Here is a 115616-nt window from a genome sequence, read left to right as displayed (position 1 = left end):
ATCCCCAGCATCTCCCAAGTAAGCTTGGGAGAGGCCCCTGCCTGAAACCCTGCCAGTCAGTGCTGACATTACTGAGCTTGATGCACCAATTTAGTGTAAGGCAGCTTCCGATGTCCCTATGAGCCACCCATTTCAAAGGGGCCAGCTGTCATCCTTCAGGCCCTGGGACCATTGCAGAGCCCGATTTTTCATGGGTGACTACCAGCCTAAGAGCTGATGGGAAGATTTCCTGATCTTTAAAAGTGTTGAGGTTCTCTTGAACGCTGCAGGTGCAGACTATAAGGCAGCTTCAAAGGTCAGCGCTTTGTGTTCCCAAAGCCCCCTGAGATTCCGTGAGCTGTTTATCTCCTTGCCGCACCTTCCTTCAACAGCTGACCAGAGAGGGGGGTCTCTTCAGCTGCAAATGGAGATTGTTCTGCATTTTCAGCTAAAGCGGGGGAGGTTGTACTAAGGTAACTCGAGCATTTTGGCTTGGAACACCCACCCACACAGACACCTAAGCTCCTGTTCGCTTGGCTAACGAAAACTCGGCAAATTCACCCTGTCTCCCTGTACATGCATCCCCACCCCCTCCCTGTCAAGGATATCTCGACGCCTTGTTCACTTTGTTCTGCACCGGTAAGTAGACGTTCGGGTTTTCAGTTTCAGAACACACCGTCCTGCTGTTTCGAAACACCTGGCTCACAGTAACCAGGCTGCGCATCTCCGGTGTCGCGTCTGCACATCGATGTTCCTGATTATGCAAAGAGGAAGCGTCTAGTTAGCTTGTGTTTTCCTTCCTTTTGGAATCATACCGAACAGCCTGGTAGCCTTTCCTAAGAAGGTCTTGCCACCTCCCTCAGAAAATTAAGCTCTACTTACTGTATTTTTTGCTCTATAAGACACACCAGACCACGAGACGCACCTAGTTTTTGGAGGAGGAAAACAAGAAAAAAAATATTCTGAATCTCAGAAGCCAGAACAGCAAGAGGGAGTGCTGCGCAGTGAAAGCAGCAATCCCTATTGCTGTTCTGGCTTCTGTGATAGCCGCGCAGCCCACATTCGCTCCATAAGACGCACACACATTTCCCCTTACTTTTTAGGAGGGAAAAAGTGAGTCTTATAGAGCAAAAAATATGGTAATTTATCGGTCCCTCTACAAACTGGGAGGGGTAGCTAATATGTCACTGAACGAAATCAGGATTCAAGAGGACCTTAACAGGTTGGAGAACTGGGTTCAAAAATGAATTTCAGTAGGGGCAAATGACAGGTTTTGCACTTAGGCAGGAAGAACCAGCTGCACAAATATGAGGTGGGGGACACCTGGCTTGACAGCAGTCTATGTAAAAAAAAGATCTAGGTGTCAGAGCAGACCACAAGCTAAACACGAATCAATTCTAGGCTGCATCAACAAAAGTAGTGTCCAAATCAAGGGAAGTAATAATACCACTCTATTCTGCCATGGTCAGATCACACCTGGAGTACTGTGTCCTGTTCTGTGCAGAGGAGGGCAACAAATATGATAAAGGGTCTGGCAACCAAGCCTCATGAAGAACAGTTGAGGGAGTTGGGTATGTTCAGCCTGGAGAAGAGGAGGACTGAGAGTTGACATGAGAGCTATTTTCGAATGTCTGAAGTGTTGCCACATGGAAGATGGAGCACACTTGCTTTCTCCTGCTCCAGAGGGTGGGACTCGAACCAATTAATTCAAATGACAGTAAGGTAAAAGGTAAAGGACCCCTGGACGGTTAAGTCCAGTCAAAGGCAACTATGGGGTTGCGGTGCTCATCTCACTTTCAGGCCGAGGGAACTGGCATTTGTCCACAAACAGCTTTTCGGGTCATGTGGCCAGCACGACTAAACCGCTTCTGGTGCAGTGGGACACCGTGACAGAAGCCAGAGCACACAGAAATGCCGTTCACCTTCCTGCCACAGTGGTACCTATTTATCTACTTGCACTGGCGTGCTTTTGAACTGCTAGGTTGGCAGGAGCTGGGACAGAACAATGGGAGCTCCCCCCATCGTGGGGATTCAAAATGCCGACCTTATCGGCAAGCCCAAGAGGCTCAGTGGTTTAGACCACAGTGCCAAACATTAGGAATATCTTCCTGATGGTAGGTATTGTTGGACAGTGAAGCAGACTACCTTTGAAGGTGGCCAATTCTCCTTCATAGGAAGTTTTTTAAGACGTTGGAGGGCCATCTGTCAGGGATTCTTTAGTTGTGATTCCTGCATTGCAGGGGGCTGGACTAGATGATCCTTGGGATCCCTTCCAGCCGTGCAGCTCAGTGAATACCCACCTACCCCAGAAAATGCATCCCAGCCAATGTCCTTATTTAACTTTTATTTCCTAGTAACAGGGTTATATCCACTGTAGTGCTAAGTTTTAGTCACTTAGTGGCATAGTTGCTCTGCTAGTAAAATATTTGTTGCCTATTGGGATCAAGCACTCTTTTCAGCACCTGCTAAAGACATTCTTGCTTAGACAAGCCTACAGAGACGCCTGTAAAGTTGAGGTAATTTTAATCTCCTTTAGTATTTTAACTATTGTATGAGTTAAAGTATGGTTGTGATTTTTCTTCTTCTTGATTTTGTGGTTTTATCTTTTTGTTAACCGCTTTGAGGTGGTTTTTGTTTTTTTAACCATCAAGCGGTATATAAATTTAATGAAATAATAAATAATAATAAGGTGCCCAAGCATGTAACTGGTGATTTTATTTTTTTGCATGGGAGATTGTGCAACCTGTCAGACAAAAGTTTTCTTGGATTCCTCTGTGGCACAGTATTAAAACTTACTCATCAGCTCACACAAGATGGACAGAGAGCATTGGATACAGAGAAGAGAAGAGAAGAGAAGAGAAGAGAAGAAAAATGCACCAAAGGAAGAAACCATTCTTATTTTACTTGCTGAGCTAAGGCAATGCACAGTGAGGGGAGAACCTCTTTATATGCGAAGTCTGTGGAATTCAAACTCAACGTCAAAGCTTACAGGGTGGGGGGGCAGAGGATTTCATATCTCAGTTCTGCTCCTTTAACTGAGTCAGGAACTGCAAGTAAGGAAGATGGGAGTGTTGTTGGCCTGCTACAATCAGAAATGGAAACTTTACATTTTTTGTCCCTTGTGGCTGTGAGGAATCATTAGATCAAATTATGCGAGGCTCTTCTACAACCAGCAGGCAGTGCTGTAACACAAGGCAACCTGCAAATTACATGTGGTTATGGAGGGAGCTGTGGGAGATCATCATCCACAGCTTCAGGCTGAGTGTGTTTAAAGATGCTGCAGCCCAAAAGACCGACTTGTTTTATTGTCCAAGATGTCACAAGGCATCTTGGTGCCTCACCTGTATGTGATATATGGATGCAAGAAGAGCCCTGCTGGAAGAAGAAGAAGAGTTTGGATTTGATATACCTCTTTATTAATACCCATAGGAGTCTCAAAGCGGCTAACATTCTCCTTTCCCTTCCTCCCGCACAACAAACACTCTGTGAGGTGAGTGGGGCTGAGAGACTTCAAAGAAGTGTGACTGGCCCAAGGTCACCCAGCAACTACATGTGGAGGTGCGGAGACGCGAACCTGGTCCCCCAGATTACGAGTCCACCGCTCTTAACCACTACACCACACTGGCTCCCCAGTGGAGCAAAGATCCAGGAAGTTCAGCATCCTGTTCTCACTGTAGCAAACCAAATACAAACCCAATATCTACGGGAAGCCCCCAACAAAGTCCAGAGCCCAACAGCACTCCTCACGCTGGTGAAAACATAACCATAGTAGCCATTGATAGCCTTAATTCCCCATGAACTTGTCTAAAATTCTTTTTAAGCCACCCCTGTTGGTGGCTGTGAAAACCTTTTGTGGGAGCAAATTCTATAGTTTAGGCATTTTGTGAATGGGTAATTTATTTCATCTGTTTGGAGTCTTCCGATATTCAGTTTCATTTAATGTCTGTGATTTGTAGCATTATTACAAGAGAGGGAGAAACACATTTTCACATTCACATTTTCTCCCCACCGTGAATGATTTTTAGACAGTTGTATCATGTCTCCCTTTCCTCTAAACTACGAAGACCCACAATGTCGCAACGTTTCCTCACTGGGGAGTTCCTCCATCCCTCTTGATATAATTTTGGCTGCCCTTTTCTGAACTTCTTCCAACTCGGCAATATCCTTCATGAGGTGAGGCCACCAGAACAGTTTGTCGTTTTCCAATTAACTGAGAACGGGCTGTCCTTTCCTGGGGCACAGCAGGGGCAACTCACCTGACATGGCTCATCTCCACCCTGCCTCAGAGTCTGTTTACTGCAGTGTGACCTTTTGTAAACAAGGCCTAATTAAAAAACCGAAAAAATAAATAAGTGGGTGGCTGTTCCCGAAAGGGAAGTGCGAGGTAGCTCCCTGGTTGCGGCACCCCACAATTATTTGAAACAGAAAGCTCTATTTGGGCAAGAATGGTAGAGCGTATAAATCAAGTGAACAAGACAGGCAGAAGATGAGCTTACAGCGAGTCTGTTTTCCTTGGCACCTGATTAATAGCTATTGCCGTTTCGACAGCGACACTGATGGAAAAATCCTGCCTTTATGTTAAAATGGATTATGAAATCAGCCTGGCTGAGAACACGAAGTGAGCTGTTTTCCAGGAAACATTTCATTTCTCATCAGTAAAGATGCATTTGCACCAGCCTTAGCCAAGCCGATGCCCTCCAGATGTTTGAGAGGGCAACTCCCACCAGGCTGAGTCCAACACATCTTGGAGGGCACTGAGTGGGCAAGGAGGGGAGTTCTTTTGAAGTTAACCCTGGGACTATCAGCCTTCGAAATGGCTGCTTCAAGGAGGATGACACTCCTGCAAGTTCTCTTCATAGGGAGGGCTTTAGCTCAGCGGCAAAGCACCTGACTTGCAGGTCCCAGGTCCAATCCTGGAAATCTCCAGGTGCTCTTGGGAAAGAACCCCTGCCTGAAATACTGTAGAACCACTGCCAGCCAGTGCAGACAATTCTGAGCTCGGTGGACCCACACTCTGATTCAGTGAAGGCAGCTGCTCAGCTCTTGGCTTCGTAGCACCTTTGCGAAGGGGAAAAAGAAGACATGATTTGGAATGGAGATGATGATAATAATTATTTGTACCCCACCCATCTGACTGGGGAACCCCAGCCACTCTGAATGGCTTCCACCAAATATAAAGGCATAATAAAACACCAGACATTAAAAACTTTCCTGTACAGGGCTACCTTCAGATGTCTTCCAAAAGATGCTGTGTATCTCCTTGACATCTGACAGGAGGGTGTTCCACAGGTCAAGCGTCACTACTGAGAATGCCCTCTGCCTGGTTCCCTGTAACTTCACTTCTTACAGTGAGGGAGCCATCAGAAGACCCTCGGAGGTGGACCTCAGTGTCTGGGCTGAACTGCCCTGAGACCTGCGGGTATAGGGTGGTATACAAATCCAACAAACAAACAAACAAATGATAGGGGAGATGATGCCCCTTCAGGTATACAGGTACAGGTCAGGTGTACTGTATAAAGAATAATACATTGCCTAAAAGAGTTGAGTAGACCAACTTGACAAAGCACCTCGTGTCTTTCAAAAGGCTGACCTTGCTCCATTCATAAAGCTCAAGTTGTGTCAGTGGGGATTTGTCAGCCTGCCGTTCTTAAACATCCAGGAGGTATGGGAGGGGATACTGGTCATGGGAGAGCATCTGCTTTGCATGCAGAAGGCCCCAGGTTTAAACCTTGGCATCTTCAGGAAGGGCTGGGAATGTTCCCTAGCCAAAACCCTGGAGAGCATGTACAATACTGAGTTAGAGGTAAAGGTAAAGGGACCCCTGACCATTAGGTCCAGTCATGACCAACTCTGGGGTTGCGCAGCTCATCTCGCTTTATTGGCTGAGGGAGCTGGCGTACAGCTTCCGGGTCATGTGGCCAGCATGACAAAGCCGCTTCTGGCGAACCAGAGCAGTGCACGGAAACACTGTTTATCTTCCCGCCGGAGTGGTACCTATTTATCTACTTGCACTTTGACGTGCTTTCGAACTGCTAGGTTGGCAGGAGTTGGGACCGAGCAACGGGAGCTCACCCCGTCGTGGGGATTTGAACCACTGACCTTCTGATCTGCAAGCCCTAGGCTCTGAGGTTTAACCCACAGCGCCCCCCACGTCCCTGAGTTAGAGGTACCAACTGCCTAATTTGGTTTAAAGCAGCTTCCTATTTAAATCTGCTCCCCCCCGCCAGAACCATGAGGACTAGAATCTTACTTTAGTTTTAGAGGACAGGACCATGGCTCTGTGGCAAAGCATCTGCCTTGCATTCAGGTTCAATCCCTGGCATCTGCAAGTAGGGCTGGGAACCTCCCCATCCGGAAAGCCTGGAAAGCTGCTACCGGTCAGTGTAGGAAATACTCAGCGAGATGGGCTAACGGTCTGACCGTGTATAAGGCAGCTCCCTACCTTCCTCTGTCGTCTCATTCTTTAATCCAGCTCAGTGCCTAAGGGGCAGTAGCCAAAATGAAGAACTTTCACAGCATGACAAAAATAAAAAGAGAGAGAAGCACTCATAACTGCCCAGGAGCTTGTGGGATCAGTTTCCCTTCCTTACTTTGCAAATGGCTTGATAAATGGTTACTTAGCAGACCTCAACTTGTTTTCAAAATCATCCAGAGTTCTCGGGAAGCTGTATAAATGCTCATTTGTCAGAGGGGCTTGGAAATGAGACAAGCCACTCCATCATTTCTGAAGCCCAAGTGAAGGAAGTGGGGAAATGGAGGGTGGGGGGAGATTTCAGCTCAGAACTCTCTAGCAATCGACTCTGCAGACAAAGCAATCATTACTCAGGAGGAGAGAGAAATGACCCCTGTTCCTTCAGAGGGAAAGTTCTCCCTCTCCTTCTCCCTCTCTTGTACAGACTGTTGTTCAACTGGAAAATTATATATTTCACTTTGGAGATATGAGGATTGTACTAAGGGCTAGGAATGCAAGAAGGCATCCTTTTCCATTCTGCAATGCATGCAGCTGTTTCCTTTCCATTGCAGTTCATCTTTCACCAAAATCTACATCCTTCGTCTTGCTGCCTGTAATGATGTGAATTGTGTTGCTCCACCCTGTTCATTTCAATGGAAAGGAAATGCAAAGTGGGGTTGTGATCAATTACACATCTGTAGACTGAAGGCTGAAATAACTAAGAACTTTAACTAAGTGCGTAAGAAAAGTCCAACCCCATGCCCCAATGCGAAGCCTGCAAGCTGTTCAAAGACTGGCGAGATATATTGTTACTGGTTGGTCTCTAAAAAGTGTCCCTGCGGCTACATTTTGAACCAAAGGAAATTTCCAAACAGTTTATGCAGTAACCCAGGTGGAAACTACACACATATTAAAAAATCGTGAAAATGTTTTTTTAAAGAAACCGTTTAGAAAAATGTATTGAATTAGCCATAGCTTACCATCGCCATCTCGTGTCACATTTGTATAATGCACTTTACAACATGCTCAAAACAGTTTATTTGCAGCTGTATAGCTGAGTCCCCAATCTGGAGGCGACCAGAGCAATTAGTACTCATCACTACAGCTTCAGAAATGGGCCCGCAACCCAGCCTACCCATGGGTATAGCCTTGGGGATGAGGAGATGCTTCGTAAAACATTATATTACATGCAGAAGGCGTGTGTGTCTGGAAGTCTTAACTATGTGGTGCGTCCATACAGTTGCCCTATTGGTTGATGGGGCCCTCTTTCTAAACAGAGGGTCAAGAACCCAGTTCTAAGAATAGGATTCCTGGACCGCCAGGGCTTGCATTTCCCGGTCATGGCCTCAGGATGACGTGTTAGAGGGGGTCAACAACAGGTAGCCCAATATCCCCAGTGAGATGGAGTGTGTAGCTGCAGGAAATATGGTCTTGCCACAAAGACAGCGAGAGCTGTCCCATCACGGGACATTTGATGCGAGCTCTGCTGCTTACCTTGTCACTAATAAACAGTGTTGATGCACATTCAGTTCACAGCTTCAACTGCCACATGTCTGGGTGGATGGTGTGAAAAGCCAAATCTAAGTTTCTTTACAAAGAGCAAAGGATCCATTATACGGAGCTATTTCAGCAAAGAAGTTTATTATGTTTTTATATGTGCTGGAAGCCACCCAGAGCGACTGGGGAAACCTAGCCAGATGGGCGGGGTATTATTATTATTATTATTATTATTATTATTATTATTATTATTATATCTTTATTATTATAATTGTATTATAATTGTATCTTTTATAATTGTATCTATTATTATTATTATCAAAGATTCAGAGGGTGAACACTCATCTTTTGCAAAAGTTGGTTGCTACACAAGGAACGGCTCTCATAAAAGAAAAGTTATAGAGCAGAAGCCCTCTTGTTTCCAGACACTTTTCTTTGCCTGCTGGCTGCTTATATTCAACAATAAATGCCTTATTCTAAAAGAAACATAGCTTATTTAATATACTGAGAGTAAGCTCAGGCTAGTGCAACTATGGAAGACAGGAGTGCCTGGCGTGCTCTGCTCCATGGGGTCACAAAGAGTCAGACACGACTAAATGACAAAACAACAACAACAAGTGCAACTGTTGCATCAGATTCCTCTTTTGCACAATACCAAAACTCACCTGTCCGCTAAAGCAAAAGCCCTTGTGCTGGTGACACAAAACTTTGGATGGAGCCCTTAATTTTTGTTTAAAAAAGCCATGGCATGGCTCAGCTTTCCGAAGCGTGTTTTCGCAAAGTACCCAGTGAGAAAAATGCATATTGTACCTCCTTAATGTGCATCCATGTTGCTGCATCTCTGTTCTCAGGTTGCTGAGTCACGATCTTGGGCAGCCAGGCAGGACAAAGGACAACAGTTTCCATTATGCTGACTTATGCGCTCTGGGAGGAGAGAAACCTAAGCCATCTCTGCCTACACAGCTTGGAAAGGTGAGGGGCTCACTTAATCTCTGCGAGGCTTTGTTGTCAAAGCCCCAGCTGACTCTCCCAGCCCAAAGGACGCTTATCACCTTGTTTTGCTTATCGGTTTGCATTGGTGTCCCAGCAGGGTGCAGGGGGGGCCTCTCAGAGACATAGTCCTGTTGGTTTGCAGGAGCAAAACCAGCAGAGAGTCCTGTGGCACCTACAAATTTATTGTGGCATAAGTTTTTTGTGGACTACAGTGCACTTCATCAGATGCATGAAAGGTTATCCTGAGTTGCAGGCACACGTATGCAAGGTGGGAGTTGTAAATGGTCAGGTCAAAGGCAAATGAAATTCAGATGCTACAGAGATGGTGATAATGACGGTATTGACAGCAGTAATTCACAAAAAGGTTGGCGATAGCACAGGCACATTGGCATTGGTGCAAGCCACTTCACCCATGTGATGTTATAAATATCCGTTGTCTCTGTTTAGTCCGCAAGCAATAGCACCAAACCTCTTGCTAGCCCTGTTGGCATCTTTATTTTGGTATTCCTTGCGTTGCCATCACACTTCCAGATGAGCCTCTAATGGTTTTTAGGCTAGAAGGTGAGCACTTTTGTGTGAAAAACCCTTACCTGCCTCAGGACCTCAATACCTTAAGGACTGCTTTTCACATTTTTCCTTTCATCAGTATTATTATTGTCACTATTGTTATACAGTTGCATTATTTTATGTTATTGTCTTTTGTCTGCATCTGCTTTAAGTTTATGTGAGTTATAACCACTTTTAATTATTAGCTTTTATCCCTCTCCCTTCTAAGACTTATGTGCTTTATTTCATTCACATGTTTGTATCTCATACTGGTCTGAGACTGTAATAAAGTTTGTTGTTGTTGTTATGTTATCGTTCTTAGCTGTCTCAAACGCTTCTGAGGAAAGGCGGGAAGGAAATATTTTAAATAAACCCCCAGGAAGGATTTAGGCCCAAACCCCACTGAAGATTAGCTACCAGCGTCTCTCTGCATCCTCTGCCACTGCTTCTCCTGCCCAAAGTGGCAGCCCATTTGTGTGAGAATGGTAGGCATTTATCTTACTGTTGGTGTATCGATTTCCTGTGCTTTTGCTGTGGGGCTGACGGATGCTTTTGGGTAAGGGCAGCTGATTTGCTTGCTCCTGCAGTATTTCGTTGAGCGCATCTCTGCAGAAAGAAACACCTTTAGAAAGGGAGAAACAATCTGAGCCAGAGGTAGCCAGCCTGGGTCCCAGGTTTGCTCTCCAATGACACCTCCAGGTAGGGCTGGGAAGGTCCTCTGCCTGAAACCCTGGAGCCACTGCCAGTTAGTGCAGACAATACTGAGTTAGATGGATCAATTGCCTGATGATATAAGGAGCCTGAGGGGACGCGGGTGGCGCTGTGGGTTAAACCACAGAGCCTAGGACTTGCCGATCAGAAGGTTGGCGGTTCGAATCCCTGTGACGGGGTGAGCTCCCATTGCTCTGTCCCAGCTCCTGCCAACTTAGCAGTTTGAAAACATGTCAAAGTGCAAGTAGATAAATAGGTACCGCTCTGGCGGGAAGGTAAACGGCGTTTCCGTGCACTGCTCTGGTTCGCCAGAAGCAGCTTAGTCATGCTGGCCACATGACCCGGAAGCTGTATGCCGGATCCCTCAGCCAATAAAGAGAGATGAGCGCCACAACCCCAGAGTCGGTCACGACTGGACCTAATGGTCAGGAGTCCCTTTACCTTTATAAGGAGCCTACAACTCCCATCATCCCTGACCGTTGGCCATACTAGCTAGGGCTGATGGGAGTTAGAGTCCAACAGCATCTGCAGGGCTGCATGATGACTAACCATGATCTGAGCAAGTCAGAAAGGTAGAGAGCCTGTGGCAGCAGGTTTTATAGAATCATCGAATTGTAGAGTTGGAAGGGACCCTGGCGGTCATCTAGTCCAACCCTTGCAATGCAGGAATCTCAACTAAAGCATCCATGACAGATGACCATTGTTGTTATTGTTTTTCTGAAAAGGGGGGATGAATAAAGCAAGATGTATTGATTGATGGTTAAGCCACTCTCAGAACCTTATTGCAGGGTATAGAACAAATGTTAAGGAATATGAATGTGCAACTGCAAGGCATGTGAATATGCATTGCAAGTTCTCAGCTCCTTGATGAAGGAGAATCACACTTGGGAGTCATATTTGCAGCACTTTGGGTTCTATGATAGAGTCATAGAACTGTTGGAAGGCTTCACAGGAGTGATCTAGTCCAAACCGGCAATGCAGGAATCATAACTAAAGAAGCCCTGACAAGTGGCCATTCAAACTATGTTTTAAAAATGCCAGTAAAGGACAGTCTGTTATAGTATTTTTATATTAAAAAACAAATTAAAAAATAAATACAAATCAAAATATTAATGCCAATGGAAGAGTACTGAAACAAGAAAATTTTGTGTGTAATAGATCAGATGGAGAGAAAGCATAATTCCAGCTCGGGATCAGTTTCTCGGCATAAAGGAGTTTGATGGTCTGTCTAAGCTGGGACCACTATTTAAGGAAGCCAGTCTATTTCAGACAGCTGTGGCAGGCCCAGAAATAAATGAGGTAATGTGAATTTATCATTGGCGGAACAAAATATCGCAATCTAAATTGGGAGCTGCTGGTCTGTATCTCGTGTCTCAGAACTCTGGCTGACCACAAACACAGCTGAGGTTTTTGTTTTTTTGGTCCTGAGCGCACCAGAGAGAGGGAGGCCCCTGGGAAAGAGAGAAGTAAGGTCACCATCCCATTCCCCCAAATTCTCTACATCCTTTTATATGAAGAGGGCTCAAACTGGAGGACTCTGATGGATCGGTAAGAGAAAGATGGAGCAGTTCAAATTATTCCACTCCAAAAAAGCAGAACACATCCCAGTGTCCACCTCCTCTAGGGATGAGTAAATCTGTCAATTTCAGTTCCTCTCAGTTTCTAATTTTTTTATGTTAGATTTGCCATATTTCCACACCAGATTGCAAATTTCTTTTTAAAAAAGAAAATTTATTGTGAAAATTCATCGTTTTCATGCAAATTTCTCCTAACATGCACATTTTATATGCATAATTACCTAAGATACGTATTATTTCCCCCTAATATTCTCTATTCTCCCTAACACAATGCATTTTTAAAAGGTTAATTTCACCAGTGTGTGAGCTTTTATGCATATATTACCTTGGTATATGCATTTTTGTGAGTCTTATTCGGCAGGAGGCCTGTGTTGCAAAATTCAGAGAAGAGCGAATTTAGATGGGCAGCTGTGCTTCAGTTCACATATTGATTCAGAAAGTGTTAATTAGGTGGGTACAAACTGAACCTAATTTCTTCCCCCATCCCTCCTGTCAGCAATAGGGCCCAAAGAGCCTGTGTGCTGAATCAGGCCAAAGGCCCAGCCCTCTGTTCCCTCAGTGGCCAACCAGATGCCTTGAGGGGAAGGTGGAAAGCAGGTCTGAGAGCAACTGCGACTCTCCCCACTGGTGATTCTCAGCAGCTTTCAAAGAAGGAGTGTGGGGTGAGGAGGAGGAGGCTGAGTTTTCCTCTCAGGAGGCTGCCAAGATGGGTAGCGACAGCAGCAGCAGCAGGCAGGCTGCAGTTCGGCCTTCCCTTTGCCAGGAGAAGCCAGCTTGCTTTTAGAGAGGCCATTCTTTCTCCCTTCACTTTGTATTCTGTGTGTGATTCACTTGCTCAGAAAGGCTTCTTGGCTCCTGTCGCCGGGTTGTTTGTGATCATTAGCTCCCTGGTTCTTTTAGATTTCCTTAGCTTTTTATTTCATGTCAAGCAGACCAGTAAACAGCACCCAAAGAAGGCCTTTTTAGGAATAGAGGGTGCTCTTTTCCTATTAGCTCCCTCCTTTTTTTATTTTTTGCTTTCTTTCTGTTGTGTTCCCATTTCTTCAGTCTGCTTTCCTCCCCGCCACCCTCCTTCCACTTGTTAATAAAAAAAAATCTGTTCCTTTCTCCCCCTCCTCCTCAGTCTTCCCCCTCCTCTCCATCCCAGCAGCTGTTGTTATCCATGAACAACCCCCCCCCCCATTTCCCCATGTGGCTCCTGTTCTCAAATCTGTTTCCATTCATCAATTTGTTGAGTGAAAACTATGACCCTCGGCTCACCAGCAACATGCAAAAGTTTGAAAACTTTTGAAAGAGGGGTGAGGTGAGGAAGCAGGCTTTAAAAAAAACCCAAAAAGCACCCCACACCCCAACAAACACACTTTTCAGCAGCTGTGAGGGGAGCTGGTCAGGGCAATAAGAACAGCCTACACACACACACATGAGTGAGTGTGAGAGAGAGAGAACCTTCCTTTTCACAAAACTGTAACCCTCCTTTTCCCATCAGGTTTTCCTCTAGCCCTTTTGGAGGCAAGATTTGTTTTGCAAGACAACTGCTTGGGGAAAGGCACAGGCCAGCCCAAAGTCCTGCCCCTGTTCCACACCAGGTGTGTCGAAGCTAATGACAGACGGATAGACAGACGTTTTCCTTCCTCTCTCACAATTCTAGGCCACATACAGTGGTACCTCGGGATGCGAACGGGATTTGTTCCAGAGCCCCGTTCGCATCCTGAATGGAATGTAAGATGTGACGGCATGTCTGCGCGGGTCGCGTTTTGCCGCTTCCGCGCATGCATGTGACATCATTTTGAGCATCTGTGCACGCAAGAGCGGTGAAACCCAGAAGTTGCCATGGAGCACAACCCAAAAGCGCTCAACCTGAAGCACATTCAACTCGAGGTATGACTGTACATTTAATAGCACTATGATACCACTTTAAATAATCATGGCTTCCCTCAAAGAATTCTGGGAGCTGTGGTTTGTGAAAGTGTTGTTTGTGAAAGAGCTGTTGGGACATCCCTGTTCTCCTTCCAGATAAGTTTAACAACCCATCCCTCTTCACAGGGAATTCTGGGAATTGTAGCTTGGGGAGGGAGTCTCCTAACAGCTCTCCAGATAACTACAACTCCCAGAATGCTTTGCAGGTAGACACGACTGTTCCAAGTGGTATCATAATGCTTTAAATGCGTGGTGTAAATATGCCTCAGGAACCCAGGGTCATCCAATGAAGCTGAATGGTTGGGAGATGCAGGGGAAGGGGCCATGGCTCAGTGGTGGAACACCTGCTTTGCATGCAGAAGGTTTCAGGTTCAATCCCCGGCATCTCCAGGTAGGGCTGAGAGAGACTCCTGCCTGAAATAGTAGAGAGCAGCTGTCAGTCAATGTAGATGACGGGTTCCCAAACTTTCTCCCACCCTACCCCCACCCACCTGGACCACTTGAAAATCGGGTCTTGGCAGACCACTTAATGATTTTTCTACCCACTGTAGCAGTTGTACTGCATGCTGCTAGATGCTTTATGGTTTGTAATTGTGCCTTTATTGCGTCTTTAATTACACATTGCATTTTCTTGTATTCCATAGAATTCAGATTAGCAATGCAATCAAATACAACGTGCGATGTAAGAGTAGCAACGAAAACGCAATTGAATTTTGTTATGGATAGTTAATGCCTTCCCCCATGGAATGAAGTTTGCAGACCGCTGGTGTTCCACAGACCACAGTTTGAGAACCCCTAGTAAAAGTCCCTGTGCGTCACAAACACACCATCTGAATGGCAATGCCCCTCACCTTGGGGGTGAGGGGTTCGTTCCTATGATCCCAAGGATTCCTTGGAGAAAGTCATGCATTTGAAATGTACAGTGTGCGCACGGTGTGTGTGTGTGTGTGTGCAGGTGTGAGCTGGAAAACCCCATCCTTCTCGTGTCATGAATTGACAAGAACTTCCCCAGGCAGACGGGACAGAGTTTACTGGAAGGGAGGCCATATCGTTCTGGTGACCCTCCCCCCTTTTTATCACAGTGCATTAGGTGGCCTTTCTCCTTGGACAATGCGCCCGCCCCTGCCTCTCTTTCTTCCTCTTGTTTGCTTTCCCACATTCTCTTCGCACCTTCATGAATATTCAGCGGCGCCTGGCTGCTTTGGAGGCTATTGAGAGCTCTTGTTAACACTTCGGCTAATGGCGGGCACCTTCAGTTGGAAACAAAAGCAGAGATAAGAGCTTGTTAGCAGGGGATCCTTGTTTCCCACCTAACAAGGTTCCCATTCACTTGGACACTTGCGGCGGCGCGCAGCTTCCTCTGAGAGGCGTCTCTTTGGACGGGGGGCTAGCTGTTCCTGAGAGGGGTCTCCTCTCTTCATAATGCTCCAACAAACACACACATACACTGCAGTCTGAAACTCATTAGCGCAGGGGACCCCAAATGGCTCTTACTGGGAACAATGAGCTAACCACAATGGGCGCACAAACCTTGGGGCAAGTGGACAGTAACAGAAGTTGCAAAGCTTTGTCTCAAATCAAAATAATAATAATAATAATTCTTTTATTATTTATTCCCCCTCCCATCTGGCTGGGTTTCCCCAGCCACTCCAGGCATCTCCCAACAGAATATTAAAAGCACGATAAAACATCAAACATTAAAAACTTCCCTAAACAGGGCTGCCTTCAGATGTCTTCTAAAAGTCAGATAGTTGTTTATTTCCTTGACATCTGATGGGAGTGCGTTCCACAGGGAGGGCGCCACTACCGAGAAGGCCCTCTGCCTAGTTCCCTGTCACCTCACTTCTCGCAGTGAGGGAACCGCCAGAAGACCCTCAGAACTGGACCTCAGTGTCCGGGCTGAACAATGTTGGTGGAGATGCTCCTTCATGAGGTTGGCCCATCAACTCTCTGGCCTCGCTGCCCCCTGAGGTTCCTGAGCTCCCATAGCATCTGAAGCCAGGTGTTCCATTTTCTAAAGGTATATAGCAAATGCAGAAGAGTTTTCCGAATTGTGCAGGGGGTGGGTGTGAAGCGCAGAGATGGAGGCAATGGCTCAGGTAAACTTGCCGTAATAAACTTTAATGTGAGAATAGGGGAGCTGTATGTAGGGATGGATGGATCTGCTAATCTCAATTCTCCCTATTTCTCCTTTTCCTGGTTTTAAACTCAGTTTCCTGCACTTTGGCAGCAATTTGCATTAAAAAAGAAGTCGTGAAAATTCACCAGTATTTAATGCATATATTGCCTAATAAGCACATGTTTGTCTGCCTTTTTGAGAACATAAGGGATAGCCTTGCAGGATCAGACCAGTGGCCCATCTTGTTCACTATCCTGATACCCAGCAACTGGGGTTCAGAGGGATACTAGCCTTCATGGCTAGTAGCCATTGCTAGCCTTATGCACTGTTAAGAGTGGCTTGGCTGCCATTTCAGCCTTAAGAAATATTCTAGCAATCCCTTCAGGATTCACAATGACGAATTTTGGCCCATCTTTTCCCCAAATCTCACAAGAAGCTTCTTGCTCATTCTTTGCAGAGACCCTGTGAATCCCAGCTTCTCAAGGATCTGACTGCATTTTTTGTCACCATCTCATCAAGGTGCCTTGGTTTCTATGGCTACAGCTTAATTATATTCCAGCTTTCCTAAGTGGCCATGCTGCCAATTAAGATGGCTGAGTGTTGAAGGAGGAACTTCAGTTTGAGGGCAAGGGCAGTCCAACACACACACACACACACACACACACACCAAACAACCTGTTCAGCCTATTGCTTGCTCTTTTATCAAAATAAACATTCACAGGCTATACCAACCTTCTCCAGCCCAGGTTCCTGAAGATATTTTTGGACCACAACCCAAGTTCTGGCCAGGAGAGCTGTATCATGCTGGGGCAGAAAGGGCACAACCACACTGGCTGGAGCCAATGGGTGTTGTTGTTTGGATTTATATTCCACTTTTCTTCCCCGGGGTGGCAAAGAGGTATACAATTTTAAAACAAAGCAAAAAATAAAATAAAATCCCAAATAGATCAAAACATTCTGAAGACAATTACAGTATAAAACCTCTCAATGCAGTTACCATCAACACCATTATTCCATCCTATGATCTCCACGCTGCCAGGAGAAGTATTCTTCAGCCACCAAATGCCCGGGTAAACAGGAATGTTTTCAAACAACTGTCCCTGAAAGTTAATAAAGATGGAGACAGGTGAACCTGCCTAGGGTGGGATTTCCACAAATGGGAAGCCAATACTGCATAAGGCCCCGTCACGAGTCAACACCAACTGGATAGTGAAACCAAGAAGTACAAAACATCTGGAGGGCACCAGTATGGCAAAGACTGAGCTGATATATCCAGAATGAAATGCAGTCCTGACTGGAGAAAGAGACAGACAGACAGACAGACAGACAGACAGAGACAGTGAGAGAGAAAGAAAGCACACACACACACCAAAGAGTAACAGGGGACTCAGCTATACAGCAGCAAATAAAATGTTTTGTGTGTTGTAAAGTGTATTATACAAATGTGACACTAGATGGTGGTGATGGGCTCTGGCAAATTCAATATATTTTTCAAAACGGTTTTTTTAAAAAAGCATTTTCACAATGTTTTTTTATATGTGTGTAGATTCCACCCAGGTCAGTGGGATATCTATCCCACAAAGGCAGGTTTTTCAAACCCACGTTAGATGCTTCTTGTTCATTTGTTTCCCACCCAGAGGCAATATTTAAAGGTCAGCCTTTCTAGCAAGGAAAAATAAAACATCCAACAGAAATTAATCAAACAATTGACAAGAGCAACAGGAAAACAAGACCCTGTAAAAATAGAGACGGGCGTAGCAGATTAAAACAAACAAAGCCAGGGGCCAAATCAGCAAAGGATTTTCTACTTGACAGGCCAAATCCCTACTGGCTAAGGAGCAAAAAGCAAAACAAGTGAGGAGGTTAAAGGGAGCTCCAGACTTTCAACATCTAGGTGCAGCCATAGAGAAGACTCTCTCTCTCCCCCTCTCAAACTTGCTGGCTGACCTTGGGCCGTCACTATCTCTCAGCCTTGCTTACCTCACAGGGCTGTTGTGAGGATAAAACAGGAAGTGAGTTCTTTAGAGGACAGAAAGGGTTTAAAATGGCATACAATGAACAAATGTGCCTCTACTCCCTGCTATGTGCCATTGAGATGTCTAAAATTGCTGGGTGTGCCTTTTAAACACACCCAGATGAGGACTCAAGTGGAGAAAGACAGAATCTCCCTCCAAGGACACCCTGCAAAAATCAATAATAAGAATAAGAGTTTGGATTTGATATCCTGCTTTATCAGTACCCTAAGGAGTCTCAAAGCGGCTAACATTCTCCTTTCCCTTCCTCCCCCACAACAAACACTCTGTGAGGTGAGTGGGGCTGAGAGACTTCAGAGAAGTGTGACTAGCCCAAGGTCACCCAGCAGCTGCATGTGGAGGAGCGGAGACGCGAACCCGGTTCACCAGATTATGAGTCCACCGCTCTTAACCACTACACCACACTGGCTTTGTATGGATTTGTGCATGGGCGTGAGTCTTTGAAATGCCCCAACCAGAACAGATTGGGCAGAAATTCAATTCAGTTCCCATTTAAAGGTGAAGCTACGTACCTAATTCACACTTTCTGGAACAATACGCAAACCAAAATACAGCTGCCCTTTGAAATTTGCACTTCTCTGAATTTTGCAATGCAGTTCTTCAGTCAGGTAATGTGTACCAAAAAGTATATATTACGGGGAAATGAATATCTCAATGAATATATGCATAAATTGCATATACAGTGGTACCTTGGGTTACATACGCTTCAGGTTACAGACTCTGCTAACCCAGAAATAGTACCTCGGGTTAAGAACTTTGCTTCAGGATGAGAACAGAAAACACATGGCGGTGGCACGGCAGCAGCAAAAGGCCCCATTAGCTAAAGTGGTACCTCAGGTTAAGAACAGTTTCAGGTTAAGAACGGACCTCTGGAACGAATTAAGTACGTAACCAGAGGTACCACTGTATTCTTGAAGATAACATGCAAAACGCATCATAGTAAGGGAAATTGCATGGCAAAACTGCATACAAAAATGGATTTCTTAGGAGAAATTTGCACTAAAATGGTGGTGAATTTTCATGAGGATTTCTTTAAAATTGCAAACTGATGTGGGAATATCAAGAACGGATCTTAAGATTGGAAAAACGAGAAACTGAGACTGCACACGCACTTACATTTAAAGCACATTACTTCCCCCAAAGAATCCTGGGATTTGTAGTTGGAGTTGGGTGCTCAGAATTGTACCCCAGTGAGCAGTAAACTACAGTTCCCAGGGTTCTTTCCAGGCTGCCATGTGCTTCTGATGCACTTTAAAGGCACGGTGCATCTGCAGCATGAGAGAAACCGAAATCCACAGATTCCTCTCTGGCTCCCAACCAGCGAATTGCTCAACGCACCATGTCCAAAGCCTTTGGGAAACTGATTGATTTACTAGCTGGGAACACCTAGTGGGACTTAAGCTGCCTCTCCCGCTCTTTCTTTGGGAGCTTAAGGACAGCTGGGTTTGTGGAACGGACTTCCCATACTCCACCTCGCAGCAGCAACTTGCAAGGGGTGGGTGGGAGAGGGAGAGCAGGGCTGGAAGGAGCAAGCATAATCTCCATGATTTACAGGCTGTCTCTCGAGTTTAAGAAACATTCAGCTCAAGCTATTAAATTACGAGGTGGTGCCACCTCCTCTTCGGCAAGAACCAGTTGGTTGCTCCTGCTAATGGCCACATTTATCTTTAGCTTTATCTGCCCCAGCTGGCAACCTGCTTTGCCAGCACTGTAGCTCAGAGGCAGAGTGCCTCCCTTGCATGCAGAAGGTCCCAGGTTCAGAAGGTCCTTCACATGCAGGAGGTCCTCTGTTTCCTCCCTGAAGCCCTGGAGAACTGCTGCAGGCCAGTGTTGGCAGCACTGGGCTGAACACACCCAATGGTCTGGCTTGGTAAAAGGGCAGCTTTCTATGTTCCTGGTGTGTGTGTGGGGGGGGGGCAGGGGGAAGCCCATAGCTCAGTGGTAGAGCATCTTCTTTCCATGCAGAAGGTTCCAGGTTCAAATCATAGCATCTCCAGGTGGGGCCTGGTAGAGCATGTTTCCTGCCTGAAACCCTGGAGAGAAATGCTGCTAGCTGGACCAGAGGTTCAGATTAAGGCAGCTTGCTCCGCTCCAAAGTCATTTTTGTCAGCCAGCCAAAAGCTCAAACCACAACAGCAGCTGCAGACCCAAGACACACGAATCTTTCCCTGTTTCCTCAGGGAATGGTGCGTTCTCCTGTTAGTTAAAGCAAAAAGTTCACTAGTGTTTGGCAACTGTCAATGGTTGCTGGAGAATTTTATTTCATAGAATCATAGAGTTGGAAGGGACCCTGAGGATCATTCAGTCGAACCCCCTGCAATGCAGGAATATGCAGGGATCATACCCTCAACCTTGGCGCTCTAACCAGCTGAGCTACCCAGACTGCTGTCTCTCTATTCCACCTTTCCACAAAGGAGCTCAAGGTGGTGTATGTGGTTCTCTTCCTCCTCGTTCTATCATCACAGCAACCCAGTGAGGTAGGCTAGGCTGAGAGACTGTGCCTGGTCCAAGGTGACTTTCATGTCCAAGCACAGAGTTGAACTCTGCTCTCCTTGGTCTCCAGCTTTCAACCTCCCCTTGCTCTCTTGAAATGCCAAGTGTGCTTAAGATGCAACCAGAGCCAGGGCTTTTTCAGCTGTGGCCCCGATCTGGTGGAATGCTCTGTCACAAGAGACTAGGGCCCTGCGGGACTTGACATCTTTCCGCAGGGCTTGCAAGACAGAGCTGTTTCACCAGGCCTTTGGCCCAAGGCACAGTCTGACCCCCGCCTTTGGCAATCCTCACAGAACTCTAGCCCAATGGTTGCCATTAATTTGATTTTGTACTGATTTTAGAATGAATTGATTTTAGAATGCTGTGTTACTTTTCTTGTTGTTAGCCGCTCTGAGCCCGGCTTTGGCTGGGGAGGGTGGGATATAAATTTTTTAAAATTATTATTATAATAATACGTATTTTATTTCAAAAGTCTGCAAAATCGGATGTGGCAACATGATGAACTGAACTTGGTTTTGGAAACAAAGCCGGAAACAGAGAAAAGCCAAAACTGACAGAGGCGTCCATCCCTTCTAACAGTGCAGTATCCGAACACCAAGACCCTTTTATCTTCTATTTCCCATGGATGGGACAAACCTGTTTTGCTGCCTTCAGGTATCTTGTTCTTCCTGATCAACCACTTTCCTTGAATTCTCTCAATAATCTTCCCGGCTCAAGTCAGTGAGAGTGAGAGGAAACGGAATGAGATCGGGGGTCCTGCAACACACAGAGAGTACGGAGAGTGAACACAAACCCCTCAGGGAGTGACGCCAGCTGCCCTGCCCCCCACGTGGATAGGTACCACCCACATCTAGGAATAGGAGAGTAATTTGAATCAGTCCACATTTAAAGGCGAATCAACTAATCCACACTTCCCAAAACACTTTGCAAACTGAAACTTTGAAAATTGCCTTTCTCAGAATGTTGCAGTGTGTGGTTCTTCCACTGTGGAGGGTAAACAAAGGTGCATATACTGGGGTAAAATGTTCCTATAATGGGGGAAATAACATACAAAATGCAATGTATTGGGGAAAATATGAATATAAGGGAAAATACGCTTTGCAAAAAGGTGTATCATAGGCAAAATGGCACACAAATTGTGATATGAGGATAAATGCGCACCAAAATGCTTTTTAGTTTTCAAGATAATTTTTTATTAAAAGGAATTCACAAGAGGATGTGGAAAAGTGGAGAAATGAACTTAAGATTCCAAAAATGAGAAACTGAGGCAAACCAAAATGCACAGATTAGTGTGTCCATAGCCACACTTAGCAATGAACAGGGTTGCTTTATTTTGAAGAGCAAAAAAGAGCACACATTGGCTGACTTCTACTTTTAACTATGGATCACTATGACGACTCTCATTTCACATATCCATAAAAAGTGGACGTGCCCTGGAAAAAGAGGACATATGGCAACCCCGGTGATGATGCTCCTCACCAGCCATGTGTTTTATGGCAATGTGAGAAGAATCCACATGCACAAGAATGTACATGCATAAAACCCCTTTGCATTGCCACCAAACATGTGGCTGATTTGTGGGGAAGGAATGGCTAGTTAGCAATGCCATGCAACTGTCTCCTGTGAACTTTCTGTGTCTGGTGGGGTTTGCATGAACTCCCCCCTCTTCCCTGAGATGATAAAACTCTGAACGAAGGCACTCCAGCTGCAGAAAGCAAAGTTTTATAGGGATATTTTGGAGACAGACACAGAAGTTAGTTTCTTGGCAGGGTCCTGGGAGTTTAGTGGAGAAGTCTGTGTGCCTATTCTGCAACTGAATTTTTCACATAGGGGAGCCCAGTGCTTGGAAAGTTCATTTTAAAAGAGAATTGCTCTGCTGAAGTTGCTCTCCTTAAGTATGAAATATATACACAAGAAGGCTAGAAAGAAATCAATACACACGCATGTTGTGATGTGAACAATTGTTTTATTTATTTTCCCCAACAATTATGATATTTAAGCTTAGATAGCATCAACATTTTCAGATAGGTAAAAATGGTAAATGCAATGGCCACAGTCAAGCACAGAGCTAAGTGCAATTATAAAAATTATATTAAAAATATAGAATTAAAATGAGAATGGAATTGAATTGAATTTGCGTTCATTTCACCCAGAAATTGTGGGAACTGTTAGCAGACTTTGCATCTTGGGTGAACTACATTGGGACGATCACTTACAGTTTCTGGAGTTCAAAGGCCTTATTCATGCAGGAACTATTTACAGGGTGAGTGGAGAGGAGTAAAAGTAGCAGACATAGCGTCTGGAGAGAGCGACAGACAAAATGGCCCCGCTTTTAAGGGTGGTGTTAACTCAGATTGCTATACAAAGAGTATCCTTGTGTGGTTCCTGAGCTGGTGCCTCCTACCACTCCAGCCAGTCCCTGACAGCATGTGTGGAAGACAGGGCTGGTCTTGCCATGCACCAGATTGAAGTGATCTGCTTCAATTGGCACCAGGTGTGCATGAAGATAGATGCAGACGGGAATGGATGTCTATTCCATGAAGCAAGCCTTTGAAAGCATTGACTTTCATGGGAGAGGGGTACCATTTGGGCAGCCAAATGTGCCATCACTCTTCAAAAGCCACAAGGCTTTTTTTTGGGAGAGAACCTATTTCTCCATCAGTTGATTGAAGCCCTTGTATACTAGAAGAAACACATTTCACAAATATGAAAACCTTTGCCGAATATATCTACAGGCATTAGAAACATCAAGCGTGTAAGTTGATATAAGATAAAACTATGTTGTTGAGTTTTGGGGGTCTCCCCCCCGCTTTGATTTCAAGAGACGTTGGCATTTAATTAGTCTGAGACAGACCTTCAATCGTTTGGTTTGAATAAGCCCTCTGATCAATGCAATTTTAAATGAACGCAGCCACAGATTAATTAATTAGAAGGAACAGTGAGCTGAGTAGTGCATGGCTGATGCCACAGTGGAGAGTTAGCATCACAAGAGAAAAGGATTGTTCAGAGGCTTTCAGATCTGCTTTGATGGCAGCAATCGGATTGGGGAATCAGGTGCGAAGGTGGGGAAGTGAGCAGACACGTTGTGTTGGCATCAGGTTCAAGAATGGCCATGGAGGTCAGGTGCTTATTGGGACTGGTAGGGCACAAGGTAGGGAGCCCAACAGTAGGTGGCGCCAGAGCCAATGACAGCCAGAGCCCACTCAATGTAGTTTTGTCCCCATCCCTTGCCAGGGAGGAGGAGGAAGTTGACAGGAAGTTCTATCCTCTGGACTGGTTCAAAGTAAGTGGGGACTGGCTGGGGCAGACGGAAGGAAGTGGGGCAGTATCCCATTTGTCCTAAGGGATCAGCCTCAACTGCCAGAGTTGAAGCAGAAACTCTGTTCTATTTACTTATGAAGGGGAGGGAAAGGTCATCACCCTCACAAAGGGGACTGTGAGTTGCTCAGAGATTTTGCAGGCACAGGAACACTATTGCATCAGCAAGCACCATGAACAAGTAGTCTGCCTTGGGGGGTTTAGATCTGCAAGACTCTCTGTGTCCAGCGCCTGGCATGGAGGTTGGAGCTGGATTCAAAGTTGTAGCTGGGGCTGAGCCAAGGATTTCTGTAGCAAGTGATTCAAGTGGTTAGAAAGGGTCTGTCAACCCAGCAAAGGTCCAGAGGAGACTGAGAGACTGAATACACCTGCAGTTAAGAGGTGTGCGAATATGTCAATTTTAGGTTCTCTCGGTTTCTCATTTTCTGAATCTAAAATTCAGTCCTCCACATTTGCATTAAAAAAAAATAAAAGTCTTCATGGAAATCTATCAGCATCTTAGCGCAAATTTCTTCTAATATACACATTTTGTACACAATTTTGCCTAATATACACTATTTTTGCAAGGCATTTCCCCCCTAATACAATGCATTTTTGTATGTTATTTTCAGAGATATAGGCATTGTTATGCACGTTTTGCTATGTGCATTTTTATAGCAGAGCATCTGCTTTGCATGCAGAAGGTTCAACCTCCGGCATCTCCAGGTAGGACTGGGAGAAATCCCCTGCATCTAAAATCCTGGTGAGCCCCTGCCAGTCATTGTAGACTGTACTGAGTTAGATAGAACAGGTGGTCTGCCAGTATCATGTTCTGATAAACAGATGCGGCAGGTTTTAATATTCAAAAGCCTACCAAATCTGTTGTATCAGCAGTAACAGTGAGGTGAAAGAGGGAGACCATTATACTGTTTGTTGTTTAGTCGTTTAGTCGTGTCCGAATCTTCGTGACCCCATGGACCAGAGCATGCCAGGCTCTCCTATCTTCCACTGCCTCCCGCAGTTTGGTCAGACTCATGTTTGTAGTTTCGAGAACACTGTCCAACCATCTCGTCCTCTGTCATTCCCCTTCTCCTTGTGCCCTCCATCTTTCCCAACATCAGGGTCTTTTCCAGGGAGTCTTCTCTTCTCATGAGGTGGCCAGAGTATTGGAGCCTCAGCTTCAGGATCTGTCCTTCCAGTGAGCACTCAGGGCTGATTTCCTTAAGAATGGAGAGGTTTGATCTTCTTGCAGTCCATGGGACTCTCAAGAGTCTCCTCCAACACCATAATTCAAAAGCATCAATTCTTCGGCGATCAGCCTTCTTTAAATCTTCATAAAGCTATCAGTCATCTCCTACCTTGCTTTTCTGGATTCTTATTCCAGTCTATAGAAGAAAACAAATGGGCTCGCAGGACTTTGGTCATGTTTTGTCTCCATGCCCCATCTTCACTGTTTCCTACAGTGATCTTCCACACCATACATTTAAAGCGCATGACTTCCCCCAAAGAATCCTGGAAACAGTCTATCCCTCACAAAACTACAATTCCCGGCACTTTTAGGAAACTATAACTCCCAGGATTTCTGGGGGGGGCGGGACATGTGTTTTAAATGTGTTTTAGCTGTAAGGTGTGGACGGTGAAATAAATTTCACGAACCCACTTACCATCACTCCCTGATTCCTTTAATCCTTTTCTTCTCTCTCTCTCCCCCCTCCTATTTTACTCTTTTTTAAAAATGTGAAGTTGTCTTCAGTTGGGAAAAGTTAAGGGGGAGTGCACAACAGACCAATTAGCAGCGATGATCTCGTTAGCAATTCTCCTCCATCACTTCCCAGGGCAAGGCAGCTGTAAGACAATAGCTTTGTTTATGACAAATTTAATTGGACAGTTCAAAGGGAAGCTGATGAGCTTCTCGTAATTGCTCGGATGCCATGGGAACTTGGAGGGTGAGAAGGGTTTTTTGTGTGTCTGTGTGTTGAAAGCCACATGAAATGTTGTTTGAAAAGCTCTGAAATTATTTAATGGTGCTGTTCTGTTGCAGTCTTAACCTCTGGCGGTATTTACTGGTTGGAACCAAATGACTGAGTGCAGCAAGGGACACTCTTTGTGGTAAGGGAATAGAAGGGCAGTACGGTATTTCACTATATCAGTGCATGAGCAGAATGACTTCCACATCTGCAGTGGGACTTCTGCCCCATCTCCTTCCAATGCATCTCCCCCTAATTTGCTCCAGAGAGTTGGGGGGGAAACCCAGAATAGATTTAGGGGCAGGGGGAAAAGGGGTGGAAATAGCCCTGTCGCACAAGCCCCATTGCACAAGTCCTTCGGCTTGGTACCTAGTGCTACTTATCATTATCTTTAATACCGACCCATCTCTTTCTGCCCTGCCAACAATGTGAGAACACCTGCTAAGTCTGAGCTCCAGCTCAGACACCATTTTAAGCGAGACTTAAGTTAAGTCTTTGTAACCGAATTACCATATTAAGCCTGCCTGAACAAAGCTGCTGTATCTGTTGCTCTTCAACATGTATTCTGAGTATACAGTGGTACCTTGGTTTTTGAACGTTTCTGTTTTTGAACATTTCAGTTTTCGGATGCTGTAAATCTGGAACTAAATGCTTTGGTTTTCGAACTTGCCTTAGAAGTTGAAATGCCATGCGGCTTCCATACTGAGTTTTCCATATTGAGTTTTCTGTATTGAGCAGGGGTCGGCAAACTAAGGTCTGTGGGCAGGATCAGACCCAATTGCCTTCAGGATCCGGCCCGCGGACTGTCCGTGGATTGGTGTGGGGATTCTGTTCATTCGGGCTGCTACATTCCCCCTGCTGCGCCATTCCGCTACTGCCTCCCTCCTCCTGGCTTCTCCTTGCCCTGCCTAGAGGAGGAAGGGGACTGGGCTGAGCTGGCTGAGCGCCATTTTAAGCAGCACCTCTCAGGAGCCAGCCCTTTCGTGCTGCTCATCTTTCCTCTGCCGCTGCCACCATGGTGTTCCTGTGGGCCAGAGAGCAGAGCGGACAAGCTTCCTCAGCCTATCCACGAGAAGCAGCAGCAACAATGGCGGTGGTGGCGGCGGTGGGGCCCGCCTCAGGGAAGGTAAGCGCAGCGGCTGGGGTGGGGGCTGGAGAGGGGGGAGGAGGACTCTTCTTCCAGCTCCCACCCCCCACCCCGGTGGCGCTTTTTCGGCTCACCACAAGGTCTGAGGGACAGTGGATCAGCCCATGGCTAAAAGATTTTGCCGACCCCTGGTATTGAGGCTTCCCTACAGAGTTTTCAGTTTTCAAATGTTTCAGAACTCGAACAGATTACGTTTGAAAGCCAAGGTACCACTGTATGTTATTTTTACCTTTTACAAGACTGTTTAGTTTTAAGGGGGAGAAAAGGGAGAGATACCAGGAGAATCCAGTCTGCCTTAAAGCACCCTGGATTGCTTCAACGAAAAGGCTAACACTAGCCTATCTAAGCTTCCCTTTAAGCTGCAAAGGGATGACACCCCGCTGGACTCACAAATGTGAGGAAGGAAGGATAATATCTTAATAAATATATCCTCTCCTAGCATCTATTCAGGGATGTGGGTGGCATTGTAGGTTAAACCACAGAGCCTAGGACTTGCCGATCAGAAGGTCAGCGGTTCGAATCCCCACGACGGGGTGAGCTCCCGTTGCTTGGTCCCTGCTCCTGCCAACCTAGCAGTTCGAAAGCACCTCAAAGTGCAAGTAGATAAATAGGGACCGCTCCGGCAGGAAGGTAAACGGCGTTTCCGTGCGCTGCTCTGGTTCGCCAGAAGCTGCTTAGTCATGCTGGCCACATAACCCGGAAGCTGTATGCCGGCTCCCTCAGCCAATAAAGCGAGATGAGTGCCATAACCCCAGAGTCAGCCACGACTGGACCTAATAGTCAGGGGTCCCTTTACCTTTACTAGCATCTATTCACATCTCACATCTGGACCTTGTGCCTGACATTCCCAACTGCTGGTTCTATCACTTTGCCAAACTGACTATGATGAAAAGCCCCACCTATCTATTTCTCAGCTTCCCATGCAGGAAAGGACAACTGTGTCTTTTTAAAGCTTGGGGCGGGTTGGGGGGGGGGCGGAGAGCGGGGAAGAAACCCAGAAGCGAGATAAGAACACTGCTTTTGACTGAAGAGCAGCGATTCACATGGAATCCCTCCAGCAGCGATGTTTCAAAACAAAATGCTCCTGTGTGTGTGTGTGAGGGAGCTGGTGGCAATGGGAACCAGGCATGCAAAATAAGGGAAAGTCCTGTTTTCGAAGCGCCAGGGGTTTGGGATGTGTTTATTTCCTCTCGTCACTGTAGGACTCTTTGCCGCTGTAAAAAGAAAGAGCTCCTCGTGTCTGGACTTCTCAACGTGCTGCTGTTTTCAAAAGCAGAACCCCAAGCACTTAACGCTGCCTGTCCTTGCCATGCCTTAATTTGAACTCTCATTTTTCTCTAATGCCAAGGTCTCAGCCTTGACATATTAAAAATCATGAGGCAGTCTCTGAGCTGGCACAGATATTCTGGTAACCTGTTATTCAGCAGTATTGTGAGCTGGTCCTACCGCAAGGCAGAGTGAGATGCTTGCTTCCAGGGGCTGATTTTGTGTATATTGTGATAGGGCATGGGTAGGCAAACTAAGGCCCGGGGGCAGGATGCGGCCCAATCACCTTCTAAATCCAGCCCGCAGATGGTCCAGGAATCAGTGTGTTTTTACATGAGTAGCATGCGTCCTTTTATTTAAAATGCATCTCTGGGTAATAATAATAATAATAATAATAATAATAATAATAATAATACCTTTATTTTCAATGTACAACCTGTGTACAATGGAATTAACAATTAATTACAATGAAATTATTTGTGGGGCATAGGAATTCATTCATTCCCCCCCCAATATAGTCCGGCCCTCCACAAGGTCTGAGGGACAGTGGACCGGCCCCCCGCTGAAAAAGTTTGCTGACCCTGTGATAGGGCACCCAACAGTTAGCTATTTAACCTGAGTATTATTGTTGTCTTTTATTTTTTTACTCCCCAAGAAAGAGGTGCTTATGGGGCTTTCTGACTCAGGTGCCAAAATAACGCGAATAGCCGTGGGTGCTGTGGGTGCTGTGCAGAAAGGGCAAGCCAAATTGTTGGGGAGGGAGAGGGGTAAAAGCACTTTCCCTTGGAGAAAAGGTTTCAACATTTCAGGGAAGGACCATACACGACAGAGCACCTGCTTGGCTCTTGGTATGGCTCCTTGTCTGAAACCCTATACAGCTGCTGCCAGTCAGATTAGACAGTACAGAGTTAGATGGATAGGAGAAAAAACTATGTCGTAGCCCTAGAACCCAGAATCACGAGGCAGAATGGTGGGAGAGTCAGGACAGGCAAAAGGAAAGACATTTAAAATCGTATACTCCATGGGAGCAGAGAGCTCTGTGTGTCCCTCTACAAGGCACCAGGCACTCCAGGCCATTCAAGAGTGGCTCAGCTCAATGGCAGAGTTTTTGCTGTGCATGGAGAAGGTCCCAGGTTAAATCTCCAGAGACTTCTGGAGAGACCTCTGCCTGAAACCCTGGAGGGCTGCTGCCAGTCAGTGCAGACAATACTGAGTTAAATGGGGCAATGGTCAGACTCAACATAAGGCAGCTTCCTATGTAGTGTATTCTTTGTTTGCTTTGGGGAAGCTGAGGGCAGTGGCACAGGGAAGCAGGGACGAATCGCCACCCCTTGTTTAATCTACTTCACCGCTATTTGCCAATCCTTTGCATGCCAAATAAGTGAGCTTTTCGCAAAGAGAAACCTACCCAATAAGCAAAGCAGAAGAAGGGGAGGTTGCATTATTTACATGCACGGCTAAAGGTTAAAACTGCCCCTTTTGTTTTTCAGAACTACCAGAAAATCAAAACGCCACAAAGTAGTGAGCAAGCTTTTGAGTCTGGCAGAACTCTTCATCATCAGGCTGGATGTTAAGCAAAGTGTGTGTGTGTGTGTGTGTGTGAGAGAGAGAGAGAGAGAGAGAGAGAGAGAGAGAGAGAGAAAAGAAGAAGAAGAAGAAGAAGAAGAAGAAGAAGAAGAAGAAGAAGAAGAAGAAGAAGACGACAGAGGATGGGCTTGGTATTGAAACCATAATGTCTTCACTGTTCATTTTGTACTACAGCTGTAGAAGGGGCATGGTTATAGGGTTGTCATAAAAAATCAGAATTCACCACCACCACTGGCCCACAGTGCAAGCCACCCTGCTTATCATAGCTGCTTTCTATCAAGTCAGACCATTGGTCCACCTACCCCAGTATTGTTGACACTGACTGGCAGCAGCTCTGCAGGGGCTCCCCTACAGGAGGCCTTTTCGCAGCCCTACTTGGAGATTCTGGGGATTGAACTTGGAACTTTCTGCACACAAAGCAGTTGCTCTACCACTGAACCTTCCCTTTAAGAGTCAGGTGCATAGGAATCATAGAAGCATTGAATCGTAGAGTTGGAAGACCTGCTGCAATGCAGGAATCTTTTGCCCAGTGTGGGGCTTGAACCCATGGCCCTGAGATTAAGCATCTCATGCTCCACTGACAGAGCTATCCATCAGGAGTCCTACACAGGAAGCTGTGTCAGACCATGAGTCAGACCATGAGTTCATCTAGATCAGTATTGCCTACACTGACTGGCAGTAGCTCTGCAGGGTTTCAGGCAGAGGAAGGTCCCAGCCCTACCTGGAGATGCTTCTGGGGTTTGAACCTGTGATCTCCTGGATTCAAAGCAGATGCTCTGCCCCTGTCCTATGGCTGTTGCCAAATAAGAATATACAATTGCTACCTTAAAGGTAAAGGTAAAGGGACCCCTGACCATTAGGTCCAGTTGTGACTGACTCTGGGGTTGCGGCACTCATCTTGCTTTATTGGCCAAGGGAGCAGGCGTACAGCTTCCGGGTCATGTGGCCAGCATGACTAAGCCGCTTCTGGTGAACCAGAGTAGCGCATGGAAATGACGTTTACTTTCCCGCCGGAGTGGTACCTATTTATCTACTTGCACTTTGACGTGCTTCCGAACTGCTAGGTTGGCAGGAGCAGGGACCGAGCAACTGGAGCTCACCCCGTTGTGGGGATTCGAACCACCGACCTTCTGATCAGCAAGTCCTAGGCTCTGTGGTTTAACCCACAACGCCACCCACGTCCCTAGATTGCTACCTTAGCTTTGGCAATTCCTTTAAACATAACACTCCATTCCTCATGGTTCTGAATAAAGGACTGGTTTAAATAGGAGTCTAGGAAGCTGCCATATCCTGGGTCAGACTGTTGGCCCATCTAGCTCAGTATTGTTGATACTGACTGGGAGCCTGCTCTCTGGGGTTTCAGATGGGAGTCCCCCCCACCCCACCTAGAGAATCTGGGGATTGGACCTGGGGCCTTCAGATGCTCTGCCGCTGAGTTAGGACCCCTTTATGGAACGGAATCTGTCTCTTGTCTTCTCCAGTTTTTGCTGCCACTCTTACCCTCTCGCTCCCATAAAGCCTCTTGTCCAAACAGACTTCTCTGCACAGCTTGCAGGGAGGCCAGACTGAGAGGGGGCTGGGCGGTGGCGGCAGAGGGAGGAGGAAACCTTCATGCCTAAGAATAATGCATCCACCACCCATCCTCAGAAGAGCAATGAGAGGTGGTTGTGCATGCAATAAATATTTATGAGAGCCAGCATAATGAAATGAACTTATTATACATAAGCTCCCGGAGGGCATGAGCATCTAAAGGGCTGCTTCCCCTCCCTTTTCGCTGTACAGAATTGCCCTGATATCTCTTGAGTTGTTGAGCAAATTGCGTATTTTGTTGTTCACTTACATTATGCCTATTAAATGCAGCCAGCTGCTGCTCTTTGGCACGGCTGATCCAGACAAGACTTGTGGCTGCTGCTTGGTGTGTGTGTGTGTTTGCCAGAAGACAGAGTCTTTGGTGGTTTGCTTCACACACACACACCCACACACCCCTGCCCATTGGACCCAGTTGGGTTGGTAGGGCAGCAAGCTGTCAGATCACACAGACATCTTCATTCAAGAGAACTTTCCTGCTATTTCAGAAAGGGCTAGTTGCACCTTCTTCACATGTGTATGTGTGCCCAATGGACCCAGTTGGGTTGGCAGAGTAACAAGCTTTCAGATCACACAGGCATCTTCCTCACTCAATAACACTTCCCTACTATTTCAGACAGGGCTGGTTCTACCTTCGTGCGTGTGTGTTTGCTTGCAGTCTGGGTCAGTGATGGCTCACTGTATCCTCTCCCTTCCTCACCATAGGTCCAGTTGTGTTGGCAAGGTGGCAGGCTTTCAGATCACACAGGCATCTTCTTCTCTCAGAACACTTGTCTGTTTCCCACCCCCCTCCATTTTCCAATAGGCTGTTAAAACTTACCAAGTTACCAATTAGCAACCAATGGAGTCCTGCTGAGCTGTATAGATTCCACATTGAGTAGACATTTACGCCAGGCACAGAACTATGCAGTTATCAGCTTCAAAACGCTTCTCTCCCTGACCTGATGTGAATTTAAAGGTGCAGTTCTTGTTAAGCCTGTGCCAATAGGCTTGGAAGCATGTGAGGAGTCTATGGCAGAATCAGAAGTCTGAGTGTCCATCGGACTTCCTAGGGCCCTACACTCTTTTCATATACTTGTGATTCCTGCATTGCAGAGGATTAAATAAGATGACCTTTAGGATCCATTCCAGACCTGCCATTATATGGTCCATATATCACTGTGCTATGTAAGAACATAAGAGCCCATTGGATCAGGCCAATGGCCTATCCAGTCCAGCATGCTGTTCTCACAGTGGGCGAACTCATGCTTAACTGGGAAACTGGCAAGCAGGACTCAAACATAACAGCCTCCTCTCCTCCTGTGTCTTCCAGCAACTGGTATTCGGAATCATAGAGCTGTAGAGTTGGGAGGTACCCCGAGGGTCATCTAGTCCAACCCCCTGCAATGCAGGAATCTTTCACTCCACTCAGTGTGGGGCTCAAACCCACAACCCTGAGATTAAGAGTTGAAGCCTTGCTGGCTGCCTCTGACTGTGGGGGCAGACGACAGTCATCGCGGGTGGAAGCCACTGGTAGCTTCGTCCTCCATGGATTTGTTCAATCCTCTGTTTAAGACTACCAAGTTGATGACCATCCCTTGCCTCTTGCGGGAGCGAGTTCCAGAGGTTAACCACGCGCTGCGTAAAGTTCTTGTCCCTGTCGCGACTCTTCCATCATGCAGCTCATGCGTTCTAGTGCTCTGAGAGAGGGAGGAAAACTTTTCTCTCTCTCCTTTCTGAATGCCCTGCATGATTTTTATCTCTGGGTGCAAAAAGAAAGCAAGGACGGGGCGAGGAGAGAGAGAGAGGGAGATTCATTCCTCCTCTCTCGCCCGGCCAGCAAAAGCAGGGGGGAAAGCAAGGCTCCCTTTTGCCTTCTCCGTCCCCTTGTTTTGCGCTGGCAGAGAGACCACCCCCTTTCCCTTCCCAGGAGAGAGAGAGAAAGAGAGAGACCCATCTGTCTGGGCTCAGCAGCCTAGAAAAGAAAGCCAAGGGGGCGCGCGCGCGCGAGGGGCAGTCCAGGGGGAGCGGCCGGCGGGAGGTGGCGCCCAGGGCGTCTCCCTCGGGCACCGAAAGGGGGACTCGGCTCGGGCCGGGCGCGCGTGGTTGCGCGTGTGTGCCTTGCAACTCCCAGAGTCACCTCTTCTCCTTTTTTTTCTTTTCCTTTTTTTTGCATTCACACAAGATGGCGATGGAGGAGGGGAGGCAGCAGCGGCAGCAGCCCTTCGCTCGCGCGCGCGTCTAACCCTCGCGCGCCAGACCCAACAGGCGAGCCGCGGAGCAGACTCCGGCCGCCGGGGTTGCTGCCTCGCTCGCTCGCCCGCCGCCACCACCTCCTCCTCCCGGCGCCCCCTTTCGCACACCCGGAGCTCCGAAGGGCTTACATGGCGCTAGAGGGACTGTTTGGCCTCGCGATTCTTGCCTTGACCTTGACCGTGGAAGGTAAAGACCCAAACCCAGGAGAGGGGTCCGGGGAGGGGGGCTGAGGGCGCTTGGCGTGGCTGGGCGCTCTTTTTTCTTCGTGGGATGGGGATTTGTGGTTGTATTTCCTACCCCCCCTCCAGCCTTGCTAGTCGGTCGGTGCAAAGAACCGGGCGCGGTGGAGCGCAGAGCGGGAGCTGGGCAGGGCGCGCGGGACCCCTCGGCCTGGGGCCACGGAAAAAGAAACGCGCAAATCATGGTTTGTGAGTATACGTGAAGAGGTCAGGGTCGCCGCTCCGTGGTTCCATCTCAGCCTCCAATCTTCGCTGGCGCGTCCACAATGGGCAACGTGGTGGTGGTGGTGGCCCTGGCGAGGGGGGAGGGTGCGCGCCGCGGGGCTCCGGCCGTCCCGTTGCTCGGCAGGGTGACGAGCGCAAACAGGTGTGTGCGCGTTTGCACGTGCAATCCGCGCGCCGAATCCCAGGGCGGCCTCGCCTCGCCTCTTGCGACTGGTCGCCGGGCTGGCGTGGCCGGAGCTGCCCGCGCCCCACGCGGGGTGGGTTTGTTTGCTGGCTTACGAGGCGTCGTGGAAGCTGGACGCGCGCGGCGGGGAAAGGCTCCGCGCAAACGGACCTTCCTCTGGAGATCGGATGGTGCCCTCTTTGCGATGGCCTTGGTTTTTCGACAGTGCCCCCCACCCCCTCCAAAAACACACACCCACCCGTCCTGCATACTGGGGTGGGGGTGTAAAGAAAGCCTTGCAAAAAATGCGAGCTGGAGAGGGGAGTTTCAGGTACTTCCATGGCGACGTTTCCAGCGTTCAATGAGATTTGCGCGGGGGGGGTGGGGGATCAACAAACAAAGACCGCCATGCTCTCCAAGCGGGCTTTGGAACGGGGTCTTCCCGGCTGTCCAACAGATAAAGGATCTGTTGGCAAGGAGAGAAAATCACACCCACATTAGCCAGCTGTCTTGTTTGCAAGATGACATTGGTGTTCACCGCCCGCCACCCTTTCCCATTCAGTCTTTGTCCAGGGTTATGATCGTGTTCGCCCTCCCCACGTCCCTCAAAAGTTCTTTTCCTAGGGAACTTCTCGCCCCTGCCTGGCAAAACTGTCTCGGGGGCTGCTGTGAGACATCTCACCAAAGATGAGTGAAGAGCCTTCCCAGGCGAGTAACTCTGAAGAACCGCTGCAATGAGCCACTTGTAAGACTTAGGGAAAAGGCAGCGGGTTGGTGGTAGCCAGGCAGCTGCTTTCCTGATACTTTCAGATAGGGCTGGGTATGTCCCCTGGCTGAAACCCGGCTGGTCAGTATGGACAGTGCTAAGCTAGATAGACCAATGGGCTGTACCAGGCAGATTCCTGTGCTCCTGAGACACGGCAGGTGCAGGCAAGCTGGCTGGCGACTTAACCCAAATCTTCCCCTGGTTTTCTACAATACTTTCATAGAGGAAGAGTTGCAACTACTGCAGCTGCTAGTTGAGTTGAGTTGGAAAGCAGAATAGAGCAGCTTTTCGTGCGATGGGTACCCTCCTTGATGTTTTCAGGCTGATGGGAGTTGCAGTCCAAGATTTCTGGAGGGCACCTTCTGCGGAAGACAATTCCTAAAGTAGTGTAGACTTTCTGGCCAGGATGGAGTGGGCAGAAGGTAGCCATGGCTGCTTCTGAAAACCTCAGGTGGCCGGCCAGTGGAGTGTCATTTGAGACACCTTTGTTCCAAAATCCATGCAGTATAGAGCACGCGGCTGGGCTCACTGGCATGAGCGGCCTGGAAAGTATTTGCTTTGCCAACGGATGAAAAGGGAACATTCTTCCGTTCCTTTTTTCCTGCTCTGTAACTGGATTAGTTTTGAAACAGATGTATTAAAAATCCAGAGAATGTAATAAAGTGTCACTTAATATTTGGTTGAACGATTCTTTCATACAATCATAGAATTGTAGAATGGGAAGGGAACCTGAGGGTCATCTAGTCCAACCCCCTGCAAGGCAGGGATCCTGCTCATAGGTGTGAGCCATCCCTGGGTGGGGTCAAACCACCAGCCTTGTGGTTAACAGCCAGATGCACTGACCCATCAAACTGTAAAGAGCAACTGATTCTTATTATTAAACAATTCCTGCAACTGACATACAGTTCAGGTAGTGGCTCCCCACCCCCCATAAGCTATCTCTGTGCTGTGAAAAAAGCCCACTACAGTATTGTTTGTTAATTTCTACCATGCCAGACTGTTGCTCAAAGGAGCAGGAGTGGTGAAAGAAGTTTGCAACCTTAATTTCATATGAAAACAGCTGTCTGGCAAACTACTTTCTGAAGCACTTTCTCCCTCTTTTGAAAGGGCTTGAGGCTTGGGCCAAGCAGGGAGGGGAGGGGCTTCAGGCAGGGAGATGGGTGAGGGACTGGGTGAGGTGCAAAAAGAGGTGGGTTTGGTCAGGTGAGCTGTGGGGGAAATGGGGTTGGGAAAGGGACTAGCGAGTGGAGCAAGCAGGGGTGGCAGCCCCTACTGTATAGGATCAGGGGCTTACATCTAGACATGCTAGGAAGTCGCTACCCCTTGGACAGTGTTGGAAATGGAGTCAGGGAACCCCTGGGAAGAAGAGATTAGGGAGTGGAGAACGGTGTGTTCTTTAGAGGCTGCTGGATCAGGCCAATGGCCCATCTAGTCCAGCATTCTGTTCTCACAGTGGCCAACCAGGTGCCTGTGGGAAACCCACAAGCAAGACCTGAGCACAAGAGCTCCTGAGTTTTCCAGCAGCTGATATTCAGGAACAATGCCAGAGCATAGCCTTTGTGGCTTGTAGCAATTAATAGCCTTCTACTCCATGAATTTGTCTTTTAAAGCCATCTACGTTGCTGGCCATCACTGCCTCCTGTCAGAGCGAGTTCCGTAGGTTAACTGTGTACTGCTTGAAGAAGTCCTTTCTTTCAGCTCTCATTTCTGGTGCACTTGCATTTAGAGTAATAAAGAGCAAATTTTCAAATGATTCTCAAACAAATGATGTTCAAATTCTCAAATGAAATACCTCCTCTCCACTGTTAAAACTTTGCTGCAGTTGCATTTAGCGGGGGGGGGGGCGACTTCAGAGATGTGATTGCCAAATGTCTCTTTGACCTCATCCCTCTATTAAACAGCTCACCTGGACCACCTGCTACCTGCTTGCTTGCTTGCCTGCCTGCCTGCCATCATACTGCTGGTGGTGTGGCCACCTATTAGCAGCCATGTGTACTGCAGCATGACAACAGCCTTACGTTTTTATGTATATAGGAAGACGTGTGCCTATAGTAGAGGGGATTTCAGGGCAGAGATGAATTGCCCCTTGTTGACATTCCCCCTTGCACACATATATGAACTGTCCAGCAGCTCTTTGGCTTCTTTTTCTGCTGCCTCTGGATTATTAAAGGGTGTTAAATGTGACCAAATGGGAGCCCCGCTTTCCAGATCAAACTGATTTGCAGCTCCCTCAAACTTTGCTCCTGCTGCTGTTTTGGTTAATGAAAAGTTCTGCTGTGGCTTTAGCTTAATGCAGGTCGGTAAATTGTTAACACGTTCTGTACATTATTCAGCTAGAGTTCCTTTAAAGAAACCCTTCTCTCATTTTCCAAGGGGTGCAGTATAAGGCTTGCAAAACAGCAGGTTTTTTTTGCTTGATTTGACTAGGCTCCATTCTTCAAGCAGATAGGAAAGAACTTTCCCCATCGAGACAGGCAACCCATCAAACACAGCATCTCACTGCTGTACCCCCCCCCCCAATTCCACTGGAGATGTACACAGTCTTTCCTCATCCAAATTTCTGTTCGTGTAGGAGTGTGCAAGTTTTTGGATGCCACAGGAGTCTTCCTCAAGCAGGATGGAAAGAGGGGCAGTAGCTTGGGGGTGTGGAGAGCAAAGCCCAGCTATAAAAGTTTCTAAGCCTCATAATTGTAGCCCATCAAACAGCCTGATTGTGCATGTGCTTAATCAGAGGCAAGCCCCAGTAATTTCAATGGGACTTTCCTTTCAATAGGACCGCAGTCATATTCCTTGCCCACCCTCTCCCCTAAACAAAATCTTGTCTTAGCGTTCTGCATCTCTGTCGCTTGGTTTGGTCGCAGTTTTTAAGGCTTGCGCACATCTCAATAAAAGAGGCAAAGGAGAAATTTTGGCAGATGTCACTTGTCATGCAATTCTTTTCTCTGTTGCACAAGAGGTCGTTAACGCAGAAGCCCATAATCTCCTTTGTGTCAGGATTATTCAGATAAAAATCAGGCAAGCCACGTTATGTGCTGAAAACGTAAAACCTATTAAGAAGTGGATGGGAAAAGGCAGCTGAGGAAATATGGCTTTCGTTGTTTTCTAAAAATGCTTTCGGGGGATGGCTTTTCACAACTTGTGTCTGGATAAATATGATGATATTAGAAATGCATTTATAAAAACTATAACGACTTGCTAATAATCGGAGCAATAGCATTACTCATATAGAGCTATATATCGTATTGCATTACAGTTTCATGCATCTTCTTTCTTTTCTTTCTTTCTTTCCATTTCTTTTACTTTCTTTGCCCACTGAACGTTTTCAATAAAATATAAATATATTTTAAAAAACTTTTCCAGGGGGAAGTGATCACTCAGAAGAAACACTATAAAAGATCATGTACCCCTTTCCCTCCCCTAAAAGTTGCCAGCGTGTTCCCCTGGCACACAGAAATTAAGCAGGTCCTCTTTCCCTCATTACTCTCCCCTCTGTACAAGGGAGGAAACCCTACTAAATTTTGCTGTGCCTCTCTTAAAAGCACAGGACTAGACCCAGTGAAAAACCTGGCAATCCTCCTTTCTCTTTTGTCATTCTTTTGTCATGTTTGCTCTCCCTAAGAGGGTCCCTCTCCACCCCCCTTGAAAGCCTGAACCATATTGCTGGAACAGACTCTGGGTGTGTATTGCAAACATATAGTATTCACCTTTTCTCTGCTCAGTGCAGACTGTTCTGACTATAGCAAGGTCTCTTCTGTTGTGGATTTTCCCTGAAGAACTTGCAGAAGCACTTTAGAAAAAGAAAAGAGAGCGACATGCCCCGTTGGTTTCTGTTATGGCAGTGCGCGTTGCTTGCTTTGTGGTGGGGCTCCCGAAAGGGACAGAACCAGCTCTGGGAACGGAGAGGTGAAAGAAAGAAGCTTTTTCCCACTAGCTCGACAATCGGATTATATAATCCTCAATTTAGGCAGTTTGTATCAGGTTCCTTTTGTGAGTTTCCTCCCTTGACTTTAAGGCTTTTTTTGTTCCCGGCGGATGCTTTTCCTCCCTTTCTCTTCACTCCCCCCCACCCCTCCCCACACCAGAAGCTGTTGGCGTCTGAATAGACTTAGGACCCTTTCCCTGAGAATTTGGGTCTCCCATTGTCTTGGCAGTCACATGCCTCTTGCTTGTTTCCCCCCGAATGGTCACCTGCATGCAGATTTCATTCAGCTCCTTGCACAATATCATTTTGCAAAGGCACACAGGCCTGCTTAAAATGCAGTTGGCTTTTTCGGGACCAAGTTTCTATAGAGAGATGGGCTGGCAGGGAGGGGGAAGTTTGAGGTTGGTGGCTTTCAGTGCCGGCTGGGAATCAAATTGGCTTGAGGTGGCAGTGGATGAAAATACTCTTTTTTAAATTATAAAAATAATTTATTATTATTGTTGTTGTTGTTGTTAGTTGTTGTTGTTGTTGTCCCCAGCCACTCTGGGTAGCTTCCAACAAATTATAAAGCCACAGCAAAACATTTTGGATGCTGTTTGTTCAGAAGAAGACAAAACGTGGGACTTCACATTCTCAGAATTAATTCATTGAATTTGCTGCCCCCCGGGGTAGGCTGATAGATTAGCCTTTCCTAACCCATTGTCCTCTCGACATTTTAGACTACACCTCCCATGTCTGGGCCTGATAGGAGTTGTAGTCCAAAACATCTCGAAGGCAGCGGGTTAGAAAAAGGTACATCAATTTTGGCTTGATGGATTCTTGAAGGCAAGATCAATATGCTTTGCTTGGTAAGTAGAGACTCCATGCTCAGAGGCAATGTACCTTGGGATACCAGTTGCTGCAGGTGATGCACCTGTGCACAGAGGAACATCCCAGGTTGCCTTACACCAAGTCAGACCTATTGGTCCAGCTAGATCAGTGTTGTCGACACTGACTGGCAGCAGCTCTTCAGGGTTTCAGACCAGGAGCTCCTCCCAGCCCTTCCTGGTGCCCTCAGTGGCCAGTGTGGTGCCTATTGAGGCAGCTCCAGCCTGCTTACAGTCTCCTTCCCTGCTCTTGACGTTTCCCACAGCAGTGAGCCCAGCCGCCCTGGTTCATATAATTAAGCAAGTATTTAATTGCACAGTAATTTGTCTCTGGCCTGCATCCCAACGTTTTTCCTTACTCCATATTTGCATTACAGAGGGAGAACGCAGCAACTTAACGAGAGCATTGTTGTTTGGGTAGCGAGTTAATTTTGTGCTTTGGGAATAGAAAGAGGCTATTTGGAGAACTGAAATGCAACTTAGGCAAAAATGCCCAGGAGAGGAGGAGACCTAGGTTGCATTTCTGCCTAAGTATTCAGTGATATACTTCCTTTGAATATGGAGGTTCTCCATGCTCACACACAAAGTACCCAAATGAATGCATCATGGATTCCCCAACCCTATTTCCTTCTCCCTTTATTTAAAGGTTTATTTTTCTTCTATTAGAACTACAATGGTACCTCGGGTTACATACGCTTCAGGTTACATACACTTCAGGTTACAGACTCCGCTAACCCAGAAATAGTACCTCGGGTTAAGAACTTTGCTTCAGGATGAGAACAGAAATCGTGCTCTGGCGGCGCGGCAGCAGCGGGAGGCCCCATTAGCTAAAGTGGTGCTTCAGGTTAAGAACAGTTTCAGGTTAAGAATGGACCTCCGGAATGAATTAAATTCTTAACCCGAGGTACCACTGTATTCCAAATCTATGTTTTTGTCCCAACAGGGGCTCCTGAGTCAGTTTGAAAATAGAGATTTCTGTCCTGCCGATATGTATGTATGTAAACAAATTTGCTAAACGCACACCCCCTGCAAAAGAAGCCCTCTAAGTAGTTTACAAAAATATATATAATAAAACATTTACATTATCAATAAAACAAGTTAAAAACAGGTGTTTAAAAACGTCCAGAAGACGATAAAAAATCAATAGCAGCAGAAAAAGAAATATATGTAACTTCTCTGTGTCTGTAGAGGCTTTCCTGAACACAAATGCTTTAAGCAGGTGATAGAAAGAGTGCATTGAAGGTGCCTCCCTGGTGTCAATAGGCGGGGAGTTCCAAAGTGTAGAGATGCTGCTGCACTAAAAGATGGATTTATTACCAGTTTTGAAAAATTCCAAGTTGGTTTAATATGAAATAGTGCCTCACAAGCACCCCTTGCACCAAATCTGCCTCTTAGCACCACCAGGTGTCCAACGCTGCTTGAAATCTTACAGAATCCTCATATAGAACTATCTAAACAGCACTATGCTTCCGGGAACTTGGCTGAAGGCACTCTGTCCAAATCACACCCAGCAGAAGGTGTGTTGGGATCTACTGGTAGAATTTTTGAATACAGTTCCTTTTCTCATTAATTGATGGAGAATGGTTAACCCTCACCCCCCAAAAAAAATATGTCGGAGAAATTTTCAGCATAGTACTAACCGGACGAGAATTATATGGAAAAGAAGACTGCCGTACAAAGGATTGGACTACAAGGAACTGTGGGAGGGATTCCCGGAGGGGTAGCTGTGCTAGCAAAAACGGCAGTCTTGCAGCACCTTAAAGACTAACACGGCATTCTTGTTGATACGCAACAGTGCTCAAAGCTTAGGCAAAAATAAGTGTAAACATGCCTGAGACAAGCGCTATGGCAGATGGCAGTAGTTCCACTTGTTTTGTGTACAGAAATGTTGTCTGTTTGAAACGGAAATAAAAGTACATTATATTTAGATGAACACTTTGATAATGGCATAAGCCTCAGCCCACCAAAGCTTATATCTTTCTATATGCATAAAAAGGTAAGGCTGTCATCACGCAGCCCACCACATTAGAGGATTCACAGTGCCTTGTGACAATCCTGGATTTGCATGAGGTCAGGTTGAGGGAGGGAGCAAAAGAGAAGGTAGTTTTTCATGCCTTCCAACATTTCTCTGATGAAAATAGGGATGTCCAGTGCTATTTTTTTTAGAAAAAGAGGTGCCAGAACTCACCATGAAACGCCTCCCTTGCTCTCTTATAATGGCAATGGTGCCCACCTGAGAGATTCTGGAGCTGAGTTCTGGCAAGTTCTAGCTGAAAAAAAAGCCCTGGGGATGTCCTGTTCCATACCCTCCAACATTTCTCCGATGAAAATAGGGACATCATATAGACCAGTTCTAGTTGTTTTGTACTGTCCCCCCACCATCCCTGACCATTGGCCATGCTTGCTGGGACCACTGGGACCTGGAGTTCAGCAACATCTGCACAGCCACAGCTTACCAACCTGACTGTGACTTATCTAAGATCTTTCTCTCTCTCCTTTGCATAGTTGTATCATTTAAAAAACAAAACAAATTACTTTTTAAAGAAAACAACCCCCCAGGATTCTCCTGCAGACCTTGGACTTCTGCTACGTCTCCAGGGACCCCTATCCCTGCTCCTTCCCCAGATGATTTAAAGGCACATCACAACTGTGCAGTAAGTTTAGTAACAGTGCATGGAGCATACTGGGGGGGGGGATCTTTTCTGTGGCTTTTAGACACCTTTGGAAGGCAGGTGTGCCTGTGTGCAGCTCTGTGCTATTTCTCCCACGCCTAGGGGATTTCCGCCTTCTAGCTGATCTTTAAATAGGCAGTCAATAAATAATTAAGTTAATTGGTGTGGCCAAACAGGCCATTAGCTGCCTTAGCAGATTGTTTATTTTTATTTATTTGCAAACCGGCTCTTGAGATTTCGTGTGCAGAGAGTAAAGGGCACGAATTGGGGGTGGCGAAGGAGATGTGCCCTTATGACAAGCTGTGGGAGGCAGGGCACCTGCTTGGCATGCAGAAGGCCCCAGGTTCAATCCCCAATATCTCCGGAAAGGCTCCTTTTCTGAAATCCCAGAGAGCCTCTGCCAGTCCTTGTGGACAATACCGAGCTAGATGGAAAAGGGTTCTCTCTCTGGTTCCAAGCAATGATTAGATGACGCTGGCACCAATTTGAAATTCACTTTGTTGCATTACTTTCATGGTGTTTCGGTTGGATTTAGAGTCCTCAGCCAGATGACTTTGTCTGTTGCCAAAGTGGCCTGTACGGCAAGCGAACCAAACACAGCCCACTAGCCAGGCATGGGAAGAACCACTGTGCCTCTTCTGAGGCTTCAGAGTGAAGCTGATTGCTCAGAGATATAGTGGTACCTCAGGTTACAAAACTTTGGGTTACAAACTCCACTAACCTGGAAGTAGTACCTCGGGTTGAGAACTTTGCCCCAGGATGAGAATGGAAATTGTGCAGCAGGCCCCATTAGCAAAAGTGCAACTCAGGTTAAGAACAGTTTTGGGTTAAGAACGGACCTCTGGAATGAATTAAGTTTGTAACCCGAGGTATCACTGTACTGCTTGTAAAAGCAGTGGTGGAGGGGAGAGTCTGGCTTTTTAAAAGAGCTCTCAGGCCTCTCCCAGGCAGAATTGTCACTCACGTTCCTACTTGTTTCTCAAATCGATTTATTATCCCTTTATTGGTGCCCGTTTCTGTTTGCCTTCCGCAGTAAGAAGATCCTAATATGTTGGAGAAGGTGGTGCTTTGGATTTCCTAACTGGGGGTGGGGACCCTGAAGTCTACAGATCACTCCCTCCCTCCATTTGCTGCAAGTTCCTTCATCCGGAGCAGGGCTTTCCAAACTTGGGTCTCCAGCTGTTTTTGGACTACAACTCCCATCATCCATAGCTAGCAGGACCAGTGGCCAGGAATGATGGGAATTGTAGTCCAAAAACAGCTGGCAACCCAAGTTTGGAAAACACTGGTCTGGATGGTTTGAAAACATGGGCGCAGCCAGGATTTTTGTTAAGGGGGCAGGACTTTTGTGGGGGGTGGCAGAGCTGACGTGATTGGTCAGTTTGTTAAGTATTTCTGTTGTTTAACTTGATCAGGGGGACAGCTGCCCCCCATGGCTAAAACCTTGAATTGCCAGATCAAACCCCAAGACCTGATGGTGTGGATAGTGTCATTTTATGGTTTAGTCACTAGGTGGCAGTGGACTCAATTGTGTTTGGGTGGAGTCAGGACTTGCCTGTTTGGTTTTGTTAGGGAGACACCATAAAGTTGTTGTCTAGGTTATTGTCTGTTGTTCTTCAACCTAGGATCCCCAGCTGTGGTTAAACTCCAACTCCCATCATCCCCAGCCAAGCTTAGTGCAGTTGTCAAGGGAGATGGGAGTTGGAGTCCACCAACATCTTCAGGGCCAGAGGTTCCCCACCCTTGCCTTTGAGAGATGTAAATTTTGAAGCAAAACAAACCAACTTGTGTGCATTTTTACATTTCAGACACATGCAGTACTGTAGTGTGCCAGAAAACAGATCCAATGGAGCTTGGTAGGGGCTTCAAATTTCACAGTATCATTTTTTTTTATGGCATTGGCAAAGCTGAACTAATAGGATATTTGGGAAAGAGCAGAGGATTGGTTGTGGGGGTTGTTTTTTTGCATGAAGAATTTGCAAGAAAGAAAAAAGAAGATGTGATTTGGATTGTCCCGGTGATCTGAGCAAGACTTGTAATTCTCTCAGTTTTGGAAAACGAGAGTGATTATACACCAGCAAATAAGAAATAATCTGGAGCTAATAAACTGTAAGCTCAATTAATGGTAATCCCTTTCCAGCGGCAGTGACAGTCTGATGAGCTCAGGGCATCCCCCAAATCTTGTTTGGATGGGGCAGGGACTAAGTAGTCACTAAAGCTCCAGGAAGGGAAGCAGTTTGGATGTCTATTTATTTATTAAAATGTATACTACTATTGATTTAAAAAAGATCAGAGCATCTTACAACAGTTGTACATCAAACCATACAATAAGTTAAAATCAGAAATTGGCTGTTATGGAATTTTTTTTTACTTGCCTTAATAAGCCTAATGGGGATATAAAAGTTATCAGCAAGTGTTTAAAAGTTGGCATGGGAGGCCTCTGCTAATCTCTGTTGGCAGAATCTTCCACAAGTCTGGCCTGATGACACAACAGGCTCAGTTTCTTGTTGTTGTCAAGTGAGCCTTGTCCACTTCGAGGATGACCCATGAAACTCCTGCAGATGATGTCAGTGACTGAGCTGGGGTAAGAGGGTCAAAGAAGATCAAATGCATCCATTCTGAAGGAAATTAGCCCTGAGTGCTCACTGGAAGGACAGATCCCGAAGCTGAGGCTCCAATACTTTGGCCACCTCATGAGAAGAGAAGACTCCTGGAAAAGACCCTGATATTGGGAAAGATTGAGAGCACAAGGAGAAGGGGACGACAGAGGACGAGATGGTTGGACAGTGTTCTCGAAGCTACAAACATGAGTCTGAATAACTGTGGGAGACAGTGGAAGACAGAAGTGCCTGGCGTGCTCTGGTCCATGGGGTCATGAAGAGTTGGACACGACTAAACGACTAAACAACAACAAGAGGGTCAGGCAGTCCCTGAGGTCCTCTGGACGTATGTCTACTTCATCCTATGTGGTCATTGGTAACAGATTCAAAATGGCCATGGAGCAGTTTTCCCGTGGGGGATGGTTAGGGAATGAATTCTTAATTCAAACCCCTGTCAAGTTGTTCAGTCACTCTGGGTGTGGAGCCTCAGGGCACGGCAGGGGATCACAGAATTTTAGAGATGGAAGAGACCACAAGGATATAATCTAGTCCAACTCCCTGCAAAGCAGGAATCTTTCACCCAAAGTGGGGCTCAAACCCACAACCCTGAGATTAAGAGCTTCCTCATCTACCAACTGAGCTATCTGGCTAGAATGGAGTATGAGTGTTGGGGTGGGGGTGACGAATCTTAGCATTGCACAGGTTACTGCTGAAATTTGAGACCTGCTTAAGGAAGCTGGATGGGCCAGCCAGGTGGAGATATCAGATGCCAACCAGACCTCCAGAGATCTCCATGTGGTCACAATTGGACCCGCGCCAGTTGCAGAACATGCATGGTGCCTGGGGGATTTTGAATGCTGGTTCAAGGTTCTTGTGTACCCAAAGGCCTAAATAACTTGGCTGCAGGATACCTGCACATAACACCAGTCCTGAAAGACCTACATTGGCTCCCAGTACATTTCTGAGCACAATTCAAAGTGTTGGTGCTGAGCTTTAAAGCCCTAAACGGCCTCGGCCCAGTATACCTAAAGGAGCATCTCCATCCCCATTCTTCAGCCCAGACACTGAGATCCAGTGCCGAGGGCCTTCTGGCGGTTCCCTCACTGCAAGAAGTGAGGTTACAGGGAACCAGACAGAGGGCCTTTTTGGTAGTGGCACCCGCCCTGTGGAATGCCCTCCCATCAGATGTCAACAAGATAAAGAACTATCTGACTTTTAGAAGACATCTGAAGGCAACCTTGTTTAGGGAAGCTTTTAACGTGTGATGTTTTATCATGTTTTTAATATTCTGTTGGGAGCCGCCCAGAGTGGCTGGGGAAACCCAGCCAGAAGGGCAGGTATAAATAATAAGTTATTATTCTTATTACCTCAAGGAAGGCCTGAGTCTTCATGTCCCAGCCCTATTGTGGAGAACATGGAGAGGAGTGCTGTTTGTTGTCCCCGTGTTACAGATACCCAACTGGACTCAACGAAAAATCAGGCTTTTAGCGTCACCAGTCCTATGCCTGTGGAACACTCTTCCTGCAGAGTTGCAGCAGGCACCTCTTCGCTTTTGACTTTTGAGTGTTTCCTCAAAAAGTTGAGCCTTTTTATACTTTGCGGCTTTTAGATCCCCCCTTTTCAATTATCCAGACACCTTAACGATTATCTGCAATTATTTTTTTAAAATGGTGTTTGATGCCTTACCATTCTACACCCCCTGATATTTTATGACCAAGAAATGCTTTTTAAATATAAATAAATAAAAATGCCCCTGTGTGTCCCTAGTAAAAAACAACAACACACCAAATCTCCAAATTCTTAAATGTAGGCAACATATTGGTCCGAAGGGAGGCTTCCTTAGTTTATAATGCAGGTTCTTTTGCAGAGCTGAGTAGTGTGTATTGCATAGACTTATTTTCATGGGTTGTCAAGGGTGTGTGTGTGTGGGGGGCGTTTCCCAGCAAGGAAGAGATTAGGATCTCACGAAATCAGGCCTTGGGAGCTCCAGGGAGGGAAGTAAAAATAGCCTTATCTCTGTTCTGCAATTGGAGCTGGAAGAGGCAAAAGTCAGCTTTTGGGAGATTCACAAGGCCACAAGATGTGCTTGGTGGAAATGGCTGGGATGGGAGTGAATGCTCCTCTTTGGTCAAGTCACCTGCCTTCGCCCTGTAGTTGCTGATTAATGAGGACTTGGCAGATTTCACTCTGTGCCCTTGATGGCATGTTCCATGACCTGGAATGACCTGGAGAATCTCGACGGCTGAGCTTCCGGAAGGAATGGGGAAGAGGGAATGCCTGTGACTCAGAGGCAGAGCAGCTGCTTTGCATGCAGAAGGACCCGGGTTCAAACCCCAATGGCACCTCCAGGTAGGACTGGGAAAAAGCTCCAGCCTGAAACCCTGGAGACCTTGATTGAACCTTGGACCTTCTGCATGCCAAGCAGGTGCTTCGCCACTGAGTTCTGCTCCAGAGGTTACTCTGCAGTTTCTCATCAGGTGGGCAATCCATTGTAAGATGAATGTGAATAGCTTCTTAAAATAATCAGGTTGCCAATGGGCTGGATTTGCCATTTCTTGTGCTGCCTGCCTGAGATGGCAACAACAAGGTCTTTGTCCCCAACTGGGGGCTTCCGCACGGCTGTCATGTAGGTCAGAAGTTGCTGTTATTGTTATCATGGTTCATTTGGTTTTTATCCTGCCCAAAGGAACCCAGGATGGGCATAAGGCATATTTTTTTTTTATTTTGTTCTATGATTTTGAACAGAATTTGTATACTCCTTAAGGACTCCTGACCATTAGGTCCAGTTGTGACCGACTCTGGGGTTGCGGCGCTCATCTCGCTTTATTGGCCGAGGGAGCCGGCGTACAGCTTCCAGGTCATGTGGCCAGCATGGCTAAGCCGCTTTTGAGGAACCAGAGCAGCACATGGAAACGCCGTTTACCTTCCCGCCGGAGCGGTACCTATTTATCTACTTGCACTTTGATGTGCTTTTGAACTGCTAGGTTAGCAGGAGCAGGGACTGAGCAACGGGAGCTCACCCCGTCGCGGGGATTCAAACCGCCAACCTTCTGATCGGCAAGTCCTAGGCTCTGTGGTTTAACCCACAGCGCCACCCACGTCCCTTTGTATACTCCTTAGCTGTGAGTAAAACCTCGAAGCATTTGACAAAAAACAAACAATAAAATGTGCGTTAAAATGATAATTAACAGTCAAAGTTAAGAGGAAGTTTTTAAAACATCAAGATGTAATTAAAATCAGCATAATTAAAATTTCAGATCAAAACGCCTGCTAGTGTTTACATAGATTCCTAGGATTTGTTGCAAAAATGTTTTTAGCAGGTTTCATAAAATGCACAACAGAGGTGCCAGTCTGTTGTCAATAGGCTGGGAGTTCCGGGATGTAGGTGCTGCCACACCAAAAACTGTGGCACGAATATTAATAGCGTGGAATGAATATTATGTGGTGTGTGTAAAAGTGCCGCAGATCAAAGCGGTCAAGTTGGCATATATGGGGTAAGATGATCCCGCAAGTAAACTGGTCCCAAGCTGCTTTATGTATATTAACAGCAACACATTGAACTTGGCCCAGTAAGAGATTTGCAACCAGTGCACGGGCAGGGGTGTCGTATGTTGACAAGGTCTCACTTCTGTCGGCAACCTTGCTGCAGCATTCTGCACTACCTGCAGCTTCCACATCAAGCGCAAGGCAAGCCCCACAAAATAAACAATGCTACATAATTAAAAACCTTGCAAAAATGTAACACCAATTAAAAACACATTTTCAGTGTTGTTCACAACAACTTAGGGAACTGTAGCCTGCCTCTTCCTAAAGGCAAATCTGCTGCTGAGCCAGCAGCCTTTGAAGGTAGTGGCGGAAGTTTCCTCCGGCAGGTAAGTAGCCACAGCCCAGCAGCAACGCTGACCGAACCCCTCCAGGCTTTGAAGTCATAAGCAACTGGTTAATTTTTTAAAAGCCTTCAATGCCTGCTAATCCAAATCAATTTTCATTTCTTTCATAAAGCTCAGGCTTTTGCGTTGGGCACCCGCAAATAATTGCAGCTAATTTGTTTTATTTTTATAACACCCATAATTGGGGGCGGGGGGGCGTGATTTTGATGTCCTGGCAGCCATGTTCCCTTTAGTGAGTTCTTAATGGAAAGATCCATTAAAGTCGAAATGGTTCTGGGCACCAGTTCAAAAGCCAGATGTCTCTGTGTGTTGTAGAAGAGGGTTTCAGGCCATCTGCCGATCTCAGATATGTCACCCAAACAAGTGATACTGTCATTGGATTGGGGGAAAGGCTTGAGCTGCCCCCACCCAGCATATATTTTCTGTGCCTGCCAGACCCCCTGGGAATTCACGTACAGACCAACATGACAAAAGCTCGCTTGCCTCACCCCAATTCCAACTATTTAGAGTAAGGTTTCCCAAACTTAAGGGACACGGGTGGTGCTGTGGGTTAAACCACACAGCCCAGGGCTCGCTGATCAGAAGGTTGGCAGTTCGAATCCCCGCGACGGGGTGAGCTCCCATTGCTTGGTCCCTGCTCCTGCCAACCTAGCAGTTAGAAAGCATGTCAAAGTGCAAGTAGATAAATAGGTACCGCTCCGGCGGGAAGGTAAACAGCGTTTCCGTGCGCTGCTCTGGTTTGGTCCTGCTGGCCACATGACCCGGAAGCTGTATGCCAGCTCCCTCAGCCAATAAAGTGAGATGAACTCCGCAATCCCATAGTCATCCGCAACTGGATCTAATGGTCAGGGGTCCTTTTAAACTTTACTTTTCCCCAAACTTGGGTTTCCAGTTGTTTTTGGATTAGTTTCCACCATCCCTGAACACTGGTCCTGCTAGCTAGGGATGATGGGAGTTGCAGTCCAAAAACAGCTGGAGACCCAAGTTTGGGAAACCCTGATTTAGAGTCACGGACCCCTCCACAAAGTGCAGGCAGGCACACGTGGTTTCGCTGGCTGGGGCTGATGGGATTTGTAGTCCTGCTACATCTGGAGGGCAGCAGGTTGGCAAACGGCTTCTTTAGGGTCTCTGGCAGAGAGGGTGACTGAAGGGTGGAGTTAGCTTGCTCACCCTGCCCCCTTCATGTTGTTTTAACTCAGAACTTGGCTATGGAATGTGCAAGCAATATCCAGCCCATTATTCAGCAGAAGACACACTGGCACTCTCAGTTCTCCCGTGCATTATGTAACTCATTTGACCTTTGCACCACAGAGGCTTCTGCAGAGCTCTGGTTTGAAAAATTAGCCACACGGCATGTAAGGAGTACAGTGATTAAATGCCCCCAGTGCTCATCTGTAAGCGTGAGGTGTCATTTCACACCACTGAATCAACACAAGCTGAAATACCTCATGGCTGCGCATGCGGTAAGAGAAAATCCATGGGCCTCTGACATGCCTGAAGGCACTTTGTGGCCAGGGGTGGCCGGACCAGAAGGCCTCCCGAGGAATCCCCATGCAGCACAAGAATTTGGGTCATCAGTTGAGGCCATGAAACTCCTTAGCAAATGAGGCTTTTAACAATGCGTTCATGCGCTGTCGCATCAGATGTTTATAAGAGCACGATTCACTTGACGGGTCTTTGGTCTTTAATGTCATTGGCATCATTTGCAGGCATTTGAGGCTTGGCCCACTTGATCCTTGTAGATGATTGGTGCCTATTAACACACTGGCTTCCTGATCTGCTGCTGTTTTGGTTATGGGCATCACTGGGTGCATAACTTTTGGCTACCGGGCACCATCTCTTTGCCAAAATCGCAGAGTCCAGTGCTGATGTCTGTGCTCCTCTGAATGCACACAGTCCTGCCTAAAATGATCTGATCCAGGCTTCTGAATAAGCTGCACACCTGTCTGTCTGTGGTGAATGAGAGTCACTGCCAGTCAGAACCTTCGTGTCCTGTGCATGTTCTTATGCTGTCTTGGAGTGGCGAGGCAAACTGGTGAGATTAGGGCACATTATGTGGTGGACAAAATCTGTAGTCAGTCCCTTAGTTGGATCCCAGATACACTACTTGAAGTATCTTCATCTTACCTTGGAATTGGGTCATTTATTGAGCATTTGTCCTGATTGGTTTGCAGAGAGGTTAGATGATGGTTGCTATTTCATGAGCATTTATTCTGATTTGTTGGAAAGTGTTATCCCACACTCCCCAGCGCATTTTCCCATCAGTTCCCTTATGGGAAAATGTCCAGACTTTTGGGGGTAGCAGGTTTGTTGCAGGATAACTCCCAATCAACTATAATTGTGCAACCATAATTAGCTGGTGTGTGATTCAGTCCCACCCCTCAAAATAAGCACAAAAAATTAGTCCCATAGCTCTAATTTTTGGGATGTTCTGTCAGGGCTGGTGATGCTGTGAAGAGGAAATCCAGTTTGGGGAAGATGAGGGTTGTGTGTGTGTGTGTGTTGCACAGGATGCTGGGAAGTGTCATAGCAGCTTCAATTCCTGGCATCTCCTGGTGGGACTGGGAATGTTCGGATTCTGGAAAGGTCTGGCTCTGTTTAAGGCAGCTTCCTATTTTTATTATTTTTCTACCTTCACAAAGGTGACCCAAAGCAACACACAAAAACAGCAAAACACTAAAACCCAAGTATAGCAAGTGACTGGCATTAGTCTCCTATGTCCCTTTTTGCACCTACTGCTAGCTATTAGTCACAAAGTGGATGGAATTAAATGAGGGTTGGACAAATTCATGGAGAAGAAGGCTACCCATGACTGCTGGCCACAATGGCTATGCTCTGCCTCCACGGTTAGAGACAGTAATCTTTCTGCAGGAGGGGAGAAGCGCTCTGGTGCTCAGGTCCCACTTGCGAGTAACTGAGTAACTGCCTTGCATGCAGAAGGCCTCGAGGACAATTTTCAACAGCAACTCCAGGTAGAGCTGGGAACATCCCTTGTCTGAAACCCTGGAGAGCTGCTGCCAATCTGTGTAGACAACACTAAGCTAGAAGACCAAGTGGTAGATACCATGGCTTGTTATAAGGCAACTGCTCACAACAGCACAGGAAATTAACTTTCCAAGTGGTTGAATGTATGAAACTGTCCTATTGAGACAGGCTACTGGTCCATCTAAGTGTGTCTTGCTCTGGCTGTTCCAACTACCAGAGGAGATCTTTCCTGTTCCATCCTTGCTGCCTCATCCATCTCTAACCAGGACTCGACCTGGGACCTCCTGTAGGCTGAGCTTGTGCTCAGTGTTCAAAATCAGGCCACTTGCACCCAAGTGAAGATGCCTGGGTGGCAGGATGAATGCCTGACGTCTCCACCATCTGGAGGTGCATGCCTGGGGACGCTTGGATATTGACTGTTTTCACATACTAGCAACACATCCTTTATAATTCTATCCATTATATTTTATCTGCACAATCAGAATGAATTTCGGGAACCAAAAAGTTGCATTGTCTGGCTCAAAAATGGCAACTAGGCCTTCTGTTTTGGAGACTATAACCCTGGTTTAAGGAGCCATTTGGCACCTAGCTTATGTATCTTGAATTTCTAACACTGCTTGCGCTCTGCACCTGTGCTGAAATTTCTCCTAGCATTAAAATGGTCCCCTGTCCTCGCCTCCTCTTTAGCTGGGCTGTTTCCCTTCTGCTTTCTGAAAAACTCCCCTTGTTCCAGAGGCGTTTGTTGTTGGGTTCTGCAAGGTGCACATACGTGGTTTTCTCCAGGGAGGCTGACGTGCCCAGAAGCAGGAATGGAGCTGGCTGGCTGGCTGGCATCCAGGCCCAGCGAGAGGGACCTGCCTGCGCAGTAGCAGCAGGAGCTGTCCAGGAAAACTCCTTGACTGGTGCCAAGGACTGGAAAGTGATGTCAGCGTTGGAAGGAGGACAGGCTAGCCAGCCCTTCTGCTTCTGCTTTCTGTGGAGTGCAAAGTGTCTGAGGGGGCCTGCTTAGTCTCTGCCCCTCTTTTTTGTTCCTTTTTGCTGAGTAGATATTCCAGGCTCGATGGGTTGCTTCTCTCAGCTGCAGAAGAATGCCTTGGTGCTGGATTTTGCAAGCACTGTGAGGAGCACGGATTAGTCAGCTTTTATATACATTGGATGCCTTTACATATATGTAGGTCAATTGTACAGTTGGAAGGGATTCCTAAGGGTAATCTAGTACAACCGCCTGCAACACAGGAAAAGGTTTTCCCCCATTTTTTTTATTTATTGGATTTATATACCACAAGGACCCTGTCAGGTAGGTTAGGCTGAACAAATGGGACTGGTCCAAGACCACCCATTTATACCCCCATCTTCCTTCAAGGTGCTCACAGTGGCATTTGTCGTTCTCCCACTCCTAATATCGTCTTCACAACAGCCCTGCGATGTAGGACAGGCTGAGAGATGGTGACTGGCGGTCCAAGGTCTGAGTGGGGATTTGAATCCTGGTCTCCCAGGTCCTCCTAAAGCAGAGACCTCACCTTGCCAACAAAGGTCCGTATAGTTAAAGCTATGGTTTTCCCAGTAGTGATGTATGGAAGTGAGAGCTGGACCATAAAGAAGGCTGATCGCCGAAGAATTGATGCTTTTGAATTATGGTGCTGGAGGAGACTCTTGAGAGTCCCATGGACTACAAGAAGATCAAACCTATCCATTCTTAAGGACATCAGCCCTGAGTGCTCACTGGAAGGACAGATCCTGAAACTGAGGCTCCAATACTTTGGCCACCTCATGAGAAGAGAAGACTCCCTTGAAAAGACCCTGATGTTGGGAAAGATGGAGGGCACAAGGAGAAGGGGACGACAGAGGACGGGATGGTTGGACAGTATTCTCGAAGCTACCAGCATGAGTTTGACCAAACTGCGGGAGGCAGTGGAAGACAGGAGTGCCTGGCGTGCTCTCATCCATGGGGTCACGAAGAGTCGGACACAACTAAATGACTAAACAACAACTCCCAGATCCCCCTAGTCTAGCACTCTGACCGCTACACCATACTGCCTATGTTTGGTTTAGACCTTTGTGATCAGATGGAATAGATTCTAGGGATGGGGCAGAAAGAGGGTAAGGATTTTTTTGTGAAGTGCAGCACAGCTTCTCACATCAAAAGTCTGCAGCAAGAAGATTGCAACACTCACCTCTGAAATAATGGCCGCTATGATGGATTGCAGGCCGAGGAAGGAGGGTGAATTAAATTAACTGACCATTTAGCCATTTCACTTGCCAAGAATGCAATTTTTTCCCAGCTTTCTTTGCACGTCTTTGAAGAATGCAATTTAACAGTGTTAATGTTGGGCATCGCTGCAGTTAATTGCATGCTCTGGAGTGAGCTCTTCTCCACCCCCACCCCCGAGAAAGGTGGCCCTTTTTATCATCCGTAGGTAGCAGAAGGTTTAATTGGGTGCTTGAATAGCTATAAAATTAATCTGCGATAGGCACTGGGCACCCAGCCATGTGGTTCCCAGCCCGTGCTGATAAACTTGTTATGGAACCAGGAAACATTTTCAGTTGGAATGGTAACAAAATTATTTGGCGCAGGGTTGTGGAGGGTTTCCTCACGGAGGAGGCTGAGATAGCCGTGCAAATTCATGTTGGCCACCGTGTTTCTCAAGGACATTTGCAGATAATGGCCAAACGCTTTCAGGAAATGCTGTGGCTCTCTTGCAAGTGGGCACTTTGGAGGTTAGTGTGGCCCACGTCAGGCTCTCTATGCACATGCTCAAGAAACCACCAAACATCAGCGCTTGTTGTTATTGTATGTTGGTTGTCCTGCCCTTTTTGTCAATGATGATGACAACTTTGGGTGCACAGACTAGTAGGAAGGGCCGGGTTCTGACTCTCACTCAGCCATGACACTCACTAGGTGGCCTTAGGGCCTGTCCCCCTCTCTCTTTCGGCCTAACCTACCTCAGACGGTTGTTGTGGGGATAAAATGGGTGGGGGGAGAGAACCACGTACGCAGCCTTGAGCTCCTTGGAGAAAAGGCAGGATAGAAATGTAATAAATAAATAGTTGTATTAGTGTGTGAAATTGTCAGACCCTCCAAGTGTCCCTATTTTCCAGGGACAGTCCCGGATTTACAGAAGCCATCCCAATTTCTGATTTGATCCCAGAATGTCCTTTTCCTTAGGATGTCCCTATTTTCATCAGAGAAATGTTGGAAGGTAGGGAGTTATGCAAACCCTGAGCCAAGGAGATAAGTAACTATGCAACCTTTAGAAGACATCTGAAGGCAGCCCTGTATAGGGAAGTTTTTAAATGTTTAATGTTTCATTGTTTTTATATATGTTGGAAGCTGCCCAGAGTGACTGGGGCAACCTAGTCAGATGTGTGGGGTATAAATGTTGTTGTTGTTGTTGTTGTTGTTTATAAATGTTGTAGTAGTAGTAGTAGTAGTAGTAGTAGTGGTTGTTATCAGAGTACAGTGGTACCTCGGGTTACACACGCTTCAGGTTACAGATGCTTCAGGTTACAGACTCCGCTAACCCAGAAATAGTGCTTCAGGTTAAGAACTTTGCTTAAGGATGAGAACAGAAATCGTACAGCAGCGGCGCAGCAGCAGTGGGAGGCCCCATTAGCTAAAGTGGTGCTTCATGTTAAGAACAGTTTCAGGTTAAGAACGGAACCTCCAGAATGAATTAAGTACTTAACCCGAGGTACCACTGTAATGTTGTGGGGTTTGTATTGTTCTTGTTATATTCCTGTGGTTGATATGACCATGATTTGTGAAAACAACAACAATAGAAAAGTTGCATAAGTAAATAAAATAATTTTAAAGGAGTCCTACCGTAGTTCCTCCAACAAGCCAACCTTCTGTTTTGCTTTGCTGCAGGGGAACCATCTCCAAGGCCTTCTCTGGAGCTGACCTGCGGGCCGGGCCCAGGCCGAGTGACCTTAGAGCCAAACCAAACCCTGGAGCTGCGCTGCAACTTGGCTCCCGTTGAGGAGCTCCTCAACATTACCTGGAAGAAGAATGGGCTCCCACTAGCAGAAAAGGACAACTTCCGCCTCCTCCCCAATGGATCTTTGCTCATTTCGTCACCAGGGGCGTCACCTTCAGTGGAGGGAACCTTTCCAGGAGGGTCCAGCGCAGAGGGAAATTACTCCTGCGTTTCCCATGGAACTTTCGGCTCAGTCGCTGGCCAGACCGTTGTACTTCGTGCACCAAGTGAGTATCCGGGTGTTTGTGCCCACCTTCTTTTAGCATTAAAAACAACTCCTTCTGAAAACAAGGGGAAGAAGCAGGTTTTATTTACTGTTTTCTAAAAATAATTTCAAGTAGGCAAGTTCTGTATTGCTTTTAAAGGGGTGTTGTTTTAACACCGCAGTACTTAATGTTTTGTGAGAGGGCTCAGAATATAGATAAATAAATTGAAATAAGCAATGCCAGTAAATATGAAAGCCCTCTCATTGATGAATCCCAGTCAGGGAATCTTTAAAAAAAATCTTTTAAAAGATTCCCTGACTGAGATTTAAAGAGTATTTAAGTAAAAAGGTAAAGGTAAAGGTACCCCTGCCCGTACGGGCCAGTCTTGCCAGACTCTAGGGTTGTGCGCTCATCTCACTCTATAGGCCGGGAGCCAGCGCTGTCCGCAGACATTTCCGGGTCACGTGGCCAGCGTGACAAGCTGCATCTGGCGAGCCAGCGCAGCACACGGAACGCCGTTTACCTTCCCGCTAGTAAGCGGTCCCTATTTATCTACTTGCACCCGGGGATGCTTTCGAACTGCTAGGTTGGCAGGCGCTGGGACCGAGCGACAGGAGCGCACCCCGCCGCGGGGATTCGAACCGCCGACCTTTCGATCGGCAAGTCCTAGGCGCTGAGGCTTTTACCCACAGCGCCACCCACGTCCCTAGTATTTAAGTAGCTCTTTCTTAAAACAAGAGGAAGAAGCAAGTTTTATTTACTGTTTTCTAAAAAAAGAGAAATGGGGTAGGCAAGACATTTTTATGATTGTTTTGTATTGGTTTTCAAGGTGTGTTTTTTTAATGCAAACATCGCTGTACTTGATGTTTTGTGAGAGGGGTCAGTATATAGATAAATAAATTTAAATAAGCATTGCCAGTTAAAATTAAATCCCAGTCACTGATGAACCAGGGAATATCTTGTTTGAACCTTGCCTCTGCCACAGACTTCACTCACTGTTCTTTGGCAAACCTCTCTCTCTTTTTCTCTGCCCCAACCTTCCTATCTTAGGCTTGCCGTATTTCAAAAAGTGAAAATCCAGACAAAAAAGTTGATGAGCTTCTTTTGGCCAAGTTGTTGTTGTTTGGCCAAATTTTTGAGCTATTTTTAAAAGGAAATTAGCAAAAAAAAAAAAAAAATCAACACTTCCGACATGGGTTGCCATACGCATTTTTACCGATCTTCAGAAATTCTGCCTGGACCCTGTTTCTGACAGATGACTCCTGGATATTTCTGGGAAATTCCGGACGTATGGCAATATCTGCAATATTGAGAGAGTAACATTGACCTACCTTGTAAGGTCGTTGTAATGGCTGTGGGAAAAAAGAAGGGAAAAGTCCATAAAGCACTTTGAGTCATCTAAGAAGGCTGCATGGCTCCTAAAGATTATTTGATGGCTCATGCAGAAGAGGCAGGATATCTCCCTGATGAGCTTTCGCTCCTGGTGCAGCTTAGCATCTTCTGAACGAGAGGGGGAAATATGCCCATTGTGATGGATGAAAGTCGCCTGCTGGGTTGTTTTGACCATGAGCTCTTTGTGTGCTCCATTTAGCATTCAGCCTGTGTGAGCGCAGGAAGGATCCCAGAGAAATCCATCTTGCAGCAAGTGGGACGTAATGTTGTGTTCGATCAGAGGACTTGTTTACACGCAGAAGGGTTCATTCCTCATGCTGGGGGTAGGGAGGGCTGATTAATATTTGGCAATATATCATTAGTGTCTGCGGAGGTGTATATAATAAAATATATGGAGAATGGCCCTGCATTTTGCAAGCAAAAGGTCCCAGGTTCAAGACCCAGCTCAGTGGGCAAATATGCTCACCTGGTTTGAGGCAGCTTCCTTTGTTGGGGAGAGCCTGTATCTCAGCGGTAGAGCACCTGCTTGGCTTGCAGAAAGACCCAGGTTCAATCCCTGTTAGCTCCTAATATGCGTGGGAATGTCCCTGTAGGGCTGCTGCCAATCAGTGTAGATGTACCAAGGGTCCGGCTTTGTGTAGGGTAGCTTCTTCTGTTCCAGGGGCTGTAGCTGAGAGGTGGAGCATGTTCTTTGTAAAGTCCCTTGTGATACAGGTTCAGTCCCTGATGTCTCCACTTAGGGTTGGGGAAGACCCACCAGTCAGTGTTGACACTACTCCGCTTAGGTGGACAAGACTGTGTTTAAGGCAACTTCCTCCATTCCAGGAGAAGGGTCAGCAGCAGAAGGTGCAGGCAGAAGGTCCAGGTTCATCCAGCATTTCCAGGGCAGGTGGGAAGGACTTCAAGCATCCCGTCCTGAAACCGTGCAGATCTGCTCCCAGGATTGATCTAGATAGACCAGTAAAGCAGCTTTTCATGTTTTTTGGGGGGAAGGACTCAGCATCAGGGCCTTTGCTTTGCATGCACAAGGTCTGAGGTTGAATCCTAGGCATCTCCAGGTAGAGCTGCTTTTTTTTTGTCTGCACAGTTGGAAATCAATCCATGCAGGCAAGGCACAGCCTGTAAGGCACTGGTGGTCAGCAGAGTGCTAAGCACCAGGCAGTAATCAGCTGATTGCCAGGCCTTGCACAGCACTTTGCAAGGCCCGCCCATTTGCTGAGCAGCTCTGCAACCCCTGACAATCAGCTGGTTGCCAGAGCTTGCAAAGCTATTTGCACAGCACGGCCCCTTTGGACCGACCTGCATCTTTACCTGTTCCATACCTGACATCATGAATGGTATCAGGTGCTCAATAGGTGGGGGAAACCAGGTGGGCCTCACAAAGCCCATAGACTGGAGGCACCCTACTACAAGCAATGTAGTTCCACTTCACCACCAAGACCTTGGCATTGATGCCCATGGGGCAGAGTGAGGAGAAAAATTGAGCAGGCTTTATTGTACAATGGACATGATTCTTTGGGAGGGAGTTCCCAGACTGGCCCATTCCCTGGGGGCACACCTTTGTTTGGGATGACCCCTAGCTGGATGGTAGAGCACAGACTCGGAAAGTATAAAGCCCCAAATCCAAATCTCCAGCTCTCAAAACAGCAGGATGGAAAAGAACGCTTTCTGACAAGACCCTAGACAGCCACTTCAGTAGTCAGTGGTTGGGCTCTGACATTACCCTAACTGGTTTAGCATCAGATGCATGTCCTGTTTCAGTCGATTTCCAGAACCCATGGGGAAAGCACCAAGGCTGGTCCAGTGTTGCTGGACCATGGACAGCTCCAAGTGAGAAAATTACTCTGATAAAGGTTGTGATCAGGCTGAGGCCTTTTAGGTCTCTGTCTTTGGACTACCTCCTCCAGACTTTGTCCCAGGCAACCAATGCTCCTCCCTTCCACAGCCTTTGTTCTAGTGCACTCTCAGCACTGCTGGGATGATGATGATGATGATGATGATGTGCAGTGGGAACAAGCATCTTGCTTCTTCTGGCTTAGGAGGTGTCCTTGACAGGCTCTGACCCTAACACCTGGGAGTTGCTCTGGGAGTTCTTGCCCAACTCACAGTGGTCTTTATGCTTTCCGTGGTCAGCTTTGAGTCTTGACCCAGACCTGGCTCCCCTTCTGGTGCCTCTGCAGCCTCTGACTCTGTGTCCAGATCAGTGCTGGATAAACAGATCATGGTAGTGCATGGGCCTTGGGCTCACAAGCTCCCTTTCCCTTCTCCATTGAAGTTGCGTCAAGGAGATGGGAAGCGTCTGCTTCTGTTTTTCGCTAACCATGATTTGCTGACATGTGCAAACTCAGAACGGTGTTTAGTCTTGACTACAGTTCAGGGGAAAGAGCCGGGATCAGAAACCGTGGTTTGAAGTTGGCTGGTTTCTCTGAACCATGGTTAAGAATAAACACTGCAGTTTGTTGAAAATGGGGATGACAGCTTCTAATCTCCTTGTGGCTGTGTCGAAGGGAGGGAGAGCTCACCAGTCTGTTCACATAATGCTAAACTATGGATTAGTGTCACCTCCAAACACAGCCAATTCTGGGAAGGGCCACAGCTCAGTGGCAGAGCATCTATTTTGTGTCCCAGGTTCAATCCTTGGCAGCACCTGTCCCCTGAAACCCTTGAGCGTCATTGTCAATCAGTGTCAACGATAGTGAACTGGATAGTGAATGGTCTGACTCAGTATTAGGCTTCTGTGGGCTAGATAGACCGGCGGACAGATTTGGCAGAAGGTAGTTTTCTATGTTACGTAGGAATAATAACGCTCAGATCTTTCTTTGTTGGCCCCTGTTGGCCACTACGGAATCAATGGAGTAAAACTTAGAGGAAATTATCCAGCAATTGCTCCAACTTTTCCTTGAGCACAGATGTTCCCTCTTCTGTCCTTGTTTGCCATTCAGGCTGCAGAGGCAGAACTGGCTCTTAGATGTGCTCACCCTCCCTCTCAGGCCTTGCCTCTTGGCCTTTGGACAAAAGAACGTGGTCTCTAGAAGCCATCCGGGAGGTTTAGAAATTCCTTTCCCCCTCTCTCTGGAAGCAGATCTGTTCACACTTTCAGCTGAGCCAAGGAAGGGGAGTCATGTTGACACCTGTTATGATGTGCAAATGGGGTTTTTGTGTGTGTGTGTGTGTGTGCTGTTCATGTGATGTTGACATGAAATAAGACATGTATGATTAATTGTTAAAATAATATTTAATTATCTTACCTGGCTTTTCCTCTAATCAGCTCAGGGCTGCAAGGAGTACAGGGAAGTTGTCCCATTTTATTGTCACTAGAGGTGGATAGATCCGCTTGTTTCTTCTCTTTGCCAGTTTCACACACAATCATTTGTGAGTCCATTCAGTTCCACATTAAACTGAATTTTTGAGTGTATTTTCTTACAAAGTGACCCTCAGGGATCCTTCCAGCTCGACAATTCTATGAAAATGCACACTCCTTTCTTTCAGAGTATGCATTTCTAAACATATTTTATCCTAAAATACACACATTATATGCCTTCAGGTACTTTTTTTAAGCTGAAAACTGCATTACAACATTTAGGAAGAAGTGTGGAGGGTGGCAGCATTCGCACCTGCACACTCATCCAGGAGTAGCAGATCAGATCAGTTCATATGAGAATTCAGGAAGAGTAAACTCTTCAAGCACCCCTAATCCTTACAGCAACTCTTCAAGGTAGACTAGGCTGAAAGAGAGGTGCTTGAGCAACATCACCCAGTGGCCAGTTAAGAGATCCAAGTGCGCGTTGTGCCTGGCTAGCCTGTCTGGTCAAATATTGCCTAATTTGTCATCTGTTGACTGTGATCAAATATTACCCAGTTGTTTCTGAAACCAAACACTATTTTGTAGGTGGCAGTTTGCCTTTCTCCTTTCTTAGTAAGGGCAGGAGTGAGGGGGATTGCCTTCCCTGTACTTTTGCCCCAGTCATGGGCAAACCAAGCAGCATAGCAAAGAATTTCCTCTGTCCTCCAAGCCACCGACTGCATGAATACCAACGGAAGCAGCCATTAGTAGCCCAAATCACTGCCCAGGACTACCCAGGACTCCGCTTTGCTTGCTGCAGGCAACTAGGAGTGCCTGCTCCATATCTTATCTGTCTACCTGTGCTCTAAAGCACCTGTGAAGGACTCTAGCGGTGACTAGGAACCCATGGTGCTCCAGATGTTGTTGGACTACAACTCCCATGATCCCTGGTAATCCTGGCTGTGGATGATGGGAAAGGGAGTCCAACGACACTTGGGGGACCACAGATTCGCCATGCCTGGATTTTAGATTCAGATACAGAAACTTAATTCCCCCCCCCAAAGTTAATCTTGTTGCACAATAACTATTCCATAATTTTGGTTTTTGTGCATGATTCGCATATGTGGCATCAAACATATGTGCATCAAAACATGTTGATGATTAAAGTACCCCCTTGGTTCTAATAAAATGAATGTTTTAACCAGGGTTTCCCAAACTTGGGTCTCCAGCTGTTTTTGGACTACAAATCCCATCATCCCTAGCTAGCAGGACCAGTGCTCAGGGATGATGGGGGCTGTAGTCCAAAACCATCTGGAGGCTGAAAGCTTAACGGGTCATTGATCAGATTTGTTAACAACCAGTTCGGTACCTAATCCAAGACCCCATCCTTGACCAAACACAAAACTCCTTCCACTGTTTTAAAATACAAAATTTTGCCACTTTTACTTATGCGCACAATTGAACACATGTGTTGGTAAATAAACAGCACAGCTGGCACTTTTTAGTATTATTTCATCCTTTGGGGGGGAAAACCCCTCCCAAGTGCTCCCACGAGCTTTGATATAACCGAAGAAGAGAGAAATTGTAAGGAACTAAAACTTCTTCTGTTTCTCTGCCCCCTTTCCTGCCTCTCTTCCACTGCCACCCTTGACCTCCCACCTCCAGCTTTGTCTCAATTTTTTCAACATCCAGAGTCCCAGACGGTGAAAGAAAATGGGATGGCCCGCTTTGAGTGTCGGATCAAAGGGCTGCCTCCTCCAGTGATCACCTGGGAGAAGGACCATGTGGCTGTGCCTTCAGAGGCCAGGTGAGCTGGGCTGGAGTTTGCAGCCTCCAGGTGGATAAAGACTGTTTTTTGGAGACATCAGCTCACATTGGCAATATAGATAATTCATCAGTCCAAATACAAATATTATCCTTATTGGCAATTATGACCTGCCCTTCACCCTAAGGTCTCAGGGTGGGTTACAACAGTAAGGAAACTGATAGAAACAGTTTAAACAACCTAAAATCACATCAATAATCTGGGTCCTAAAAATGTTAACAGTCCAGAAGATGTTATCCCAATGGTTGGGGAAGGGCTAAAGCTTAGTAGTGGAACGTCTGCTTTGGATGAAGGTTCAGTCCTTGGCTGCATCTCCAGGTGGGGCTGGGAGAAACCCCCTCCCTGAAATCCTGGAGAACTGCTGCAAGCCAGTGTAGGCAACACTAGCTGGACCAATGATATGATGCAGTATAAGGCAGCTTCCTATGTTCCTAAGCAATAACAGCTGAGAGGCCGCTCCTGCTTTTAAAGAGAGGGGTGCGGGGCAGGACCAGAAGCATAGAATAGTAGAATTGGAAGGGACCCTGAGGCTCATTTAGTCCACCCCCTGCAAGGCAAGAATATGCAGCTGTCCCATAGAGGGATCGAACTTACAACCTTGGCATTATCAGCACTATGCTCTAACCAACTGAGCTATCCAGGCCCTGTGTGGTTCTAGGGCGCAGGGGGTGGCACATCCTGAGCTCAACTCTTCAACCCTCTTTCCACCCCCAACCTAGCCGGCTCTACTAATTGACCAGCTGCATCTTTGGTAACCCCGGGAGTCAACGCAGGATCTGGCCCAGCCAACTCCCACTCCAGCACAGAGGTGTCCAGCCAAAACAGTGTGGGACTCTCTCTCTCTCTCCCCACTCTCTGTGCTTTCCCCTGTCTTGGAGGTCCTCCTGCTCTGACAGATCCTGACATTCCCACCCCCATAACACCGAGAGATAACGCATTGTTACACGTGCATGTGAATCAGCCCCATGAGCTGTGCTATGTGGCTGATGTATTGGCTCAACCTAGCATGGCAGTCTATCTATATATCTATATATCTATATATCTATATATCTATATATCTATATATCTATATATCTAACTATATATCTATATATCCCCCTGTCCTTTGATTCCCACAGGTTCATTGAACTCCCCAACGGGGTCCTCCAGATCATAGACGTGCAGGAGAGCGATGCTGGAATGTACCATTGTGTGGCAACCAACTGGGCAGGGCAACGCTACAGCTCTGGAGCAGTTCTCAGCATCTCGAAAGGTAGGGGTTATATGAGCTAAATCTTCTCTGTTCTTTTAATATCTAGATCTGTCAGCCTTAGTGACATGTGATTCTTTCTTCCATCCTTTTTTTATGGCCCAGCACCAATAAGAGTTAGGACGCAGGTGGCGCTGTGGGTTAAACCACAGAGCCTAGGACTTGCCGATCAGAAGATCAGTGGTTTGAATCCCCACAATGGGGTGAGGTCCCATTGCTCGGTCCCTGCTCCTGCCAACCTAGCAGTTCGAAAGCACGTCAAAGTGCAAGTAGAAATGAAAAAAAGACAAAAACAAAATACAATTATAAACTTGGAAGTGGAAGGAAGGAATGTACAGAACCCAGCTGAGATCAGAAATTGTTTCCAGAGGTATTTTAAACAACTATATACACAAGGGCCACAGAGAGAAATTGATTTAGACCAATTTTTGAAGAAAAATGGACTACAAAAAAATCTCTCAAGAAAATAAATTAATGTTGAGTGATAAAATAACTGAACAGGAGATAGAAGGTGCCATCCAGAATATGCAATTGGGTAAATCTCCAGGACTGGATGGACTGACTTCTAGATATTACAGATCTTTGAAGGAATGGCTAGTGCAACCTTTGAAAGAAGTCTGCAATGAGATAATGCAGGGGAGAGTGGCACCAGAGTCGTGGAAGGAAGTATATATCACACTTGTACCGAAAATAGAGACTGAAAAGACTCAGCTCAAGAACTACCGTCCCATATCACTGCTTAATGTGGATTATAAAATTTTTGCCGACATTTTAGCTAAAAGGTTAAAAAGAGTACTAGTGGAAGAGATACATAAAGACCAAGCGGGTTTTCTCCCAGGAAGACACCTTTCTGATAATGTGAGAAACATAATTAACATTATAGAGAAACTGCAAGAGAATATAAACACTAAGGCAGTTTTAATATTTGTGGATGCAGAGAAAGCCTTTGACAATATTTCTTGGACTTTTATGAAAAAGAATTTACAGGGTATGGGGGTAGGCCAAGGCTTTGAAAATGGTATAAGTGCAATATATTCAGAACAAAAGGCAAAACTAATTGTGAACAATGTGGTGACGGAAGAATTTAAAATAGAAAAAGGGACACGACAAGGTTGCCCAATTTCCCCATTGCTTTTTATATAGGTTCTGGAGGTTTTGCTGAACATGATCAGAAGGGACCAGTTGGTTAAAGGCATACAGGTCGGAGCTAGACAGTACAAATTGAGAGCATTTGCAGATGACTTAGTTTTGACGTTACAGGAGCCAGAATCTAGTACTAAAAGGGTGTTAGAACTAATTCAAGAATTTGGTCAGGTCGCTGGGTTTAAACTAAACAAATTTAAAACCAAGGTTTTAGAGAAAAATTTAACACAAACTGAGAGAGAGAGGTTTCAGAATATGACAGGTTTAATGGTGGTTAAGAAAGTTAAATACTTGGGGATCAATTTGACAGCAAAAAATGGGAATTTATTTAAAGATAACTATGAAAAATGCTGGGGTGAAGTGAAAAAGGATCTAGAAATATGGTCAAATTTGAAACTTTCTTTGTTGGGACGTATTGCTGCTATAAAAATGAATGTATTGCCTAGAATGCTGTTTTTATTTCAGACATTGCAAATTGTGGACAAGATGGATTGTTTCAAGAAGTGGCAGAGAGATATTTCAAGATTTGTCTGGCAGGGCAAGAAGCCTAGAATAAAATTTAAAATATTAACAGATGCAAAGGAAAGAGGTGGGTTTGCCTTGCCAGACTTTAAACTTTATTATGAATCAGCAGCTTTCTGCTGGCTTAAGGACTGGCTACTTCTTGAAAACACAGACATTTTGGATTTGGAAGGTTTTAACAATGTATTTGGATGGCATGCATACTTGTGGTATGATAAGATTAAAGCGCATAAAGCATTTAAAAACCATATTGTTAGGAAAGCATTATTTAATGTTTGGATAAGATACAAGGATTTATTGGAAAATAAAACCCTAAGGTGGCTGTCACCGATGGAAGCGAAAGCTCAGAAAAAGCTCAATATGGAGGCCAAATGGCCGAAATATTGGGAAATTTTAGAACAAGATGGAGATAGACTTAAATTGCAGAGTTTTGAGAAATTAAAGAATAAAGTGCGAGATTGGCTCCATTACTATCAGATAATGGAGGCATACAATTTGGATAAGAAAATTGGCTTCCAGGTGGAAAAATCAAAATTAGAAACAGAATTGTTAGAACCTAAAACAAAGAATTTGTCAAGAATGTATAACTTGCTGTTGAAATGGAATACTCAGGATGAAACGGTTAAAATGGGCACAAGATGTTGGACATAATATCATGTTTGCAGACTGGGAAAAGTTGTGGAACACCGGTATGAAATTCACGGCATGTAATGCCCTAAGTGAGAATATTATGAAAATGATTTACAGGTGGTACATGACCCCAGTCAAGCTTGCAAAAATCTATCACTTGCCCGATAATAAATGTTGGAAATGTAAGGAAAATGAAGGCACATTTTTTCACCTTTGGTGGACGTGCCCAAGGATTAAGGCTTTCTGGGAAATGATATATAATGAATTGAAAAAGGTATTTAAATATACCCTACTGAAGAAACCAGAGGCCTTTCTCCTGGGCATAGTTGACCAATCGGTGTTAAAGAAGGATAGAACTTTTTTTATGTACACCACAACAGCAGCAAGAATACTTATTGCAAAATATTGGAAGACACAAGATTTACCCACTTTGGAAGAATGGCAGATGAAGGTGATGGACTATATGGAATTGGCGGAAATGACCGGCAGGATTCGAGACCAGGGAGAAGAGTCAGTGGAGGAAGATTGGAAGAAATTTAAAGATTATTTACAGAGATATTGTAAAATTAAGGAATTTTAGAATAATGTTGGATTGGAACTAAGTGGTTTCTAGCTGTGATGGGCTAAAAGAATATGAAAAAATGGGTTTATATAAGTAAAAATCTAAGAGCGTAATAATTTAAGAATGAGACCTGGGTAGCAAAAAGAGGGAAAGAAATTGTTGAATTAATAACTTGAACTTGGAATGCAAAAAAAGGGTGGTATGAGGAGGTCCTAGAAACAAGTAAATGAAAAATAAGGAGATGGAAAGATTGATTGTTTTTAACAATTTTCGTTGGATATTTTTTCTTTTTTGTTGTTTTTTCTTTTTGTTTTTTGTAATGTAAAATCCTTAATAAAAATTATTATATATATAAAAAAAAAAAATAGGTACTGCTCCGGCGGGAAGGTAAACGGTGTTTCTGTGCGCTGCTCTGGTTCTCCAGAAGCGGCTTAGTCATGCTGGCCACATGACCCGGAAGCTGTACGCCGGCTCCCTCGGCCAATAAAGAGAGATGAGCGCCGCAACCCCAGAGTTGGCTACGACTGGACCTAATGGTCAGGGGTCCCTTTACCTTTACCAATAAGAGTAACTCTGAGCTGGGTGTCTGCAGCCACCACAGTCTTTTACATCACTTCCAGTGACATCACCTAAGCAATTCTACATTTGGGCCCAGAGGCATTGTGGGAAAATAAAGATGGCGACAGATACAGTCACTTGACTTTGCATTTTGCCTGCTGTTTTTTTTTAAAATGCTGCCACCTGCAATTAACAATCCCTGCCACTACCAGATAGGCTTGTAGTGAGGAGGGGAATGGGGACCAACTCTTAGGATGGTGCTAGGAGAGTCACTAGGGCAGCGCTGAGGAACTTTATGGAAAATGCAATTTAAGTCACTCAGAAAGAAAATACTAGAACACTCAAAATCATTTGTACATGCATAGAAATGAGTAGATTTAGCTGAAAGGCAGCACATAGAGATCTGCATTGATGGTTGCAATGCATCCAGTATTATTCTTATTCTTATTCTTATTTTGTGAAATTATTGCATAATCTAAGAAGGGTGTGTGTCTGTGACTGTCATGAAGGTACCTTGCACTTCTGGGTTTGCCACTACACTGTTGAGGAGTACTCTTATGCGCAAAGGGCAAACTTCTCTGTCAGTGGAGCTTTTCTATTATTACTTGAGCCTTACATTGATGAATCCTAAGAATGCTCTCGATAAAAACTGAGGTTCTCCTAGGAACACTGTGTGGCATTCAGCATGGTTTTCAACAGTGAAATTAATGAATATGATTAAGTTCGGTCCATCAATTTAAGTAAGTCTACTCTAACTTCGAGTTACATACCACTCAGAGTTTGAAAACCACTGTTTTCAAGCAGTTGCCAGGCTATTTTTCTTCTCTTTTCTGAGGAGAATAAAACTCCCCACCCTGAGGCAGACAAAAGGCAGACATTACTGTGGGTGACAAAAACTCTTCTGTGGATGATGAATACGATGTTTTGTTTTTAATAAGAAACACCGCCCTCTGAAAGATCATTGACATCTCTGGCAGGTGGCTGATCCTTTGCTTCTCTCCTTATTTCCAAAGCAGTCAAGGAAGGCAAGTGGCGTCTGGTCAGAAACCATTTCTGTTGCTGTTGTTAAACAAAGCTTTATACATACATGCACTGGCAGCCTCATACCTGAAGCTGCTCAGGAATTCTATGAAACCTAAAAAAATTAGTGCAGCATAGAAACGTTCAGCCTGCCATCTTGATTCAAAAGAGCACCCAATCATATCCAAACATAGGCAAAAACTTGCTCCTCTATCTCAGGAACCATCAGGCAAAATTTGTTTGCAGTATCTAAAGAGGTGTCTAAATGCATAGGAAACAAACCACTTTTCAAAACACATATGCTTGCCTCTGGGAACTACAATCCCCAGAGTTCGCTCTGAAGAGGGATTGATTGTTAAACTGCTCTGGGAATTGGAAGTTCTGTGAGAGGGGAATAGGAGTCTTCTAAAAAATTCCAGTTTTTCTGTCCCTGGATGGAGAGGGGACCCCACCCCCTTGGCTATTTCAAAGGCGAGCTCATCTCCATCGAAGGTCACCGAAAGGGGTTTGCTACCCTGTTGGTGGCAGAGATGCAGGCAGCAACTGTGAGTTGGGGCTGTTGCCGTGCGAGCGGCAGATGTTTCAGGCCGGGCAGACGTCACGGTGTAAATTTCCAGACGCTCCTTGGGGAACTGCATTCCAAACGGGGAGAAGGATCTGGGGGCCTTTTACAAGCAGATCTCTTTCATGGCCCTGAAATGGAGAAGTTGTCGTCACTTAGAGGAAATATCTCCACAAAGAGAGAGAGAGAGAGAGAGAGAGAAGAAAGGAGAGAAAGAGAAATAGCACAGCCCTGGTCATTTAAGTCCCTGTCCAGACCTCAGAGAGGGTGACCAAGAACTCCCCACCTTCTGCCCTCTCCAAAGTGGGATGCCAAATATAGTGGTACCTTGGGTTAAGAACTTAATTCGTTCTGGAGGTCCATTCTTAAGCTGAAACTGTTCTTAACCTGAGGTACCACTTTAGCTAATGGGGCCTCCTGCTGCCGCTGCTCTGGCACCGCACGATTTCTGTTCTCATCCTGAAGCAAAGTTCTTAACTTGAGGTACTATTTCTGGGTTAGCGGAATCTGTAACCTGAAGCGTCTGTAACCTGAAGCGCCTGTAACCTGAGGTACCACTGTATGAGCCAGCCACAGAATCTCTTCTGAAAAGAAAACTGGTGAGCCAGTGTGGTGTAGTGGTTAAGAGCGATAGACTCGTAATCTGGTGAACCGGGTTTGCTTCTCGGCTCCTCCACATGCAGCTGCTGGGTGATCTTGGGCTAGTCACACTTCTTTGAAGTCTCTCAGCCCCACTCACCTCACAGAGTGTTTCTTGTGGGGGAGGAAGGGAAAGGAGAATGTTAGCCACTTTGAGACTCCTTCAGGTAGTGATAAAGCAGGATATCAAATCCAAACTCTTCTTCTTCTTCTTGTGTCGGACCCCAACTCAATAGGAAAGTGTGCATGTGTGGATTCAGCATAGGAACAAAGAGAGCAGGGGTAGGGATTGTGGCCCTCCAGTCTTCTCTGCCTGGCCCTTAGCCACACCCCTTACCGGTCCTGCTTGAAGTGTTTTTGCCTGACCAGAATGTGTCTTTGAACTCTGATAGCACCTCTCACTTGCCTGGGATAGAGGGGGGAGTGTTTTGAGCGCGTGTAGAAACTAGCTGACTGTACAAAGGTAGCATTTGTTTGTTGTCCCGCCCACTTTGGCCTCTGGCCACGCCCACCACTGGCATGTGCCCCCTCATCCCAGGGTTGCCCAGAAGGAACCTTGACCCTCGCATCCTCCTCCCCCCCCCCTGCCTTCTCCTCAATCTGCTGCCGCTTTGCTTTGTCCTGAGGGAGGAGAAGCTCTGCTGGGCTGATGCTGCTGGCTCTCTACCCTGCTGCTCATATCTTGTACAAATATTTGATGTTGGAAGCACGTTTTCAGTGGTGACAGAGCCACAGGAAGCGATTCTGCCAGCAGCAGCCTCCCAGCATCTTCTCCAGTAATGGCAGGCTTACCCAGTTCTTTAGCTGCAAAGCCTTGGCACCCAGCCAACCCCAATTGTTGCATCAGGGGGCCTACACCTCGGTAGTGGCACCCACCCTGTGGAATGCCTTTCCATCAGGTGTCAAGGAGAGGAGTATCTACATAACCTTTAGAAGACATCTGAAGGCAGCCCTGTATAGGGAAGCCTTTCAATGTGTAACGTTTTATTATGTTTTATATATGTTGGAAGCCTCCCAGAGTGGCTGGGGCAGCCCAGTCAGGTGGGTAGGGTACAAATAAAATTATTATTATTATTATTATTATTATTATTATTATTATTATTATTATTAGAGGATGGGGGAGACCCATGTATAACACCTTAAGCTCCTCAGAGATACAGGTGAGATATAAATTAAGTAAGTAAGTAAGTAAGTAAATAAATAAGTAAGTAAGTAAGTAAGTAAGTAAATAAATAAATAAGCAAATAAATAAATAAATAAATAGCACACAAGAAGGAATTGAGCACAACATTCTCCTCATTTGCAAATCCCAGCAGCTGGCATTCAGAAGAGTTCTGCCTCCAGATCATTGCACCTTTTCTTCATATCAAACAGGGAGCTGTCCATAACTGCAAGCCAGAAATATAGGAATTTGCCTTATACTAAACCAGACAGTTGGCTTAGTATTTGTCTGCACTGAGGACTTAGCCGCACTTACCTTTTCCTTTGAGCTTTCTAGGCACAGCTCTCCTGGACCCCATCCCCCGCACCGCTTTTCACTGGAAAACCCGATCTTTACCACTAAGCAAATGGCAATTCGGGTTTTCTGTGAATTGCTGTTTGCTCCAGTCCAGCAGTAAAGAGCAGGAATTCTCTCTGAGAATTCAGACAGGAGTCAATTCCCAGTCCTGTTTGGAGGTGCTGTCAATTCAACCCAGGACCTTCTGCATGCAAGGCAGATGCTCTGTCACTGGGCCACGGACCTTCCCCAATAAAGCTCCTACCTGCACCTGTTTTGTAATTCCACCAATACAAACATCTTCATTCCACCCTTCTTCCACAGAGCTCAAGGCAGTTTGCAAGATATTCCCCCAGTCCTCACTTTATCCTCAACATCAACCCTGTGAGGTAGGTTAGGCTGAGGTCACTTACTGAGCTTCATAGCTGAGTTGGGGATCTGAAACCCTTTTATAAGTCAAGGCCGAAATTCTGTGAAAGGTAATCTGTTGGGAATTGCAGGCTTGGACAAAAGTGGACATTGTCTCTCTCCCTGCTGCCCTCTTCTCTCTCTTTCTCTGTTGCCCCCCTTTATCCCCCATTTTTTCATGAAACCAGGGTTGCCCTCAGGTTCCTCCCTTCTTCCAACAACCCCACAGCACAGATGAATCTTGGGGTGGCCTTAAGAGTCAGTTTTGAGAAACTAGCCCCAGCAGAGGCCTGCCCAGGCAGAGACGGATGGCTGCTGCCATTGCCTCTGCCCCCCAACCCCCACATTTTGCAAATGCTCAGCCCCACACCACTTGCGTTCCAACATGGCTCGCTTGCTGGTGGGGAGGCCGGCGACCGGCTTGGATCTCAGCTGTCAGCAGCAGCCTGAGAGGGCGAGATATCAGACAACTGAGCCCTGCTCTGCTGTTTTGCCGTGAACTTTCTCACCCTTTTCCAGAGGAGGAGCTTGAAGTTTTATTCAGCCCCCGAGAACCTCCCCTGAGAATAGATTCAGGCTTTTGGAGCAGCTGTTCAATGGAGGGAAGGGGAGGGAAAAGGATCCGTCCGTGATTTTCTACCATTCTTCTGCAGATAGCGAGAGACCCATTTTGCGGTTGCTGCAGAGGAGCTTTCAAAACTCAGCCTTTCTCCACCCACCCTTTTCCAAGGGAGGGGGCACACTGTGCAGTCCTTGTCCGTTGGGAAACAAAAGGAGGTTTTACAGAAACCTTCATTCTTTATCACATAATTAGTTTTGCAAGTTTTAACCTGTTTAACCAGAAGATTAAGCAATGGAAACATGGGTGGGAGGGAGCGATTTTGATCAACGAGAGGACGCTCTCAATTGGTGAGCCTGAGAATTAAGTGTTTGCTTCTCAAAGTAATGTTGACTCTGAATGGTCACTGTAGTAAGGAAAATGAGACGGGGGGGGCAGCTTTTGTTGCTGGAAGGGTAAACCGTCTCACATGTCTCCTGGTATCTCAAACAAGACGCCAGCGTTGAGCTTGAGGTGACGGGCTGATTTGTTTAAATTGAGGTGAGTCTTGAATTAGGAGGGACGCAGGTGGCGCTGTGGTCTAAACCACTGAGCCTCTTGGGCTTGCCAATCGGAAGGTCGGCGGTTAGAATCCCCGTGATGGGGTGAGCTCCTGTTGTTCAGTCCCAGCTCCTGCCCACCTAGCAGTTCAAAAGCACACCAGTGCAAGTAAATAAATAGGTACCACTCCGGCGGGAAGGTAAACGGCGTTTCCGTGCGCTGCTCTGGTTCTCCAGAAGCGGCTTAGTCATGCTGGCCACATGACCCAGAAGCTGTCTGTGGACAAACGCTGGCTCCCTCAGCCTATAGAGCGAGATGAGCGCCGCAACTCCAGAGTATCCGCAACTGGACCTAACGGTCAGGGGTAGCTTTACCTTTACTGAATTAGGAACCAAAGGAGAGTTTTGCTGGATCAGGCCAATGGCCCATCTAGTCCAACATCCTGTTCTCACAGTGGTTGAGGCCTCGTAACAGAGTAAGCACGCCGGTTTCTGTAACTTGGAAGGGTAAGCTGCTATCCTATTGTTTGGTGCTTAAGGTAAAAAGGGGAGTGGAGCAGGCAGAATAAGGGCAACAGGCTCTTGGATCAGCAGCAGAGCTAATGTTTATATGCAGAAAGTCCCAGGTTTGATCCTTGGTACCGCAGATTAAAACTCTCTCTCTCTCTGTGTGTGTGTGTGTGTGTGGTGAAGCCTTCCAGATTGCTGTACTCCAGCTCCCATCATTCCTGACCATGCTGATGGGAGCTGGAGCCCAACAACATCAGGAAGGCAACAGTATTGTCCACACTGACTGTCAGCAGCTCTCTGGGGTTCCAGACAAGAGTCTTTCCCAGCCCTGCCAGGAGATGCAGCCAGGGATTGAACCTGGCACCTTCTGCATTCCAAGCAGATGCTCTGCCACTGAGCTGCAGTCCCTTATCCTAAAAAATAAATCAATATTCCGGTTCTCATGATTTTGAATAACAGGATGATTCAATTAGGAACATAGGAAACTGCCTTGCACTGAGTCAGAGCGTTGGTCCATCTAACTCAGTATTGCCTACACTGACTGGCAGTGATCCTCCAGGATTTCAGACAGGACACTGTCGCAGCCCTACCTGGAGAAGCCAAGGATTGAATTTAGGAGCTTATGCATGCAGGTGCTCTGCTGTGGAGCTACAGTCCTTTGCCATGAACAGGATAGTACTTCTCCCAATTGTGCTGTAGTCACTATACAAGCACCTCCTTCGCTCGTAGGCATCAAATTGAAATCAGCTCTGGGCCTGGAAGAACCAGATTATTTTCCTGAAAGCTTGGCTTGCTTAGATTTATAATTTTTTTTTATTTACAGATATATACATTTCACTGATTTTACAATCATTTTGACATTTTAAAACTTGACTTCCTTCCCCCTCTTTCTGCGGTTCCTTAAATTTATTTTTAATACCTTCTGCGTATCCAAATTCACTTAACTTACTCATTTATTTTTATCTTCCTTAAATATATACTCTTTAAATATATGACCCTGCCAGTGTTTTTATCTGTTTACAATTGATCTGTAAATATTCAATAAACCATTTCCACTCTTATAATAAAAAGTTTGTTATCTTGATTTCTTATTCTTCCGGTAAGTTTCGCCATTTCTGCATATTCCATAAGTTTTTGTATCCATTCTTCCTTTGCTGGGACCTCTTCTTCTTCTTCTTCTTCCCTTGAAAGTTTGGCTTGCTTAGAATGCCTCGACTCCTTAATCTCATTTTTTTGGAAAGACTAAAAACCTGTACTTTATTCTGCTAGGGAACCAGCTGCCTGCGACAGGGGATGTTGCCATCGTCGCCGTGCCAGAGAACGCCACCGTCGTGGTTGGAGAGAGCGCCGTGATGGAGTGCATGGCATCTGCAAACCCCACGCCATTTGTTTCTTGGATACGGGATGGTAAGTGAAGACCGCCAGCCCTTTTGATGCCAAGAGGCGACGGTGGGACCCTTTGGTTTCTGAAAAACCCATCAGGAGAGGAATGCGCCCCGAGAAGCTTTGCAAAGTGCAACTGAATACAAGGCGGCCGAGCTCTCCGTGGCCGGGGAATGGCTCCTGAGTCGAGCTCGCCCATTAACGTGAACGCGATGCAAAAGCATGCGGTTCATTTATGTTGTTTGATCTGTAAAAGATACGGAATTCTAGTTGCTGGATGCCTTTTGATCTAAATTGGACACGGCCAATATCGAATGACGCCCCCCAGCTCGAAAGGGCAGGGCAGGAGGGTCGGGCCTTTTGTAGACGTTTCATGGGGCTGGGCACATCTGTTGCTGCTTTGCAAAAATAACTCTCGGGTTATTTTTAGGATTATAAAAACGTGATAAAGATCACTGAAGGCGCTGAGGATGGGGCAGGGCTGGGGCATGCGCCTCTTTTTAAGAAATGCGGCATTTCCCTGTGGGAGTGAAGGTGGTGTGTGAAAGTCACCAAAGCCCCAAATGCGATGCAGATCAAAGGATGCCCAAGCAAGAGCCAACCCACCTAATTTTGCAGGATTGGAGATTAGCAGGGCCTTTAACGTCAACCAACCGCCCTGCCCCCAAAATGACCAACATACAAGGCTGGGGGATTCTCAGGCCCAGGGTCCAAATGTGGCCCTCCAGGTCTCTCTGCCTGGCCCTCTGGCCCTCCCCCAGGCAACACCCCTCTCCAGTCACCCTCTTCGTTGTGCCCAAGCCACACCCCACACCGATGCCACTTCACAGCTTCCTAGAGTGTTTCTGCCTGGGTTGAATGTGGCATTGGGCAATGGATGCTTGCCTGGGTGTAGGAAGATGCAGTGTTTATTGTGTGCAATGGGACTCCTTGGTCCAGAGTATTGACACCTCTTTTTGGGGGGGCTGCCCATGCCAGGCATTATGAGCTGGCACCCACAGCCCTTTAAACAGTACCTCTTTGTGCAGTGCACAGTTCAGCTATGGAACTCCCTCCTGTTGGGTTGCGTCCGGGGAGACCCACCGGCCGGCAGCCAGGCAAACTCTGGTTCTCAGAACAGCATCAAAACTGCAACTCAAGCCTCAGAGACCTTTAGAGACTGAGCACGCAAGCTAGCAGAGATAAGAACTCTTTGCAACAGAAGTAGCGGACAGAGGCATATGTAAGCATATTTACAAGCATTTATTCAGCATCAGGACAAAGCAAACACATGTCTGCTTCCCTTCGTGTCCAAGCAAACAGCATAGGCAAAAGCTATATACAACGGAAGTTCCCAGCAAACTGTGCTGGAAGTAAACAGATGTGTGACATACAACAACTCCACATGCCTGTTCTAAAGGTGGAACGGAACTATATCCTAACACCTCCCACAGGAGGCAGTGATGGCCACCAACTTGGATGGCTTCTGAAGAGGATTGGGCAAATTCATAAAGGAGAGGGCTGTTGATGCCTTCTAGCCATGATGGCTATGCTCTGCCTCTATGATCAGAGGCAGTAATGCTTCTGAATGCCAGTTCCTGGAAACCATGGGAGGGGAGAGCTCAGGTCCCACTTGAGGTTTTCTCACAGGCATCTGGTTGAGAAACAGGATGCTGTACAAAGAGGTAGAGGGATCATTCTTTCATATGTGGTGGACTTGTGAGAGGGTAAAAGAGTATTGGGAAATGATCCATAATGAATTGAACAAAAATGTTTAAAAGTACAGTGGTACCTCGGGTTAAGAACTTAATTCATTCTGGAGGTCCGTTCTTAACCTGAAACTGTTCTTAACCTGAGGTACCACTTTAGCTAATGGGGCCTCCTGCTGCTGCCGTGCCACCACCACGCGATTCCTGTTCTCAACCTGAAGCAAAGTTCTTAACCCGAGGTACTATTTCTGGGTTAGCAGAGTCTGTAACCTGAAGTGTCTGTTACCTGAAGCATCTGTAACCTGAGGTACCACTGAACTTCCCTCCCCAAACCCCCCAGAGTCCTTTCTGTTGGGGATAATTCTGACTGAAATTCCCAGGTGTCAAAAAAGGTTATTTATGTATGTCTGTCTTTTGTTAGCCCCAAAATGGAAAATGGGCGAGATCCCAACCAAAGAAGAATGGCAACTTAAGTTGGTTGAATATGCACAGCTTGCAGACATAACTTACAGAATAAGAGAACAAGAAGAACTTGCGTTTAGAGAAGATTGGAAAACATTTATTGAATATATGGGAATATATGGGAAATAACTCTGTACAGCTGAAAACACTGTCTGCATTAAGATAAATTCAACAGTGCAAATAAGTTTTAATGGATGTAATAACGGAATACTGAATGGTATATTTTTTTGTAAAATATGGAGGAATTTATGGTATGTAAAATGAACCATGGAAGTCATTGATATCTTAAGGATGTTAAAAGGAGTACTTTAACTAAAGTACTAAAACAGAAAATTTAATAAAAATTATATTTTTAAAAAAGAGAAACAGGATGCTGTACTAGATAGACCTTTGGTCTGATCCAGGAGGCTCTTCTTCCATTCCTAACAAGGCATGAGTACTGGCACCTCATTTTTTAACCAAAAAAGCACTGAAGATATAGATGTGTGTACGTAGAAGCTAGCCAACTCTACAAAGGTAAAGTTTGCATTCACTGTTCTGATCCCTTTCGCTCTGGCCCTGTCCACCTCTGGCAGGTACCCCACACCAAAAGTTGACCAGAAGAAAATGTGGACCTTGCCCTGAAAAAGGTTCCCCCCTCTGCCTCCGTGCCATAAGAGAAACCAGTTTTGATGTAAAATTGCAACACCCCTCCCTTTTCTTCTAATTCATCAAGGACACAAGCATACATCCACTGGTCTCCATACATTCCAGTGCTGTGTGTCCCCTGATTCAGTAGGGGACACGACTGTACAGTCTTTCTTTGGCTGCTCTAAGCAATCGGTTGGAAATTAGAATGACTCCTTGCAAACTTGGTGCTTAATTATAGCAGAAACGTTAGGTTCTCAAAACTGAGTGCGAAAAGTCTGCCCTAAGGTCTGAAATATTAAGATCGTGATCCTGCCAGAGCGATGCACTTTTAAGATGATTATGTGCAGGGTTTCTCTCCCTCCCCCCATTATCTTCCTTAAGAATTTGATACCTTGTTGTTCCTTTGCAGATGGGGACCCTATTTCCACAGATGTGATTGTGCTGGGACGGACCAACCTCCTGATTCCTCATGCCCAGCTCCATCACTCAGGGATCTATGTCTGCCGTGCCAATAAACCCCAGACCAGGCAGTTTGTAACAGCTGCGGCTGAGCTCAGAGTTCTTGGTGAGAATTAATTATTATTATTATTATTATTATTATTATTATTATTATTATTAAAAAATTGTATACTGCCCTTCATCTGAAGATCTCAGGGTGGCTCACAGCATAAAAATACAAGATAAAAACACAAAATACATAATAAAAAGCTTTCTTCAAATAAATTTCAACACTGCACTGTAAAGGACTTAGAAGCTCAAAGCTGTAAGTTCCACCTTCCTGTGCTCTTTATGTTGTAAAAACTGCCTCAATATTTGGGGGCTATTATTTCTGGGTCCTTGCAAAGCTGAATGCTGGGTATCTGCATGAACCAAGGTCTCCCCTGCTTGCTATGGGGCCCACTCATCACTTCCAGGCCCCCCTATCTATTCCAGCAGGAAGGACTAGAAGAAATGGTTTTGGTTAGCCTTCACTTTGTCGAAGGGAAGGTACACGTTGCTCCTGCCTCAAAGACTGGGATAGAACAACTTTCCCCAACTGGGTGTTCTCCTGATGTTTTGGGCTACAACTCTCACGAGCCTCAGTCAACCTATCTTAAGAGAAGCCCTTAAGCAAGTCTCAAATGCAACGCTCTCTCCCTACTTGGGATTCGCAGCAGCCGATACTGAGAGGCATACTGACTCTGACAGTGAAGGGAGAACAAGTAGCAACTCCTTATCTTTAAGGTAAAGGTAAAGGGACCCTTGACCATTAGGGCCAGTTGTGGCCGACTCTGGGGTTGCAGCGCTCATCTCGCTTTATTGGCCGAGGGAGCCGGCGTACAGCTTCCAGGTCATGTGGCCAGCATAACTAAGCTGCTTCTGGCGAGCCAGAGCAGCACACAGAAATGCCATTTACCTTCCCGCTGGAGCAGTACCTATTTATCTACTTGCATTCTGATGTGCTTTCGAACTGCTAGGTGGGCAGGAGCAGGGACTGAGCAACGGGAACTCACCCCGTCGCAGGGATTCGAACCGCCGACCTTCTGATCGGCAAGTCCTAGGCTCTGTGGTTTAACCCACAGCACCACCCTTATCCTTATCCTTATCCTCCATTAATTTGCCTGCCCTGAGTCTTCCAACATTCAGCTTCATTGGCTGTCCCTGGGTTCTAGTGTTATCCATCACCATTCATGATTTTATGCTGCTCTATCGTGTCACTTCTTCCTTGCCTTTCCTCTGAATGAAATAGCCCCTTTCCTAACCTTTAGAAGCTAATTTTCTTCTTCTGCCTCTTAAGCTCCCCCTGTCATCTCCCAGGCTCCGGAGACCATTTCTCGGACCCGTGCCAGTACCGCCAGGTTTGTGTGCAAAGCAGAAGGAGAGCCGTCCCCCAGCATCCACTGGATGAAGAACGGAGAGCCTCTCTTGTCCAAAGGGCGGGTGAAGATGCAAAGTAGCGGCACCCTGGTGATCAACCAGATTGGGCTGGACGACGCCGGCTATTACCAATGCGTGGCAGAGAATCACCTGGGCATGGCGTGTGCTGGGGCCAGGCTGGTGGTGATCGTGCGGGAAGGTTTGCCCAGTGCCCCTAAGAGGGTGTCTGCCAGTTCTCTCTCCAGCACGACTGTCTTGGTATCCTGGGAACGTCCAGAGTTCAACAGCGAGCGGATCATTGGCTTCTCACTCCATTACCAGAAGGCTTCAGGTATGTCCCTTGAATGGTTGTTTTGTCATCATAGTTTGTATCGTGGCATATCGACTTTGTATCGACTTTTAGAAGACATCCGAAGGCAGCACTATTTAGGGAAGTTTTTAATGTTTGAAGTTTTATTCTGTTTTTAATGTTCTGTTGAAAGCTGCCCAGAGTTGCTGGGGAAACCCAGCCAGATGGGTGGGGTAGAAATAACAATAACAAATTATTATTATTATTATTGGGCAGGTGGCCTCCTGGCCTTCTCCGACTTGAAGGTCAAACTAGCTAGCCTTCTAATGCTGTTTGGGCCTCTCTTAAAAGTCTGAGTTTCTGTTTCAGCTGTAAGTTAATTGGTGCAGAATTGACTACCCTGTTGTTCTTTAGGCCACACCTGCACCATAAATTTAAAGCACATGTATTCCACTTCAAGAAGTCATGGCTCCCTCCCCAAGAATTATGGGAGCTATAGTTTGTTAAGGCTCCTGAGAGTTCTTCACAGACCCCTGTTCCCTTCACAGAGCTACAATTTTCAGAGTTTAACAGTCAGTCCCTCTTTGCACAGAACTTTTGGGAATTGTAGCTCTGGGAGGAGGTCACTGCTGAGGTCAAAGCTCAGTATGAAGTCCTTCCCTCCTCCCCCCCTTCTCCTGAAGGACTTGCTCACAAATTTATTGACAGCTGCACGAATTATGATATCTAGGAAGTGGAAGGGGCAAGCAGAATATAAAATGGAAGAATGGTATAAAAAGGTGTAGGATATAACGATCAATGATAAATTAACATGTGCCATTAAGCTAAGATGGGGAATATACAGGAGAAATGATTTTAAGGAGATATGGAGGGTGTTTGTAGAATTTGTACTGTTAAAATGGAAAGGGGTCAACCCATCACAAGAGATGTTGACATTTTGGGAGGTTGGATAGTTGCAATGGAATGGTCTTGGTGGTGGGGTGCACATTTTTATTCTTATTTATTTATGATTATGACTTTGTCAAAATAAAAATAAAAAAGAAATAAAAAGCACAGTACGAAGGATATATGAAGGGGGTGGATGTAGCCCTGAAAAGAGGGAATTCTTGCTAAAAACCACTATGGGAACTGTAGCGCTATGAGAGGAGTAGCTGTCTCGTAACAACTCTCTTAACATATTCTTAAAACTCTCAACACACTGCAAGTCCCAGGAGTCTTTGGGAGAAGCCATGACTGTGTAATAGTGCTTTCAATGTTTGGTGCAGATGTCACCTAACTCGTTGCCAGAAATGTGAGTTTGAAACCCTGATTGTGTTGAAAAGGTGGGAACAGCCCCAGCATTTTCACTGCGTGCCATGAAAGGTGCACTGGACCTTTTCTGTGAGCTGCTTGCAAGAAGCCGCTCTGAAGAAAGGACAAAACACGTTCTTCTTTTTCTTTTCTTCTTTTTCGTCTGACAGCGTTGTGTACCCTCTCTAGGCGCTGACAACGTGGAGTACCAGTTCGCGGTGAACAACGACACGACAGAGTTCCAGGTCAAAGATCTGGAGCCCAGCACCAACTATGTTTTCTATGTGGTGGCGTATTCGCAACTCGGAGCCAGCCGAACCTCCTCTTCCATCAATGTACAGACACTGGAGGATGGTTCGTAGACCTGGAGGGGAAGGGACTATTCCCCACCCCCATGCTTCCTGGAAGAAATAAATCACATAGCGGGCCCCTTTATGTTTGTGTGCGTGTGCGTGTGTGTGTGCGTGCGTGCGTGCGCAGCAGTGAAAAGTATTTTGAACTGAAGGGGTGACCTTCATTTGTGTTTGTAATTAGATGAGGTTAACACAATTTGCTGACTCAAGCCTTCCCTTCCCCCCTTGCAAAAGCTGCGTCAGGGAGATCTGGGTTTAAGGCGAGTTCACACACTCTGCTGGACCCCTAGAGTCCCCACATGCCTGTGGGGTTTTTTTGGGGGGTCGCCTAGCCCTGACGTTTACCCCCAGAGCCCTGAAAGCCAGAACTGTATCGTCCTTTACTTGGATGACACGGAGGGTGTCGCCATTCCCTCCACAGCAGACCGGAAGACAAAATAATTTTAAAGAAGACAAATTTGTTCAGCAATCGTCCCTTCTTTGCCAGGTACAACAGTGAGACATTTAATTTCTAAATGGCCTGTCTGGTCAGCATTCTGTTCTCACAGGAAGCCCAAAAGCAGGATATTGAGTGCGACAACACTCTTCCCATTTGTGGTTCCTAACAATTGGTATTTAGAGGCATGCTGCCATGGTTTAACTTAGGCATTGTGGCTAGTAGCCATCCCTGTGCCATTTAGGCACCCTGCTGATATGACACAGCATGCAGGTGCATTATCAAAAATAAAGAAATTGCCCTGAGATCAGTTCAGCTTGGCGGTTCTCATGCTGTGTAGTCCTGGTGTTCTGATATCTCCACCCTTCCCCCTTGGAAATGTCTCTTTGCATTGGTGTTAGAAAACACTTCTGCATGAAAGAAAAATAGCCAGATTTCTTTTCCTAGAGGAAATAGGTTGGCTAAGTGAATTGCATAGTGTGTTTCCAAATCTTCTCTTATTTATTATCTTTATTATTTATTATTACAGTTACCAAAATGTCTCAAAGAAACTTACAGTTATAAAAGCGGGCATAAAACAAAATTTGAAATAAATAAATAAAAGAACATAAATTAACGAAAAGTGCTTATCTTGCAATAACATAAAATGGTCAGCCCCTATCCTGCGCTACTGAAGATGAACATCAATACAGACTTGGGTATAAATCATACCCTATCATCCAGTTAAGACCCAAATTATTGGGTGAACAGGAATGTCTTTGTCTGGTGCCTAGAAGTTTGTAATGATGGTGCCAGGCATATCTCTTTGGGGACAGTGTTTCATAGTTGGGGAGCCACCACTACAAAGGCCTGTCCTTGTGTTGCTTCCCTGTGAGGGGGCACACAAAGAAGACCCTCAGGTGATGAACACAGGGTCCATGTAGGTTCATGTGGGGAGAGGTGGTTCCTAAGGTACTGTGGGGTTCTGGGCCATTTAAGGCTTTAAAGGTCAAAACAAACACTTCAAATTGAGCCTGGAAACCTATCTGCAGCCAATCAATGAAGCCCTCCAGCTTCAAATGTGTGTGTGTGTGTGTGTGTGTGTGTTTTCACCCACCAAATGGGTGTTTTGCTCGTTTCCTTTGTGGCGAGGTGGAGTCATCTCTTTTATTGTTTCACTCCCCAGTTCCCAGCGCAGCTCCTCAGCTGTCTCTTTCCAGCACAACACCGATGGACATCAAGGTGACTTGGCTGCCTCTCCTTCCGGAACTCAGCAATGGCAGAATCACCAAGTACAAAATTGACTACGCTCCCCTCAAGGAAGGTAAGGAAGAGATGGTTCTGGTTCCAGAAACTGGGGCACGGTTAGGGATGTAGCGAAGCAGTGATTTTCACCCTGTCCTGGGTTCATCGCAATCAGTTCTGTTTCCATTCTGCTACAGTTCAACTTCCAGCAAAACTGGTGTTGTTTACTCACTCTAAGCTTTGACCAAAACCAGTGCTTTTTTTTCAGGGGGTACTGAGTACCAGCACCTATTTTTCGAGAAAAATAGCACTGACCAAAACTAATGTAATTAATTTCACAATCAAATTCAGTGGAAGGGAAACATCAAAAACAGTGCAGAAAGTAACGTAATTATTTATGTAAAACAATAGCTTGTACCCACTGGTGTTCTTTCTGTTTCTGACCTCAGATGTAAATGTGAACTGTGGCAATTTCTGCTCCCATTTCTGTTTCTGATGGAATTCTCTAGCACCCACCAGCATGTTAGATTCAGCATGTTGGGCTCTGTTTTTCTAACAGATCTGATTTCCTCAACCGAGGTTGGTGCAAATGAGACCCAACTCACTCTTCATGGCCTGCACCCTAATAAAGTCTACAAAGTGCGCATTGCTGCGAGTACAAGCGTGGGCTATGGGGCCCCTTCAGAATGGACACAGCACCGTACCCCGGATAGAGACAACCAAACTCATGGTAGGTCAGCCCACTGCCCACGAGGATCATGTCCGCTGCTCTCAGGGCATAGTAGGACATGGAGAGTTTTGTGACTGCAAATGGAATTCGGATCCAAGATAAGTATGTGGAAGCTTTAATCAAAGATAGGAAGCATAATAGTCAAGGAGAGCAAGCCTGAGATCAAGGTGGCAATGAAATGCTGATTCCTTTACTTGATTTTTAATGTATATGTAGCACCCTTCATCAGAATGGATCCAGAGTGTTTTCTTCCTATATAAATAAAAATGTAAGGCTGTCATCACGCAGCAGTTCATGACCACACCAACTCCAGCAGGAACAGGTGGCAAGTGAGTGAGGAAGCAGCGTGGGTGGCAGTTGGCCCAGGCAAACTGTTTAACAGAGTGGGGGAGGCACTGGGAAACCTGGTGCCCCCCAGTGTTGTTGGGCTCTGGCTCCCATTGGCTCCAGCCATCTTGGTCAATGGTTGGGGATGAGGAAAGTTGTTTTCCAAAACATCTGGAGAGTACCGCACTGCTTACCCTGATTTAGTACAACCCTGTATGGTACCTTCTTGTATTTTTATCCTTCTCTTCCTCCAAGGAGCCGAGAATAGTACATTTATTATTATTTTATTTTACACCCTGTGAAATATACTCAGAGTCAAGAGTGGATTTCATGCTCTTTATTCAGTTCACAGTGGTGAGGAGGGATGGAAGTTCCCCCAGAATGTCTGCTTTATATACATTATTTACACAATGGGTCCCATGTGATTGGTTAATTCCGGGATTCACCTGTAGGCCAATCAGGTTGCGGATTCACTTCCACCTGGAGCTGGATTGGGTGGCTCCTGTGGACGAATCAGACTACTGCATTCTGAATCCTATTGTTCTAGGACCAATCAGACTGCTGCCTTTTGGATCCTATTCAGCTCAGTACATAACACCCTGCCTTCCTCTCAAAGGAGCCATGGGCAGCAAACAAAAAGCTGATAAAACAACAACAAAAGCAATTAAAACAATTCCAGTACAGATACAGACTGGGCGAGAGCTCTGCTTAAAAGGCTTGTCGAAGGAGGAAGGTTTTCGGCAGGAACCAAAAAAGACAACAGAGTCTGTGCCTTTCTAATGTGTAAAGGGAGAGAATTCCAAAGGTGCCACAACGCTTAAGACCCAATTCCTGTATTGTGTGGAGTGGGCCTTCTGATAAGACGGTATCTACACGAGGTCCTCACCTGCAGAGCAGCTGGGGTGTATAAGGGGTGAGACAATCCTTCAGGTTTCCTGGTCCCAAGTTGAGTAGGGCTTTATACACCAAAAACAAACAAACAAACAAAAGCTAGCACCTTGATTCTTGAGGCAACCACTGTTGATGTTTCTTCCTTGCTTCCCCTAGTTCCATTTGCCCCGACTGAGTTAAAAGTCCGAGCGAAAATGGAGTCCCTACTGGTGAGCTGGCAACCTCCAGCAAACCACGCCCAGATTTCAGGCTACAAACTTTACTACCGCGAAGTGGCCACAGAGGAGACGAGTGAGGAGAACCTCTCCGAAGGTCCTGGGGATGGCGCTTGGGATTTTGGGCCGATAAAGCTGAAGAAGAAGGTCAAGCAGCATGAACTGACAGAGTTAAGTAAGTTCATTTGTTTGTTGAATTTATATCCCACCTTTTTTTGTCCAAGGATGTTAAGGTGGTCTCCATGGTTCTCCTCCTCCTTCCTTTAATCCTCAGAACAACCATGTGAGGTAGGTTAGGTAAGGAGGCAGGGACTGGCCCAAGGTCGCCCAGTGAGCTTCATGATCAAGTGGGGATTTGAATCCAGGTCTCTGACACTCTAACCACTACACCACGTTGGATCTCGGAAAAGGTTTCCTGTGCCCTGCTTGTTCCCGTGAACTGGCCATGGAGGTTGTCTGTGGCAAGGAGCCCACCAATGAGAACATTCTCCCATCTGTGTGGATCCAAACTTTCTAAAACTTGGGTGATCAGCCTGCATCCTGAAGGCCGTGGTTCTCAACCTGATTTCGTGTGGGTAGCAAGGAAGGAGAACACAGAGATGCGGGATGAGAGAGATAAGCAAGTGCCTCATTGGCTCCACCCTCTGCTGGCTTGCTGCCCTCAACAGATTACCCTGAAAGGAATGTGGCCCTCAACCTCATTCTAAATGCCATGCCAAAGAAATACAGCTTTTCCAGCTGGGATAAATGTTGCTACTTAAGCCAACTTTTGCAAACTTCCAGACACATAGAAGTTAAAACTGTTTCATTTCTTCTTAGTTCCTGCTGATTTTAACCATCTTGAATGTTCTTAAATACCCTTAAATAAACATGGTGCAAATGTGGCGTTAGTTGGATACAACCTCAGTTTGTCATGCTATGGATTGGGTAGGTAGAAATCCATGCCTGAAAGAGGAGGAAGTTGAGTTGGCGGTTGTCTAACAACCATAGAACATTTATTCTATGCGCTGTTGCCTGAACCAGGCCTGAGGTCTACCTCCATTACATTTGGGCTGTGACTGGAGAGAGAGGGCACCCTGTGTGGGGAGATGTTTGGCTGTGGGTCCCTCTTTTAAGCCTTTGCTCTATGCTGAGACACTCCTCAGCCAACACACACACACAGCCACTCTGCAGTTTGGACCATCTCCAGGCCGACTCTGTTCTGCCTGCTGTTCTGCCTGATTTTCAGAACAGACAAAAAAACCTTTTTGCTGTGGCGTTCTTAGGGAGGCTGGCAAAAAAAAAAGGAGCTAAAATGTTTTCTCTCTCTTCTAGATGCAAATGTGTGTTGCACAAGTGTAAGGCTTTTCTGATCCTTGCCATCCATTTGCTTTTCCTTGTGGGGGGGGGGAGTGGCACCACTCTCCCCCCCCCCTCCTACACACTTGCACAATCAAAAGAAGAGTGATACACAGGCACAGCCAAAAAGTGCTTTTGTACAGGCCGTATTGTGGTGGCGAAAGGAGCTGGCCATCTTCTCCACAGCAGGCCCTGAATAGGCACATCCTTAATTAGCAGAGCTTCGTCAATGAAACCAACAAGAAGTGGGGGGAGGGAGGCCATTCGGGGAGGAACAAGGAGCTGGGTGTCCAGAGAGAGAATTGCCCCATTTTCCCTCTATTTGTAAACTTTGAGATGCTCAAGCAGTTCCCTTGAATAAGCAGATCTTACAAAAGAGGGGCGAAGAAAGAAGCAGGCGAGCTTTAGAACAGCCCTCTTGGCTTGCTCTCTCTGGAGCTTGGCTTGGATTGCAGCGCAGCCAGAAAGGGTGGCTGCATCTAGCGGTAGCACAGAATTCACATTGCTGGAAAGCTCCACTTTGGTTGCAAGGCCATGGTCTGCCCTGGATGGCATTCAACAATACAGCAGCACTCATTTAATGGGTTAAAAAAATGCCCTATTTATATTTTGGCAGCATCCAATAAAAATGCTTAAACAGCCTGTTCCTGGTTCGCTCTATTCAAGAGGTGGGGTCAATGGGAGCGTGGAGTAGAGTCGCTGTACAACCCCCCATAGTGATGAAATGCCAAAGGACAATTGCCTGGAGGAGGTTACTAAAGACTCACCCGGCACTTGATTCTAGTTGGGCAAAGGGAGATGGAATTGGGATGCCAAGTTTTTCTCTTAATTTTAAATGTATTCATTACATTTATATCCCACTTTTCTTCTAAGGAACTCAAGGGGGCATACACACTTACCCCCCGTGCCCTTTTTATCCTCACAACAACCCTGTGAAGTAGGTTATGGTCTGAGGGTTGCGTTCAACTTAACTTTTACTCAGAATGGACCCATTGAGATTCAAAATTAATGGGCCTAAGTCAGCTTTTACTTAGAATACAGTGGTACCTCGGGTTAAGTACTTAATTCGTTCCGGAGGTCCGTACTTAACCTGAAACTGTTCTTAACCTGAAGCACCACTTTAGCTAATGGGGCCTCCTGCTGCTGCTGCGCCGCCGGAGCACAATTTCTGTTCTCATCCTGAAGCAAAGTTCTTAACCTGAAGCACTGTTTCTGGGTTAGTGAAGTCTGTAACCTGGACGGGCAGAATCCGTGACCAAGGGAAAGAGACGGTGGAAGAAGATTGGAAGAAATTCAAATTTTATCTTAAAAATTGTTGTAAAATTAGTGAGTGTTAAAATGTCATGGGTAAAGCATAGCAGATTTGCAGAGATAAATGATTGGATAAGAGGAGAGAAAAGGGTCAAAGAAAGGAATTTATAAGCAATTCAGATCAGGGGTTGCTGAAAAAGTTTAAAATAGGGATGCAGAAAAGGGAGGCATGGGGAAGTCGTTGAAATTGGGTATAAGAAAAAAATTTCATGAAATTATACATGTTTATATGTTCGTTTGTTTGTGTTTGTTGTGTGTAATGTCTTATAATATATGTTGAAAAGCCAATAAAATTTTTTTTTAAAAAAATAGTGAAGTCTGTAACCTGAAGCATATGTAACCTGAAGCGTATGTAACCTGAGGTACCACTATATACCCATTGAAATTAATGGGCTTAAGTTAGAGTCATTTATTTCAATGGGTCTCCTATAAGTAAAAGTTAGTTGAATACAATTCTGAGAGACTGTGATTGGCCCAAGGCCCCTCAGTGAACTTCATGGCTAACTGGGTATTTGAACCTTCATCTTAGTCCGGCGCTCTGACCATTAAACCAAACTAAATCATCCAGATTTTTGCTGCTAATTGCCCTTGCTTTTCAGTTTTTGGAGTTTTCTCTGATTTATTCTCTTCTTTGTTTTAAAAAGACACACCTGTTAATTATAGAACTCATGATCACCAAAATAAGTCCACGGGACACAAGGTACAGGTGGTTTAAGAAAGGGTAATAGGAGGTGTTGTCCAAAACATCTAGAGAACAACAGGCTGGGGAAGTCTGGACTAGAACAGCAGAATGCCACTAAAAACTATGCCAAATGAGAGAGAAGAGAGTTTGCCTTCTCGCTCTTCTTCCCAGACTTGTTTGTCTCTCCATTGTTGGAAACAGAGATGCTGGACTAGGCAGAACTTTTGCCTCATCTTGCAAACCTCTTACTATGTGAGGCACACATTTAATTATTATGAATGGGTTGTATCTGGTGCAGTGCTAAGTTGAAGTCACTTAGCAGCATACTTGTGCTGGTTCATTACCACAGATGGTTGTGTAATGGATTGTGCGGCATGAACCAGCTGTTGTGCAACAAGCTTCCACTAGTGCAATTGTTGCATTGGTTTCCTTCAAACCCTTCCATCTGCTAGCCCAAGGGTTCCTCCACTGGCGGAGAGAGAACGTTGGATACGGCCCTTTGCTGAAATGGAGATGGTAGCCATGATTTTGCTCTTCTAAGCCATGCTGCTCTTTTTGTTGCTTGACCCACTCTTCCATTCCTCTGCTTATTCTCTCCAGTTCCTGGGAGACTCTACGAAGTGAAGCTGGTGGCGTTCAACAAGCATGAAGATGGCTACGCGGCAGTTTGGAAGGGAAGGACCGAGAGGGCGCCTGTAACCGTAGCAGGTAGATGCTGCTGCTGCTGCTGCAAGGCCTTGACTCCTGGCTCATGTTTGTGGATGGCTTTCCCACAAAGCAATATGATAAGGCAGCCTTTGCCAACCTGGTGCCTCCAGGTGTTAAGACAAAGGCAGCCAAAATGATCAAGGGAATGCAGTGCCGGATTCACGTATAAGCTAAACAAGCTTGGGGGCCCCAAAAATTTTTAGAGGGAAAAAACTGGATGTACATTTCCAAAATATAAGATAAAAAACAAATAAAATAAAACCTACATACAGCAAAAGTGTTTTGAGTTGTTTATGGACCTATTAGGTCCATAAATTACCATATAGCATATATTCAACACAAGAAACAGCGACAATTTGTTGTTGACAAAGGACAGCTGGACATATAAAGGGCCCCATTACCTTCAGTAGCTTAGGGCCTCATCAAACCTAAATCCGGCCCTGAGGGGATGGGAAAACTCCCCTATGAGGAAACGTTGCAGTATTGGGGACTTTTAGATGAGAGAAAAGATGGGTAAAAGGTGACACGATGGAAGTTGTTTAACAACAACAACAATTCATTATGTATATGCCAACCATCTAACTGGGTTGCTCCCAACAGAATACAGTGGAACCTCGGTTGTCGAACGTAATCCGTTCCAGAAGGCCGTTCGACTTCCAAAACGTTCAACAACTGAAGCTCAATGGACGCTTGGCAAAATCCATTGAAAAAATGGAGAAACACACCTTGGAAGCCGAGGCATGTTCGAAAATGGGAGCATTCACTTCTGGGTTGTCGGCATTCGAAAGCCGAAACATCTGACAATCGAGGTTCCACTGTATTTAAAAACAAGAAGAAGAAGACATCAAATATTTTAATAATTCCCTTTAGATGCAGTTTGCACGGCATGGAAAAAGGAGAGAGAAAAGTTCTCCTTCTTTCCTAACCCTAGAACTTGTGGACATCCAGTGAAGCCAAATGTTGGACAACCCAGGACCGTTAAAAGAAAAGACTTCTTCAAGCAGAGCGTAGACTATGAAAGGTGCTTCCATAGGAGGCAGTGGTGGCCCCAAACTTGAATGGCTTTAAAAGAGGGTTGGACAAGTTCATGAAGGAGAAGGCTGTGTTCTGCTTCCATGGTTGGAGGCAGTCATGCTCCTGAATGCCAGTTGCCGGACACCACAGGAGGGGAAAGAGCTCTTGTGCTCAGGTCCTGCTTCTTTGATTCATAGGCTTTTTGGGCTGGCAGCTGGGAGAACAGGATGCTGAATTAGATGGGCTGTTGGCCTGATCCAGCAGGTTCCGCTGAGGTTCTTATGGACCACAGCTCCAGTCATCCCCATTTGACTTCTTCCACATTCTGTGGCTCATCTGACCACAACATTTCACCCTGCCTTGTTCCTCTGAAATTTCCGCTGTTGTTCCTTTGCAAGCTGGTCCAGGAGTCATCCTCCATGTGCCTGATTCTGCATTTCTTCTCTTCTCTTGATCACCCTTTCAGACCCTCCACTTCAGAAGGGCCCACCACTGCCCCCAGCCCATGTCTACGTGGAATCCAACAGCTCCACGTCAATTTGGTTGAGGTGGAAGAAGCCGGATTTCACCACGGTGAAGATCGTCAATTACACCGTGCGGTTCAGTCCCTGGGGGCTGAAAAACGCCTCGCTTGTGACTTACTACACAAGGTAAGAGGGTGACTAGCAAAGCTAATGGAAAAAGTAAGAGGAGCCTTAAACCAGAAAACCCAAGAAGAATGGAAAATATTTAAGGGATATATAAGATTATATTGTAAAAGTGATACCATCTTAGCAGAAGTGGAATGATACTTGTGAACAATAAATAAGAATCTCAAATATCAAGTGAAGCACTATGAAACCACAAGACCTGCCATCTCTTCTGTTTTGACAGCTGCCAGTCTTCTTATGGGGGTACACAGATTGCAGATGGCATCGTAATATTTTCTCTCTTGTGGGCATTCTTCCTTCCATAGCTCTGACGAAGACATCCTCATCAGTGGGCTGAAGCCGTTCACCAGATACGAATTTGCCGTGCAGTCGAATGGCGTCGGTGTCGATGGGCCATTCGGGAATGCGGTGGAATGGTTCACCCTTCCGGACAGTGAGTACACAACAGAGTGCTTGATAAATAAATGTCTGCAGGTTTGGGGTGAAAGATTTGGATGGGGGAGTGCAGGCTACCTTACCTAACTGAACAATAGCACATGTGCTCCATGAAGGGCCGGCCCTATCGTTAGGCAGAGCAAGGCAGCGTTAGGCAGAGTCTCAGACAGCAGATGAGGGATGGAGGCATTGACGGAAAAGGTGTTGGGCAGAACAGAGCTGGGTGTATCACCTGCTAAGACTGATGGCTGCTTCTCTCCCAACCCTAGGACCAGTGGCTTCTTCACACAGCTCATAGTTAAATTGTGGCTCTCTCTCCCACAGGTGATAGTGATAGCCACTAACTTAGTTGGCTTTAAAAGAGGATTAGACAAACTGAAGGCTACTGCTGCATTCTAGCTCCACTGTCACATTCAGCTGCCATTTCCTTGGCTTCTACATGTGGAATGATGGGAACAGAGGAGGCTCCAACCTTTCCCTTTGCCTCAAGTAGCAAAATGGCTTGGGTTCTTACCCAGGTTCTTGCAGAGCTTAGTTTTCAGAATGAGAGTTTTAAATGTAAGTTTTTAGCCCCTATAACTGCTTATTCAAAAATATTCTGCTGTTCATGTTAAAAAATTCTCAGTAAAGATACAAATCTCCAACACAGGCAAAAGCAAATAAAATTTTACGACAATAACTAATATTTGCTCTGCAAAGAAATCAATTTTTCAGTGTGTTAGCACTCATACTTTGGAACTCCCTGCCTATTGACAACAGGCAGGTAACATCGCTGTACTCTTTTTGATGCCTGCTTGTAACATTTAAAAATTTTTTTTTTTGCAAGCCTATCCACACATGCAGAACGTTGACATGTGTTTTAATCTGGTTTTTAGCTTATTGTTGATTTTAATTATTCTTAAAGGTTTTTAAATAGTTGTTTATTGTTTTATTCTTTTTGTTAACCACTTTGAGAGGTTTGGCTTTTTTAATAAAATCCTGCAGAATATAAATTTTGTGAAATAAATAAAAATAAAAAACGAAGATGCAGCAGCAGCCTCGACCAGAAAAAAATCCAAATTAAGAGCTCCCGTGGGCCTTGTCATCGGACAGCCATGCTGGCTGGCGGTGCTGATGGCACTTGAAGTCCCAGACATCCAGGGGGGCACCAGGTTGGGGAAGGCTGGAGTAAGCCATACAAAGTTGGTTTTCTACTGAGTCTCACAGGAAGCTGCCTTATACCAACAGACTGTTGATCCACTTAGCTCTGTAATGTCTGCACTGACATTAAAGCCCTACCAGGAGGCACCAGGGATTGAACCTGGAACCTAGTGCATACAAAGTACCATATTTTTCACTCTATAAGACACACCCGACCATAGGACGCACCTTGTTTTAGAGGGGGAGAACAAGAAAAAAAAACTCCCCCTCTCTGCTCAGCGCCCCTTCAGCGAAGCGGCAGGAGAAACGGAGCCCCTTCCATTTCTCCTCCTGCTTGGCTGAAGGGGCGCTGTGCAGCTCTCCCTCTCTGCTGAAGCCAGGAGAGTCTTGCTCTCCTGGCTTCAGCAAAAGGAACCTGAAGCCTATGGAGCACAGTGGGAACTCACGCTGTGCTCCAAAGGCTTCAGGTGGATATCCCTGCAGCCTGGAGAGCGAGAGGGGTTGGTGCGCACTGACCCCTATCGATCTCCAGGCTTCAGCGAAAGCAACGCAAAGCCTCCGGAGTGCGGAGGGAGCGCTCCCTCTGCACTTCGGAGGCTTCGCATTGCTATCGCTGAAGCCAAGGAGCCTGCATTCGCTCCATAGGACACACACACTTTGCCCCTTAATTTTTGGAGGGGAAAAAGTACGTCCTATAGAGCGAAAAATACGGTACATGTTTTGCCATTGATCATTGGTCCTTCTAGCTGAGCATTATCTGCACAGGTACCCTTCTTCAACCTTGAAGTCCCTCGTGATTGTTGGAGTCCAACTCCCAACATCTGCAGGCAGCTTAGCTAAAGGTCAGGGAAGACAGGAGTTATAGCCCATCAACATCTGAGGATCCAAGGTTCAAGAAGACCACTGCGGCAGTGGCTCCCCAGGTTTCTAGACGAGGGACATAGCAGGTTGGTGTCAGGCAGCACAGGATCCAACCCCCCACAGCAGGTTGCCAGGAATAAGACAAGGAAAAGTTCTTACCAACTGCTTTTTATTCAATATTCAGAGAGAGGCTGAGAAATCCAGCCTCTTGGAATAATGGCTTTGCTCCGCGTGAGTCTCCACCCCTCCCTCCCTCCCCCCTTCATGTGTCATCACAAGCGCCCTCTGCCTTTGAGCACTTTGCTCTCTTACTTTCAAGGCTCACCGGGTGTGGGGGGGGGGTCTGGAATGCTTTGTAAAGACGCTGTGTCTGTCAGCTGTCGCCCCCTAGTGCTTCTTCTTTCTCCTCTCCCATTATTTCCCAGCTTTCCCCCTCATCCGCCTCTGAGCTGTGATCTCCCTCACACCCCTGTTGTAATTCTGAACTGTTTTCTTCTTCTCTGGAAGGGTCAGGCTGGGGAGGTGGTCTCTACCGTACCTCTTCTGCCCAGTCCCTGACATCTGGAGACGGCTGCCTTAACGGTTGCTCGATAAACCCCCTTCTCCCTTTTTGCGTTCTGTCCTCCCCTTCCCGCAGGGCCGTCAACGCCTCCCTCCGACTTGCGGCTGCACCCCATCAACCCATATGCCGTCCAGGTCCACTGGTGCCCCCCCTCTGAGCCAAACGGCATCATCGTGGAGTACCTCATCCTCTACAACGCCAACCACACTCAACCTGATGAGATGTGGACTCTACTGACAAAAGAAGGTAAAAAAATGCACAGAGGAAACTTTTGTGCAGGAGTATGGGAGTCGTTTCATTTTTCAACTTTCCCCCAGGGGTCATCTGCCAGAGCCAACATGCCAGGGTGAGCAGATGTGGTGGTGAATAGGTCTTTCTCTTCTTCTGCTACCCTCTCTCCCCCTCTTTGCCACCCACATGAAATTTGACTGAGGGTTTCCCCACCCCGTTTGTGTTTGAAGAAGAAGCAGTCTTCCTTGGCCTCAGCCCAGTATACCTGAAGGAGCGTCTCCACCCCCATTGTTCAGCCTGGACACTGAGGTCCAGCGCCAAGGACCTTCTGGCTGTTCCCTCACTGCGAGAAGCAAAGTTACAGGGAACCAGGCAGAGGGCCTTCTCAGTGGTGGCGCCCGCCCTGTGGAACGCCCTCCCATCCTATGTCAAAGAAATAAACAGCTACCTGACATTTAGAAGACATCTGAAGGCAGCCCTGTTTAGGGAAGTTTTTAATGACTGATGTTTTGATGTATTGTTAATCTTTTGTTGGAAGCCACCCAGAGTGTGCGGGGTATAAATAATATATTGTTATTATTATTACTACTACATGGGAGTCACAGAACATCCGCTGTGTTTTTTAACCAGTCTGCAACACTTGAGCACCTGCTGGGTTTGCTCTCTTGCTTAGGCAATACGTTCAGCACCGAAGTCCACGGGCTGGAGAGCGACACCCGGTATTTCTTCAAGATGGGAGCCAAGACGGTGGTTGGGTCAGGGCCGTACTCCAACGTCAAGGACGTGCAGACCTTGCAGGAGAAGTTCTCAGGTACACACAGCAGCGCACACAGTGCAAGGTGGGGTTCGCCTTGGCAGGCCGCGGCATCACCCAAAGGGCATCACCCTTTGACTGCTCTCCTGTGTCCCTCAGATATGCTGGACGTTCACTCTGTCACGGGGATCATCGTGGGAATCTGCCTAGGCTTGCTGTGTGTCCTCTTCTGCATGTGCGCCAGCTTTCGCAACAACAAGCCAAGGTAGGTTTCTGCCTCGCCTTGGCCCAAAGTACATCAGACCAAACTGAAGCCTGTCCATTCGGCTATGAGCCTGCCATATCAGTATCGCAGCCTCTGTTCTGTGTCTTTTGTCCGAAGCCCTGGAAGACCACTGCTAGTCAGTGCAGATAGCAGTGAGCGAGATGTGCCAATAGTCCGACTCAGTCAAAGACTGTTTCCTATGGTGCTAGAGAAAGCATCGTCACGGACACACGTAGCAGGATAATTTCAGTATAATACAAAAGTAGCTACAACCCTAAAGTGTACCGTAGCATATGTTTTTTGTATTGGCTGACTAACACAGCTGCCTTGCTGCAATTAGGAAGGCAGTGTCGCAGTTTTTGAAAGTAAAGGTCTCAGGTGCTGTCCCTGGCTGCATCTAGCTAGGGATGATGGGAGTTGTAGTCCAAAAACAGCTGACCTAGATGGACCAGGGGTCAAACTCTGTATAAGGTAGCTTTCTGTTCTGTATATCATCCCGCAGCAAATAAATCAGCAATTGGTTACTTAATAACTTGCTGCTATTGGCCAAGAATGAGTCCTGTGCCCAGCACTGGTTCAGTCTGCTGGGAAATCTCCAGCATTCATTGAGCTGCGGGGGAAGTTTCGTTACTGGTTGGTGAGCGCTTAGTCTTTTGTTCATTCACTCCTGCAGGGAGTCTGTGGCAGGCCTGGTTTCCCAAGCAGCCGGGAACCACACCTACTATCACCGGAGCCGGCAAACACCGTCCCTTCCTGTGGCCCCCTCCAACTCTCACGAACTGGAATCCCTGATGACCCCGCTTTCTGATGATGCTCCCTCACCACCAGCGGACATCATGGAGCTGACTGAAGTGCAGGGCCTTATTCGTGGTTGCCCCCTGGATGACAGCACAGGCCACATCAAAAGAAAGGTATTTTATTAGGTCCTGTGATCCCCTTTCATGGGGATCCCCTTGCCACTTTGAAGGGGAACAAGCAGTCCTCAGATAACCTGTTCCCAAGGTGGGTTGGATATTTTGGGGGAGGTTACATCTTACAGTTTGAATTGCGCCTCAAAATGTTGAAGGCAGTGAAGATATTTTAATGCTGGCAGATTGTGTTCCTGGCGATCCTGAAAGCCCAAATTAGATTGCTTGGAAGGGAAGGGGGCATGAAAGACAGGACCTTCAAGGTGGCTTTCTCTGAAACGCTACCTGTTCCACACGCAGGGCCAGCTAGACAATGCATGGATGAGATGTTGGGAAGAGGGGGTTTGGATTTGTTAGGCACTGGGAGACATTTTGGGACATGCTGAGAATGTGCAAAAGGGCCCAGGCACCACTTCCGCCAGGATGGAAGCAGGTTGCTAGAGCTTAAAATAATAATAATAATTAATGTGATTGCTGGGGGTGGGGTGGAGAACTGAAAGGAGCCAAGAAGTGTCTGGTTTGGGGTGAAAATGATTATGACTATCCAGATGGGGCCGGATCAGTTCTGCAAAGAAAGTACAGGAGCACATGATAGCCAATTGCAAGGAACATTTTGATTTTTTTGGCTGAGTGCAGTAAGCATCTCTTCACCCACCCTCATTCAGTTCTCTCCCATGGATCAGGCCCCACTGCCTTGCACCGCCAATAGCGAAAACGTTTGCTGGGATCACAGGATCTGGGCAAAAGTGAGCTTAAGCAAAAATAACCTGAACCTTGAAGAGCACATAGAGCTGAAGGAGGAAGTGGGGAAGAGAGTCGCTTTTCCAGCGTCCTCCTTCAGCTGTATGTACTTTGCAAGGGAGGAAAAGGGAGCAGTGAAGAGGAGCAGGAGGAGGCTGGTTCACAGACACCCTTGGAAGACCTCAGTGGAGGACTTGCTGGCAACCAGTGCCCTCGGGCTTAGAAAACGCAGCGGTCCCCTGAGCTAAGCCATCCCTGTGCTAAGGTAGTGTAAAATAATAATTGCTAAACCTGGAGTACCAGAGAGAACTTCTGCAGTACAGAACCAAGCCAAATCATGTGTCTTAAGAGATGTCAGTGACTCCCACTTATTGCTTCCCAAGATGTTCTGCATGTGTATTTAGCCCATTCCCCTTTCCTGGTTGGGGCTTGGTGTCAGCAAACTGCATGCCAGAGTGCAAGATATGGTCATGGATTTGAGCACCATTCTTCTTCCTCTGAGGGACGTGGGTGGCGCTGTGGGTTAAACCACAAAGCCTAGGACTTGCCGATCAGAAGGTCAGCAGTTTGAATCCCTGCGACGGGGTGAGCTCCCATTGTTCGGTTCCTGCTCCTGCCAACCTAGCAGTTCGAAAGCACGTCAAAGCGCAAGTAGATAAATAGGTACCGCTCTGGCGGGAAGGTAAACGGCATTTCCGTGCGCTGCTCTGATTCGCCAGAAGCGGATTAGTCATGCTGGCCACATGACCCGGAAGCTGTACGCCGGCTCCCTTGGCCAATAAAGCGAGATGAGCACCGCAACCCCAGAGTCGGTCATGACTGGACCTAATGGTCAGGGGTCCCTTTACCTTTACCTTTACCTTCTTCCTCTGACTCCTTCTGTGGCCAGATGTTACCCCATGCACAGATTTGCATCATAAGGTTCTGGAGGTTGGTGTGTTTTATGGACAGGCAGAAGGGGGGGGGGCTGCACCCGTGCGTCGTCCACACTCCCACTCCACCCCCCCAAGTCTTGCTGTCATGGCAGTTTCTGCTCCAAGATCCCTTTATAACTTTTTCTTTCTTTCGCGGCAACTTATTTTGCCTGCCAATTGTGCTGCCTTTGCTTTTCCTCCCCACTTCACTTGCTCCTCCCCACCCACCCTTTTGCTTTAAAGCTTCCCAGAGTTTGTCTGGAGCATTTCATTTCATTAGGGAATGTTTAATTGGCCTAATTTAGCTAATCAGTTTATGCCTGTCTTTGTAGCCTGTGGAGAATGTGTAAGGTAATTAGGAGATTGACTGAAACAAGTGTGTGGCGAGCGCGTGGGATTTCGCGTTGGCGTCAATCATGACATTTCTTGCGGGTCCCCAGCCCTGAAGAGAAAGCAGCCATCAAACTGGAGATGGGGAGGAGGGCAAAGTGCAGTCGGGTGGCAAGAGCTTTAGCTGGGCAGGGTAGAGTTTCTTTACAGCCAGAGGTTTTACCAGTGCGGCTCTTTGCGGGTGGAGAAATGGCGGTGGACCTGGGTTCATGTTCTCTGCCTCCACCAAGGACTCACCACATGGCCCTGAGGCAATTCACCCTCTCTTATCTTCCATTCCCTGTACAGTGGTACCTCGGGTTACATATGCTTCAGGTTACAGACTCCGCTAACCCAGAAATAGTGCTTCAGGTTAAGAACTTTGCTTCAGGATCAGAACAGAAATTTTGCTCCGGCGGCGCGGTGGCAGCAGGAGGCCCCATTAGCTAAAGTGGTGCTTCAGGTTAAGAACAGAAATTGTGCTCCGGTGGCGCGGCAGAGAAATGGTGCTTCAGTTTAAGAACAGTCTCAGGTTAAGAACAGACCTCCAGAACGAATTAAGTACTTAACCTGAGGTACCACTGTATTTAAAAAGGGAATAATAGCTCCAGCTCAGCTACTTGTAAACTGCTTACATAAGAACATAAAAAGAGCCTGGCTGCAGGATCAGGCCAAAGGGAGCCCATCTAGCTCAGCGTCCTGTTCTCATAGTGGCTATCCTGATGCCTCTGGGAAGCCCAGGAGGAGGACCCCAGCCCAGCAGCGCTCGTCCTGTGATTCCCAGCGGCTGGTATTCATAAGCTTCTGGTGGCAAAGGCAAAACACCACCTTCTTGGCAAGTAGCCACTGATAGCCCTCTCCTCCATGACTTCGTCCAGTCATCACTCCCTCTTGTGGGATTGATTTCCGTAGTTTGTTGGGGCTGCCATATGTCCGGAATTTCCCGGACATAGCTGGGATTCGGTCCTCATAAACAGCGCCCATGTCGGAAGTGTAGATTGAGCTATTAAAAATAGCTCAGAACGTCACATTTAAGCTCAATGAGTTTGGCCAAAAATTATTTTATTTTATTTGTGTCCAGGATTTTCACTTTTTGAAATATGGCAGCCTTAAACTATATGTTGCGTGAAGAAGTATGCGTCCTGAATTTTCGACCATTCGGCTTCAGTGGATGTCCGGAGTGACAATCTGACAAGAGAGGGAGAAAAAGGCTCTATCTACTATGTCCCCCTTTACACACCTGTACAGCAGGTCAGGTGGCCAGGAGGAGTCATATGTGAGACCTTGTGAGGCTTGTCTGAGGAAGCAGAATTATAAGATCTCCTAAGAAATGCAACACATTTCTTTTCAAACTCGATATTATCTTCAGTAGGCAAATGCAGACTCTAAACATGAGAGCCAGCCCTGCCACTTGCCAGAGTGGGGCAGCTGCCTCAGATGCCAGATGCTGGAGGTGTAACACACCCCATCCTCCTGAGTCCCCAAAGCTAGTCTGTGCCCCTAAGCTAGCCTTCTGCCCTCTAGTATTGCGGGACGGAGGGGGAAGTTGTCCCACAACCACTGTTGAAAGAGGATTCAGGGGCCAGTCTGGTCAGATTTGGTTTATCGGGGCCACTTACCATTTTGGGGGGGGGGGGTTGAGGGCTGCAATCAGCCCTCTAGGGGGTCACATAACACCCCACACTCTCATGCACCCATTCACATACATATACAGGAAAGCATGGAGATTCACAACCCTCCTTCAGTGGTTGTGTGCAGATTTGCTGAGGAAAGGTGGAGAGTTGCCACCTCTGCTTCACTCATCAAACAATCTACCTGATGACTGGGAAAGGGGTGATTTGCACCCCCACCACTGGTCTCTGCCCACCCTAGCACCCTGTTTGCTTAATTTCTCCCCTCCTTGCCACCACTGCCAAAATCAGACAAGCTGAATTTTTAAAATCGTCCTTCAAGGGCAGCCCCACCGAGAGCGTATTGCAGTAGTCCAGTCTGGAGAGCATGAAGTACAGTGGCCAAGTCCTCCCATGACAGCCCTGCTAGAAAGGAAAGGGACAACCCAGAGCCCCGCAGGGCCTTTGCCAGGCAGGGAGGGACCTGGGCATGAGTGCCCTGAGCACAGCAGCTGCGAGTGTTTTGTTTCAGCCTTGAGTTGGGCAGGGAGACATCTTCCGCCTGGTCTCCACGCCCCTGGCTGGCCGCTAGAGGGGAGCAAAGACAATCTATGTTGAAGCCTGCCCTGCAGAGGGGTGTGTGTGTTCTGCCACTACTGTCAGCATTTGGTGGGGCAAGGAAAGAGGCCTGCCCTCCTTCGAAGAGTCTCCATGTAAGAGAGTCTCCATGTGGCTTCATCATCCATTGAGAACCTGAGTTATCTTGGAAAACGTGGATGAATGCAACTCTTCTTCGCAGTTCCATCTGAGCTGTTTGGGGTTTGAGCAAGTGATGGGGAAGGGGTGTTTATCCATTTATCTCGAAGTCCTCACCCACCCCCCTCTTTTCACACCCACTGAGAGGCCCCTGCTGGCTAATCCTGCTGCTGCAAACTCATTTCCTTTGTCCTGGTGGCTTTGATGTCTGTGCTAACCCACCAACCCAGCCTGGGTTAGGTTTTTAATGTAGCTGCTGGTCAGTTTCAGCTACAAGGAACAGCTGAAACTCCACAGTTTTCTGGTTTTCCAACCATCAGTGGGCCCAGTAAAAAGATGCAGCTTTCATCTTTGTCTTTCATTTTCTTCTACGCAAACCATTATTGACAGGTGCCAGTTGTTCCCCGACCTTATTTTGGGACAGATTTTGGGGTGTGATTTCCACTTTATATCTCTACAAAAAAGGGGGGAGGGTTGGGAAGCTCAGGGTCTGTGTTGTTATTTTTCTGAAAGCAAATCTATGAGGTGGGGGGGGGGGGGAGGAAATGTGGCTGCCTAACCAAGATCTGGCCCATACAGTCAAACCTTGGTTTCCGAACGCCTCCGTTTTGGAACGTTTTGGTTCCTGGATGCTGAAAACCCAGAAGTAACTGCTCTGGTTCTTGAACGATTTTCGGAAGCCAAATGGCTTCTGAGCCATGTTTTTAATCCCCCCCCCCCAATTGACTTTGCAGCCAGCCCATTGATCCTCGGTTTTCTAACTTTCTGGAAGCCGAACGGTCTTCTGGAACGGATTAAGTAGTAGCATCTGATCCAAACTCAGCCTGCCCTCAGCCAGCCCCAATCGGCCTACCTTCTTATTCCTGCCCCCTCCTGTGAAGCTTCCCTTTACAGCTGAGAGATCCCTGCCCCGCTCCTGCTTGCACGCAAGTAGTAGTCGGGAGACTGCTCCGATAGGCATCATGAAGCCTCTCTTCACAGCTTAGTTGCTGGGGTCAGGGAAGGTGGAGGCAGCCCGGAAGCTGCGTCTTAGAGCCCCTGCACCACCATCATATGGGGACTTCAGAGCAGCTCCTGAAGCCAGCCAGAGCCAACTGTTCCGGGCTGCCACTGCTGCGTTTCCCGGGGACATTAGATGAAATCCGGGGACATTCCGGGGATGGAATTTGTCCAGGGACTCATTCACAAATTCAAGGACTGTCCCTGAGAAACGGGGATGTCTGGTAACCCTAATTTAGCGATGCAGGCACCCAGGCCTCCCCTCCAAGGTGAGAAGTATTTATATTAAATGTTTAGCAATCGTTTCTAAATTTGCCTCCATGCCTATAAATCTGGATATGTTTACTTGTGTCCCCTTTTCCCTACTTTTTGGTGGCGTATTTTTGGTGGGCGTTGTGCAGAGTTAGCCATACTGTGAGTTGAAGAGTGAGAAGGACCCTGAGGGGCTCGTCTTAAGAGTCTTAGGCGCACTGATTTAATCTTGGCTTGGAAGGTGTCCTTGCCCAAGGGATTGGCCCAGCTGCCCTGGCCATAAGATTGGCACAAGGAGGCTCTTTAACGTGCCCAGCTCACCCTTCCTTGTCCCTTCGCATCTGGATTATTGACAACGGCATGCCATGGAAAGGTCACGGCACGAGAGAAACACACAACATCTGGTGTGCTCCCCTCCACATTTTGACGTAGAAACAGGGTCAGCTCGACTTGAGCCAAGGTCAGCCTCATGTTAGGAAGCATCACACTCTGATTTCTCACCCGCTCCACTGTTTCCGTGCCAGAACAGCAGCATGCTAAACAGATGTCAGGGAAGGTCCCTCTACTCTAATCCTTCCTCCTGTTTCATCTTCTCTTTTTTCCCCCAGAGGAAAAACATGATTGCATTTCTCTTTATAATCCAGTGTTAGAATCTGAAGGTCTGTACCTCAGTGGCTAGAACACAGGTCCTGAGTTCAATGTACAGCATCTTCAGGCAGGACTGGGAGAGCATCCCTGTCTGAGAGCTGCTGCCAGTCAGTGTAGACAGCTCTGAGATTATTGTTATTATTATTATTATTATTATTATTATTATTATTATTATTAATACCCCGCCCTTCCTGGTTCAGGAAACCAGGCTCAGGGCAGCTAATAACAAAATTGAAAACACTTAATTGATGCTAAAAAAAATCACAACAGCATAAAATATGGTATAAAGTGTAAATAACAATAAAATCAAAAATCAAAAATCAATTTAAGGGGGAAATCCATCCAATAAACATTAGATGATCACCAGGGCTAGCTGGCTAAATTAGTCCCACTTGGGCCAGCGAGGAGACCAGGGGAGAAGCAGCTGTGGGATCCCAGAGCAGGCAATCTTGACAAAAAGGGGAGGGGGAGGGAAGGAAGGGGAACAAAAGATCAGGCCAGGTTCAAATTGAAAGCCAGGCAGAATAGTTCTGTCTTACAGGCCCTGTGGAAGAAAGTTAAATTCTGCAGGGCTCTGGTCTCATGGGAGAGAGCATTCCACCAGGTCGGAGCCATCACTGAGAAGGCCCTGGACCTTAGATAGATGGACCAAGGCTCTAACTTGGTATAAGGCAGCTTCAGACTAAGGATCATAGGTCAGCTTTAGAGCACCTGCCCCAGGTTCAGTCCCCAATGGCTGGGGGAATCTCCTTCCCAGAATCCCTGAAGAGAAGCTGCTGCCAGTCCGTGTAGACCATTTTGAGTTCAATAGACCAATGGTCTGACTTTGGATAAGACAGATTCCTATGGTCCTCCTCTAAGATATGAAATAGGGCTGGGGGTACTGAGAGCAGGACCTGACATGCTTTGAGGTGGGAGGGAAGGCGAGACAACACCCTGGCATTTCCAGTGGATATGGAGGCCTCCCTTGGTCCTCCTTGCAAGAGTGGGAGGGCTGTGGTATGCCATTTTCAATTTCCAGTTCATGGGAAGTTTGGGGAGTGGGTGGGTGGGAACAGCAGCCTCTGTACCTTTCGAAACACCTGAGAGCAAGTCCTTTTGCCCCAGCTGGGGGCCTCCAGCACCCAGAAAAACTGTCCCACTCTGGGATCTGGAAAAGGCCAACTTGAGAGCTAACCAGCTCAAGCTCTGAAAGGCCAGGCAAAGGCCCAAAGTGTTGTGCGTGGTAGTTTTTATGGCAAACCGGAAAGGAGGAGGAGGAGAGGATAAAGGAGCCTGGACAAGTTCTCTTCTAGCTGTATAATTTAATTAGACTTGCAAACAGGCTAACACTTGTGGCCCACGGGATTGGAGAACGCCGCAGAGGAGCAGGTTTTGGCCTGCTTTATGAAGCAATAGTTTTTGAATCTGGGATCAGGGGCTGGGGGGAGTGAGCAGGATTTGGCCATGCAGCTGAAACCTCTTGAAGGAAATCATCCAATGCAAGATAAACCACAGGACTGTCAGCCTCCCATTTTAAAATGTCGCAGCATCACTGCTGCCTGTTTCTTTCTCTCACATGCCTGTGGTTCGTTCTCTCTCTCTCCTGCCATGTTAACAGCCCAATTCGCAAAGCCAATTCGCTTTTTTATTTCCCATCTTGCTGCCTTCCTCTTCCTCCTCCTCTAGTCAGGTTTTGGCTGTGTCTCCACACAAGGGAACCTCTTTGCAAAGACAGGGGCCCATCCCTAGCTGACGTTGTTATCCTTTTGGCAATTTTGACAGGGGAAGAAAACCCATGGCCTTTTGAAACACATGCATCATATATCAACCCTGCTTATGAATCAATTTACTTGGTCCAAACTAGTCCAAAGCTGAGCACCTAGAGGCAGAAAGACAAGAAACTCCTTCTTCCATCCTGCCCGCTCCCACAAACAAACAAGCAAGTTAGTTCCCTTAAGTCTGCAAAGGCAGACTTGAAACATGTGAGCCAAAGCCAGAGAAATTCAGAACCTAGCAGGGGAAGAAATGATGTAAAGCTGAATAAATTTGTCTAACTTCAGAAGACTGCAAAATTCTGTTTCTGTTTTTTTTTTAAAAAGCTATTAACCCAGCTCTCTTTAATATTTTTATTTTGTTACAGGTCACTAAGCGGTAAGAAACTCATTAAAGAGTAGAACGCTTTGCAAGAGTTCATATACACTTTGTTGAGGCCCTTTTTGCCCTCATTCTCACTAGAGTGCTAGACTGCAGATGAGGGCTCACATCACTGAATACTCCTCTGTACCAAAAAAACAAGTTTTAATCCCCTCACCTAGAAAGCTAGCATGTCATGCAGCTGTTGACTACCTTTCTCCCTGACATACTAATTATGGGCTGGGATTAAGTCCTTATTGCATTTGGCTACCTTAAGTCCAAAGTGGCTCAGCCAAGACTCACCTGAGTGGAAACAAAGCCTTTATTTGATTATTTCACCATGGCTTCAAACTGGTTGGAGAAGAGCAGCCTTACGGGTTCCCTCCAGATGTTTTAGACAGCTGTGCTGGCTGGGACTGACAGGAGTTGCGGTCTGAAACATCTGGGAAAGGCTGGTGAGGAACAGCCTTTTCCTTTTTTACATTATTAGAAAGTTCATTTTGTTTACCTTTGTTTATTCCCACTGCTTCCATTTGCCTTGCAAATCCCAGCAGCAAAGTGTCCCCAAAACCCTTAGGCTTTATTTCCACCCACAGACCTTGGATCTTCCTGTGTGGCACCAGAGATAATGTACCTTCCTTTCCTTACAATTCTGTAGCCTCCCTGGGAGAAATCGCTGAGCAGCTGGGCAAACAGCATCGCTGGCTATGGAGACACAGCTCCCAAAGATCCCACCATGGCTTTGAACGGATCGTTGAAGATGGCGTCCAATGGAGGGCAAAAGGTCTTGCTGCAAGCGCTGGTCTATGAGGTTGTTACGGTGTGTATTCCCAGCAGGGGGGTTCTTGCTGTTTGGAACAAGAAGGAAAAGATTTGTTTGCAGGGCTCACATAACACTGGGGACTGCAAAGTTACATTTAAATTCCTGGCTTCTCTTCAGAATGCCTGGTTGACTAGTTTACCAGGATAAAGTGCATTCTGTCAACAGAGCACCTATAGGAATTTCCCCAGGTTGGTGCCAGGGGTCAGCATAATTTGGCTGGATAGCTACTCAGACTCTAGTGACTTCCCTTGATCTGGACATTATACTTTTGTGTGTGTGTGGACATCACCAGATCTTAACCTATTACAGTATTTGTAAGACTGGATTCCAGATATCATTGAATTTGCCCATTGCAACTGTGTTTATATGCAAGTTGTTCATATGTTTGTATAAGTTTTCAATCTAATCGTAGAAGGGAGCCACATTTTTATTTTTCCAACTTATCAGTATCAGTCTTCTTGCTGTGGTAAGGGCACAGAGAGCCCACCCCCATTGTCCTTCTGCAAGGTTCCATGTGCTGCAAATATAATTCAAGAGGATATTTTGCTCTGTAAATGCAAGGTTGTTCCATACAGTTCTGTTGATAGTTTCAGTTATCTTCTGCCAAAAATCTTTCAATATAGGACAATGAAAAAACACATATTTAATTTTTTTTATAAGATATTTATTAAGATTTTACAAAAAGCAAAAGTTAACAAGATAAGAAAAGAAAGACAAAAAAAGAAAAGAATCAATACAAAAAATACAAAAATACATAGAAAAAAAAATACAAAATAGAAATAAATAGAAAAAGTTAAAAACAAATCCATTTTTTCCATATCTTTAAACTCATTTACTTGTTTCCTTGACCTCCTCACACCTCCCTTTTTTGTATTCCCGTTCACATAGTCAGTTCAGCAAATCCTTACCCTCTTTCATTTATCTTAACTCTATATCTTAACATATTGTAACTGTATATTTTCATCCATTATCAGTCCATTTTAACATATTCTTATTAACCTTGTTGCTAATGCCACTTAATTTCAATCCAACATCATTTTAACATTCATTAATTTTACAATACTTCTGCAGATAGTCTTTAAATTTCTTCCAATCTTCTTCCACCGACTCTTCTCCCTGGTCTCGGATTCTGCCAGTCATTTCCGCCAGTTCCATATAGTCCATCACCTTCATCTGCCACTCTTCCAGGGTGGGTAAATCTTGTGTCTTCCAATACTTTGCCATAAGTATTCTTGCTGCTGTTGTAGCATACATAAAGAAAGTTCTGTCCCTCTTTGGCACCAATTGGCCGACTATGCCCAGGAGAAAGGCCTCTGGTTTCTTCAAGAAGGAATATTTAAATACCTTTTTCATTTCATTATATATCATCTCCCAGAACGCCTTAATCTTTGGGCATGTCCACCAAAGGTGAAAGAATGTACCTTCATTTTCTTTACATTTCCAACATTTATTATCGGGCAAATGATATATTTTCGCAAGCTTGACTGGTGTCATGTACCACCTGTATATCATTTTCATAATATTCTCTCTTAAGGCATTACATGCCGTAAATTTCATACCTGTGGTCCACAACTGTTCCCAGTCAGCAAACATAATGTTATGTCCAACATCTTGTGCCCATTTAATCGTAGCAGATTTAACCGTTTCATCCTGAGTGTTCCATTTTAACAGCAAGTTATACATTCTTGAAAGTATCTTTGTTTTGGGATCTAGCAGTTCTGTTTCCAATTTTGATTTTTCCACCTGGAAGCCAATTTTTTTGTCCAAATTATAAGCCTCTCTTATTTGGTAATAGTGAAGCCAGTCTCGCACTTTGTCTTTTAATTTCTCAAAACTCTGCAATTTCAATTTGTCTCCTTCTTGCTCCAAAATTTCCCAATATTTCGGCCACTTGGCCTCCATATTGAGCTTTTTCTGAGCCTTTGCTTCCATCGGTGACAACCACCTTGGGGTTTTATTTTCAAGTAAGTCTTTATATCTTATCCAATGCTTTCCTAACAATATGGTTTTTAAATGCTTTATGTGCTTTAACCTTGTCGTACCACAAATATGCATGCCACCCAAAAACATTATTAAAACCTTCTAAATCCAAGATGTCTGTGTTCTCAAGAAGCAGCCATTCTTTCAACCAGCAGAATGCTGCTGATTCATAATAAAGTTTAAGGTCTGGCAGGGCAAATCCACCTCTTTCCTTTGCATCAGTTAGTATTTTAAATTTTATTCTGGGCTTCTTGCCCTGCCAGACAAATCTAGAAATATCTCTCTGCCACTTCTTGAAACAGTCCATTTTGTCCAAGATTTGCAATGATTGAAACAAAAATAACATTCTTGGCAATACATTCATCTTTATAACAGCAATTCAACCCAACAAGGAAAGCTTCAAATTTGACCATATTTCTAAGTCCTTTTTCACTTCTGACCAACATTTCTCATAATTGTCTTTAAATAAGTTTAAGTTCTTAGCAGTCATATTAACCCCCAGGTATTTAACTTTCTTAACCAGTGTTAGGCCTGTCTCCTGAAACCTCTCTTTCTCAATTGGTGTTAAATTTTTCTCGAGAACTTTAGTTTTTAACTTGTTCAACTTGAATCCTGCCACATGACCAAATTCTTGAATCAGTTCTAATACTCTTTTAGTACTAGATTCTGGCTCCTGTAACGTCACTACTAAGTCATCTGCAAAAGCTTTCAGTTTATATTGTTTGGCTCTGACCTGTATACCTTTAATCAGACGGTCCCTTCTAATCATATTTAGCAAAACCTCCAGGACCGAAATAAAAAGCAATGGGGAAATTGGGCAGCCTTGTCGTGTACCTTTCTCTATCTTAAGTTCCTCTGTCACCACGTTATTAACTATTAATTTAGCCTTTTGTTCTGAGTAAATTGCACTTATACCATTTTCAAACCCTTGACCAACCCCCATCCCTTGAAGATTTTTCTTCATAAAACCCCAAGAAATATTATCAAAGGCTTTCTCCGCATCTACAAAAATTAAAACTGCTTTAGTATTAATGTTCACTTGCAACTTCTCCAAAATGTTAATTATATTCCTCGTATTGTCAGACAAGTGTCTACCTGGGAGAAAGCCGGCTTGGTCCTTATGTATCTCTTCCACTAATACTTTCTTTAATCTTTTAGCCAAAATATCAGCAAATATTTTGTAATCCACATTAAGCAGGGATCTGGGGCGGTAATTCTTAAGTTGTGTCTTTTCAGACTCAATTTTCGGTATAAGCGTAATATAGGCTTCCTTCCAAGACTCTTGCGCTCCCCCCCCCTCCAAAATTTCATTACAAACCTCCTTTAGTGGTTGAATTATCCAGTCCTTCAGGGATCTATAATATTTTGAGGTTAGGCCATCCGGCCCTGGAGATTTGCCCAACTGCATATTCTGGATGGCACCTTCTACCTCCTGTTCAGTAATTTTATGGTTCAACGTTAACTTGTTTTCTTGAGAGATTTTTTTGTAGTCCATTTGTTTTTAAGAATTGGTCTATATCAAACTCTTTCTGTGGCCCCTGTGTATATAGCTGTTTAAAATACCTCTGGAAGCATTTTCTAATTTCCGCTGGATTCTGAATGTTCTTTCCTTCCACTTCCAAATTGGTAATAGTATTGAGCTTTTGTCTTTTTTTCATTTGCCAAGCTAACAATTTTCCACATTTATTAGCCGATTCAAATGTCTTTTGTCTCATTTGTTTAATTTTCCATTCAATTTCCTGATTCATCATCTTCATATATTGCACTTGAAATAACTTTATATCTCTCAGAATCTCTTGTGACTTTGGTTTCGCTCTCAGTTTCTTTTCACCCTCTTTTATTTTTTTCCAAAATTTTATCTTTTTTCTCATTTTGAGCTCTCTTCTTTATTGCATTCTGCTGAATCAGAAACCCCCTCATAACTGCTTTACTTGCGTCCCAGATTACTCTTTTTTCAGTAGTAGTGTTCAAATTTATCTCAAAATAATCTCTCAAGGTTTTTTGGGCCTTCTTGATAACCTCTTGATCTCTGAACAAGGTGTCATTCATCCTCCATCTGAAAGAACCGGTTGGTGTTAGTTTCATCTCCATTTTCACAGCATTATGGTCGGAGCAAGTTTTAGGGCAAATTTCCACTTTTCGAGTCTTAGGTGCCAGTCCTCTAGATATCCAAATTTGGTCAATTCTTGTCCATGTCATTTTGGCTTCAGAGAAGAATGTTCCCTCTCTACCCAAGGGATTCTTAGTTCTCCAAATGTCAATCAAATCCATATTGTCAGTCAATTCAAAAAATGTTTTTGGTAGTCTGCCATCTTTTGTAACTACCTGTCTCTGCGACTTATCCATGTTTGTAGATACCACTCCGTTCATATCTCCCATCATGATAATGTTGTAATCCATATAGTCTAACAATGTCTCATGCAACTTCTTAAAAAATTCAGATTTCCCCTCATTCGGTGCATATACTCCTACTATCAAAATTTTTTCTCCTTGTGTCTGAATTTCAATTGCCACAAATCTTCCTTGATCATCTTTAAAAACAAATTTCGGTGATAGGCTCTCTTTTGCATAAATAACTACTCCTCTCTTTTTGACCTTGTCCGATGAGATAAACTCTTGACCCAATCTTTTATTAATCAATACTTTCCTATGTAGCCTTATCACATGTGTTTCCTGTAAACAAATCAAGTCCAATTGTTCCTTTTTCAATAAATAAAAGACTTTCTTCCTTTTCTCCGGGGAGTTAAATCCATGAATGTTCCAACTTAATAGTTGCAGAGACATGGTGTATTTATTTTGCTTCTCCTCCGACTGCTCCCAATAATTGTTCTTTTTCTGACGGTGGTATCACTTTCTCTAGCTTGTCCAATCCCAAAGGTGGTGGTACTACGTTTTGTATTCCTGGTTTTAAAGCTCTTAGCTCTTCTTCAGCTTCTTTTTGCAGGTCTTCTTCGTGGTCTCTCAGAAATCTTTCTTTATCTTCCACTGATCTTATTTTAAACTTTTTCCCTTTAAAGGTAAAAGATAGGCCTTGGGGGAATTCCTACCTATAAATGATTCTGTTTCTTCTCAACAGGGCCACCAAATCTCCGTAGTTAGACCTAAGGTCCAAAAGATGTTTCGGGATGTCCTTAAATATCTCCACTCTTGATTCGTTTATTTCCAGGGTATTCTGGAAGTGCAGACTCAATATTTTATCTCTCTCCTCTTTTGATCGGAGGGTGATCAAACAGTCTCTCACCCTGTTCTTTTCCCCTCCTCTTCCAAGTCTGAAAGCACTTACTATCTTGAAGTCTTGTTTATCATTCAGGTTCCAAAAGTCTGCAAATTCCTGTGTAAGAAAATCACTTAGGCTGTCTTTTTCAAGTTCAGGTACCGACCTGATCCTCAGATTAGTCTGTTTCTCCTTCAGTTCAATCATAGACAAAAGCGAGTGGTGGTCCCCAAGCTGTTTACATATCGGTGTTATCTTTTCCTCTACAGCCGCTGCTTTTTCCTTTGCTTCCTCAGCTGTCTTTCGATTTAAAGTAGATTCTTGCAGCAGTTTTTCAATGGATTCTGTATTTGAGTTCACCTTCTGCCCCAAGTTGTTGATGCTAGTAGTATTTTGGTCAATTTTAGTTGTTGCTTCAGTCACTTGTTTGCTTAATTTTTCCAAGGTTTCATAAATTTTACTTAAAACTGAAGTAAATCTGACTTCCGGAGGCGGCGCCACCAGCAATGGCTGATTCCCTCTAGACTTGAGGGAGTGGCTCAGCGGAAATCGGGTCTTGCCGCTACGGCGAAGCGGGGACCCCTTCGAAAACCACAGGCGGGAGAAGCCTGTGACGGTGGGACTCGGCGGGCACCCTCAGCGCCCCCCCAATTTGCGCGGGAACCCTGCAAGAAAAAACACATATTTTAGAGAAGCATTATCCCTGCTGCATCTCCAGCAGTTAGATATTTAGATAGCGCTTTTTTAAACAAACGCTGCTCTGGTTCGTCAGAAGCAGCTTAGTCAGCTGGCCACATGACCCGGTTGCTGTACGCCGGCTCCCTTGGCCAATAAAGCGAGATGAGTGCCGCAACCCCAGAGTCGGTCGCGACTGGACCTAATGGTCAGGAGTCCCTTTACCTTTCCTTTAATGGGGTCCAGTATATTCCAAATATTATTTTTTGTTATATGAGCCTCAATTTAAGGCCCAGAGACATTATACAGTGGTACCTTGGGTTGACATGCTTCAGGTTACAGACTTTGCTAACCCAGAAATAGTACCTCGGATTAAGAACTTTGCTTCAGGATGAGAACAGAAATTGTGCTCTGGCAGCACAGCAGCAGGAGGCCCCATTAGCTAAAGTGGTGCTTCAGGTTAAGACCTCCAGAACGAATTAAGTACTTAACCTGAGGTACCACTGTACTTCAGTTGATGCAGCCTAGAATAGCATTCACCTTTTTTCCTCTTGCATCACACTGTTGACTCATGTTAAGCTTGTGTTCACTAAGACCTGCAGATCCTTTTCATATGTTCTGCTGTCAAGCCAGGTGTTCCTCATCCTACGTTTGTTCAAGACGCACCTCCTGCTTTTCGATAAACACACCTTGCAGTATTTCACCGCTGTTCCTACTCTCCGCTTGTCTCTTTCATAATACAGAACGACGCGGACAAGGAACACGCCCCCAGCAGCCTCAACCAGATGGAAGCAGAAGTCATAGTCCACTCCGACTTCTCAGCCTCTGACCGAGATTTTGACTCCCAGCTTTGTGTGCTGGACGGGGAACCTGTTCTCTCTGAGGACTGCGAACGGGAACACCTCCATGCGAAGGACTCGTCACGGCAGGCGTCCCCGAGCCTGAGCCTCACCAAAGTGTCCCAGGACCAAGAAAACGAGAGTGACCCTGAGGCCCACAGTGTGTTGCTCAGCATAGATGGGCAGGCCCACAAGATGGCCGCTGAATTTCTTGAGACAGACACTGGCTTCCCAAGGCCTTGCCAAAGCCTGGACTCGGCCGAGAGCGGGGACTCTGACTCCCTTCCAGAAGGGGGAGAAGATGCGCAAGCCAACCTGCGCAAGGCTTTCCCCACAGGCCAGTCGCAGGCCCTCTTGTGTAGCAGCCTCTCTAGTATAATCAATTCACCCTCAGTGTTTGAGAGTGTGGCCTGCGTCCACCATCTTTGAAGACGGCGTTGACTATAAACCTTTGACCAGAGCAGAGCTTAGAAGTAACGTAATACCTATTAAATAAGGCTTAGCCCTCGATGGTACTAAATAGCCTCACAGTTCCTGGTTTGGAGGAGGAGGAGGGCCTGGAAACCCCCAGAGAGCCACTGCTGCCAGACAGAGTAGACAATACCAAGCTAGATGGACTCGTATAAGGCAGCTTCCTGTGTTCCTGTAAGAAGGTACAGCAGTGCCTCCCAAACATTTTTACTATGGAGACCTCCTCCCAACCCCACAAGTATTTTGCCTTTGCGTTAGGACCCCAGAAGCTGCTGCCTGTCTTATTTTGTGAGCAGTTCTCCTGCAGCACCCACTTTGGAAACGTTTATGTAGCTGCTGGGGACGTGGGTGGTGCTGTGGGTTAAATCACAGAGCCTAGGACTTGCTGATCAGAAGGTTGGCGGTTCAAATCCCTGCGACCGGGTGAGAGCCTGTTGTTCGGTCCCTGCTCCTGCCAACAAAGCAGTTCAAAAGCACGTCAAAGTTCAAGTAGATAAATAAGTACCACTCCAGCGGGAAGGTAAATGGTGTTTCCATGCGCTGCTCTGGTTTGCCAGAAGCGGCTTAGTCATGCTGGCCACATGACCCGGAAGCTGTATGCCGGCTCCCTCAGCCAATAAAGCAAGATGAGCGCCGCAACCCCAGAGTCGTCTGCGACTGGACCTAATGGTCAGGGGTCCCTTTACCTTTATGTGGCTGCTGAGGGTTAAGAAGGTGCCATGGACCGGTATTCTGGGGTCACAAAGGGCCAGTGTGGGCCACACAAGGCCCTCAGGGTGTTTTCATCCCATCAGGATTTTCCCCCTCCAGCCCACACAACCCCGTAGTGCCACCTTATGGTGGTTGCCATGCAGCCCGGAGGAGCCTTGGCGCAATGGAATGAGCGCTGCTCCCTTCTGATGTTGGCACCAGTGTCAGGTTTGCACCTCTGTAGGGCACAGAGTAAGACATTTGGGTCCAGCTTTTACGAGGCCTTTTGGCAATCTGGCCTTGCAGAGGAGCAGTAGGTTGTGTGACTTGTGAAACCGACCCAGAATCTCTTGTGTCAACACAGGGCCCTATGGAAGGGTCTCCCTTTGCTGATATAGGGCCTAAACAGGTGGGGTGCACTGCCTCTCATCTGGCTGAGCCGTTCCCTCAACCCCCCACCCTGTGCAAGGATGGTTGTATTGGTTTGTAGCTGCTGAGCCCTTTAACTGGGGGTCAGGGATACCTTTGCCAACCCCTGGCACCAATTCAGCTTATTTCATATGCAAGATTAGGAGGAAAGGGGCACTTTCCAAATTCAGCCTCGAGGGGGATGCTTTTTACAAGTCTTAAAGACTTATGTGATGAGGTATTTTTTTTACCCCAATAGAAATATTTTAATTACATTAAATATCAACTATCCAGAATTAATGCTTTTACCCCTGCTTTTAAAAACAGGAAAGAGAACCCCCATGCCTAATGGCATCCGTAACTGGAAATGCCAAAAATGAATTTGCATTAGCATAACATACCATATTTTTCGCTCTATAAGGCGCACCAGACCACAAGACGCACCTAGTTTTTGGAGGAGGAAAACAAGAGAAAAAAATTCTGAATCTCAGAAGCCAGAACAGCAAGAGGGATCGCTGCGCAAGGAAAGCAGCAATCCCTCTTGCTGTTCTGGCTTCTGGGATAGCTGCGCAGCCTGCATGCGCTCCATAAGATGCACACACATTTCCCCTTACTTTTTAGGAGAGAAAAAGTGAGTCTTATAGAGCAAAAAATACGGTAAATGCACATTTTGTTCAAACAGATCTCAGTTGAAATAACACAGTTAGAGAAATCCGACCGCCTCCCTCCATGTGCACCTCTTGTTTTGAACTCTACTTAAAAACACAGGTAGAGAGAAGTCACCACTGCAGACAGAGGGATGAGAGCTGATTCAGTATGGAAGGCCGTTCGAATGGTCGCCTCTCTCAACCCACTTTCAGCTTAAAACTTTTGTCTGTCTCCAGTCTAACATCGAACCAGGTGACACTTTCCAAGTGTGTGATACACAGCAATCAGGATGGTTAAAGCTGCAGTCCTGCAGTTTCTGAAAGGCTGTTGGATCTCCCTCTCTGAAGTAGGAGCGGAAACTGTGTTGTGCATCAAGTGTGCATGAGATGCTAAAGATATTCCTTTATCAACCCCCTGCCCCAAAAGCAGAATAAAAGTTTACCACCTTTGTAAAAAGGGCCTGTAAAAGGGCCCAGGGAACAATATGGCGATCCTTTCCCTGTTGCCATTGGTCCAAGGACTCCAGTAACATATTTCTACTACCAGCACGCAGAATTCAGCCTGCAGGTATTCCAAGTGCACTGCAGCTCATCTGGTGTTCTTCTGGTGCTTAAAAGGAGCCCCAACCAACCTGGCCCTCAACATCCAGCAGCAGGAAAGCATTGGGGTGGGGACACAGTGGGGCTGTGGAACTGTTCCGAAACGCTCAACCTATTCCTTGAAATTTCCCTCCACCTCCCAGGCAGGCACCCTATTGGGTTGCGTCCTCTACCGATGCTGACTTTTCTGATTGAGTAGAGAGGGTCACCCCTTCCCCCCTTGCAATGCTGCTGTGACATCCCTGCTCCCTCACCTTATGTGAGAGCTGCAGTATTTAGGGCCGGTTTATACGTTCAGCCGAATCAAGCAGTATGAAGGTTTTATTGGCCCGGACAACAGTTTCACTTTAGCCTTCACCGTGATGTGCTCACAACCACAGGTCAGTTTTTCCTCCCTTGCAATGAAAGCCTTTCTTTATGGGTGGAGTGCCTCAGTCCTGGGGGGTCAAAGATGCACACACCTCCATGGACCTCTTGATCTGGCAATGCAGCCCTCCTAGGTGCTTTTGCCCAGCTGGGCTGTGTCCCTGAACTGCAATACTGCCTCCTGTTTGTCTCATGGAGAATGTGGAGGGGCAGGTGGGTCTGTAGGAACCTCTTAAGTTGGCACACCTCTAAATCTAGCCTACTGTACCTCCATTGCTTTTGCCTCTGGCCTCCATGCAGCACTGGCCTGCGGCCCCTGGGAGGTTACCCACAGGGGAATGTGGCCCTGGGGCTGAGAAAGCACCCCTCCTCCCATCCTTTCCCTATGTTTTCTGTGTTCATCATCATCAGGAAAGCAGCCTTCCCCCTGCCCCCATGTTTCTGATGGATGCTGGCCCTTTCCTTGCAGGCAGGTGTTGCTGCCACTTATTACACACTCTGCGAGTGCTTCTAACAACTTGTTCCGAAAATAGAGAACCATCTCCAGCAACTGGGTCACCTCACTAGCCTGGATGTTTGTGTTAACACAGGCCGCTTTCCAGGCAGGAAGCCCTCCTGCCTCAGCCCCACTGAAAGGAATGAGGGTCCATTTAGGGCTCTTCTTAATTTCATTGCGGGCTCGGTGAGGGATTCCTGCTGCGATGGGGCCCTCTAGGTTCTTGTACCTAATATTTTAGGTATTGGCCTTTCTCTTTTTTCTCCTTTTTAATGTATGACAATGTATTTTTTATTTCCTCAGAGCATCTTTATATTATTTAATTTTTATATGAAAAAGGAAAAAAAAATCTAGTAGTGTGTGTCTCTAGTGTAGCATTTGTACTGCAATTTCTCTATGGTGTTCCCCCCCTCCTTAACACAACAACTACCTCATGCTTGGTTTTTTTTATTAAAAAGAAAAGGAAGAATAAAAGCAGTAGATTTTTGCTCCTTTGCGGTGTTTGTTCTTCTTGTTTTGTAAAAAATATAAGTAAACTCAGTATCTATGAGTCATAT

General features: G+C 46.2%; 1 protein-coding gene across 3 annotated transcripts; it reads left to right on the top strand.

Moving 5' to 3' along the window:
• Positions 1–33175: 33175 nt before the first annotated feature.
• On the top strand, positions 33176–111889 carry IGDCC4 (immunoglobulin superfamily DCC subclass member 4). 3 transcript variants are annotated; one of them, XM_053364683.1, is made up of 20 exons: positions 33176–33588; positions 55599–55934; positions 62281–62395; positions 63532–63665; positions 74082–74219; positions 77385–77540; positions 78753–79163; positions 80601–80765; positions 82366–82503; positions 82984–83154; positions 84529–84762; positions 88519–88626; positions 90107–90290; positions 90596–90723; positions 93364–93534; positions 94193–94330; positions 94433–94538; positions 95212–95449; positions 104509–104670; positions 111286–111889. In XM_053364683.1, the coding sequence occupies exons 1-20, from the start codon at positions 33531–33533 to the stop codon at positions 111808–111810; spliced, it is 3816 nt and encodes a 1271-aa protein (XP_053220658.1). In that variant the 5' UTR covers positions 33176–33530; the 3' UTR covers positions 111811–111889. The 3 variants fall into 3 exon arrangements, with proteins under 3 accessions (XP_053220658.1, XP_053220657.1, XP_053220659.1); XM_053364682.1 differs by having other exon boundaries at positions 62254–62395; XM_053364684.1 differs by lacking the exons at positions 33176–33588; positions 62281–62395 and having other exon boundaries at positions 55856–55934.
• The last annotated feature ends 3727 nt before the right edge of the window (positions 111890–115616 follow it).

This window comes from Podarcis raffonei, chromosome 14 (assembly GCF_027172205.1).
Source record: "Podarcis raffonei isolate rPodRaf1 chromosome 14, rPodRaf1.pri, whole genome shotgun sequence".
Taxonomy (NCBI): domain Eukaryota; kingdom Metazoa; phylum Chordata; class Lepidosauria; order Squamata; family Lacertidae; genus Podarcis; species Podarcis raffonei.
This window is presented reverse-complemented; position numbering and strand designations above follow the sequence as displayed.

Excerpts from the sequence above, each read along its gene's own strand:
- IGDCC4 (XM_053364682.1), top strand. The coding sequence starts at position 33,531 with ATGGCGCTAGAGGGACTGTTTGGCCTCGCGATTCTTGCCTTGACCTTG. Across the intron at positions 80,766-82,365 it reads TGTACAGACACTGGAGGATG|TTCCCAGCGCAGCTCCTCAG; the intron begins GTTCGTAGACCT and ends TTCACTCCCCAG. Across the intron at positions 94,331-94,432 it reads CTTGCAGGAGAAGTTCTCAG|ATATGCTGGACGTTCACTCT; the intron begins GTACACACAGCA and ends TGTGTCCCTCAG.